The 142253-nt window shown below is 50.0% G+C and overlaps 2 protein-coding genes and 1 long non-coding RNA gene across 17 annotated transcripts; 2 read left to right on the top strand and 1 right to left on the bottom strand.

Annotated features, from left to right (window-relative positions):
• The first annotated feature begins 24797 nt into the window (after positions 1–24797).
• PITRM1 (pitrilysin metallopeptidase 1) lies at positions 24798–51993 on the top strand. Of its 4 annotated transcripts, none has more exons than XM_006041607.4 (27): positions 24798–24924; positions 26822–26924; positions 30457–30563; positions 30738–30889; positions 31334–31448; positions 31527–31623; positions 32232–32392; positions 35379–35505; positions 35745–35833; positions 36326–36454; positions 37015–37128; positions 37288–37384; positions 38175–38309; positions 39579–39717; positions 45373–45489; positions 46453–46585; positions 47309–47429; positions 47528–47604; positions 47819–47984; positions 48248–48348; positions 48887–49007; positions 49203–49259; positions 49706–49818; positions 50391–50516; positions 51199–51344; positions 51537–51639; positions 51719–51993. In XM_006041607.4, the coding sequence occupies exons 1-27, from the start codon at positions 24872–24874 to the stop codon at positions 51816–51818; spliced, it is 3099 nt and encodes a 1032-aa protein (XP_006041669.3). In that variant the 5' UTR covers positions 24798–24871; the 3' UTR covers positions 51819–51993. The 4 variants fall into 4 exon arrangements, with proteins under 4 accessions (XP_006041669.3, XP_006041671.3, XP_006041670.3 ...); XM_006041608.4 differs by having other exon boundaries at positions 24801–24924; positions 26825–26924; XM_006041609.4 differs by lacking the exon at positions 45373–45489.
• A 681-nt stretch (positions 51994–52674) lies between these two features.
• LOC102400527 (phosphofructokinase, platelet) lies at positions 52675–106756 on the bottom strand. Its single transcript, XM_025264079.3, has 22 exons — positions 106560–106756; positions 97539–97612; positions 86364–86441; positions 77824–78013; positions 76425–76590; positions 75432–75476; positions 75167–75275; positions 73543–73638; positions 72197–72289; positions 71502–71627; positions 69472–69536; positions 68949–69018; positions 68553–68699; positions 68122–68192; positions 66483–66570; positions 65845–65997; positions 58570–58734; positions 57521–57582; positions 57166–57277; positions 55591–55690; positions 53066–53168; positions 52675–52989 (listed from the first exon to the last, which is right to left on the bottom strand). Exons 1-22 carry the CDS (start codon positions 106672–106674, stop codon positions 52842–52844), a joined length of 2376 nt encoding a protein of 791 aa, XP_025119864.3. The 5' UTR covers positions 106675–106756; the 3' UTR covers positions 52675–52841.
• Positions 104423–134270, top strand: LOC102400860. Of its 12 annotated transcripts, XR_006544535.2 has the most exons (8): positions 104423–104564; positions 104698–104943; positions 112776–113663; positions 123335–123498; positions 125127–125779; positions 128746–128883; positions 129220–129347; positions 133834–134270. It is a non-coding gene; the product is annotated as an uncharacterized LOC102400860 (long non-coding RNA). The 12 variants fall into 12 exon arrangements; XR_006544537.2 differs by lacking the exons at positions 104423–104564; positions 104698–104943 and adding an exon at positions 105868–106244; XR_006544536.2 differs by lacking the exons at positions 123335–123498; positions 125127–125779.
• Positions 134271–142253: the final 7983 nt, after the last annotated feature.

Genomic DNA, 142253 nt, shown 5'->3' with positions numbered 1-142253 from the left:
GGACGCAAGGTCACATGGGGATAAAGAGGCCCCAAGTGAGAAGAAATACATGACCTAAGGCAGTTTTGAGGGCTGCTTAAAACAGTTCTGCAAACAAGGGCAGCTAAGTGTCAATATTCATTGATGGCTCCCTGCCACAGATATTAGCACTTTAGTGTTCATTAATTTTTACACCTAATTGAGAAAGCAGTGTTCTCCATTGTCTTCTCATACACCAGACTCCCATCTCCTTAAATCAGTGTATCTGCCTGCCTATAGCCCGGACGGTGCGAAGTGCGTTTTAGTCGTACATGCTGCCCAGGTCTGCAGGGTTGCGGGGTGAGTCACTGTTCATAAGCAAGAGGAGGATGCTTTCCTCCTCAGTGCTCAAGGCAAACGGGAACCACAGGTTAATATCTCCATGTTATTAAAGGTCATCTTCTTTAATTAACATAATCAGGGGAAAATAATATACTTTGGAGGCCAAAAAAGTGGCATATCTTAGATCAAAGATTTTTCCTGGTGATTGTGTTTGATTATCTTTTAAAAACATGCATCATAAGAGTTTCTAGATGGCAGTAATTTGGTTCTTGGCTCTATTTACTTTGTATAGTACTTACTCTGATTTTTAAATCATAAGGCGACAGGGGATTTCCTTTTATAATGTTTGTACTGTTGGTAATCCAGAGGGGAAACTATGTAAACTGTACATTTTCTTAATTCTAAGTAGAATTATACCTGGACCTGCAATTACTTTTCTTAGGAACAACTTCAATGAGAACAGAGCTTAGCTTATCCCCCACTGCCCTGTGCTCCTTCCTGGTGCTGCCCTTCCATGTGGGAGAAGAAAAAAGGCCATGGCTCCCACCCCTACATGCTCGTGTGTGTGTGTGCGCATGCTCATGTGTGTCTTTGTGTATGTGTGTGTGGTGTGTATGTCTGTGTCTCTGTGTGTTGTGTGTTTCTTTGTGTATCTGTGTATTGTGTGTGTACATGTGTATGTCTTTGTGTATGTATGTGTCTGTGTGTGCACGTGTGTGTGTTGTGTGCATGTCTTTGTGTGTTGGTATATGTGTCTCTCTGTGTGTGTTGTGTGTATACATGTGCATGTCTTTATGTGTATGAGTACATGTCTCTGTGTGATGTGTGTGATGTGTGTACACACATGTATGCCTGTGCTCTAAAGAACCGCAGGCCCCCGTGGGGTCAGGACTCCACGTGTCCCGTGGAAGGTCCTCTGGGGCCCTGCACAGACTCTGCACCTTTCAGCACCCCTGAGCTGCTGGCCTCGCTGAATCTCACGTTTTCAGGCACAGCAGGTGCAGAGAAGACCATGGCTAAAATAAACGCGATAACACACACGAAGTGTGGGCGGGCTGCCATGTGTGATCAGGGTGCCCTTGGGTTGGTTATGGTGGGTGGGCACCCTCTTCCTGGCCTGCAGACAGCACCTTCTCCCTGAGCTGTCACAGTGGGGAGCGGCTTGTGGGTCCTTTCCTCTTGTTTTAAGGGTCCTTTCAGATCAGGGGCCCACCCTCACCACCTCATTTAACCGTTAACAATGCCAAGAGACCCCGACTCCACATGCCTTCACACGGGGTCAGGGCTCAACGTGTGAATTCAGGGGACATGGTTCTGCCCCTTCTGGGGGCCTGGAGACCCAGCCATCTGCCCTCCCACATTCTTCTGTAACCTGAGACCTCTACTCTCACAGACAGCCTGGAAGCTTTTCCAAATAACGCTCTTCTGAAGGACCGAGTTGCCTGCAGAAACCCAGGCCAGAGCTGCCTTGCCTCCATATCTGAGCCCCCGGGGTGGGAAAGCCAGCCTGAGAAGATGAAAGGACTCCATCCCATTACCTGAGGAGGCCTGGCGCTCAGAGTCCTGCGTGGAGTCCTGGGGGCCCCACCTTGGAGAGGCGGCTACTCGCCTTTCATTTTACAGAGACTCTGAGGGTGATGGAGAAGGTGATGGCACCCCACTCTAGTACTCTTGCCTGGAAAACCCCATGGATGGAGGAGCCTGGTGGGCTGCAGTCCATGGGGTCACTAAGAGTCGGACACGACTGAGCGACTTCACTTTCACTTTTCACTTTCATGCATTGGAGAAGGAAATGGCAACCCACTCCAGTGTTCTTGCCTGGAGAATCCCAGGGATGGGGGATCCTGGTGGGCTGCCGTCTGTGGGGTCGCACAGAGTCGGACACGACTGAAGCAACTTAGCAGCAGCAGCAGCAGCAGCTGAGGGTGAGGGATTACTCAAAAAGCCATGGGGTCCAGAGCATCAGGCTGGGAGGTGCGCACAGTGACCCGAGTGCAGGGGCAGAGGCCCCGAGCTCGCCCTGGTGGCTCACTGGCCTGACGGCGGTCAAAACAATTTTTCAGGCCTCTGCCCCTCCAGCCAGGCCTCCTCTCCTGTCTCAGAAGACAAATGGCATGGACAGAAACACAGACTGAGCAACACAGCATGCTCATTTTCAAAAGGCAAAGTTTAAAACCTTAAGAAGCTTTTAGATCCGGCCTCATATTCAACAACCAATCAGATCCCTGGCAGCAGCCTCGGCCGTGTTGTGCTGACGCTCCTGCCCTGATGGGCGACGCGAGAGGTTTTGTCCACACAGAGACCGACCTCTGCTTGAGACCCAGGTCCTGCTCCGTGAGGCAATGAGCACTGAGGAGGTGATGGCTGGCCCCACGGTGTCGCCTCTGCACTGAAAATACTGGAACACGTAAAGGCCCCACAGGGCACCGCTTGAGTCGGCTCCTGGTGGCGTCCTGAAAGGCCTCGCCGTGCTGCTGCTTCTCAGTCATGTGGAGACAGCTCATGGGAAGAGCGAGTCTTGGGCAGAATCATAACAGAGCAGGACCCTTGGCTTTGGAAGCTGTACCCACCCTTGACCCTGAAGCTGCTGTGGGAAATGGAGGGCTTCATCTTCCAGAATACCCCCAGGTCAGCACTTCGAGTGACCATGACAGAGCAAAGCATGTGCCTCCTCCCCTGTGAGACCAGGTGGTGTTGCTGGAAGGTCCCTGGTGTTCCCGAGCACCAACCACCCCCTAACCCCACCCCAGGACAGGCAGTGCCAACCCGCAGAGCCAGGCCATCCTGGGGACCAGGACTGCCTACCCCCAGAGACCACCGTCTCCACACCCGACCAGAAAGACAGCCAACAGGAAAGCCCTGAGTGAAAGCTTGGAACTGAACAGAGTGTATCTGTGGGGAAGGAGGGAGCTCAGATTTCAGAGGTGGTGGGATAAAAAGGGTGAAATTCATTATCCCGGATGCTTCTAAATTGTGGTGTTGGAGAAAACTCTTGAGAGTCCCTTGGACTGCAAGGAAACCAAACCTGTCAATTCTAAAGGAAATCAGTCCTGAATATTCATTGGAAGGACTGATGCTGAAGCTGAAACTCCAATACTTTGGTCACATGATGCAAAGAACTGACTCATTAGAAAAGACCCTGATGCTGGGAAAGATGGAAGGCAAGAGGAGAAGGGGACAACAGAGGGTGAGATGGTTGGATGGCATCACTGACTTGATGGACATGAGTTTGAGTAGACTCCAGGAGCTGGTGATGGACAGGGAGGCCTGGCCTGCCGCAGTCCATGGGATCGCAAAGAGTCAGGCATGACTTGAGTGACTGGACTAAACTGAACTGAACTGAACAACACAGGTGAAAGTGGTGGTCGCTTGGTTGTGTCCGACTCTTTGCAACCCCATGGACTGACGTCTGCCAGGCTCCTCAGTCCATGGGATTCTCCAGGCAAAAATAGTGGAGTGGGTTCCGTTGCCTTCTCTAGGCTAAACATACAAATAACCCTGAACATGTAAGACAATGGAAGACTGCTCAGAGGCTGATTGCTGTGCAGAGGCAGAGGGCTTGGGAACAGAAGGAGGAAAGATGCTGGGTTGGACCGTCTGCTTAGCCATCGCCACAAAGATCCTCTGTTCCTTTAGAGCCATGGCAGGAAGCAGACGGGTTCAATGCTGCTGTGTCTCTCATCACAGGCACACTGCGGGAACTGCCTGATCCACATGATGTACAAGCTTCTAATCCGTCCGGTCCTCGCTCACGGCAGTCATGCAGACGTGGGTTCATGATTGATTTGGCATGTATTAAATATTTCTTTTTCCATATGTATTTTTTTCTTCTTCAACAAAGTTATGTCAGGGTCCTCATTTATCTTTGGCTTGTTTTCTTTGAAAGGACTTCTATATCCCCTCTTCTGGTTTCATAATATTTTCTGTAGAGTGAGACCAGATTTGAGAGAAGTAAAGAGCTCGTCAGCGGCTGTCTTAAGGGTGATGACTGAGGCCCTCCCTGTGCTGGGCTTTCCAGTGAAGCGGTCCACTTGGAGAAAGATGATCACTTTCTTCAGCCGTGGAAGTGCCATGGGCTTCCCTGGTGGCTTAGACAGTAAAGAATCCACCTGCAATGCAGAAGACCCAGGTTCGATCCCTAGGTCTGGATGATCCCCTGAAGAAGGGGATGGCTACCCACTCCAGTATTCTTCCCTGGAGACTCCCATGGACAAGCAGCCTGGTGGGCTACAGTCCACTGGTCGCAAAAGAGGACACAACAGAGCAACTGACCCTTAGAAGTTCTCACTTTCAGGAGAAAATGCTCTCCCTCAACTGTGGAAGTGCCCTGGGTCCTAGCACTGCTCTCTCCAGCCAGGCAGCAGGGTTCCCAGGACAGTGGGATTGTGCCAACAGGACCCCTTCGATGCCCTCCAGGGCTGCAGAGGCTGACACTAACACGCCTCTCAGCTGCTGCCATCCTGCCCTTGCTGGCATCTGGCTGGGACGCCCTGTAGCCTACTTTGTTGGAAACTTAGTTTTCCTTTTATTGTGTGGAATTCCTACTTAAATTTCCTGTGTATTGTCTACACCCTAGTGAGTCCTTAGAGCACTAGTTGTTTTTTTTTTTATGACAGAGAATATGATCAAAGCTGCTTGACCCTCTTCTTAGAAAAAGTCTGGATGTAGACATGTGCAAAAAAATGTACAGTTGATTTTAGGAGGTCAAAGTCCACGAATAATTCTTGAGATTTCCAGCTTGAAACAAGGTGAACAAATACACTCCAAACCCCAAGAAAACATTAGGAAAACTTTCGTTAAGAAGATGTTGGTGGACTAAAAGCAGATTTTCTTAAACCAATAGCTGGCTCTGCCCACTCGTGTACCCTTACTCCCAATTTACCTGGGAGAGATTAGAGCCACCCCACCACCATGAATCACAGCCAAACAGTTTGTGTGCAGAAGTAATGAAGTGCTGACTGTGGATGCTGGAGCAGGTGTTATTTATTATATTACGACGGAGCATTCACTGTGTGTCAGATCAGGCTGGCATCCCCGGGCAGTGCCCAGCAGGTGACCAGCCGCTGCCCAGTGCCCATCTGATCACACAGGGGCACTGAAAGTGGCCTGTGGGTTCTGTACTGGCTGTGCCACACCTTTACCACCACAGAATTTTAGGTCTTCTGTTTGTGTCCTTAAGCCCTGTTTATGGGCTTCCATTGTGGCTCAGCTGGTAAAGAATTTGCCTGCAATGTGAGAGACCTGGGTTCGACCCCTGGGTTGGGAAGATCCCTTGGAGAAGGGAAAGGCTACCCACTCCAGTGTTCTAGCCTGGAGAATTCCATGGACTGTGTAGTCCACGGGGATGCAGAGTCAGACACGACTGACTTTCACTTCACTTCACTTATGTCCTTAAGACACTTCAGTTTGGGAGACAGAAAGATCCCAAGGGGAAAATCGGATCACTGACTGCAAGAGTTCTTCTGCCCTAAGAAGGAAGCTGTCAGTTACATCCTAGCACAATTTTTGCCTGGATCCTGACAGAGATCAGGACTTTCTATGTTTCTAAGAAAGGTGTTTCAAGACTGTAACTTCAGTTAGTGATGTATTTGTTTTTAATAAAACTCAATAAAATGCATGTATATCAGCTTCTCTCTGGGACAGTATTTGATACTTTGCTAGTTTGGTTCTTCTGTGGACTGGAAGGATGGGGGAAAGCATTCGTCAGCAGAGAGAAAATTGGACAGCTAATCTGCCTCACTCCTGGAGGTCAAGTCCTCTGACCCAGCCTGACCTTGCAGGAGGGCACGCTTTGTGTTGAGCTTGTCTTCTTCAGTGACTGCCACCTTAATAAAGCCTGATTCCTCATTACCCCTGTGGGCGCCTCGTCTTTGCATCTGTACTGTGGTCAAAGGTTTCCGGATAATCCATTGTTATTGCCCCAAAGAAACGTTCTCACTATTGTGCCTAACTCGGAACACAGAACAATGAACATTTTTCAAAGAGGAAGAAATCTGGGAGATTTCTTTTCATTTCACAGACTTCTTAGTGGCCATTTCAGGAAATGGAGTGTACCCAGGCGACAGGAATTAAAACAAGGGAGCGGGTGCTTTTCGAGAAATAGGTAAAGTGAGTCTTTGGGGAACAGAGTTGAGCTTGGCTAAAGTGAAACTGAATATGTGTCACCGGGGCCCTCATGTCCTCCGTGTTCCGTCGGGTGACACAGTTGCCTGCAGGATCAGGAGACACTCAGGCTGTTTGCCTGGAGTCCTTTGAAGATCAGAGAACAATGAGTGTGTTTCAGATGTCATGGCAAACATCTCCAAATAATTGTGTGGGCCCCCCTGGGCTTACATAAAAGATGCTTTATTCTCACCTGAGAGCGGGTGTGATGGCTGGGTGAGAAGGGCAGTGATACCTGAGACAGGTGAGCCCCAGACATGACTGCTCTGAATGGAAGGACACCTGGGGTCCTTTCTGCGGGACAGTATGGGCCAGGGACCAGGCTGTCTGTGATGGAGCAGCCTGTTGATGTCTCACTGAGTTACAGTGACCAGCACAAGGAGGAAGCTCACTCTCATGGTTTTTTTTTTTTTTTTGGCTGTGGCGAGTGCCATGTGGGATCATAGTTCCCTGACCAGGGATGGAACCTGCACCGCCTGCAGTGGAAGTGTGAGGTCTTAACCCCTGGACCCCAGGGAAGTCCTCGTTGGTGCTGTTTGCATGAGTCTGGAGCCGGGCGCTCTCTCCAGGTTAACCCCAAGCTTCCCAGCTCCCAGTGCACTGAGCCCGCGCCCCCACAGAGCAGTGGTCAGGCTCACGGCTCATCACCCCTGATGAGCTAGTCCCTCTCTCTGGAGCACCAGCTGCCCCACCTGGGACTAACCTGTTTACGTCTATTTTCAGAGCTTCGTGTATGGCCTGACACACGAATTTCCATACCACATACGTGTTCATTGAGTGAATGAGTAACGGAATCTATGAAGGAAAGGTAAGTGATTTATTATGTTCAGAAGTGCGTCTACCCCATGTTCATTGTTTAGAGGTGGGAGCAGCCCACAGGCAGTTATTACTCTTCCACCCTTTGCTATGCCCTGTGCCCTGGCCAGGCTGAAGTCCGAAAGAACCCTCGCTACCACCCCCATCCCAAGTGTTTGGGGCCCTTCCTTATCCACATACTTGAGCAGTTCATGATGCTGCAGGTCCCTGACCCATGTCCTCCCGTCCCCAACTCTTCACCCCCCCGCCAAGTACCACTGCCCCCGGCACCAGCTCTGCCCTAAGGTCACCACCCACTCAGCCCAGTCTGAGCTGTCACCTGCCAGCCTGATGTTCACAGCAGATGGTCCAGATGTGCTTCACGTGGTCGCGAGGCTCCGCATGTTCACCTGCCCGGAAGACCACTGTGAAGTGGGACCAGATTTGTCTGTAGATCCCACTCCGACCTCTGAGTCAGTCTTTCCTGGCTTGCTCCCCACAACCCTGCCCTTCGGAAGGTTCCCCTCGAGGCCGGGAAGGAGCTGCCTGCCTCTGGGGAAGTGAGGGCTCCTTGTGGCGTGTTTGCAGGTCTGGGTTCTCCATCCTCAGGGACATCGAGGACTGTCCCCTCGTGGTTTTCCCAGGGCTGGGTCCACACTAGACTCCAGGCCCCAGCCCCAGGCCAGGTGCTCCCCACTCTGGATCTCAGGACCTAAATTCTTGGAGGCGTCTGTTTCATTCTCTATCAAATTTGTGTTGAGGCATCCTGAGGTGCTGGACACTACAGGTGGTGAAGATGAGAGAACCTCCATGGGGGGCAGGGGGGCACAGCGGGGAGAAGACGGGAAGCAGCAGGAGCCACAGGCAAGGTCCCTGCTGATGCGGGCCCCTCCCCGGGTGGACAGCCTCACCAGGAACAGAGCGCCTGGGACCCTGGGCTTCCAAACCGCCCTCGCTGGGTCAGTCCTGCTCACATGGAAGGCAGGCTTGAGGCCTCAGGAAACTGTAGGCCCTGGCATCTGGGCCCCTACCTGGGTGCCCCCCAAGAGCGGCTGTGGGGTTCGGGCGCACTCCAGAACTTAGGGCTGCTGTCGAGTTGTCTGTTGTCAAGTCGAGTTGTGTTGAGGTTGTCACTCAAGGGAGGGGAGCTCTGCGGTTGTGGGTCAGTATGCCACCTGTGTTTCCCCTCCTAACCCCAGCACGCCCCCACACAGGGCAGTGCAGGTCTGTAAGGTCTGCAGGTGTCCGTCAGTCCATGGTCACATGGCCCAGGGCCCCAGGCAGCTGCTTGATCCTGAGAGGCCTCAGTGAGGCACAGGGATAGGTGCTGACCAGGGGACTTCTGGGAGCCCTCATTAGAAGGTAGACCTTCTTTTAAAAATAATCTTATTTACTCATTTGTGGCCGTGCTGGGCCACATTTGTGCACCAGCTTGCTCTAGTTGTGGGGAGTGGGGGTACCTTCTAGTGTCTCTAGTTGCGGGGAGTGGGGGTACGCTCTATTTGGGGTGCTCGGGCTTAGCTGCTCTACAGCTGGTGAGATCCTCCCAGACCCAGGATTGAACCCATGTCTTCTGCGTTGGCAGGATTCTTTACCACTGAGCCACCTGGGAAGCCCTGATTTCACTATCTTAAGGAGCCTCTGTGCTGTTCTTCAGAGTGGCTGTTAGCAATGTACATTCCCACCAACTGCAGAATTTATTGCTTGTAGCCTTTTTATGAGCGTCATTCTGACCAATGCAAGGTGATACCTCATTGTACTTTTGATTTGCATTTCTCTGCTAATAAGCAATGTCAAGCATCTTTTCATGTGAGCTTTTGTTTAAAACACTGTGAGTAAAACTTACCTCTTGAAACTGGCTTCTTGAAGGTCTGCCCTTTCTCTTTCAGTTATCTACCCCAGGACAGTGCTTGCAGGCAGGGGTCATTTACAGCCCCTCGGGTCTTGTGACTATTAAGAGCCAGTTTTAAAGTTGTTATAGGAAATAGCCACAAGGTGACAGCATTTCTTCCTGCCTGACTCTGGGTTCCTGGGGAACCAGAGCCTGACCCAGTGGGGGACCCACGTGCTCCAGGAGGTGTCCTGGGCTGGAGCAGCGGAGGCCCCGGGCTGGACAGAGCATCCCTGCGGTTGGAGGGCTGCTTCTGGAGCTCAGCTCAGAGCAGAGTGGGCCGCGGGGGCCTTGTGTCCATGGGGAGGGGGCCGAGGTGGGGAAGGGGTCTCCGTTCTTGCCTGAAGTGCAGGGGAGGACCCGAGGCCGACCTTCCTGTCTCTGCCTCACTTTGCCCTCATGGCACACAGGTGACCACCTGTTCTGTCCTGTGTCACATGCCTGCCTCTGGGAGGGTCACTCTGGTTTCTGTTAAAACTAAACAGAGCGGGCAGGAGTGTATCTGGGCTCCGCAGAGGGTCCAGGGCTCTGGCTCTGTCCCCCGCCCTCCACCCCCTGCACAGCCTTTCTGCTGCTTCTTTGGGGGCTGAGCCATCTCATGCCCTGCTGACTGCGGCTGTTGGGGGAACCTCTGGAGCTGGCCTTGGAGCAGCTGAGGCCCACCCAAGCGCCTCCCACGCGTCCCGCTGGTCATCTTGGCCTCTGCGGCCACGCAGGGTCCCTCACCGCCAGGTGGAGGGGCAGGCCGGGGCCTGGTCAGAGCTGCCAGGCCCGGGGGTGGGGGGCCCTGCAACCCCAGGATGAAGACAGTTCACAGAAGCCACTGAGCCCTCCATCTCCGGTCCTCCCTCCGCCAGGCTCTTTTCTTTTGTGGTGAAATCAGATGAAATGAACCCAAAAGTCAGTCTTCAAGGTGGGAGGCTCCAAATGGAAGCCCTGGAAGCCCTTTGTTCTCAGCTCTCCTGATCCCCCAACCTGGGGAGGGGGCGGGGCCTTCCAGGAGAAACACCAGGGGACGCCTGCACCCTGGGCCTCTGGGACCGGGGGACACCTGCACCCCGGGAGTCAGGGATCAGGGGATGCCTGCACCCTGGGCCTCTGGGACGCCTGCACCCTGGGCCTCTGGGATCGGGGGACACCTGCACCCCGGGCCTCTGGGATCAGGGGAATGCCTGTACCCCGGGCCTCTGGGATCGGGGGACACCTGCATCCTGGGAGTCAGGGATCGGGGGACACCTGCACCCCGGGCCTCTGGGATCAGGACCTGCCCTTCATGGATGACAGGCCCACAGGCCCTGCGGCCAGGGCCCCCATCACCACAGACATGGTGCAGCTGTGGTCACTGCACAGAAGTGTCCCCATGCTTGCTGGCCTGGGTCTTGGGAAACCCCAGAAAGTCAGAGAAGGTGACAGAAACCACGCTGAGGTTGGAATCACTCACACACAGTTCACTGAATAGCGGAAATGTGACAGAGGTCAGACTGGGAATCACACCCAGCAAATGGATGTCTGGTAAACTGGACATTCTAGGAATGGGTCAGCCATGAACGGATTTTTGGTGGGTTGGCCCATTTCTGGATTCATGGCCAGGGGCCGGGTGAACAGAGCCTATTCTTGGTTCCACTGGAATTATTATTTCACAGAGATGACTGCCAGGAGCAGCAGAGGAGCACCCTTGTGATGGGGATGTCCAGGCAGGGTGCTTGGGGGAGAGTCTCAGGAAATACTGATGATAGACAGGAACGCACGGACCACTCTCAGATCCTCAGGGACGTGGCGGTCTCTGAGCCAGCTGCGGAGATGAGGACAGCAGTAGGAGGAGCAGATGTGTCCAGTCACACCTGCTCTGTGCAGGGACTCCGCATGAATCCACTCGCTGACCTTCACAACCCTTGACTTAAGGATCGTGATTCTTGCCCTGTTTCTCAGAAGAGAAAACTGTCATGTTCACAGGTTTTAATTTTCCAAAGCAAGAATCAACTAGGCTTCTAAGAGTTTTATTAATTGTTATGTCCACAACTACATATTTCCTGTATGAAATGTAGGAATATGTTTGGCACTTGGTCATGTAAACTTGACCGTCCTCTTGTGAACATGAAGATCCTGTCATACCCTTGTGTAGGCCCAGGCAAATGGCCCGTGTTCCATAAATATTTATTAATTGCTTTATGTTTGTCTCTCAAAGTAATCACATTGAAGGGACTCAATGTTACCTCCTTCCTGTATATTTCATGCCTTCTTGAAGGAAATGTAGATTGATTCAGGAAAAGTCAGTGAGTGGAGGGAAAACAGCTTGAGAGAACAGGTGGAAGAAGTGGGAAGCTTTCATAAAATCACTTCAAGAGAGACTTTATTATGATTTGGGGAGACATTTGTTAAAACTGTCCGAGACTGAGCTAGGATATTCTGCCTGCTTGTGGAATAAAATTCAGCTTTGAAATTAGGGTACAGGCAAGTGTGGGAATATGCGGATTCAAGTAGAAGGGTCCATCGTGGGTTAATGGGACTGGTGTATGTTTTTAAAAAAGAAGAGACATAACTGAGGAAAAAAAGAGATAGCAGTCATCCTGGGCTAACAAAAACAGAAGTGTTATCAGACTCCACTTTCTACTGTAATAAGTCTTATTACACTTATAAGTGTAATAAGAGTTCTGGGAGACAGAACTCGCTATGGTATTTTCATTAATTGGGACTCTTAAGTACCAAAAGGTTAGTTCATGAATTTTAATCACCTAATATTCAATCCTTGTTATAATCTTTCTCCAAACCAGTCTCCCAGGAATGGTTTCCCAAGTATGATACTGTGAAACTATTCACAATTCACCAAAATAGTCGAGATAAAATCCAATCTCAGATTAATGTAAGTGCTTCACATGAATTACCCATGACAAACGGAGAAGTGAACCGAGAAATGAATTGATGCCCTCTGACCCATGAAGCTGCCTTGTCAGCCTCCTGCTCTGGACGGAGGAGCTTCCTACAGGGGAGGGAGCGTGGGAACCACTTCTGTCTGCAGGTGTGGTCAACTCGTTGCCAAAGTCCTCAGTCCCTTGGCGATTCCCTGTTGAAATAGTTTCTCCTCAAAATGATTGCAATTTGAAGTTTGAGTCTCTGGATGAGGGCATGCTAAGAGACAACTTGATGTAGGCGAGTGGTGGTCGTGGTGGTGGCAGGAAGGCAGGCAGGCTGCGGAGGGTTGAGTCTGGTCATAGGAGTGATGCTGCAGAGCCATTCAAGTTTCTGAAGCCGCAGGAGCTGAAAGAGCACGGAAGTAGTGAGTCTGACCGTATCTCTACAAACACGTACATGGAGAAATGCTGGACATACGGTTAGTGGGAGAAGGGTCAGGCTTAGGGGTTGTTTCACATCAGCGGCCGTGGGAGCCCCGTAAGCATGGGTGAGGAGTGTGGGTGTTGGGAGAAGACCATTCTGGGTGAGGGCACCGCAGGTACAGGCCCCGACGCGGGGAGGACCGGGCAGGAACACGGATCGGCTTGTCAGGTCATTCTGGAGACCTGGGCTGGCACCAAGAAGTCCAGACACAGACGGTGGCTTTCGGGAGGCACTCAGTTGACAGTCAAGGGCTCATGAGGTAAAGACACGAGGAGATGCACGCCCACGTGTGGAGGATGAATTTCAGCCTCTGTAACCCCTGATTCTCGTGGAATGTTGAGCTGTCACGGTGGTGGGAAGGTGTACTGCCAGAAGCAACCTGAGTCCTCACGCCCTTGGGTCTGAGAGATGGGTCTGAGAGATGGGTCTGCTCGTTCCTGAGATGCAGGTGGAGCTATGTCCATGACGTCTGATGAGAAGCCGTCATCCGAACAGGAAGGCACCAGGTCCTCTCGCCCAGGACTGGCCAGGGAATCCCAGAAACACAGAGTGTGTGAAGGATGGGAGGGGGCGTTTCCACCCCCACAGCCAGAAAATCAGCAATGGTTTTGGACTTTGTAGCCCCAAGGACTTTGAGCTGCCTGGAAAAGGAAATGGCTTAAAATGGGAAATGGTCAAAACCCAAGAGCGAAGAGAGCTTGGGCATGAAGGCTGACCGTCTGCTCCGCCGCTCGGCTTCCTGGAAGGACTGTCTGCCAGCTTTCCCAGCTGAAGAGGGGAGATGCCCTGCTGTGGGGCCCAAGAACATCCTTGGAAAGGAGTTGGCTGCTTGAGTCTTTGCTCCGCTCCTGAGCCAATTCCTGTCAGTGGAGGCACAAGCGCTCTGGCCCGCAGGGTGAGGAGATGGACTGTTCACATGGAGAGGGCTGGAGGGTGTGTGCAGGACTGGGACCAGGAGGGACGTTCACGGACGCTGTGGAGACAGACAGCCCTCGTGCACCTCCCACTCCCTTCCCCACCTCGGACTCTTTTCTCCTCCACAAAGCACAGCTATCAATGTGTTTATTGTAAAAGTGCGATAGTACTTTGCTGAGGATTTTGCATCTATTTTCGTCAGTGAAACTGGCCCATGATTTTCTTTTTGGTGATGTCTTTGTCTCGTTTCAGAGAAGGCAATGGCACCCCACTCCAGTACTTTTACCTGGAAAATCCCATGGATGGAGGAGCCTGGTAGGCTGCAGTCCATGGGGTCTCGAAGAGTCGGACACGACTGAGCGACTTCACTTTCACTTTTCACTTTCATGCATTGGAGAGGGAAATGGCAGCCCACTCCAGTGTTCTTGCCTGGAGAATCCCAGGGATGGGGGAGCCTGGTGGGCTGCCATCTATGGGGTCGCATAGAGTCGGACACGACTGAAGTGACTTAGCAGTTGTCTCGTTTGGGTATCAGGGGGATGGTGGCCTTGCAGAATGAGGTCAGAAGTGTTCCTTCCTCTGCGGTTTTTCAGAAGAATGTGGGAAATATGGGCATTAGCTTGTCTCTAAATGTTTAATAAAATTCACCTGTGAAGCCATCTGGTCTGAGACTTCTGTTGGAAGATTTTTAATCACTCTTTCAGTTTCATTACTTGTGATTGGTTTCTTCATATTTTCTATTTCTTCCAGGTTCAGTCTTGAAAGGTTGTACCTTTCTAAGAATTTTTCCTTTTCTTCCAGGTTATTCATTTTATTGGCATAGTATTAATAGTCTCTTGTAGTAGTTTCTTATGATCCTTTGTATTTCTGCGATGTCAGTTGTAATTTCTCCTTCATTTCTTATCTTATTGATTTGAATCCTCTCCCCATTTTTTCTTGAGGAGTCTTAATTTTTTTTTAATTTCGGATTTTTTCTCAGGATAGATTCCCCAAAAGAATAATGATGGAGACCCACTTTACACTTTCATAGTGACAGAACAGGAAAGGAGGACGGATCTAGGGAATAAGCAGCTTCTGACCCACCGTTGGACACAAGAGGAGGAAATTAACGTTATCAAACCAGAATTGTCATAGAACCGAGATGCAATAAAAACATAAATAAAGTTGGGAAATACGTCTTAGGTTCTACGTTACAATACAGTCATTCAAATGATAGACTTTATATTCACTGCCTTCTCCAAAAAAGTCCTTTTTAATATTCACAGGGTATTTTTTTGATAATTGGGCCTTGCTTTTTATTTTTTAATATTGATCTATTTAGGCTGTGCTGGGTCTTAGCTGTGACATTTGAACTTCTAGTTGCAGCATGTGGGATCCAGTTCCCCTGCATTGGGTGCATGGAATCTTAGCCACTGGACAGCCAGGGAAGTCCCTGTGTTGACAGATTTGCTTGGAGAAATGATCAAAGAACAAAGCAATAAAAAACTTAAAAAAAAAAAAAAAAGAAATCCTCAGCGATTCTAAACTCCCTGTTACTTTTGATTTATTTACAGCGACCATGGCTTTGTCTCACTTGTCCTTTTTACAGTGCCAGCCAAGCAGGCTGAAGTGGTCGTAGGTGTGAATAACTGTCATGAAAGCAATTTCAATGAAAATAAATAAACCGTGTAAAGGACATATTTATGCAAAAGCAGAATCCTTGCCATGGAAATGGTGAAATTTAAGGAAAAGGCACCATCTAGTGGCTGTTACTGAAAATCAAATTGAGAGCTTTGTGAAGACAGCTCTGTTGGAGAGGAAATCATTTTATCTTTCCTGTCGATGACAGTCATTGCTAGGGGCTGAGGGACCCCAGAAAACATGTCTCTCGCTGGACCAGAATCACACCTCCAAATCGCTACCTCGCAGACTCCCTGTGAGGCAGGACGTGGAGCTCAGTAGTTGCAGCTCACGGGCTCCAGACCATGGACTCACTAGCTGTGGCACCTGTGCCTGGTGGCCCCGTGACACGTGGGATCTTCCCAGGCTGGGGACCAAACCCCTGTCCCCTGCATTGCCAGGCACGTTCTTAACCACTGGACCCCCGGGGAAGCCCCAGACATTTCTAACTACAAAGTTTTATTCAGTACAGCAGTTTTTTTCCACATAAAGGGCAATCCGATGGAAATTCTACTTTATTCATTCGTGAATATATGCAAATGGTAAGCCATGCGAGGTAAAACGCCCACTCTCAGGAATGTGAATTATTTTATCATTTGATCAATTGCTGAGTGCGGCTCTAAAGTGTCCTAGGTGGTTAATATTCCCACAATTTATGTGGGAGGAGTTCCCAGAGACACCCAACCATTCTCAGACACTACGTCTTTGCCAACTGGATTGGCTAAAAATGGTTTCACACTTCAATTTTAATTTTCTTAGTTGTCAGTTTAAGGGTCTTTCTTTTTTGTTGGTCATTTGTAATTCTATTTTTGAGCCAACTTCTCCAATTTTAAAGAATTTTTAGTTATTTATTTTTGGCTGCACTGGGTCTTCATTGCTGTGCGTTGGCTTTCTCTGGCTGCGGCAAGTGGGGGCTACTCTCTAGATGTGGCGCCCGGGCCTCTCATTGTGGTGGCTTCTCCTGCCGCAGAGCACAGGCTCTAGTTGCCCCCGTGCCGTGTGGCATCTTCTTGGACCAGAGACTGAACCTGTGTCCCCTGCATTGCCAGGCAGATTCATAACCACTGGATCACCAGGAAGTTCCCCGAAGTTTTTGATTATTGGTATTTTCCTATAAGATTTATGAGACGTATTCATATACTAAGGGCTCTTTCTGTCATGATATTTGAAAAAAATTTTTATGGTTTGTTGGTCTTTTGACTTTATATTGATACTTTTGTTTGCACATATACTTTAAAATTTTATACTGACCAATGTGCCAGGTTTTCCCTTTATGAATTCTGGGTTTTTGTACTACATGCTGTGCTCAGTCGCTTCAGTTGTGTCTAACTCTTTGAGACCTATCGACTGTAGCCTGTCATGCTCCTCTGTCCATGGGATTCTCCAGGCAAGAATACTGGAGTGGGTTGCTGTGCCCTTGTCCAGGGGATCCTCCCAGCCCAGGAATCAAATCCATATCTCCAGTATCTCCTACATTGCAGGTAGTTTCTTTACCCACTGAGCCACCTGGGAAGCCCATTACCACACTAAGACCCCCTAAATATTGTTTCCATTAGCTTGTTCCAGTTTTATACCATTAAATCTTGTTCCCGTTTTATACCATACTTATAAATCCTAAATTATGTTTTGTGTATGCTTATCTTTTATGTTTTTATGAGGTCATTTTACATTATACTCATTGATCCATCTGGAATCTCTTCTAGTATAAAGAATGGGTCAGTATTAAGCTAATTTAATCTCAACATCATTTGTTAAATAATCTTTTCCTCAATGATTTAAAATGCTTTTTATTGCACATGAAATTCCATATGTTCTGGGTCTGTTTCTGGACACGATACACTGGGTTTCTGAGGTCAGTCTGTTTCTTCCCTCTTGAGCAGTGGCCTTCTGTGCTGGTTTGTTAGGGCCTAAAGGGGGCACATATCTCACCTGAGGCCTTAAACAACAGACATTTGTTGTCTCCCAGTCCTGGAGGCTGGGAATTCAAGATCAGGCTGTCGGCGGGGCTGGTTTCTCCAAGTCATTCACTCTCACAGAAAAATTTTGAGAAGATGAGTATTTGCATTTTAAGCCTTTTCCTGACTTGGAAGTGTAATTCTGTCTCCCACCGGAGTAGTTCAGGCATCAGTGAGTGAATGCTGGGGGTAATGTGTAGGGGAGGTCCTTTCTCTGCCTTGACTTCTTCTGAAAATTATATCCTGTGAGTGACTTATTCTGAGGGCATTTTAATTTTCAGGATTTTTCTATTACAGGAAGCAGAGACAAGCATAAATGAGAAAAGTAAAACTTTTAAACCCTTAGAAGAAGTATAATATCACTATGGCGTTGGGGTAGGTGCAGAGCTGAAATAGCAATTCAATTTCCCTCCCCCCCATATAAATTACGAGATTTTTTTGAAATTGTTCTCCAGTGACCTACTTCTAGGTGTTTATTCCTGGCTTTTTTATAGATTCCTTCAGCCTGTTTGCTTTCTCTCCCTATGTGCTAAATGCACACTGTCTTATTTGCTATAGCTTTGTTGACTTAAGTCTAAAAGTCCTTAATAAAAAACTTTTTAAAAAATTCCTGGTAAAGTAAGTTTCCCACACTGTCCTTTAGAATTGCTTTGCCTCCTCTTGAGTCTTTTCTCCTCACCTGTGTCTTGGGATTGCTGGGTGCTCCTCACCTGTCGGGATCTTTACCAGATTTCCACTGCATTTTTGCAGAGAAATGACATTCTTATCCCACTGAGTTTCTATCTATGGAAATAGAACGTCTTGCCCTTTATTTAGGTCTTTATCAAATGCCTTTCGTTAAAGTGTTATATTTGATTCACAACTAAAATCTCCTTTTTGACTCATTCCACTCAAATGCAAATATATTTTTCCTACTCAAGTGAGAGCTTCAGTATGCATCTGGATTTCTTCCTTTTTTGGAGGGGAGAAGGGGCCATGCTGCACCAGTTCCCTGACCAGGGATCAAACCTGTGCTCCTTCCTATGGTAGCCCAGGGTCCTAACTGGACCACCAGAGGGTCCCCTGAATTTTTTTTCTTACTAATCTGTGATAGGTAGGTAGGTAGATAGACAGACAGATGTAGATATTTATATAAATATGTGAAAGATGATGTATATCACTGTTTTTAACTATCAAAAGAAGGGGGCAGCAGAAAATGAGATAGAGAGCATCACCGACTCAGTGGACATGAATTTGAGCAAACTGAGGGAGACAGTGAAGGACAGAGGAGCCTAGCGAGCTGCAGCCTATGGGGTCACAAAGAGTCAGACCCAACTTAGCAACTGAAAAACAACAACAACAAATGTCTAGTTATATAAATGTGTTATAATTTAAGAAAACTCCTCTTGGTAGACTTGTACATTGTTTAGTATTTGTTATAGTCAAAAAGTGCTGCAGGGACTGTCTTTATACATCACTGTGCCCTTGAGAGAATACAGCTATAGGTTAATTTTCATAAAGGGAAATTTCTGGTGAAAGAGTTGTCTTCCGCCCTCTGTTGCCCCCTTTTCCTGCCCTCAATCTTTCCTAGCATCAGGGTCTTTTTCCAGTGAGTCAGCTCTTCGCATCAGGTGGCCAGAGTATTGGAGCTTCAGCTTTAGTCCTTCCAATGAATATCCAGGGTTGATTTCCTTTAGGATTGACTGGTTTGATCTCCTTGCTGTCAAAGGGACTCTCAAGAGTCTTCTCCATCATGACAGTTCAAAGCAATTCTTTGGCGCTCAGCCTTCTTTATGGTCCAGTTCTCACATCCATAGATGACTACTGGAAAAACCATAGCTTTGACTATATAGATCTTTGTGGGCAAAGTGATGTGCATTTAACATTTGTATAAATGATGCCAAAGTGCTTTTCAAAAGGTAAAAAATATATATAGTACCACATAGCTCCCAGAGCATAAAAATACTTGATCCCTTTAAATCCACAGAACTCACTAGCCTTGAGTTTTATCAAACTGTTACATTTGATAATGCCCCATTGTTATTTTAATATACCTTTTCTAAATCATTAATCCTGGTCCTTTTTCATAGTTCTATCTATATTTGTAAAGTTTTTATAAGTATTATTATTCTTAAAGACATTAGCCGAGAGGAATCTCAACAACATCTTAGGTTTTCTAAAACAACCACTTAAGACATCCAGAGTTAAACCAAGCTCAATGACGAGGTGACACGCATCAGGATGAATGTTAGGGAATGTACCTGGAAGCAGAAATGAAATAAAATCTGCCAAATTAACCCGAATTTCTGAATGGGTCATTTTAAACAGACAAAATAAAACACAGCTGAAGTCAGTGTGTGACCAATGTCAAAATTAAGACCCACAATGATAAAACTATGGAACCTTAGGGTTTAAAGTCAACTGGGAGGAAATCAGGGCCTCTTTCTCTTTACAGATGGGCCCATTTTTACAAACCCAACAAAAGATGAAATGGTTTACACAGACTTTTTGGATGAAATGTTCAGTGATTGGCAAACAAGCGACATGGAATAAACATTGAGTGACAAAGTGAAAGAGTGCTAGGATTGCAGTCCTAGGTTAAACCTCAGGTTTAACTCTGAGGCTCTTCCCCTGGTTGCGTGTTATTAGCACTGGGTTCTGTTGACATTTAATCCCTTTCAATCATGCCAACTTCGGAGGCACTTTGCATTTCCAGCAGTCTCACTTGACTGCTGTTTATGATGGTTTCAGAAATAAAGGATTTGCAAAAGCATGCATTTTGTCAATGACATGCAATCCTGGAAAACAACATAGTCAGTTAAACCACTGCCTGTTTTTCTTCTGGAGGTAAAATAACCTTGACATCTTGGTATTCGTTTGCTAGGACTTCGTCACAAAATACCACAAACTGGGTGAGTTAGCACAACAAAAACTTATTGTTTCATAGTCCTTGAGGCCAGAACTCAGGGCTCATGGTATCAGCAGATTGGTTCATCCTGAGGTTGTGAGAGCCAGTCTGTTCTATTAGCTCTTCCCCCGCCTTCTGGTGTTGTCAAAATCCTTGGGCACCTTGGTTTGTATAAGCATCACTGCCTTCATTTTCTTCATCATCACCCCAATCTTTGCCATCATCTTCATCATCACCCCAATCTCAGTCTTCATCTTCATCACCTGCATCTTTGCCTTCATCTTCATCCATTACCCCCATCTTTGCCTTCAGTTTCATGTGCTATTCTGTGTCTGTCTCAGTGTGGCCAACTGTCCCCCCATGATAAGGACACCAGTCATACTGGGTTATCATTTTAACTTGATTACCTCTGCACAGACAGTTTTTCTGAATGAGGTCACATTCTGAGGTTTTTTAGGACATCAGCATATCTTTATGGGGAAATGCAATTCTACACCTGACACTCCAATGTTAACTTGATTGTCTTTCTAAGTCCCAGGCACACTTTCCTGAGAATGCCCAGTTGCTAATCTAACACAATGTTTCATTGTAACAAAGGATATTGCATAGACAATTTTTGATCTTTCTTTTCTACATGGCAGTTCAGTTCAGTTCAGTTCAGTTGCTCAGTCGTGTCCAACTCTTTGTGACCCCATGAATCGCAGCATGTCAGGCCTCCCTGTCCATCATCAACTCCTGGAGTTCATTTAAACTCATGTCCATCAAGTTGGTGATGCCATACAGCCATTTTGTCCTCTGTCATCCCCATTTCCTCCTGCCCCCAGTCCCTCCCAGCATCAGGGTCTTTTCCAATGAGTCAACTCTTCACATGAGGTGGCCAAAGTACTGGAGTTTCAGCTTTAGCGTCATTCCTTCCAAAGAACACTCAGGACTCATCTCCTTTAGAATGGACTGTTTGGATCTCCTAGCAGGCCAAGGGACTCTCAAGAGTCTTCTCCAAAAAAAAAAAAAAAGAGTCTTCTCCAGCACCACAGTTCAAAAGCATCAATTCTTCGGCACTCAGCCTTCTTCACAGTCCAACTCTCACATCCATACACGAGCACTGGAAAAACCATAGCCTTGACTAGATGGACCTTTGTTGGCAAATTACTATCTCTGCTTTTCAATATGCTATCTAGGTTGCTCATAACTTTTCTTCCAAGGAGTAAGCGTCTTTTAATTTCATGGCTGCAGTCACCATCTGCAGTGATTTTGGAGCCCCAAACAATAAAGTCTGACACTGTTTCCACTGTTTCCCCATCTATTTCCCATGAAGTGATGGGACCAGATGCCACGATCTTCGTTTTCTGAATGTTGAGCTTTAAGCCAACTTTTACACTCTCCTCTTTCACTCTCATCAAGAGGCTTTTTAGTTCCTCTTCACTTTCTGCCATAAGGGTGGTGTCATCTGCATATCTGAGGTTATTGATAATTCTCCTGGCAATCTTGATTCCAGCTTGTGCTTCTTTCAGCCCAGAGTTTCTCATGATGTACTCTGCATATAAGTTAAATAAGCAGGGTGACAATATACAGGCTTGACGTACTCCTTTTCCTATTTGGAACCAGTCTGTTGTTCCATGTCCAGTTCTAACTGCTGCTTCCTGACCTGCATATAGGTTTCTCAAGAGGCAGGTCAGGTGGTCTGGTATTCCCATCTCTTTCAGAATTTTCCACAGTTTATTGTGATCCACACAGTCAAAGGCTTTGATGTAGTCAGTAAAGCAGAAATAGATGCTTTTCTGGAACTATCTTGCTTTTTTGATGATCCAGTGGATGTTGACAATTTGATCTCTGGTTCCTCTGCCTTTTCTAAAACCAGCTTGAACATCTGGAAGTTCACGGTCTACGTACTGCTGAAGCCTGGTTTGGAGAATTTTGAGCATTACTTTACTAGCGTGTGAGATAAGTGCAACTGTGCGGTAGTTTGAACATTAGTGATTTGTGTTAATGTAAATTGAGATTACATATGGATACTAATATTATGTTGGTGTGTCTCAAAGTAATGATTTATAAATTCTTTGTGGAAAATTCTGAAAGAGATGGGAATACCAGACCACCTGACCTGCCTCTTGAGAAACCTATATGCAGGTCAGGAAGCAACAGTTAGAACTGGACATGGAACAACAGACTGGTTCCAAATAGGAAAAGGAGTACGTCAAGCCTGTATATTGTCACCCTGCTTATTTAACTTATATGCAGAGTACATCATGAGAAACTCTGGGCTGAAAGAAGCACAAGCTGGAATCAAGATTGCCAGGAGAATTATCAATAACCTCAGATATGCAGATGACACCACCCTTATGGCAGAAAGTGAAGAGGAACTAAAAAGCCTCTTGATGAGAGTGAAAGAGGAGAGTGTAAAAGTTGGCTTAAAGCTCAACATTCAGAAAACGAAGATCATGGCATCTGGTCCCATCACTTCATGGGAAATAGATGGGGAAACAGTGGAAACAGTGTCAGACTTTATTGTTTGGGGCTCCAAAATCACTGCAGATGGTGACTGCAGCCATGAAATTAAAAGACGCTTACTCCTTGGAAGAAAAGTTATGAGCAACCTAGATAGCATATTGAAAAGCAGAGATAGTAATTTGCCAACAAAGGTCCATCTAGTCAAGGCTATGGTTTTTCCAGTGCTCGTGTATGGATGTGAGAGTTGGACTGTGAAGAAGGCTGAGTGCCGAAGAATTGATGCTTTTGAACTGTGGTGCTGGAGAAGACTCTTGAGAGTCCCTTGGCCTGCTAGGAGATCCAAACAGTCCATTCTAAAGGAGATGAGTCCTGGGTGTTCTTTGGAAGGAATGATGCTAAAACTGAAACTCCAGTACTTTGGCCACCTCATGTGAAGAGTTGACTCATTGGAAAAGACCCTGATGCTGGGAGGGACTGGAGGCAGGAGGAGAAGGGGACGACACAGGATGAGATGTTTGGATGGCATTACCAACTCGACGCACCTGAGTTTGGGTGAATTCCGGGAGTTGGTGATGGACAGGGAGGCCTGACATGCTGTGATTCATGGGGTCGCAAAGAGTCAGACATGACTGAGGGACTGAACTGAACTGACTGAGTGTGTATGTGTAGGTTGGCTATCAATGAGGTTTATCCTATGGGAACATTCTACTAAGTGGCAATTACGGGGTTTATGTAGCATTTATTCTTCAGAGATCAAAATACTAGAACCTTCAGTGCCTCAGTTTCCTGCACAATCACTACAGGGTTAACAATGCCCAGTGTGTCCCCCAAGATCACAGAGAAGTTGTGGTGACTCAGTGACACTCATCAGCCAGATTCTCATCAGAGGAAAGGTATTTGCACAGACAGTGTTCATGTTGCAGCGTCTCACCATCACCCTTGCTTGTCCTGGACCCACGAGTGTCCCCTCTGAACAAAGAGGTGCTGTGGTTAACTGCAGAATCTTCTGTGCTGCAGAGAGGTTTCTGAAGACTTTGCTGACTATCTTCTAGGATGCTGGAAAAGCATCATGTGTTCAGACCAACTGCACCTGTCTACTTAGCATTCTTTCTTTAGAGCCTGGAAAAAGGGGCCATGGGATTTGAGTCCCTTTGAAGTAGTGGGTGGGCAGGGTTGGGAGGAAAGAGGAAGTTGAGAGAAGGGAGAAAGCCAAAGCTTTGAGACACCGAGGCCAGACTTGGGTCCTGCCTTCTTCCAAGTGCCCCCAACCCCAGCCCCCAGTGTTCCCACCAGCCTGCAGCCACCTACCTGGCCCACCCACTCATGCTCCGCCCTCTTGGGGCCAGTCCCCTAGGTTCCAGAAGGCTACCTGTGTAGTCTCTCCAGGCACAAATACAGGTGGGGAGCTACCCTGAAGTTTGCTGGGACTTTTTTTTTGTAGTTTTTTTTTAAACCCTTTTTATTTTATATTGGATAGCATGACACACCTGGATAGCATGTTAAAAAGCAGAGACGTTACTTTGCTGACAAGGTCTATATAGTTAAAGCTATGGTCTGTCCAGTAGTTATGTATGGATATGAGAGTTGGATCATAAAGAAAGCTGAGCACTGAATAACTGATTCTTTTGAACTGCGGTGTTGGAGAAGACTCTTGAGAGTCCCATGGACTGTAAGGAGATCCAACCAGTCCATCCTAAAGGAAATCAGTCCTGAATATTCATTGGAAGGACTGGTGCTGAAGCTGAAGCTTTAATAGTTCAGCCTCCTGATGCGAAGAGCCAACTCACTGGAAAAGACCCTGATGCTGGGAAAGTTTGAGGGCAAGAGGAGAAGGGAATGACAGAGGATAAGATGGTTTGATGGCATCACCAACTCCATGGACGTGAATTTGAGCAAGCTCTGAAAGATGGTGAAGGACAGGGAAGCCTGGCATGCTGCAGTCCATGGCGTTGCAAACAGTTGGACACGACTTTGCGACTGAAAAACAACAATTTTATATTGGTACTGATTAACAATGTTGTGATAGGTTTCAGGTGGACAGCAGAGGGACTCAGCCATACATATATATGCATCCATTCTGGCTGGGGACATTCTTGTTGGGATCATTCCTAAAAGCGTGACATCATGGAATCCTGGCCCTGGAAAGCAGGCAATGCCTCGGACCCCATCCACAAAGCCACACACCCAGGGGCTAAGGCACCCGACAGGTGAAGCCCTACTCGGTCCACTGCCCTAGAGCTGCTGATGGACGCCTGAGCTGGCAGAGTGCCGGAGCCCAAACGTCTGTCCCAGAGACCGGGGTTACCTGTGGCCTGAGTTCTCAGGCAAGTCACCTGGCTCGGGGTAAGCCCGCCCCTCCCGCGCTCAGCCCTTCTCTCCCCTACCAGGCCCCACCCCCTTCCCGCCAGCCTATCGGAGAGACCGTAGCTCCGCGCGCTGGCCAATTGGGAGGCGGCTGGCTGGTCCCGCCCCACGGCGTACGTCTGGTTGCACGGGGTCACGCCGGCGGTGAGCTAGTCTGGCGGCATGTGGCGCGGCGGCTGGCGGGCGCGGGGCGCGCTCCGCAGGCTGAGCGGCGGGTGAGGGGGCGGGGCTGGGGGCAGGGAGCGAGGGGACGGTGACGCGGGGAGGGGGCGGGGCGGCGTGGCTCCCCGACCCGGGACCCCTGGTGCGGGGCTCCGGCTGCGAGAGCCCGGCCGCAGCCGGGGCGCCCTCGCAGGCCGCGGTGCGAGAACGGCAGAGCGGGCCCCGCGGTGGCCTTCATCCCGGAGGGAGGGAGCCCCTGTCCGGTTACCAAGGCTGGGGAGCTGCTGCCAGCGAAGGCGGGGTGAAGCCGGCCAGGACCCAGCACGGACTGGTGGTCGGGCCTCCGAGGCGGAGACCCCCTGAAGTGGGCTGACACGAGCGACACTAGGGGGCGGCGGGCAGGGCTCTCCATAGGCGTTTGCTTTTTGCCCCGCGGTTGTGGGCCGGGGGCTTGAGCGCCTCTGCGGCCTGGAGAGTGGGGCCTCCAGGGTGGAGGGCTGATCGCTCAGGCGTGTCCGACTCTTCGCGACCCCTGAACCGCAGCCCGCTGGGCTCCTCTGTCCACGGGATTCTCCAGGCGAGAACACTGGGGTGGGTTGCCTTGCCCTCCTCCAGGGGATCTTCCTGACCCAGGGATCGAACCCGAGTCTTCTGCATTGGCAGATGAATTCTTCCCTGTCTGAGCCTCCAACTTCGTGTTTAATGAGTATCCACTCATTATGGGAAAAGAAAGCATTTAGTTTCAGACTGAATCAGCATCATTCCTTTTGACTTTGTAAAATGTAACTTTTTACTTTCTAAAGAAACATAAATTGTTTAGCTTCATGCTGATACAGAGAATTATTTTATGGTGGAGTTTAGCTGCTGTTAGCCCAGGGGAGGAAACGGGGGTTTCTGTCGTTGGGCTGTCTTTATTGGGTATTTGGGTTAAAATCTTCTATCCCATAATTCTAGAATTGGCTAAATCCAGAACGGAAATGTTGGTTGTTTATAGAATACTATTGCATGATGTTGAATGAGTCAGTGTTTTCAGCCCATACTTTCTATAAAGAATATTTTTGTGAGATTTAACGTTAATGTAGAAAATACTACAAATTGTGTCCCAGTTACCCAGGTTAAGCTTACCCTTTACCCATGATAACTCTCCCTGTCTCTCAAATGAAATTGCTCTTCTGGTTTACAAAAATAATTTTGCTTTCCTCTGTATTTTTACCATCCTTGTATAGTCTTACACTACGGTATTACCTGGTTAGATGGCACCTTTTTTTCTTTGCTTCATGTGCCCACATCTTTGATACATGTAGTTGTCCATTCATTCTTAGGGCTAAGTTTGTCAACTGAATAGTTCAGTTTATCTGTTCTCTGTTACTGGACATTTGGGCTGCTGGGTTTGGGGCCCTTGGGAATGTTGTGCACGTTGTTGTGTGTTTGTGCACCAGGGAGTGAGTGCAGGTCACAGGGCACATGTTGAGGGGAATGAACTGCTTATCTAATAAGGACAGGGCTGTTCTGAAGTCTCCCTTCAGTGTGCACACCCAGTGGCCATGTGAGACCCTGACAACACTAGATTGTTAATTCTCACTAATTTGGCAGGTGTGGGATGAAACTTTATTGTAGTCTGAGCTCATTGGGATACTGTGATCTTGACATGAGAATTGTATTTTTTCCCCAGAATCAAGGGAAATTGGTGACATGATTGTATTACAGTTATTTATGGACATGTAGAAATAAAAGGTTTTCAACATTAAGTGTTTGATATTATGAGGCTTAGGTGAGTTGAAATACAATTGAAAGGACTTTAATGGAAACTGATTTTCTGAAATGTGTTTAGAAGATGCAGGTTTTCATTTTTCTTAGAATTATTTGTCACATGGCAGTGTTTTTGTTATGTTGCTGAATTATGTTAGCCAGTCTTCCAGCAGATCATCTGACTCCTTTCCTTAAATGTAGCAGTGCCCACCTCGGAGCCTGGAGGTGGGGGAGCACCAAGGCCTGTGAGCGAGCGCTGCAGTACCGCATTGGAGAGAGGATCCACGGCTTCACCATCAGCCAGGTGGGCCTGGGGGTGCCTCCGGTGTCAGCTCAGAGCAGAGATGTGGGGGGTGGGCTTGTTCATCTGTGTCCCCAGCCCCGCTTCCTTCAGTTTCACAGCAGGTGCTCAAAGGAGCAGACTTTGCAAGTGAAAGGGTTTCCTGACTCTCAGATGAAAGCAGACCCCCTGACCCCTTCCCTGAGTGCCTGAGGCCTCACTTCTTTGCAGAGCTTAGGGAGCAAATAAACACGGTTTTGTTTCTGCATTGCTGTTGACCTGTGTTGAAGACTGAAGGCCCCACATCTACTCAGGTGAAGTTCCTACCATCAACCAAGTTTGCTCCAAAGTTGGGCAAAATCTTCCTGGTTTTGAGCCATTTAGGTTTCAGGATTATAGAAAAGAGATTGTGTGGGCTTATAGGTACTTAGTTTATGTTAAAAAATCTTGTTTTGTTTGGCTTAAACTTTTTTTTTCTTTAATGCTGTAATTGACAATGATGTACATGACATAGTCCACTGGATGTTGGTTTCACACTGTACTTTACGCTAATAAAAACAGGCAGGCAGCTCACAGTCAGAAGGACTTGGGTTTGCAACAGGAAGACACAGGAGGGTCTTCTGGGCACAGACAGGGTGGGGATGGATTTGTGGAGAAGTAAAGGAGAGCCACCATCTGTCTCCAGGAACAGGGGCAGGGGGTATTCAGCGCAGGGTCTCCGAACCACTTAAAAGGGTTCATGGTTGTGGGGCCCCTAAAGAAGTTTCAAGAGACTTGGGATTTCTGTATAGTTCTGGTTAATAATACCTTTTTCAGAGGCATGATTCTTTTCCTGTATGTTTCAAGTTTTGTGGAAACTTAGTTTATAATAAACCGTGGTCGTTTTTGAGAAACAATTACTGTGAGAGCTGTTTGTGAGGTAAACTGGTTTTATTTTTACTTTTAATTAACTTATTTTTGGCTGCACTGGATTTTTGTTGCTGTGTATGGGCTTTCTCAGGTGGCGCTAGTGATAAAGAACCTGTCTGCCAATGCAGGTTAGAGTTAAGAGATACCAGTTCGATCCCTGGGTCAGTAAGATCCCCTGGAGGAGGGCACGGCAACCCACTCCAGTATTCTTGCCTGGAGAATCCCATGGACAGGGAGCCTGGCAGGCTGCAGTTCATGGAGTTGCAAAAAGTCGGACGCGACTGAAGTGACTTAGCACACATGCTTGGGCTTTCTCTAGTTGTGGTGAGCATGGGCTACTCTAGTTGAAATGTGCAGGCTTCTTATTTTGGTGGCTTCTCTTGTTGCGGAGGATGGGCTCAGGGCACGAGGGCTTCAGTAGTTACAGCACTCGGACTCAGTGGTTGTGGCTTCCAGGCTTTGGAGCACAGGCTTCAGCAGTCATGTCACATGCCCTTAGTTGCCCTGTGGAATCTTCCCGGACCAGGGATCGAACCCATGTCCCCTTTCTTGGCAGGCGGGTTCTAAACCACAGGACCACTAGGGAAGTCCAGAGGCAGACTGGTTTTAAATATTAGGTTGGTGCAAACATAACTGCGGTTTTGGACCATAAAATTTAAATCATTATAACTAGGCTCAAATACATCTTTTTATATTAAAATAGGAACAATTACAATAAACACTTTTTTGCCAACAAGACATAAGTTTGTTTATTCCTGTCACATAAAAATCCGTGCTTCAGGATTCAGTGAACTCTTGGGAAGCATTTTCTCCATCCTGTTGGTTGTGGAAGCATTTTCCTTGTGAAAGATTTGTCTAGATGCTTGAAGAAGTGGTTATCGGTTGGCGAGAGGTCAGGTGAGTATGACAGATGAGGCAGAACTTTGTAGCCCAGTGCGTTCAACTTTTGAAGCATTGATTGTGCAGCTTGTGGTCAGGCATTGTCACGAAAAGACTTGGGCTTTCTGTTGACCACTGCCTGCTGCAGGCTTGCAGTTTTCAGTGCATCTCATTGATTTGCTGAGCTTGCTTCTCAGATGTGATGGTTTCGCTGGGATTCAGAAAGCTATAGTGGGTCAGACACGCAGCAGACCACCAGACAATGACCATGACCTTTTTTTTGGTGCAAGGTTGGCTTTGGGAAGTGCTTTGGAGTTCTTCTCCGTCCAACCACTGAGCTGGTTGTCGTATGAAATCCACTTTTCATCACATGTCTCAATCTGATTGAGAAATGATTTGTCATTGTTGTGTGGACCAAGAGAAGATGACACTTCAAAACAAGGATTTTTTTTTTATTTGCAGTCAGCTCATGAGGCACCCACTTATCAAGGCTTTTCACCTTTCCGATTTGCTTCAAATGCATAATGACTATAGAAAGGTCAACGTTGAGTTCTTTGGCAACTTTTTATGTAGTTGTAAAAGGATCAGCTTTGATGGTTGCTCTCAGTTGGTCATTGTCAACTTCCAGTGACCAGCCACTGTGCTCCTCATCTTCAAGGCTCTCATTTCCTTTGCAAAACTTCTTCAGCCTCCACTGCACTGTGTACATTCACTACCGGTTCCTGGGCCAAATGCGTTGTTGATGTTGTGAGTTGTCTCAGCTGCTTTACGCCTGTTTTGAACTTGAACATCATTTCCATAGTCTAAATATAAAATACACAGTAAGTAATAAGTCATTAGCAAAAAACATGAAGCAAGAAATGCACATTAAAATGATGTATGACATAATCGCATTTAAGAATGTGTTCTAATAACAAGTGGCGAAGTTCAGCGTTGCAAAACCGCGATTATTTTTGCACCAACCTAATACACTGATCACATCTGACAGAAGTACAGTTGTGAACTCCAAGGTGTAAACAGTTTCATTGCTGTAACTTATGTGGGCATCAGTAGGCCACTTGAAGCACATAGTTTTTGTAGCAGGGCCCCCAGAGCAGGCTGAGGACAGCAGAACTTTCACCTCTGCCCTGCTAGGATGTTGCATCAGTAAAGACAGGTCCCTGTCACACCCCGTGGTGGTCATGGTGACAAGGTGCTGAGGTTATGGGCGGGGCCTTGATGCAGTTGCTTCAGTACCAAGGACAGTGGAAGTTACTCAGTGCTCACAGACAAGACCTCCCCCAGGGGGTGAGGAAGAGTTTGCTGTTTTTAAATAATAGAATAGTTCTTTTCATTTATTTGACTGTCCTGAGTCTGCTTTGTGTGGGCTTTCTCTATTTGTATTGAGCGGGGCTCTTCTTCATTGTGGAGCGTTCCAGGCGAGTCCAATCTCTTCCAGGGCAGCCTGGTGCTACACAAGGGGTCTGACTCTATCTAGGCTCTGTGATCTTGGCAAATTGTCCCGTCAGCCCCAGGCTCAGTTTTCATCTGTAAGTGGGGTGGGATGCCTCCCTCCTGGAGTCACATGTGGCACACTCGGGAGATGCTAGCAGACAGTGGGCGCTCAGGAGGGATGGTGGTGCTGTCCTCAGCCCGAGGTCTTGCCTTCTTGGTCCGTGGACTCGACTTGGAGGTTCCTGCCAGGTCCACCGGGTCCCCCAGACGCAGCGTCCCTATGCTGCATGCCTTTGCAACCGAGTCGAGCTCCCCCATTTCCTCGTTGGTTCAGGTGACGCCTGTCCCCGAGCTGTCACTGACAGCTGTGAAACTCAGCCATGACGGCACGGGAGCACAGTACTTGCACCTGGCCCGCGAGGACGGAAACAACTTGTTCAGGTGTGTCTGTGTCCTGGGTTCACGGTCTGATTCCCTGCAGGGGCGTCTGCCACCCCTGCAGTGGTTCAGCAGGAATTGGAGGGAGGGGAGTCTCCCCCCCGGCTCCCGCGGGTGTGGCAGGGACACGGCTGGCCTGCACCCCGAGGGGCTCTGACTGTGCGGCTATGTCCCCAGTGTGCAGTTCCGCACCACCCCCACCGACAGCAGCGGCGCCCCCCACATCCTGGAGCACACGGTCCTGTGCGGCTCTCAGAGGTACCCCTGCCGAGACCCCTTCTTCAAGATGCTGAACCGGTCGCTGTCCACATTCATGAACGCCTTCACTGGTGAGACGCGGGCCTGGCTGGGGCTGCCTGGTCTCTGATGCGGGGGTGGCAGCCTGGAGGCTAGGGTCGAGTTCCCAATCTCTGTCTAGAGGCCGTTTGTTGCATAATCCCTTAGGAAAACCACACTGGGGTTGATTATAAAACCTGGAATTTTAGGGAAAATGCATCTGAATTTTTTCTGGGAAAAGTGACCACTGTTTTCTTTGGGGAAGAATGCTGTAAAGGTCGGTTAGCAGGGCAGGTGTCTGGGTTGTGGCTGCAGGAAGCAGTGGGTATGGGCTGGTGGCAGGCACCCTGTGGGCAATCCCACCCCCCACCCCCTCGCGGGTGCTGCTGTCTCTATGCCCCTGACAGCGTGGACCTGTTGTGAGGCTGAAACAGACATTGCTGGCGTGAACCTGGGGGAACCACTGTGTTTAAAACCCTGCTCTTCTTTGTGTCTAGCTAGTGATTACACCCTGTACCCATTTTCCACACAAAACCCCAAGGACTTCCAGAACCTTCTGTCTGTGTATTTGGACGCAGCCTTTTTTCCATGCTTGCGGGAACTGGACTTCTGGTATGTAGCAATTGGTTCATTGATCTTTAGTTCAGCGATAGAGTCACTGTTACCATGTAATCATCTGTCACTCTTCAGGCAGGAAGGATGGCGACTGGAACACGAGGACCCGAATGACCCCCAGACGCCTTTGGTCTTTAAAGGTGTCGTCTTCAATGAAATGAAGGGAGCATTTGTGAGTGTTTCCCTTGCTCATGCTGTGTTAAATTATCCTACTGTATAAAATGTTGGAGTACAAACAGTCTTTGCAGATGGCTGCCATCTTGTTATGTCACTTAATATCCTCACTGTGAGAACCTGCGTTAGCGTGGACAGTGCAGTGAGCTGGCACCGCTGGGCAATGAGCTGGATGGCAATTCTCAGCGGGGTTGTGGGGATCACGGTGACCTCTGGTCTTTGGGGCTCGGCCAGATGAAAACCATGTTCCTGACAATCCTGAGACTTTGGTTTTCTGCTCTTTCCTGCCCTGGTGTAGGGTGGGGTTCACAGATACAGTGTCTCTCAAGTTATGGTAAAGATGACCACACGCAGTGAATGTTGCAGGAAAGCAGGTCATAGGGAGTTTTTGTTTCCCGACACTGTACTCTGGAGTTCAAGTGTGCAGTGGCACCATGTCTAAAAAAACAATGTACACGTCTTAATTAGCATTTCATGGCTGAAAAGAGCATCTGGGTGGGTACTTGGGGGTGTCAGCAGGGGGACTCCCAGGATGCAGCTACTTCATTGAATTGTGTGAACAGTGTGTGTGCTGGTTTTCACATACATGTGTATTTTTACTTGAAGACAGATAACGAGAGGATATTCTCACAGCACCTTCAGAATCGCCTGCTTCCTGACCACACATACTCGGTGGTCTCCGGAGGGGACCCCCTGTGCATCCCTGACCTCACGTGGGAGCAGCTCAGACAGTTCCACGCCATGCACTACCACCCCAGCAACGCCAGGTGACGCTGCCTGGGAAGCCTGGTGCCGGGTTGCTTTCCCCCAGTGTCCTGCTTCTCTTGAGTTGGGCTTGGGAGGCTTGCTTCACGACCACAGGCAGTGGATGGGAGACTGCTGTGCATGGACGTGCCCTCAGACCCACAAGGCGAGGCCCCTGCCTGCTGCCTCTGCAGCTCAGCCTCAGGCTGATGGTATAACAGGAGGTTGTGGTCCTCCTCTCAGGGCTGATGCAGTCCTGGAGAGGTGCCCCCAGAGAGGTAGCTGTGTCATTCAACCTCTCATCAATTGCTTGTTTCAAGTATGATTAATGATAAAACGCTGACAGTTTGCAAGGACTTCTCTGGTGGCTCAGTGGTAAAGAATCCGCCTACAGTGCAGGAGATGTGGGTTTGTTCCCTGGGTCAGGAAGATCCCCTGAACAAGGAAATGGCAACCCACTCCAGTATGCTTTCTTGGGAAATCCCATGGATAGAGGAGCCTGGCAGGCTACAGTCCATGGGGTTGCAAAGAGTCAGACATGACTTAGTGACTAAACAACAGTAGTTTACAAATACTTTAAGCAGTCATGTAAAGTCATTTGCAAAACTATTTTAAGTGTAAAATTTTAAAAATTTAATTATGAAAGCTCCTAATCATCCAGGAGAATGTAGGGAGTAGATCAGTGAACCCCATGTGCTCAGCCTGTAGCTCCGTCCTCTGGGTGTGTGCATAGACACATGTAGACACACATAGACACGTAGGTACATGTAGAAACAGGCAACTAGACATGTATAGATACACACAGACATGTATACGTGTATAGACATACACGGATATACATAGATGTTTACAAGGATGTTCTCTTATGTGAGATAACACCGTTTTCATATTTAACAGAATAAATGATTGAATAAAACCACCTATGCCTTAACCGAGATTGATTTCCAGTTGTCCCTGAGATGTTTGATAAGTCGAGGCCCACAGGCAGCCTTTCCTTTTTTTTTTTTGACTGTTTTTCTTATTTTTTTTTTAATTTTATTTTATTTTTAAACTTTACAATATTGTATTAGTTTTGTCAAATATCGAAATGAATCCGCCACAGGTATACCTGTGTTCCCCATCCTGAACCCTCCTCCCTCCTCCCTCCCCATACCATCCCTCTGGGTCGTCCCAGTGCACCAGCCCCAAGCATCCAGTATCGTGCATCAAACCTGGACTGGCGACTCGTTTCATACATGATATTATACATGTTTCAATGCCATTCTCCCAAATCTCCCCACCCTCTCCCTCTCCTACAGAGTCCATAAGACTGATCTATACATCAGTGTCTCTTTTGCTGTCTCGTACACAGGGTTATTGTTACCATCTTTCTAAATTCCATATATATGCGTTAGTATACTGTATTGGTGTTTTTCTTTCTGGCTTACTTCACTCTGTATAATAGGCTCCAGTTTCATCCACCTCATTAGAACTGATTCAAATGTATTCTTTTTAATGGCTGAGTAATACTCCATTGTGTATATGTACCACAGCTTTCTTATCCATTCATCTGCTGATGGGCATCTAGGTTGCTTCCATGTCCTGGCTATTATAAACAGTGCTGCGATGAACATTGGGGTACACGTGTCTCTTTCCCTTCTGCTTTCCTCAGTGTGTATGCCCAGCAGTGGGATTGCTGGATCATAAGGCAGTTCTATTTCCAGTTTTTTAAGGCATCTCCACAATGTTCTCCATAGTGGCTGTACTAGTTTGCATTCCCACCAGCAGTGTAAGAGGGTTCCCTTTTCTCCACACCCTCTCCAGCATTTATTGCTTGTAGACTTTTGGATCGCAGCCATTCTGACTGGTGTGAAATGGTACCTCATAGTGGTTTTGATTTGCATTTCTCTGATAATGAGTGATGTTGAGCATCTTTTCATGTGTTTGTTAGCCATCTGTATGTCTTCTTTGGAGAAATGTCTATTTAGTTCTTTGGCCCATGTTTTGATTGGGTCATTTATTTTTCTGGAGTTGAGCTGTAGGAGTTGCTTGTATATTTTTGAGATTAGTTGTTTTGTCAGTTGCTTCATTTGCTATTATTTTCTCCCATTCTGAAGGCCACAGGCAGCCTTTCCTTGCTGTGTCCCTTAAGCACCCTTTCTGGTGGGACGGTGCCCCCTCATGGACCATAATGACCTCATGGAAATAGTTTCATATGTGTATATATTTAAGACCATGTGATCACCAGATGGAAATTTAAAACTTTTTAGTGCTCAAATTGTCCCCACGGTGGCCTAAGGAAGTTCCTTGACAGTTATCCTTGACATCTTTGGTGACTTCTGATTTCTGCCCTGGCCCCAAAGGCAGGCCTCCTCCTGCTCCAGACCCGTGGTCATTCCTCCAGGGGTCCTGGGGCTGAACCAGTCGGGCATGCGGGGACCAGTGTGCACAGCCAGGTGCTCCTCACTGCTGGCTTTGCACTGTCTAAGCTCTGAGGGGGAGGCTGACGGGATCTGTAGGATACTAGCTCCCAGGCCCTTAATCGTAGCTCAGACTGTGTTCTGCTAGAAAAATGAGGTCTGCACTATGCTCTTTACCCCCGTAAGTAATGTGTTGTCCTAAAAACATGGGCGAGCTGAGATTTGTGACCTAGATTTGACGTTTGTGACGTTTTAAATTTTGTTGTTAGTCTTAGATGGATTATTGTGGTGCTGTAGCTTAGGTTTTAAATATTTTAATGTGTAGTTTATTTGGTTTTTCTAACACATAGTAAATTCAAAATGAAGAGCAGTTTTTGCCAGATTTTATTTAATTAATCCTTTTTGTACAATCTGTGCTTTGTTTGAACCACATCTTGAGAAAAGAGCAGAAGCCTCTCTATTCAGTGTTGTGGTTAAATTAAGTGAAACAAGTGTTCCTGTGTGAAGTTGACATCAGCGTGGGGACTGGCGTGTTCTGGCCGTTAGATCCTGGACACCCTCTGGTTCAGACAAAGCCTGATGTAGACTAAGGTGCTCTCTCAAACTTCAGGTTCTTCACTTATGGTAACTTTCCACTGGAGCAGCATCTGAAGCAAATTCACGAAGAGGCCCTGAGTAAATTTCAGAGAATTGAGCCACGGACGTCGGTGCCAGCCCAGAAGCCCTGGGATGAGCCGGTAAGAGCTGGGTCTGAGTCACAGGTCTGCAGGCCTGTGAGCATGTGACATGCAGGTGGGGTGCGTGTTCCTAGTGTTTGCAGTGCTGTGGGCGTGCTGTGGGTGTGAGGGTTCTCCGGCCGGAAGAGCGGCGGTCCATGCAAAAGCACAGTTGCCCTGACGAGAAGCATGGGGAATGTCCTGCACGTTGGGTGCCCTTGCCCATCTGCACCCGTTGATGCACGCCTGTGCCCTTGCAGAGGGAGTTCCAGATCACGTGTGCCCCGGACTCGCTGGCTGAGGGCCCCTCGGGGCAGACGACCATCAGTGTCAGCTTCCTCCTGCCAGAGTGAGTGTGTGAGACTCACGCGGCCCACCCTGTGGGGAGAGCCCCTGGGAGCACGTGCGTGGGAGGATTTGGGCCTCCAGTGGTATTATTAGATGTGGGGTGTCTTTAACAGCATCGGAACGGTTTGGTATTGGGGTCACAGTGCCTCTGCACGTGAAAAGAGCCCTGTGAACTCTGACCTTGAGAACCTTTGCTCTCAAGACTGACCCCAGCGGGCTGGCACGAGGGGTGTGGGCAGGAAGGGCTCCTGCTGCGCTGTCACTGTCTGCTCATGGCGTGGGACCCCCAAGGTCCCACAGTGCAAGAGTTTTGCAAGTCAAGAAATGCTCTTTTGCCCATGTAACTATTAAAATAGAGGTTGAAATGGAAGAATTTCTAGTAGAATTTCAGCTGCTTTGTAAAATAAAAGTGTTTATTGTGGTTCTAATAGTTTTGAAAACATTTCCATGGGCCAACCATTTCCCTCTCTTCCCCCCCTCTTTATAAATGAAGAATAACCAACACGTTTGAAGCCTTCACGCTGAGCCTTCTGTCTTCACTCCTGATCAGTGGCCCCAACGCCCCCTTCTACAAAGCCCTCATTGAATCTGGACTTGGCACTGACTTCTCTCCTGACGTTGGGTGCGTGTCACTGTCAGATCAGATTGTTACTCCGCGGTGAGGGGCACTTCTGACACCTGATACTGTCTGGACACATTTTGGGCTGGTCACTGCAGGGCAGGGGTTACTAGCCGCTCTTGGGGTGTGGAGGAGGGGTAGTGGTATAGGCGGCTCCATACCCTGTGGTTAGGGGAGGGCCCTCTTCCTGCCCCAGCCGTGCTTCCAGCACAAGCTGTGGATGTCCTCTGTAGCAGGCAATTGACAAAAAAACCCAACAAGGTAACTCTTCCAAGAGTGGCATGTTGCTGCCTGCTTGAAAAGTCAGGCCATTAGAAGTCCTTTGAAATCATAGCATTTGGTAAAACTCTCTAGATTTGTTTTGCTCTGGAATTTTAATTGTGGATTTTGGAAAAACTAAAAGGATGTGAGTGTGAGTGTGAGCCATTGTATCTGAGCAGCCGGTACCTGAGGAGCTGCCCTCCTGGCTAAGTCCTGTAGAGGCTCTGATCTCAGTGAAGAGTCTTCTCAACCAGCGATGGAGGGGCGTGCAGATTCTGACGTGTCACCTGCTTTCATACCAGGTACAATGGCTGCACTCGGGAGGCCTACTTCAGCGTGGGCCTGCAGGGCATCGCAGAGAAGGATGTCCAGATGGTCCGGGACATCGTGGACCGGACGCTAGATGATGTCATCGAGTACGTGTGGCGTCCACCGGGCTGGGCTGAGTCCTCGTTCCCGAACACAGGCTCACATCACACGCACTCCTTCATGGCAGCTGTTTGAATGTCACCTTTGTGGCCTTGTTGTTCAGACATATGGATTTTTCGGCGTCTGAGTTCTTGATGTTTCTGTAGGAAAGGATTTGAAGAGGATCGCATTGAAGCATTACTTCATAAAATTGAAATACAGATGAAGCACCAGTCCGTCAGCTTTGGACTCACCCTGACGTCTGTGCGTGTTTTTAAACTCCTCAGTCTCTTTTTCTTTGTTAATTCGTGGTTTTTTTAAATTTATTTTTGGCTGTGCTGGGTCTTCATTGCCGTGTGGGCTTTTCTCTAGTTGTGGTGTGCAGGCTTCTCATTGTGGTAGCTTCTCGTTGCAGAGCATGGGCTCTAGGCACTTGGGCTTCAGTAGCTGCAGCATGTGGCTCAGTAATTGTGAGACTCAGGCTTAGTTGCTTCACGGCATGTGGGATCCTCCCGGATCGGGGATCAAACCTGTGTCTCTTGCACTGGCAGGCAGATTCTTATCTGCTGCATCACCAGGGAAGCCCAGTTAGTGTTCTTGAAAATACAGATTGTTATTCACAGCACCTTTCATTTGAACCAGGGAAGTTATGGTATTTGGATCTGATATAAAATTACTGTTAATTTAATTTTGTAATACATCGTTCCTGTTTTTATTTGCTTACTTCATTAGCTTTCTGGTGTCTTATTTTTTAATAGATTTAGAGAGTACTTTAAATGGATAGGGATTTAGCATGACTTCGTAATTATATTTTCCAAAAAGTAATTTTTAAATCTGTGCTTTCTACTTTGATAGGGGGAAAAAATCATGAGTTTAGTTCTTCTTCTAGCCAAAAAAAAAATGATATAATTTTCTTCATGAGCAGTTGTCTGTGGTATTTTTAAGTCTAGAAGCTGAGTCCTGGTACAAAGGCGGGCTTGGATGTTTGCTGGGTGACACAGGGTCTGCAGGTTACGGTAGCTTGTCGTGACTTCCCTACCTGCCCCCTCAATAGTACATTGCTTCCTGCTGGAACCACGACGGGGACCCCGTGGAGCTCCTGAAGCTCGGAAGTCAGGTGGCTCAGTTCCGAAAGTGCCTGGAGGAAAATCCAAGGTTTTTGCAAGAAAAAGTAAAACAGTATTTTAAGGTAAGAAAGTTGAGAATATATGTCTGTAATTTTGAAGTTGAGTTTTATAATAATGAAAGGAACATTAGGAATATTCTCTGCATTGTATAAGTCGAGTTTTGACAATATGAGATTTAATTTTTAATTGTTGATTAAAAATGTAAATGGTCATATTAGCTTTAAAAATTCTGTTTTCCAGATATTCATGCAGGTGGGTTTTTGTGTATGAGTGTGTGTATGGTGGGGGGCTGTTTAACGGAGCATCTGCATGTATTGCTTTGGTGAGGAGGGCGCTTCTTGGCTTGCGGGATCTTGGCTCCCAGACCAGGGATTGAACCTGGACCCCAGGGGGTCGCCCTATATTTTTGTTCTGTTTTGCTAATAGATTGTATAGAACATGAGACGAGTTGCCCAAGTGTGTGAATGTTCTGGTTGTTTTTACCAAGGACTCTTTGGTACTCATTTGTCTCCACAGGCTTGTGGGCTTTTGTGCTTTGTGTGTGTTCCCTGGTGGACCGTCACTGATGGAGGGGAATGTCATCTCCCCCGTTGCCCTGGGTGGGTGGGGGTGGGGAGGACTGTCCTGTGGTGAGTGGGGTCGTGGTCCTGGGCACCCGCGCTGGGGGTGGGGCACCTGCTGTGGCCGTTCATCCTGCATCTCTAATCACAAGCCATTTTGTACACGGTGCTTGATGTGCTGTGGTCCTCCCGCTGTGTGGTGTCACACGAGCTTTCTGTGGGTGTGTGTGTCTAGTGGCTGCATTAAGTCAAGGGGCCCAGTGTTACCTAAGTCATGTTAGATCAGCATCTATATTGTCCTTATGGTTTATAAATTACTGAGTGGAGAGTTTAGTTTTGGTTTGAGAAGTTAGTAGTACGATGAAGACTTGGTAAAAAATTATTTAATTCTGTTATCTTCAACTTAGACTAAAGCCAAAGGTTTATTATGGTATTAAAAGGTGCAGGTGGTTTCTTTGTACAACCAAGGTGTAAAGGCACTGTTGAATGTCGATGCGTTTGTGGTTAAGACATAGGAACTACAGTGACTATGCTCCAGATGGTAACAGCGTATGGACGACATGGTCCCTGCAGAGCAGGTGGCCTCAAGGATTGCTCGTGGCTCCCAGGCTCTGCATGCACAGCCTCGTGGGGCAAGTTCTGTTGTCATCACCGTGAGAAATGGGAAAACGGAACTGTGGGGCTAAGCGCACCCTGCTGGAGGCCGGCTCAATGCTGGATTCCATAAGACCGTGTTTTTAATTGACTTTTCTCTTGCTCTGGTTGTTGCAGAATAATCGGCACAAGCTGACTTTATCCATGAAACCAGACAACAAGTATTCCGAGAAGCAAGCACAGATGGAAGCAGAAAAACTGCAGCAAAAGGTCACTTCTCTTTCCCCGGAAGACAAGCAGCAGATCTATGAGAAAGGTCAGGTCTGGCAGCTGCCTCACCCTCACCCAGTCCCACCGAGCTTCCAGCATAAGGAGGCGGCTGGTTTCAGCCAGTAGGTCTCTGCCGGCTGCCTGCAGGGTTCTGTGTTAACCCCAGCAAGACTGACCTCCTCAGAAACTACACCCTGTGATTCAGCAGGAGAGGCAGGAGTTCTGGGAGAGAGGTGGCTTCACAGGGTTTATGCATTTACACACTTCGCAGACGCCTTCTCCTTACCGAGGCTGTATAGGCCACTGGGTGTGTGCTGCATGGCAGTCTGTAGCTGACTGCAGACGGGTCTTGGGGACGGAGTGCACGGTGGGCTCAGGGGTGGCAGGTCTCGGGGGGGATGCAAGCCTTGCATTCTTCACAGAGCCCCCATGGGTGCCTGTGGTGCAGGCACTGTGAACACAGAAACGGGTCTGTGGTTTCTTACGTGGTAAACCTGCACCGCCTATAGAGCCCAGCGGTCCTACTCCTGAGCGTTCACCCAAGAGAAGTGAAAGTGTCTGTCCACACGGGACTTGACATGCCCCACATGTGTCCACACAGAGAGGTAACTGAGGTGTCCACATGGTGGGATTCTGCTCAGCCATAACAAGGGCCAGAACACTGGGACATGCAGGCTCTGTGAGTCTCACAGGCCGTGAGGCCAGAGCGGGTGGGCCTGCCTTCTGGGGCGGTGGCACCCGCTGTCGATGGTGGTGTGCTGCTCACGCTGTGCATTGGTCAGAGCCACTGGGTTCTATACAGCAGTTGCAGGTTGTAGCATATGACATTTACATATGTACACAGTACACAGGAATACATACACATCCACCCACCCCCCACCCCTGAAAAATTGGCTGGGATTACACGAAGAATTTATCAGGCATGTCAGCAGGTGGAGCTGACTCTAGCATGACTTGATCATGCTGAGTTTGAGGTGATTTGACTTTGTAAAGACAGAGTTAATGTCAATGTATAACCGTTTAATCTTTGAATTCTTTACATATGCAGAGAATTACTTTAAGCTCTTCCATAAATTTGTTCTTAATTAAAGTGTAAATGAAGTATAGTTGATTTACAAAGTTGTATTAGTTTCTGGTGTGCAGCAGAGTGGTTCCGTTCCTTTTTCAGATTCTTTTCCATTGTAGTTTATCACCGACTGTTGAATATAGTTCTCTGTGCTATTACAGTAGGTCCTTGTTGGTTATGCACTTTAGTAGTGTGTATATGTTGATTCCAATCTCCTAATTTATCCCTCCCCACCTCCCTTTGCCCTTTGGTAACTGTAAGTTTATTATTTTTTAAAATAATTTTATTTATTTTTGACCGTGCTGGGTCTTTGTTGCTGCAAGGGCTTTTCTCCAGTTGCAGCGAGCAGGGGCTGCTCTCTAGTTGTGCTCAGATTTCTCATTGTGGTGGTGTCTTCTGTCGCAGAGCGTGGGCTCTGGGGCGCATGGACTTAGTCATTGTGGCCCTCAGGCATTGGAGCACAGGCTCAGTTGCTCTGTGGCATGTGGGATCTTCCCTCATCAGGGATCAAACCTGTGTCTTCTGCATTGGCAGGTGGGTTCTTTACCACTGAGCCACCAGGAAAGCCTCTTAATTTTTTTTTTTTAATTGAGGAGTAGCTGATGTAACATCATATTAGTTCCAGATGTATAACATGATTTGATGTATTTATATGCTGTGAGATGATTACCACAGTTTGTCCAGTTAATCTCTATTGTCATTGTTCAGTCGCTCAGTCATCGCCAGCTCTTTGCAAGCCCATATACTGCAGCACACCAGGCTTCCCTGTCCCTCACGATCTCCCGGAGTTTGCCCAAGTTCATGTTCGTTGAATTGGTGATGCCATCCAACCATCTCATCTTCTGCCGCCCTCTTCTGCCTTCAGTGTTTCCCAGCATCAGGGTCTTTTCCAGTGAGTTGGCTCTCTACATCAGGAGGCCAAACTATTGGAGCTTCAGCTTCAGCATCAGTCTTTCCAATGAATATTCAGGACTGATTTCCTTTAGGATTGACTGGTTGGATCTCCTTGCAGTCCAAGGGACTCTCAAAAGTCTTCTCCAACCCCACAGTTCAAAAGCATCAATTCTTCAGTGCTCAGCCTTCTTTATGGTTCAACTCTCACATCCATATGTGACTACTGGAAAGACCATAGCTTTGACTATATGGACCTTTGTTGGCATAGTGATGTTTTTGCTTTTTAATACACTGTCTAGGTTCATCATAGTTTTCTTTCCAAGAAGCAATCCTATTCTAATTTCTTGGCTGCAGTCACCATCCACAGTGATTTTGGAGCCCAAGAAGAGGAAATCTGTCCCTGTTTCCACCTTTCCCCCTTCTATTTGCCGTGAAGTGATGGGACCAGATGCCATGATCTTAACTTTTTTTTTAATATTGAGTTTTAAGGCAGCTTTTCCACTTTCCTCTTGCACCCTCAATCAAGAGGCTCTTTAGCTCCTCTTCCCTTTCTGCCATTAAAGTGGTATCATCTGCATATCTGAGATTGTTGATATTTCTCCAAACAATCTTGATTCCAGCTTGTGCTTCATCCAGTCTGGCATTTCACATGCGGTATCCTGCATAGAAGTTAAATAAACAGGGTGACAATATACAGCCTTGTCATGCTTGTTTCTCAATTTTGAATCAGTAATTTGTTCCATATAAGGTTCTAACTGTTGCTTCTTGACCTGCATACAGGTTTCTTAGGAGGCAGGTGAGGTGGTCTAGTATTCATATCTCTTTAAGAGTTTTCCAGTTTGTTATGATACACACAATCAAAGGCTGTGGATGGGTGGATGGTGGGAGAAATGGATAAAAGGAGTCAAAGCTACCCCTCAATGAAACAGAAGCAGATGTTTTTCTGGAATTCCCTTGGTTTCTCTGTGATCCAGCGAATGCTAGCAATTTGATCTCTTGTTCCTCTGCCTTTTCTAAACTAGCTTGAACATCTGAAAGTTCTCAGTTCATGTAGTGCTGAAGCCTAGCTTGAAGGATTTTGAGCGTAACTTTACTAGTATGGAAAGTGAGTGCAATTGTCCAGTAGTTGGAACATTCTTCTGTACTACCCTTCTTGGTAACTGGGTTGAAGATTGACCTTTTCCAGTCCTGTGGCCACTGCTGGGTTTTCCAAATTTGCTGGCATATTGAGTGCAGCACTTTCATAAGCATCATCTTTTAGGATTTTAAATAGCTCAGCTGGAATTCCATCACCTCCAGTAGCTTTGTTCGTAATGATGCTTCCTAAGGCCCACTTGACTTCGCACTCCAGGATGTCTGGCTCTGGGTGAGTGATCACACCATTATGGTCATCCGGGTCATGAAGATCTTTTTTTGTATAGCTCTTCTGTGGTTTTTTGCCATCTCTTCTTGATCTCTTCTGCTTCTACTAGTTCTTTGCTGTTTCTGAATTTTATTGTGGGCACAGTAACAGACACACGGTAACCTCTATTATCATGCCTAGAATTTTTTGTCTTGTGATGAGAACTTTTAAATTCCCTTAGCAATTTTCAAATCTAAGTTCAGTATAATTAGCTTCAGTAACTATGCCATGCATGACGTGCCTAGAACTTAGAGCTGCAGGCTTGTAGCTCTGACCCCTTTCATCCGTTTCTCCCACCACCCACCCAACAGCCACAGTCTGTTCTCTGTTTATATGAGCTTGCTTTTTTGTGTTTTTATTGTTTAGATTCCCCATATCATTGAGATCATAGATATTTCTCTGACTTACTTCACTGAGTGTAATACCCTCAAGCTTCATCCACATTGTTGCAAATGGCAATTTTTCCTCCTGTCTCATGACTGAGTGTGGTCTTCTGGGGTGTGTGGAGTGGTATGGTTGTGTGTGTGTGGGCACTTTTACCCATTCATCATCGGTGGGCACTTAGGTTGTCGTTTCCACATCCTTACTATTGTAGATAGTGCTGTGCTGCCATGGACATTGGGGGGTGTGTCTCCTTTGCAGTTAGTGTTTTATTTTCTTCAGATAGATAACCAGGAGCAGGGTTGCTGGGCCATATGGTGGTTCTGGTTTCACTACTTTGAGGAGCCACCACACTGCTTCCCGTGGTGGCTGCACCAGGTCCCATTTCCATGCACCGTGCACAAGGGTCCCTTTCCTCCAGACTCGCCAGCAGTTGCTGCATCCCTTGTCTGCCCTTCTGACAGCTGTGAGGTGACGGCTCGCGTGGTTTGATAGGCGTTTCCCTGGTGAGTGGTTTTGGGCACCTTTTCCTATACCTGTTGGCCATCTTTGTCTTTGGAAAAATGCCTGTTCAGTCCTCAGCTCATTTTTTAATTGGATAGTTTTTGCTACTGAGTTCTTTGGATATTTTGGCTATCTTACCAGTAATGTTAGATTTGCAAATACTTTCCTGCTGTGTAGGCAGCCTTTTCACGTCGACAGTGTCCTTTGCTGTCAGGTTTTTAGTTTGATGTGGTCCATCCATTTCCCAAGCTGATTGTGGCACAGAAGGTAATTCCACAACCAAGCACAGAGTCGTGTGTTCCCTGAATTATCAGGTGCCTGGCCTGGCCGTGGAGGTGTCTTGTGTTAAGAAAACTCGTACGTTCCAGCCCACGCCTGCCTGTGGAGGGATGGCGGCCCTGGTTACGAGATCTCGGCAGAGTGGTCTGGAGATACAGGACACAGCCTAGTGCATTTACCATTGCGTCAGGGTCAGTAAGCGTGGACTCAGGTTACATGTTCCAAGTCACTTGAGTGTGGACTCAGTGCAAAGAATCTGTGAATCGGGGTCCAGTCTGCAGATAAGCACCAGTGAGAAGTGGGAATGGGAGTTAGTTTGTTGGGAAAGTCAGTCTTCCGGTTTGGGGCCTGGGTCGTGTGTGCCGTGTGCAGGGGCCGTGGCTGGGCCGCCGGGGCCTGTGGTGGAGCAGGTGCCTGCAGCCTCTGCTCCGTGCTCGCCAGGACAGAGGGCATGAGGGGGCTTTCTCAGGACGTGAGGACATGTCTGAGGCGCAGCGGTTGGGGTGCTCCACTTGGCTGGGGGGAAACAGCCGGGTGGGGGCCTTGAAGGTGTTGGGGCTCCAAGAAGTACGTGGAGCTGGCTCCCTGGGCCTGCGTGGGGCCAGGTGGGGAACCCGGTGCTGGAGACTCAGGGTGGGGGTGAGGTGACTCAGGCTGACAGGACTTCACCCTGTGGCACCTCGTCCCCATGGGCTGCCTGGTCTGAGCAGGAACTCGAGGAGAGGGTGTCCGTCCATCCCCCATCACCCCTCCATCACATCAGTGTAGGATCAGCCCCTGAAAGTGTGTTCACCCATTTCTTTATTTGTGAACTTTATGTGATCACACAGCATATTGCCAAGATGAGTGGAAATGAAATACAAGTAAATGAGTACAGAGTTAGTGCACTTCAGCCCACAAGCTCAGTCTGTGGTATAAAACGAGGGTGGGAACTGCTTGCACAGACTCCCCTCCCCCAGCAAACCTATCCTCTGAAATCACTGAGGATTAGCTGGGGAGACGACTGCTGCTGGGTGCTTACTGTGCTGCCTTCTCTGGTTCTGGCAACCTCCGACCCCAGCGTTGCGGGGCTCCCTGCGCCCAGGGGAGACTACAGAAACTAAGGGACAGGAGAGGGGCTGAGCAGGGCCTTCTAAGGGCCGGCCTGGATGCTCAATGCCGCCCCACGCCCAAAGGTCTGGAACTGCAGGCTCAGCAGAGTCGACCTCCGGACGCGTCGTGTCTGCCAGCGCTCAGGGTGTCGGACATCGAGCCCCGCATCCCGGTCACGGAGCTGGAGGTGGTGCAGGCAGGTCAGTGGCGGGTACCGGTGTCCCTGGGAGGAGAGTCACCGGTGGATGTCCTCAGAGGACGTTTGAGCCCCCGTTTCTAGTCCTGGGTCCGGCAGTGCTGAGCGCCCTGCTTCTGGGTTCCACTGTGTGTGTACACATGGCTCTCAAGGGCATGGGGTCCAGAGGCCCACAGCGCTGGGTATTGCCTTGCGGGATGCAGAGGGGTCGCTGCTGCTCCCTGTTGCTCGCTTCCCTGGACACAGGACCCTCACCCGTGGTGCTGATGCTGCTCCCCGTGGCCATGACGTGACAGCCCCTCCTGCCCGAGCAGGTCTGACCCCAGCGCTGGCCTTCACGGTGCCCGTGTCGAGTCAGGGTTCTGGCTGTGCGCGAGCACCCCTGACTCATGATGTGTCTGTTGTTACTCGTGTGTGAGTGTCGGCAAAGCCCCTCCTCTGGCCCAGGCTTCTGGGAAGCCGGGTCAGTGCCCCCTCAGGTCTGGTTTATCAGTGAAGGTCATTGAGTCAGTGTTGTGATTCATCGTCAGTGGTGCTCAGCTCCGCTGCAGGTCAGGCACTGCGCTCGGGATGTGAAAATGAGAACACAGGGTAGTGCCCGAGGGCCTGGGGGGTGAGTGGCATGTGGGGTGTGTTGTGGGAGGGGCCGCCAGCGTCCCCCCATGCCCAGGATTTGAGTGCGGGCAGCAGTGCTGGACCGCAGGTGGTCAGATACCCCAAGAGTGTCCCTGCTCTGCTCTTGTTCCTCACAGAGCAACTCAAGACTTGCGGGTTTTGCCGTAACAAAAGTACAGCAAGAAAAGTTGTCTGATGATGTATGGCGAATGAATGGCGTTTTTTTGCTAATATAATATAAAATTTAAAACTCCATCCTTGAAAAGCTTTAGTGTTTTACAGATATTACATGGTGGTTACATGGTTAAAACTTTGCTGGTAAGAATGTGAAGAAGTACCCTTGTTCCCGCAGCCGGGGACACGCCAGTCCAGTACTGCGCGCAGCCCACCAACGGCGTGGTCTACTTCAGAGCCTTCTCCAGCCTCAACGCCCTGCCTGAGGAGCTGCGGCCCTACGTGCCGCTCTTCTGCAGCGTCCTCACCAAGTAAGGGCTGCGTGGGGCGGACGCGCACCTCTAGAGCCCGCGCGTCTTCCCTGGTTGCTCGGGGGCGTTTGCTGTGTCCTGTCTCAGTGCATCAGTGTCACTTGTCAGTGAGCGGTTTTATTTTCCAAATCTCATAGTGCTGTTACAGAAAGGTGGGTGGTGTATTTGTTGAGAATTTTCCTCCTTGGACATAGTACTCTCTTACTATAACGTAGTACATTAAAATACATTTATAAACTGTGAATGTAATACACAGCTATCTCAACTAGATTCTTTTTAAGATGATGAAGAGGATAATTCTTCTCACCAGAAGCTTTAAGCTTTAAACATGACATGTAGGCCTGAGGTCACCCACAGAACCTGTCCACTGCTTCCCACCCTTCATTAGTACGGCTCCCGCTGCCTGCCTTCCACGGCAGAGGGTTCCAGGAGAGCCCGGTCGTCACCTTGGCTTCAGTTAGTTATTCATTTATTTGGGACAGTTAGTTAATATTGCACTCGGGGCAGCAATGAGGGTGTTCCCTCCCAAGGCGTCATCCGTGTTGAAGTGACTTCTTGAGAGTGTAGAGAAGCTTGTTTTTCAGGTCCCCCACCCCAAGACTGCCTGAGGGGCTACAAAGCTTGGGGTGGGGGAGCCCAGCTGCTGGTGGGCGGGGGGCCCAGTCAGGGGACTCCCTCCCCAGAGGCCCCTCCGCCCTGTGACTCCGTGCTCTCTCTGCACAGGCTGGGCTGTGGCAGCCTCGACTACCGGGAGCTGGCCCAGCAGGTGGAGCTGAAGACAGGTGGCCTGGCTGCTGCCCCCCAGGTGCTCCCCGACGACTCACACCTCAACACCTACGAGCAGGTGACCATTTCCTCAGGTGCAGGCTGGTGGGGTTGGTTTTCCCCATGTCTTTTTTTCTTTTTCAGAAGGTCAGAATTCTTTCTTCCCTCCTGGTTTAGGGTGTGCTGTTCTCCTCTTTCTGCCTCGATAGAAACCTAGCAGATATGATGTATCTGTGGAGTGAGGTACTGAATAAGTAAGTATTTGCCAAGACATGACCCCAGACACACCGGAGACCCAGTCCTGTGAGCACCTTGCCCTGTTGTGATTGGTTGCAGGCCTGGTCCTGTGGTCCCTTGGTCGAGTCTCGACATTTCCTTCCCCTGAGAACTTGCCCTCGGCAGGTTTCCCACTGGGGAAGGGGGCATGGCTGTGTCCCGGGCGGCTCATCACGGCTTTCTCCACTGCAGCCCCCGCCTTGACGAGGAGGAGCACTTCCGTGTGCTGGTGAAGATGGCCGCCCAGGAGCTATCCAATGGGGTCCCCGACTCAGGCCACCTCTATGCGTCCATCAGAGCGGGCAGGACGCTGGCACCTGCGGGGGACCTGCAGGAGACCTTCGGGGGGATGGACCAGGTGAGGTGCTCAGGCTGGCTGGCTCTCCAGGGCTCTTAACAGATTGGCCAACATGAACTGGCCAGGTTTCAGGGGGAGTGTGGGGGGAATGTTCTCTCTCACCTTATTTTCTCAAGTCCACAGCTCCCTTCCCTCAGCTCCTTTGCCCACAGCTGGGCAAGTGCGAATCCCATGCGTGCACAGAACCATACATACACACACACACCCGTGTCCCTGTGTCAGGACGTCTGGTCCAGGCTCTCCCTGTGGGCTCTCTGACTCAGGTGCTGCTGATGAAGAGAATTGCGGAGATGATTGACCTGCAACCCGTCCTGGGGAAGCTCCTGCGCATCTGGAAACACCTGCTGAGCTGTGACAGCCTGAGGTAGGGCCGCGCTGGCCTCCCAGCTGCACTTAACCTCCTTGTTGCTGAGTGTGGTGTGGAGAGGCTTTTCAGAGGGGGCGCTTGGGGGCGGCCACAGCATGCAGAGAAGAGCCCAGGTCTTCTCAGTGTTTGTCAGATGCTTTTTTATGATAGTGTCTGATTCAGTGGAGGTTGGAGGAACCACAAAGAAACATTTTCTGAGAGGGTGGAGAACTACCACCACCCTCTGACTACTTAACAGTGCTACTCGAATGAAGGTTTATCTTCCCCTGGACAGTGTATTCTGAGACCATGGCCCCGAAGGCACTGTGGGCGGGTTGTTCTCTGCACCTCCTCGTCCTCAGGGACACAGAGCTCTGAGCTGGCCAAGAGCAGGGTCAGGCTTTTTTGTACCCAGAAAGCATGCAGCGAAAGAAGACGGCTGTGATGTTTGGCTTTTGGTTTACTCAGCTTTCGTTTGTACATTTACATGTACGTGTTTTTACACTTCAGTAATCTTTTCACAGTAATGGTTCTGTGCACACACTGTTTTAAACAGATGTTCTGTGAATGCGACTGCCCCACAGATGTCGCAGGTGGAGGGCGCGGTGGAGGCCTTCCTGAGGAGCCTCAGCTGGAGTGAGAAGGAGCAGAGGCCCGTGTGCCCGCACGTGGTGGAGGTGAGGCTGGGGGCCTGCCCTGGGGCCCAAGGACGAGGGGACTTCTGCTCCCCGAGCTTCACGATGGAAGAATACTCAGGCCACAGAGCCTGTACTGCCTGAACCCTCAGCATCCAGGCTGTTTCTGGAATGTACCTGACCCATCATGTGCGTTTCAGGGTTTACTCATTTCTCTGGGAAACATTTCACTTCCAGAAACCTGCACCCAAGGCATCCAGCGGGAGCTGCCCAGTCATAAGGAGGCTGGTGACGGTGAGTCCCTTCCTCTCGCCCCCTCCCCACTTCGCTGCCCCTTCCACGGCCAGCCTGTGTCTGAGGCCACCAGGTGCTGTCTGTGTGGATGCCTCGTGTTCAGTCCACCTCTGTTCAAACGTCACTGCTGTACCGGGACCACTTCACCTCCCACCCCCACCCCACCCCCGATGACCCTAGGAAAGGCAAAGGCGCTTATCCCGGGAAAGTGACCAGACGAGGCCACACGCTCAGGGCCCTGGGAGGGGGTGGGGTGAGGGGATCCAGGGCCTCTGGGTGGGCTAGGATGTGTCACCTCCACCCTGCGGAGGTTGTGTGGGGTGAGCTTGCCAATGCTGCTGTGTGTGGATGGGGTTGCTGCTGCCGCCCAGGGCGTCACAGTCAGGGCTCTGGGTCCTCGAGGGTCCTGGCCACGTGGTGCTGACACCGCCTGGCCTCTGCCCCAGGACCCCACCTTTGAGCCCTGCCAGATGAAGACGCACTTCCTGCTTCCATTCCCCGTGAACTACGTTGCCGAGTGCATCAGGACTGCCCCGTATACAGCCCCGGACCACGCCAGGTGCATGGGGCTGGGCCCTCAGGAGCAGGACTGTGTATGGCTCTGTTGAGTAGCAAGATGTGGGTTTAGAAACAGACAGGGACCACCTTCCCTGGGTGTGAGGTCTTAACTTCCCGTACACCACACAAGTAAAAGTTCCTGAAAAAAGACGTGTGGACGGGTCTGCCCCTCTCCACACCCCCATCCCTGCCAGGGAGCAGAGCCCTGTGCGGGCCGCCACCTCTCCCAGCTCAGGCTCGCCCTCCACATGCCCCCCCTGCCATAGAGAAGACCCAGGGCGGGGCGACACGCTGTCCTTGCTCATGGTGGACGTCATGGGGACGCAGGGGCCTGGTAGACTTTCCCTGTTGGAGCATGTTTTCTAAGGGAGGGACGTGCTCGCAGTGGAGGCCGCTCACCTAAGACGCCCGCGTGCTGCAGCAGGGCAGGAGGGAGTGGCCCGCCCCGTCCCTCCAGTCACCCAGGCCTCACCTGGCTCGCATTTTTCTTGCCCTCGTGGATCACGCTGTGTTATGTTCAGTCCTGCTGTGCCAGCCGTGCTGTTGTTAATGTGCATCTTTTTATCTTTTCAGCCTCAAGATCCTGGCACGGTTGATGACTGCTAAATTCTTACACACGGAAATTCGAGAAAAAGGGGGTGCTTATGGTGGAGGTGCCCGGCTCAGCTACAGCGGGATGTTCACACTATACTCGTACAGGTGGGTCTGAGCGCACTGCACACTTCAGAAAGACGTTCCCCTATTCTCACCACACCAGCAGTGGGGACAGACAATCCTGAAACAGCTCTGGGGTTGGTGACCAGGGTACGTGGGAGACTATCTGGAAACTCTCGGGGCCGGGCTGGGTCCGCGGGGCCACAGACTCTTCTGCCTGCTCACATCTCCGTTCTGCGGCCCAGCTGCCCGAGGGCAGGACTGACACCCCAGGGAAGGAGGGGCTTCCCTCTGCTCCTCACGGGCTGGACGTGGTTGTGGTCATGCGGGGGCCATGGGTCTCCAGAGGGACAGAAACCAAGCGTTTTTCACAGATGCCCTGGGGACACATGTGCCTGTGTGAGTGAGGACCTTGGAGGATTCTGTGCTCAGGGAGGATGCAGGAGATCGGCCTCAGCAGGGCATTGTCGCGTCTGGGGCGTCTCACGTGTGTCTTGTTTCCTCTGGCCAGTGCCTGTCCTGGTGGCGGAGGTGTAGTTAGTGGGGTGACAGGCTGGCTCACCAGGGGCAGTGTGGGTGGCTTGTGCGCCACTCGTCAGTGTCCAGAGCACTGGGGTGTCTGTACCGTGTGAAAACAGCCGCTGATGACCCCAAAGTGTGGACAAACTGTGTCATACTTGGTTGTTCCTTATTGATAAACGTCAGTGTCTGACCCTTCGGTCTCCAGGGATCCACGTTCCACAGAAACACTGCAGTCCTTCATGAAGGCCATCGACTGGGCCAAGGCCGGGAGGTTCACCCAGCAGGACATCGACGAGGCAAAGCTCTCAGTCTTCTCTGCTGTGGATGCTCCGGTGGCACCTTCAGATAAAGGTGTGTGGTGTAGCAGACACACCTGAAGCCATGGTGCCCGAGCTCGTCCTCCCGAGACAACGTCTCAGCTGAGTCAGGAGGAGTGGGCATGAGGGGCAGTGCTGAGACCTGTGGTAGAAGCGGGGCTTGAAGGCCGGGGGTGGCTGCGTGTCCCAACAACCACCCCATCCCATCCCCTGTGCTCACTCTCAGGCCTGGACCACTTCCTGTACGGCCTCTCGGATGAGATGAAGCAGGTACACCGTGAGCAGCTCTTCGCCGTCCGCCACGAAGACCTGGTTGACGTGAGCAACAGGTGAGTGGGAGCCGGGTGCTTAGCGTCCAGTCCCTGTGACCCCATGGCACCTGAGTGACCGCTGCCCCCCTGCCTCCAGGTACTTGGGCGCCCAGAGAAGCGCACACGGCGTGGCTCTACTCGGACCAGACAACGCGAGCATCGCCAAGGACCCATCGTGGGTCATAAGACAGCGGTGACTAGAAGATGAGAGCATCGCCAAGGACCCGTCGTGGGTCATAAGACAGCGGTGACCCTGCCTCCTGACGCCGAGTGCCTTGCTTTCCTCACCTTTTAAGTTATTTTTTTAACAAAACTCTTGATCATCTGTATATGTTATCTATATATCAAATATATATGATCGTATATACACGATATCATTTGATATCATTCTTAAAATTTTGCATGAGGTCTTGCCTGGCAAGTCAGATGACCACTCTTGTGTCTTGAAGAAGGAAATAGTGATCACAAAGAAATTAACTGAAATCATCCCTCACTAAATGCCAGAGATGCAGAGTATATAGTCTTGAGACTTTCTAAAGCTTTTAAGTGCTGTTTTACTGTACTGTCCTAGTGCATGCCTTTTAAAACAAAAAGGTGACTCTGACCTACCTGTACTTTAGACATTATTTTAAATGACTATTTGCTGAAGTAGCTTTTAGGGACTTTACGGGGAAACGCATGAGGTGTCCCGACGCTGGCCTCCACTCACTGGCTGTGGGACAACCGTGTCCAGTCAGGCTTTGCTCCGAAGGACACTGACTCTCCCCCATCCCCCTCCTCTGGGCGCACAGGGCGGGGGCTGGGGCCCCTTCTCGGCAGACTCTGGGGTGCATGCCCTCGTTCCCCCTTGGCAGCACCACCTTCCCTGGTCCAGGGCCATCTGTGCGCTGGGCATCACCCACGTGTTGCAGGTCAGAGCACTGCCTTTTTCCTCCAGTGACTTTGCCCCGATTCCCTAGAAAACACCTGTCTGTTTCTGCCAACAGAACCCTGACAGCCACCCGCACACCCCGAGGTCTTCAACTCGCACGTAAAATAAAGACGGCACAGTGGTTGGGGTTGTAGCAAACGTTTAATTTTGCGGGAGCCGCAGGTTGTGAAGCAGGAGACAGGACAGCACAGGCGGCCCGTGCACCAGGGCCTGGGGTCAGGCTTCACGTGGACGATGCTCGCGTAAAGTGCTCATAAATAACTGGACCATGACAGCAGGTGGGCAGCAGCTAGATGGCGGCCGGCTCCTCGGGGCCACGGGGCTGCACAGGCTCCAGCTGGCTGGCATCCGACACCTCGAAGCTGACCTTGTACTTGGCCAGGATCTTCATGAGGGGCCGCAGCTTCAACCACCACTGCTCCTTGGGGATCCGGTGCCTGCGGGGGGACCAGGCTGAGCGGGGGTGGGGCTCACCCAGCGGGCCTCCCCCCGCCCCTGACCTCAGGCGCTTACTCGAAGTCTGTCTCCTTCTTCAGCTCCGCCACGGGCTGGAACAGCAGTGTTCTCTTGCTGATTCCCAGCACACACACAGAGTCCTCACTTAAAAATTTTTTTCCTATGAAAGATAGAAAGATGATGTCAGAAAATAAGAGGTGAGGTCTAGATATTGGCACAAATTACCAAGATCTGGAGAGCAAGGGGCACGGAGAGCTGTAGGCACTGCAGAGAAGAGGGTAAATTGTGTATCTTCATGCCAAACTTCAGATTCAAACAAAAGCAGGTCTGTAAACATGGAAGACACGCAGCCGTCAGCTCTCCCTGCAGCAGAGGCACAGCCGGGACACAGGCAGAGGTTTAGCAAACATCCAAAATCAGGACTCTTAGAAATGCTCTCCCCAGGGAACCCCCAGGCCTCTTGGATGCTAGAACAAGCCCACCCTCTACACAGAGGGGATGCAGCTTAGGGGTGTCGGGGGTACACTCAAGAGAGGCAAGGTGAGTGTAACAACATGAGCAAGTCAGCTAAAGAAAATTCAAGGGACCATCCATCTCATTCAATGCAAAAGTGTGTCCTAACCTTCATGACTGAAACAATTCTTAGCGAACATCAGAGCATACAGTATCCACCAAAGACCGTCAACAAATAAGTTGTAGAAAGACTTCGCTTAAATATTAGTGAGAATTCTGAGTCATGAAGCACTGAGGTGTTCCCTGTGTTATCCAGGAGATAAGACAGGAGTTCTGTCACTACGTCTGTTGGGGTTTCTCTGGAGGAAACTCATCCACAAAAAGTCAAGGCAAAAAAAAGATCTGCATGCAGATGCTGTGTGTAAGAAAACCAAGAAAAGACACATCCATGCAGATGCTGTGAGAAAACCAAGAAAAGACGCATTTATACGATTACTACAATTTACATCAGTGTATAAAAATAATTTGTATTTCTGTACACCAGCAGTAAGAAATTGTAATACCCTTCACAGTAATATATTTTTAAAATCACTAAGTCAGGAATAAACTTACAGTCAATAGCTTTATGGAAAACAATGCTGTAGTAACAAAGGGTCTAAATATATGGAGATTAAATGGATTAGAAGATAAATATTTTAAAAATGTCAGTTCTTCTTCCAATTATTTGTTATTTATGTAATTTGTTATTTACATGTAATCCCCACCTCCAAAAATCCAACAGAACTGATGGACACAAAGAGTCAGGAACAGTTGAAACTGGAAGAAAGCCCAGGTAGGACTAGCTGATGACAGTAATTGTTCACCAAGCTGGAATATTGGCAAGATTGCTAACTGCCAAAAAAAGAACCCAACAATCCAGAAACAGTCCCTTAAGTTTCTGGGTTCCTGTTCTTGGATGGAGATTAACTGTACTGCAGATTGAGGGGTATGGATTTTTCAGTGGCTAGCACCCAAGTAATTATTCACATGGAAAAATATTAGACCTTAAATGTTAATACCAGTTCAAGTGGGCTAAAAATCCAAATGTAAAAGGTGAATATTTTAGTAACAAAAAGCTCAAACCTTCAAGGACAAAGTTAAAAAAACTGACTACATTACTAAATTAAGAGTTCTTCATTAAAAAATAACCTTAACAGAAAACGACTGGGTTTGCCAAATGGGAGATACATGTCTGCAACCTGTGACTCACAGAATATAAAACATGGACCTTCTCTAACATACAATATCAAAAATTCTTAAAATGTTTTTAAATTCTAAGAAATAACACAGCCCAAACAATCAGATAACATGAAGCAGTAACAGAATAAATGAGTGCTGGACCAGCAGGAGGGGCCTGGCCGTCTCCCTGCTGACCTGAAGGGTCAGCCTCCGGCAGCCACAGGGGGACCGGATACCCACCATCACAGCAACAGCTCAGAGGTGACATGGATGGGTGAGTCCCAGGGAGGGCGGGGTCCCACCAGTGAGCATGTGGTGGGCGAGGCTGGTCTGGGGAACTGGCCTCGCTGGGCCTGGGCAGTGGCTGGAACCACTTGCTCAGGGCCAGGTGGGTTCCAGGCCATAGCAGAGACCAGCTCCCCTCATGTAAACCACAAAACCAGAGTCTTTGAAGGTTTAATCCTGCAAAGTCAGACCCTGAAGGAAGGATCGCAAGGCTGCTGCCCTGGGGAGGGGCTCAGAGGTGGAGGGAAAACGCGCCAGGGAGGAAGCTGTCCAGGTGCCTCCCCATCCCTTGCTGTCTTCCCGAAAAAGAGGCCATAAAGGAATAATGGAAGGTGCCAAGTGTCTTAGGTAAAAGCCAACTCGGCGTCAGCACAGCAGAGAAACAGGGAAGGTCACAGCGGCTCTAGGGCCCTCAGAGCGGGCAGTTTCTTCCTACATGAGCGGAGTGCCTCCTGCAGTAATTAGCGTTCTGTTTCCTTAAGTACATTTATTCCTAGTTATAACCTAAGTCACAGACAGTAGCTGCAGAAGTCACGTGCAGCCCAAAGCCAGACGGACATGGGGCAGAAACGTGCCTGCACAGAGCATGGCCCTCCCAACCCACGCCGCCTGCCACCAATTGGTACCTTTCCCCACGGACTCCTTCAGCTTCGAGCTGATCCACTGCATGGCTCTGGCGGAAATTTTGGTTCCAAAGTTTCTGTCGAATGGAGAAGGCGCCCCACCCTGTGGTTGGTCAGAGTTAACATGAGAGTTAGACACCAGCACCTTCCTGACTGTTAGCTTTTAAAATGGAATAGAAGTTATAATGACTAACAAAATTCATGTCCTAGTTCTAAGAAATATGGGGGTCTGTTTCTATCTCCTTGTATGTGACTGGGACCAAACAAACCACAAGAAAGCCTGTTACTCCTGCAGCCAAAACCCCCCGGTCAGGTGTCACTGCTTCCTGAGGAGGCGGCTTTTAATCAACCAGACCCTGAGCATCGTCCTTACGTCAGCATCTTCATCAGGACTCCTTCAACTTGTTTTGGGGAGGCCGTGGGGAAGGGTCACAGTTCTCTTAAGAAGCTGGTCCATTCTGTGGGCTTGTTTTCAGAAAGACCTACACATGCCTACCACATATGCCATCATGTAACTTCAGGGCAGTCACTGAGTTTGTGGACCCTGAACTATAAGCTCCTGAGACAAGGACTGAGACGTGGTGATGGGAGGGCCTGCTGTCAGGGGACCAGGTCTCACGACTCCACTCCAACCGCCTGCCCTGTCTGGGGTGCACTGACGTGCATACCCCAAGATTCTGTCCAAATGGCTCTGATTTCACGCAGATCTCAAAGAACTGTCATTTGTCTGACACTCCAGTTTAAATGGGTATGAAGGCCTGATACTGAATCAAAGATACTGAAGAAAAGTTATGACCAACCTAGACAACATATTAAAAAGCAGAGACATCACTTTGCCAACAAAGGTCCATCTTAGTCAAAGCTATGGTTTTTCCAGTTGTCATGTATGGATGTGAGAGTTGAACTCTAAAGGAAGCTGAGCGCCGAAGATTTGATGCTTTTGAATTGTGGTGTTGGAGAAGACTCTTGAGAGTCCCTTGTACTGCAAGGAGCTCCAACCAGTCCATCCTAAAGGAAATCAGTCCTGAATGTTCATTGGAAGGACTGATGCTGAAGCTGAAGCTCCAATACTTTGGCCACCTGATGCGAAGAACCAACTCATTAGAAAAGACCCTGATACTGGGAAAGATTGAAGGCAGGAGGAGAAGGGGATAACAGAGGATGAGATAGTTGGATGGCATCACCGACTCAATGGACATGAGTTTGAATAAGCTCCAGAAGGTGGTGATGGACAGGGAGGCCTGGCGTGCTGCAGTCCATGGGGTGGCAAAGAGTCAGACATGACCGAGTGACTGAATTGACTGAATCAGGTAGTTAATTTGAATGCGTCTTTCCACTTAACTGGTGTCAGTATGTATATGGAAGTGGACGGTTTTCTGACAAAGCCTATCTGCTCAACTGTCAGAACAGAAAGTGTTTCTGAGGCTGATGACAGCCGGCATGACAGCATACATAGTTCAGGTGCTGATTTTAATCACTGTGGAACTGACTTAGAAATACACTTCCTTTTTGCAAAACGGCTAACACAGGCCATCTAAGTGAGATAAGGCATGAGGCCATGCCCCGCCCGTGGCCCACCTGCTGCATGTGGCCCAGCACATTCTTCCTGCAGTCGAACACGCCCTTGCCCTCCTCGGAGTAGAGCTGGTAGATGAAGTCGGTGGTGTAGTTCTCGCTGCAGCTCTCGTTCCTGCAACACACAAGCCCAGGGTCGTCCTGCCCCTGCAACCATGCCACCCTCGCTCCTTATCACCGTGGCAGCATCATGACAGAAACCACTGAAAGAATCTTAAAAATGGAAACTGATGACCAAGCAAAATTGGATTTCTAAAAATGGCCCTTGAGTCATTTAAACACCCGCTGGTCTGAACACGGAGCAGAGCGAGACCACGCGGAGGAGGAGCAGCCGCGCTTGGGGACCATGGGCTGTTACCTGAGCACCAGCCCCCTCTGGATGCTGGTCTTCATCTTCTCCGTCAGGTGCTCCACGTTGGACTAGGAAAGTCAGGACACTGTGATTAGGCGCCTGCTGTGTGCCGGGCACTGCCCCAAGTGTGGCTGGTGCGGCTGCTGTGAGCTGACCTCATGGCAGAGGGGACAGTGGACAGTGATGTGTCGGCTAGCGACACCCACTGGGGACAGCGGCACGTGGAGACCACAGCCGGGGCGGGGGTGGGGGGCTCATGGCGTCAGTGCGCTGCTTGGTGTCTGCAGGCGATGCCTGAGAGGTGAGCTGCCCGTGGACACGTCACTGTGTGCTCCGTGTGCTCGCTGAGGCTGCTCCCCAGGCTGCTCCGCCAACGCCCACGCCTGCTATCTCAGAGGAACACGGCTGTCACCTGGCTTTACACAGAGACTCCTGACCCTGCCTAACAGGCATGTTCAGGCAGGAGAATTTTAGCAAGGACACAAGAGCACAGGTTCCAAAGGAAGCCGACTGCAGAAGAGCAGGTGGACTGTGAGTTTCCAGTTCTGATTTTGGGGGCGACGCTCTCCTGGGCTGCATCCTGGCTGGGGCAAGCCTCCCCGGGGGCACTGGGCAGCCCTCCCCATGTCATCCTCTCCATGTCCTGGGCCACAGGGGACCAGGGGCTCCTCCAGGCGGGGGTCTGTCCTCCATTGCTGCAGTTCCCCCGACTCAGACCCACAGGGACCCCGAGCTCTGGCCACCTGCGCACCCGAGGCCTGGACGTGGTGGCAATGAGCCGGCAAGGCCCCAGGCACCTAGCACATCCGTGTCCCTGCAAGTGTAGGGCCTCCAGGGAGGGCATTAACTGCTTCCCAGGTGAGTGTGTAAGAGACACAGTTACAAGCTCGGGGTACGAGCAGCAGGTGCCCTGGAACCTGTTCCAGGTGTCGCCCTGTCCTTGCACATGGAGCTGTAGTGCCTCACTAGTGTTTGTGACGTGGCGGGGGATGGGAGTGGTTCCTGAGACCCTGGACCTGTCGGTCAGCGACCCCTGGGTCCCTGCGTCCACGCACCTGCAGGTCCCGGATGTCGAAGGGCTCCTCGAAGATGTAGGCAGCGTCTGCGCCAGCCGCCAGTCCCCCCATGTTGGCCAGGTAGCCACAGAAGCCCCCCATGGTCTCAATGATGAACACGCGCCGCTTGGTCCCGCTGGCTGACTGCTTGATGCGGTCACACGTCTGCACGAGGAGACACGGTCAGGAGACGCGGACGCCGCCCTGCGGCCAGCCCTGACCTTGGGTGCTGTGCTGGGCCCTGGGCCCTGGGCCCTGGCCTCTCAGGGCTCGTCAGCAGGCATGTCCCTGCTCTTTCCTCTCCTGAAACGCTCCGGGGACATGTGGGGGGAAGAAGGCTTTGTGCACCAAAGTGTACCACCACCAGCGGGGAGACCTTCACTCCAAGACTTTGGTTTAAATGTGAACAAGCACGTGATCACCAGACGGGTCCCATTCCATCACCCCTGATGACCCCTCCAGCATCTGTGACGGATCACCACCCTCCCCCAAAACGGACTGATCTCATCCAAACTCAGGGTGCACTTCAGCGGCTGGGCAGCTCCGCATTCTCCAGGAGCCCAGACAGGAAAAGAAACCATGTCAACGCGCCCGTCTCATCCTCCCGGTGCTCAGGCCTGGGGATGCCCGGCCGGGTGGGGAGACCCACAGGGCCGTGGTGTCCACGGGTCCTTCACGTGGCATTTGAGCACTAAAACCTGCCTGCCTGGCCTCTGTCTCAGGAATTCAGGATGGGGGATGCACAGGCCCCCTCCGCTGCAGGTTTCGTGGGCTCCGCTCCTGACCCAGAACAGCAGCTATCACCACCAGCCGGCAAAGCCCCTCTCCTATGAGGTCCAAGCACCCAAGTCTCAGCCTTACCCAGACGTGCCCGTTGGCCTCGACGGCAGAGATCCTGGTGACAGCCTTCCTATCTAACCATCAGCTCAGAACCTGTGCTCAACTGCCGTTTACCAGGGCTCTGCCCAGCTGAGACAGGAACCTTCCAATACAGGGGGCTCTGCACCTCTGGGGGTCCTCACTTGGGGAGGACACGGTCCCACTGCCCACAGCACAGGCCAGGCAAGCAGGGTGCCGATGGGTGAAGGTCAGTGCCGATGGACGCCAGGTGGTCAGGGCTTGGAAATGCTGGTCCCTCGGAGCCTGGGTGACACCGGCCTGCTGGGGCCCCACTTGGATGGGGCTGGGAGGGACTGTGGGTGAAGCCCCCAAGGAAGGGCATCTCCTTCCCGCCTCCCTGTGTCCCTGGCTCCACTGGACTCTCATACGCCCAGCACTGGGTCCCTTTGCCCACCCCCTTGCTCTGTGTCCTGTCTCCTCCAACACCATACTGCCGCTGGTCACCTGGGGGCACCTCGGGGCTTTTGTCCTGGTAGGCAGGAGCAGGCTCAACCAGAGCCCCCGAAGGAACAGCCCACTGAGAGTCGGCACAGGTGGGCTCCCCAAGACAGGCTGGGCGGAAACTGTGCTAACCCGAGCTGATGAGAAGCAGGGCTCCTTTGCCCTGAAAGATCCAGCAGGTCCCCGTTCCGATTCTCCTTGAGTGGGAAAGACAGACCCTGCGGGACCCCTGATGGGCCATCTACTTGAGCAAATGCGAAGATCTTAGCTCCACAATCACGTTCAGGCCCGTGTCACAGCCTATGCTCAGGTCTGTGCCTGGGACGTTGTTGCTAATGGTGGCGGGCACCATACAAACGGGGATGCAAAACTCAGGGTGGCTGTCGCGTTTCTTCGACAGCTCCAGCAAGCTCTGGAAAGCCTGAGCGGAGCGGGGGCGGGTCAGCAGGGAACCCACACCCATGATGGCCAATGGGGAGGAAGCTGCAGGGGAGAGACCTGGGGGGGGCTCGGGGTGCAGGGGGAGACCAGCAGTGGGGGGTTTGGGGTACAGGGGGAGATCAGCAGGGGGCTCGGGGTGCAAGGGGAAGACCAGCAGTGGGGTGCTTGGGGTGCAGGGGGAGACCAGCAGTGGGGGACTCAGGGTGCAGGGGGAGACCAGCAGTGGGGTGCTTGGGGTGCAAGGGGAGACCAGCAGTGGGGGGCTCAGGGTGCAGGGGGAGACCAGCAGAGGGCTTGGGGTGCAGGGGGAGACCAGTAGTGGGGGGCTCGGGGTGCAGGGGGAGACCAGTAGTGGGGGCTCAGGGTGCAGGGGAGACCAGCAGTGAGGGACTCAGGGTGCAGGGGGAGACCAGCAGGGGGGGCTCGGGGTGCAGGGGAGACCAGCAGGGAGGGCTCGGGGTGCAGGGGAGACCATCAGTGAGGGACTCAGGGTGCAGTGGAGACCAGCAGTGGGGGGCTCTGGGTGCAGGGGAGACCAGCAGGGGGGCTCGGGGTGCAGGGGAGACCATCAAGGGAACTTGGGGTATAGGGGGAGACCAGCAGTGGGGATTCGGGGTGCAGGGGAGACCAGCAGGGGGGCTCAGGGTGCAAGGGGAGACCAGTAGTGGGGACTCGGGGTGCAGGGGAGACCAGCAGGAGAACTTGGGGTATAGGGGGAGGCCAGCAGTGGGGATTTGGGGTGCAGGGGGAGACCAACAGGGGGGCTCGGGGTGCAAGGGGAAACCAGTAGTGGGGACTTGGGGTGCAGGGGAGACCAGCAGGGGGGCTTGGGGTATAGGGGGAGTACAGCAGTAGGGGGCTTGGGGTGCAAGGGGGAGACCAGCAGTGGGGATTCGGGGTGCAGGGGAGACCAGCAGGGGGGCTTGGGGTGCAAGGGGAGACCAGTAGTGGGGACCCGGGGTGCAGGGGAGACCAGCAGGGGAACTTGGGGTATAGGGGAAGACCAGCAGTGGGGATTCAGGGTGCGGGGGAGAACAGCAGGGGGGCTCAGGGTGCAAGGGGAGACCAGTAGTGGGGACTCGGGGTGCAGGGGAGACTAGCAGGGGAACTTGGAGTATAGGGGGAGACAAGCAATGGGCACTCAGGTGGTGGGGGAGACCAGCAGTGGGGATTCGAGGTGCAGGGGAGAACAGCAGGGGGGCTCAGGATGCAAGGGGAGACCAGCACTGGGACTCGGGGTGCAGGAGGAGACCAGCGGGGGGACTCAAAGTGTGGGGGAGACCAGCAAGGGGGACTCGGGGTGCAGGGGAGACCAGCAGGGGGGACTCGGGGTGCAGGGGAGACCAGCAGTGGGGGACCTGGGGTGCAGAGGGAGACCAGCAGGGGGACTCAGGGTGCAGGAGGAGACCAGCAGTGGGGGACTCGGGGTGCAGGGGGAGACCAGCACTGGGACTCGGGGTGCAGGAGGAGACCAGCAGGGAGACTCAGGGTGCAGGAGACCAGCAGGGGGACTCAGGGTGCAGGAGGAGACCAGCAGTGGGGGACTCGGGGTGCAGGGGGAGACCAGCACTGGGACTCGGGGTGCAGGAGGAGACCAGCTGGGGGACTCAGGGTGTAGGGGGAAACCAGCACTGGGACTCAGGGTGCAGGCCCAGAGCACACAGGCCTGGGCAGGTGGGCAGCAGAGCAGGGCCAAGGCGGTGCGAGGTTAGTGGTGGACGAGCAGCCAGGCCTTTCTGGCATCATCAGGAGGAGATGCGGGCGGCCATTTGGTGGGACCTTAGGGGTCAGGCTGCTGGGACCCCTCGGAGAGGTAGTGCCGGATGGCTGGGGAGGCAGACGCCCATGGAGCCCCCTCCGCCCAGGCTGTGTGACCCTCACAGAGAGCCCTGGGGGGTTCGGGATCCCCAGGAAACCACTGGGCTCTGATGTCAGAAAAGCAGACTGCTCTCAAGCACATGACCAGGGCCCAGATCTCCCGCCTCCACGTTAGTGCAAGTAGGTTGTTAGTGTCCCGGTCCACCACCCGCCCCTGAGGCCACAGCGCCCCATAGCCAGACGCTAGCAGAACCCGGCCTCTGTCCCGTCTTTAGTCCTCCCACTTGAAGCCACTTCCAATGCCTTGTGCGGGGAAATTCCCGGTAGGACGACCCGGGCTTTCCGGAGAGCGTGGCTCTCTGCCAGCCCTGCCTCTTCCATCCCCAGACTCCCAGAAAGGCTGGGTTCTGGGGGCTATGGCCCTGGGATGTATGGACGGTGAGCCCACGCTGGGTGAGTCCAGGGAGCAGCCGTGAGGAAGGTCAGGGGGTTACTCACCTGCCCCATGCCCCACCACCGTCCTCAATCACCACCCCACCCAGTCCAGCCCAGATCCCCACGGGGAGCCTCCCCAGCCCCAGTGCAGCTCAGGGCCACCGTGGGGCTGCCTGGATGCCTGCTGGATGGAGGGGTCATGAGCGCCGTGGTTAGACGGGCTCCCAGACTGTCTGCACCCCCCAGGACACTCTAGGTGGGGTCACCTGGCATAGGGGGCGGGCGGGGCACCAGCACCTTGAAATCTGATGGCAGTTCTACATCTGTACATTCTTCCCACCCTCCCTCTGACCCCCATCACTCCCTGCTTTTCCCCTTATCTCTGGAAAATGAGACGGACACTCAGAGCTAGGAGAACCCTGCCCAGGACACGAGCCCGGGGCCCTGGGGGCAATGCTGAGTGAGCCAGCCGCCTGGGCAGCACCAAGCACACGTCAGCTGCGGCTCTGAAGGGGACCAGCGTGCGGCCCAGAGGAGAAGACGCAGCCCCCACTTTGGCTTCAGACTCTGAACCCGAGCCCTGAGAACCAGCGCCTCCCCGGAACCCCAGGACCTTGTGATGGAGTAAGTCCCCAGGGATCTGTTTCCAGGAACGCATCCGTAAGCTCAGCACACAGACTGATGAGGAGGGGATGTGAGGACAAGGGGTTAAGTGTCCAGAGGATGTGCCACCTGACGACACTAGGCACCTCGGGGTTCACCCCCTCGGCCCCCTGAGATATTCCAGCTGAAGACCCCGGGCTGCAGGGTCATCCTGACATCACGCGGTCAGCAGCATCCAGGCCGATACTCACCAGACACCATGCCCCACCTCCCCATCCCCGGCCGCCCAGTTCTGACGGCCAGGGTGTCCCCCAACGTCGCAGATGTCCCCTGGGGACAAAGTCACCGCCAGACCACTCTGGCCTCTGAGTGGAAGAGAGCAGCTGGGACAGGAGGTACCCGGGGCTGTCCCCAAGGCCGGGAGGTGGCACTGCACCATCAGCATCCAGACCACGGAGGCCTGTCCTGAGAGCTGACCGGACAGATGGCTGACCGGACAGACGAACAGACGCTGAGCCCTCCCCCAGCACGGTCCTGCCTGCCGCCCTCTTGAATGTGCCCGGCCCAGCCGAGGGCCAACCAAACTCAGGCCTCCTGAGAGACTCAACTGCACTGCGGCTCGACACACACAAGCTGGGGAACCAGTCGGTCTCCCATCCCCCAGCTCCAGGATCCACTGAGCAGGCCCAGCGCAGGGTCATCCCAACCACCGCCTGACCACTGGGCACGAACTTAGCAGCAGAGCAGCACCCCCAATTTGTGGGGCAGCCCTGGCCCGTCACCAATGGTGACCCCGGCTCTGAGAAGCTCCAGTAAAGAAAAGCCTGCATGTTAAGGGCCATGTAATAAATCTCAAAACCCCTTGAAGGGAAGCAGGATGGACCATGTGGAATTTCCCCAGACCTGTCCTGGTTTTCAGATTTTCAACAATCCACATATAGGGAATCTCTGTCACTTGGAAAAGTAATTCTTGGTAGCAGAGGAGCCTGGGATTAAGAAGTGGGAGCACCCTGTCCTGCTGAGAGTGGGAAAGGCCACAGGGGACACACACTGACCCTGGTCAGGACCCACCGACAACCGCCCCCAGAGTTCCTGCCACCCCCGGGGTCTCGTTAGGCGACAATCAGGACACGAACTCCAGCTGCTTCTACTGCAAGCGTGGCGAGAGCAGACTCAGACCCAGCTACACGGGAGCAGTAATGACACACGACCTTTCAACTCAGACCTTGAGCAGCGAGCGGTCAGAGGCTGAGTTAGTCCCACAGCAGCGGAAGCACAGAAGGCATCCCCGGGGGCACAAGGGGCGGGCACACGGGTGAGGAGGTCCAGCACGCGGACACCAGCCAAGGCCACACCGGAGGCTTTTTAATACAGAAACTGCACAAAGTTGAAGAGGTTCAGGAAAGCAAGGAACCAGCACCAAGCACTGCTTACCGCATACATCCTACTTTAAAAGCTTTTCTTTTATTTACCGGCACTGGAGACAGATTTGATGCCCATTGGTTTAAGGGAAAAAAGCTAGAAATACAGCCACGAGGCCTGTGTCTCCCAAGGAAAATAAAATGTGAGAATTTACCAGAAAATTCTAGACACTGAATTGAAAAAAAATAAAGGAGTTATGCATTCTGATCCTCACTGATCTTCAAAAGCCCAAGTGATTTCCCAAGTGTGATTTAAATTTATGATAATTAAAATGTATTTCTATGCTCTGTACGGACTTTGCTGCTGCTGCTGCTAAGTTGCTTCAGTCGTGTCCGACTCTGTGCGACCCCACAGACGGCAGCCCACCAGGCTCCCCCGTCCCTGGGATTCTCCAGGCAAGAGTACTAGAGTGGGTTGCCATTTCCTTCTCCAATGCAGGAAAGTGAAAAGTGAAAGTGAAGTCGCTCAGTCGTCTCCGACTCTTAGCGACCCCATGGACTGCAGCCCACCAGGCTCCTCCGTCCATGGGATTCTCCAGGCAAGAATACTGGAGTGGGTGGCCACTGCCTTCTCCATGTATGGACTTTAGGGGGGATAAAACAACATTCAAGTACCATCAGTATTCTTTCACACATGGTTTATCGTCCCCAGTCCACAAGCAGGAGGAGGAGGACAATTGTTTGAAAGGATCCAGGTCAGGGAATGAACTCACAAAATCTTCAGTCCAGCTTCTACCTTCACACACCACAGCACGGGCCCCTGGACCCAGGTTTCATCACAATAACACAATAACGTGTTATGGGCTTGGGGGAAATTTAGCCAGAAAACAACAGGGGTGGGTTTAATCGAATATCCACATCACTGTGACCCAAAACTAGCTGAACTACAGATGGTGTCACCCTGGCTGCAGTGAAGGGAAACGGAGGTGAAAAGCTTTGGGGCCGAATTGTAGATTGTCAGGCTTTTTTTTTTCCTCGTTTTTGGCTGTGTCAGCATGCGGGACCGTAGTTCCCCCCAGTCAGGGATCAAACCTGCACCCACTGCCTTGGGAGCATGGAGTCTTAGCCACTGGGCTTCCAGGAAAGTCCCTTTATTTTAAAAAAGAAAAACTTTTCAGCAGACCCCCAGCCCAGTCTGTCTCGAGCACACGGTACATAAAAGCGGGCCGGAGACCCAGGTTAGTTCCGCAGCCCCTGCCCTGCTGCCCACACTCACGTCGGTGATGGTGTTGAGGGCGGTGTCCGCCCCGATGCTGAAGTCGGAGCCGGGCACGTTGTTGGAGACGGTGGCGGGGACCATGACCATGGGGACACAGAACTCCTCGTGCTTCTGCCGGGCGGCCGACAGCTCCAGCAGCCCCAGGTAGGCCTGCGGGTGAGTGTGTGAGGTGGGGGGCGGTTGGGTGGTGGGTGGCCATGCATTGCCATCTGGGCGTCGGCCCAGGGCGAGCGTCTGACTGTTTGAGGTTCTCCCGTTTTCTTTAAAGGAAACGTCAAGGTCATCATGAGGCTGATATTAAAAACGAAGGTGGACAATCCAACAGGTAGTTAAAAGATAATAATCTGGCCCCATAACTGCCCTCCTCTCTGAGTAACCAATGGGCTTCCAACTCAAGAGAGAGGGTCACCTCCACAGACCCGGCGGACGTGAGGACTCACTGAGCAGACAGCCCAGCCACGGGGTCAGGGGCGCAAGTGGCCCCAAGTCCTGCATCGCCGGTGCTCAGTGGCAGCTGGGCCTGTGGCACCACGGCCCCCGGTCCCGACGAGGAGCAGATGGCAGGGTGCTCACGGGCGCCGACACGGGGTCCCCTCTCAAACCCGCAGCGCCGGCCAGCAGGCGAGCAGACATACCTCGAATCCACCGATGATCAAGAGCGCACTGATGCCGTGGGTTCGCATCTGCGCCGCGATGTCCTCCAGGTACTTCCCAGGGAGGGTGCTGGGGAGGTTCAAGGGGGCAAGCTCAGGCAGGGCCCCCTCTGCGCCCCACCCTCTGAGGCCAAGCGGCATGACACTCAGGGGCAGGAGGCGCCCCGGGCCACGTGGCTGGAGGACAGCATGGCTGGGGAGCCACCCACGGTGGGCACAGCCCAGGAGTCAGGTCTCAAAAGAGGGTCTTTTCAAAAGAAAATGGAAAGAAACTTTGCAGCTGCCTCACAGCTGGACCTCAGAAAATCCCACCTCCTGGGTTAGAGACATGGTGAACCATGGAAACTATCAAACTTTCACAGCGGTAATCGTCTGGATGGAAATGGCCAGTTTTCAAGTCACGTACAGATGACACACACCTTGTCTGGAGTAATCTCACTCAAAGTCAGCTCCACACACACCTGCTCACCTTAACCCACTTCACCCTCTGTCCACACATGGCTGCAAGTGGAGGTGGCAAAGGATACTCAGCCGTTGAGAGAGCCCACCCACCGCCCACCCCGACCTTTCTGCTGTGTCCCCTGGGCATCAAGGCTTCAAATTGGGATGGGCTCCGCTAGGGGAAGACGTAGAGAGGTTGTAGGGCTGGGTGCTCAGGACACACGAGTGCATGTGGAGTCGACTAGAAGGTTCCCCAGCATCTAAGCATTGTGAGAAGGTGCTGCCAGCCACCCCTCCAGCCCCACCGCCCCCAGAGCAGCCTCCGGGAGGGTGGGGCTCATGAAACAGACGAGTTGGGGAGTCACAGTCGGTCTGAAGAGGCCCAGGAGGCAGCCAGGGGGCACTATCCCCCGCATGGAGCTCTGCCATCACAACACCATCCCCAAGGGTGCTGGGGGACAGGACCACAAGAGCTCTGGACACCTAGGTCAGCTCCGCGGAGCGCTGGTGGCAGGGTGCCCAGCTTCAGGGCAGGGCAGAAGCTGGGATGATTCCCTTGGACAACAGGCTACCACTCGTGCGGAATCCAACGCCCCTCTGAGCCCAGGTGCCCACACTGTCCTTCCATATAACATGAGACATGCAGCGATGGCTGCACCCAGAGATGAGAGAGCAAACAGCCTTGTGTTAAATCAGCGCCTCGGCGGGAACACATCCGGGCCCCGCTGTAACCGCAACAGGAGCATCCACGGTTCAGAAACCTGCAGTTTTGTGCGGAGCCCCTCAGGTCCTCCCTTGGGCGGTGGTGACCTGGTGGCTGGGCTCCCTGGACGCTGAGCCACATCTAGCTCCTCTGCAGGGCACAGTCACTGCAGCCCATGTGCCTGCGTCTGCACTGCCCCACACGGGATGAGGGCTTTCTGCCACCACCGGCTTGTTCCAACGAAGGAACCAGCGGGGAGGCCCTCCCAGGCCCTCCGCTTGCTGTCTCTTTGAGGCCGCATCTCACCACTCCCCACACCTGGCCTGGGTCCCTCCCAGAGTGTGGCCCGGACACGAGCTGGTGCCAATCCCTTCCCTCCCGGATCCCGGACAGGACATGAATGCCGCACAGTTCCTCTCCCTGTGACGTGGCACCCTGCTCCCCGAGAGCAGGTCAGGATCAAGATGGGAGAATTACCGTTTGGTCCCAAGGATGGAGCCGCCTTGGCCTGTCCAGCCTCCAACATCCCCCCAGCCAATTTCCTTTATCTAAGGTGCAAACACATAGAGAAACAGCTGAGGTGAACAAGTAAAGGGAAGGAGAAGGCTTTACAAACAGCTCAGAGTCTGCCCCTCTGACAGGCGGCATGTCTGTAAGGATTTGCCGAACATGAAGAAACAGCTTTCCCTGAGAGGCAGGAGGAGCCAGGGCCTGAGCTGGACCCCAAGGTCCCATAGTCAGGGGCATCAGCATCCCAAGCGCACCTCCCCACTACCTCGTGTGCATCTGCTCCCCTTCCCACCTAATGTCCCACTTCTGGGATCCCAGAGACGCAGTCCCCACCACCTCAGAAATCCAGAACCTGTCTTTCACCGAAGCCCTTCCCCGCGGGCGCCCCCAGGACCCACCTGGCCTTTGGCAAAGCCCTCGAAGCCGTCGTACACAGCAAACATCTTGTGTCCCTCAGAGATGCCCACGCGCACAGCGGCGCGCACGGCTGCGTTCATGCCGGCCGCGGGCGCACCCACGTTCACGACGCCCACATTGCAGTTGCTCTGCAAGTCAGGGGGAGGGGCGGGTCACTGGCTAGGCGCACCCCCCAACCCCCTGACACCGCTGCACCCCGAGCGCATGCGCAAGTGAGAGGCTGGCACGGGGACTCAGGGCCGCGAGGTCCGGCTAGGCGGGGGTGCAAGGGATGCACTGAAGGGGCGCGGGGTGGCCTCCACGAAGCAAGGACCAAGCCGGGCAGGACACAGGCCGGGCCGGAAGCAGGGGAGAGGACAGGGGGCAGGGTCTCCTACCTTTGGGATTTCGGAGTCCGGCAGCTTGATGGCCAGCCGCTTGTAGGTATTGAGGTTGTTCTCGAAGCTCCTGGAAGAAAAGGCTGGAGTCGGACCACAGGCTAGAGAGTAGGACAGAGCAGATGGGCTCTCCCGGGGAGAAGGGGCCTCAGACGATGCCTGCGCGGGCCGCAGGTGGCTGCGGTGCGGGCTTCAGGTCTGGAAAGGAGCCCCAGGCGGTCCCAGAGACTGGGATGGATGCTGTGTGAGGGGGCTGAGGGGGCTGCATCCAGAATGCAGCTAGTTTCTTTCCTGGAATGCTAGCAACCACATGTCAGGCTCTCTCTCATCTCAGCTTCTGAACAACCCCCCACCTCAACAAAAAACAAACACATTTCCCTCTAATTAGCCACCCAGACCATCCACCAGCAGAAGCAGTGCCTCCTGTCTCACTTCTGGCTTCTTATGCTGAGACAGAAGCAGCGCGACCTGGGCACACGCTGACAAACAGAGGCTTCGGGGAAACAGTTTTCAGAACAGTCACCTTCCTCGGAGTCGCACGGCATCCTTAAATCTCCTCTCATCCATCGCCTTTTGTACTTCCTGGGTCTGTAAGGAAGAAAGAACGTGTCAGGACTTAGTGTGTCCCCGGATCTGGGCCAGGGACACAGAACCACTGGGCCCTTCTATCCCGGGTTGGTTCAGGTTCGACCTTGCAGCCAGCAGCTGGAGTCAGTGAACCCACACCACCTGACCGCCACACGGACTGCTTCGTAGAAAAGGACTAGAGGCACCGCCAGAGCAAGTGGGTCCTGAGATCTCAGGGATCCTACCCCCTAAGAGCAAGGCCAGGAGGTGAGTCTCCCAGGCCAGGCTCCGAACGATCCCCTTTGACTCTGGTGAGGAAAGAGCAAACAGAAACCACCTGGTTCCCCGGGGGCAGGAGCAGAGGGGCGGGGCTGGGGGCAGGCTGTCCTGGAGCCAGAGCACTTGGGGTCCAGCACCAACTCCCCCTTTCAGCCCCAGGATCCCAGGCGAGTCACCGTTCTCTCTGAACTTCAGTTTCCTCAGCTGTGTGGTAAGAAAAATGCCCCCTACTTCTGCTGTCGTCTGTAGTAATGACCACATGCCCGGCCCTTGGGAACAGACCCAGCGAGCAGCAGCTGGTCAGGGAGAGGCCAGCTGTGGCCTTGCAACTGTCAGGCTGAGACACCATGACGCACGGTCGTTGGAGGACAAGCCAGTGGTACCAGCCACCTCTGTCTCCAAACAGAGAGAGAGACTGGACAGAAGAAATGTGCTCACAGTAAATCACTGCACGTCGTCCCATGTTCTGTTTTTCTAAGCCACCGCCTCACACTCCACACATGACACATGCACACACATGCATAACACGTGCACACACTCATACACGCACACATGACATGCACACACACACACACAGGCATGATGTGTACACAGACATGCACACAGATGCATGACGTGCACACACACATGTGCACTCATACACACGCATGATGTGCACACTCATACATATGCATGACGTGTACACCGACATGCACATACATTCCCACATGCACATGTGCACAGACATGACACGTGCACACTCGTACATAAAGGCATAGAACGTGTACACAGACATTGCAGGACACATGTACACAGGCATGCACATATATACATGACACATGCACTCACACGTGCACACACATGTGCACACTCACACACAACAGGTGCACACTCATACACATGCATGACACATGCATGCTTATACACATACATGACATATGCACACAGACACAAACGTGCACATCCTCATGTGCCCACACATGGATGACATGTGCACACTCGTAAGCACACGTGACATGTATACACTCAAACATGCATGACACCTGCACACACACACATGCACGCACAGATGCACATGAATGATGCATGTACACACTCAGACACAGATGCACACACATGCACACACACAGGATTCATTTACTGCCACAGGCTTTTGGAAAGTACGTTTCTAAGGTTTCTTTCAACAAGTCCCTTGATTTAATCACCACTCTGTACACATTATAAAATCCACACACCTCAGAGCCACTGAGAAGATGAAATAAATCGATAGTCATGAAGAGACTTTGAAAAATAAATGGTAACAATTTCTAATGCAACTCCATGGCTGCCTCACCTAGTGGACAGTCCACTGGGAAATGGGCCTGAGGAGGTGCTGCACATCAGGGTGTCACCTGAGAGAGGCCCCCCCACCCATGTCACATCACAGATGCGAGGGTCTCAGGGACAGGAGGGTGGGAGAGGCTGACCCTGGAGAGGCTAGACTGTCCCTCCTGCCCTGTGAAGATCCTGGTCCCTGCAGGGCTATCTCTGGCCTGGTGGGAAGCACACAGGCGCCCAGAGGATGGCCCCCCATAGGATAGGCTAGACTCGCCATGGAGGCGGCTTGCTCATGTCACAGGACCGAGACGGGAGCCAACACCCCCATTCTGCCGTCCACCCCCCCGGGATGGGGGCTCCTGGGGAAGGTCATTCACTTGTGCAGTGAACCCGGCCCGTGCCCACACTCACCATCTGTACGCACTCCATCAGCGGCAGCCGCACTGCCTGGTTCCCGCTCAGCGACACCACACAAGCTGGGGTCTCGGGAGTGGCCTGCAGGAGGGCGACCACGGCCTCCACCCCCATGCGGCTGGCCTGGAAACATCACGACGGTCAGAGCTGACCCTCCGCCTGCCTGGAGCCCAGCTTGCTGTCCTAGGCAGAGGCCTGCCTGGTTCAGGCAAGACCAGCTGCATCCTCAGCTTCCCCCTAGCTTCTCCTGCCCCGAGTCTCTGTTAGTCACTCAGTCCTTCCTGCTTACTTCTAACCCCCCGCCAACAAAGAGCTCGACTCCAGTAAGAACCGGCCACTGGGGCTGTGGGCTCAGAGGCGTGCAAAGCAGGAAACAGAGACTACACTCTGGGTCTCTGTGGTCCCTGGGTCCATTTCTAGAAACCTGCACACAAACACTGCCTTTCCACCTTCTGGATGTTGTCCCCTATGTTTGGTGGGGTCTCCCAGTGGGTGGCTGGGGGCCAAGGAACCCCCTTGGTGAGCAGGTCTCCCAGGGACTTCAGGGAAAAGCCACCCAGCACTGTAGGCAGAGATGCCCTTCACTGATGGCTCCACCACGTCACCCAGTCTTTGGAGCAACCTGGTCCCTTTGCGATCCCAGAAGCTTTCCTTGCCTTGGGACATGCCTGGCCAGCTCCAGCCTCACTCACCAGAATCCTGTCAAAGGCTGATGGCGTCCCGCCTCTCTGCACATGTCCAAGGATGGTCACTCGCGTGTCGTAGCCCAGCTGCGTGACCACAAGCTGAGGGGAAACAGGACACGGCCAGGCATGTCATCTTGTCCAGGACAGGGGGCTGGGAACCGGGGAAGGACTCTACCCGTATGCATATCTACATGCAAGAATGTCCTAGCTTCTTAATTTTACTTCCTGAAAGAATGTTCAACAGCTTGCCAAAATCACTTTTTTAAAAAAAAAAAAGGAATGCTTTAACTGCAGGTAACACCATTGTCTCTCCTACTTTGCCAGTGAACATAACTAAAACAAGTTTTTAAAGATACTATTTCTATAGCTTGTATTTAAAAGCATGGATACTTTATAAAAATGTAAATTTTCCCATGAATCAGCTTAAATTTTTAAGGTTGTATTTGAAAAGCACAACACAGTAACTCCAGGCATCCCCTATGGCCAGGGCCACGAGAACCAGCCAGGTGGCCAGGCCAGGTCCCGTGTACCCAGTGGCCCTCATTTACTCTATGAAAACGTCGGGGCTGGGGCGTGGGAATCCCATGGTCCCCCTCCAGCTCTCATCCTCCACAGTCAAATATCAACTTCAGTTAAGTGGGTAAGAAAATCTTTGCTCTGATCATACTCATTACTTCTGTAAATACCAGCAGACAACTGTCACAGATCTCTTGATATTTTAATCACCAGGTGAACAGCTGGTCGGGGGCGCAGAAAAGGCGGAGATGCCAACTTGCAAAGCCACGCTGAGAACGTGTCTCCCCTGATGGGCAGCTTCCACCAGAGCCCGTGGGCGTTTCCCCAGCACCGCGTCCAGAACCTGCCCGGTTACCTGGGTGACCGGGAGCCCAGTCAGTCCCTTCTAGGCCGGACAAGCCAGCGCCAGACGAGCAGCCCTGCAGCCAGAGCATGGGGCCAGCCCCCCACAGGGTGGAGGGGCGGTCACTAAGGCCAGCAGAGCACTTCCTCCGTGAGCAAGGCTCAGCTGATGCTCCAGCAGGAGAGAGGATGACTGTGCTGACCCCCCCGGCTCCTGGAACCTTCTAACCCTGTCCAATCTCACATCCTCTGTCTCTATCAGGAGAGCCTGGGGCCTTCGGGAATATTCCTGACAGTATTCCAGAGGCATGGGCTCCCTAGAAGTCAGGAGCTGCGAGATCCTCATGCCAGTGAAGCCACGGTCGTCATGAAATTATTTTCAACCATCAAGAAGAACAGGAATACTTACCTAACAGCACCCCACTCCAAACCTCACCTCGCCCAAGTGTTGGAACAGCCCACTGTCAGCCAGGCACGGCGTGGAGCACACTCACCTCCTTGATCTGCTCTGAGGTGATGGGCTTGTTCTGGGTGTCAATGGCCCCTTCGGCCACAATGATGATGTTCAACCTTTTCTTCCGGGCACGGTTCTAGGAGATGGAAGAAGAAGCCCTCAGATGCCTAAACCACTCTGAACAGGGGCCTCTGCCCAACTGACTGTGCTCTCTCCAGGGACACGCGGTCACCCGGTTTCATCAGCAGCACTTCCTAAGGACACGAGCAGGTCCAGGTGCCTGGGGTGAGAAGGTGGGACAGGCCGGCAGACACAGGAGGTCAAAAGCCCCCAGTGCCTCTGACCCGGACTCCCAGACAGTGATGAGCCCTGAGGCTGGGCTCCCGGGTCTCTCCTGCAGACAAGGCCTGCCGGCTCCCCCAGAAGACAGCTTCCTGCCATCTGCCTGGGAACCCAGCCCCAGCCTGGCCTTCATGAAGCAGAGAACCACCCACGTCCCCAGGCCAGAACCAAGGGACAGTGAGCTCACGGGTTACTTCAGTGCTCACGGTCACCCCAGGACCTGTGCAGCTGACTCCAGCCTCAAAGGGGTGATTCCTCCCAGTTCTACGTGCATGCATGCCAAGTTGCTCAGTCATATCCAACTCTGCGACCGCATGGACTGTAGCCTGCCAGGCTCCTCTGTCCATGGGATTCTCCAGGCAAGAATCCTGGAGTGTGTACCTTATCCCTCTTCCAGGGGATCTTCCCAACCAATGCTATAATTCAAGAGCCAATGCAGACTTTAGAGTATTGCAAAAAATGTATCTTAGGATTATAGTCTTCCCTTCTCCAGGGGATCTTGCCGACCTAGGGATCAACTTCCCAGCCAAGGGATGGCTTTACCAAGTCTCTTATACAGGTTTTTGAGTCAAAGCGTCTTGCATTAGTTGCTGGGAATCTGCTCTTGGAAACCATCACCTTGAAGGTGACGGCCATGCCTCATGGATCGTGGGTCCTGGCTGCATGCATGTGCTTGCTGAATATGATAACTGGCCTCTGCCGTAGGTTTCCATTTTTTGCCTACAGAACAGTGATGAGATGGTCGTGAAAATAAAAGAAGAGAAAGTCTACACACTGGGGTGGGGTTTCTATCCTAAAAGCCACCCTTGTTTTCTGCGAGGCCTCACAGAGGAAATCTGCCTGACACCAGTGACCCACAGTGTGAGATAAGCACAGTCCACAGAGAAAAGGAAAGGCCTGAGCCAAACCCACAGCGAGGCCAGCGCTGGAAGGGGGACGCCCTCCGGGGAGCGAGCTGTCAGGGCCTGGCCTGCTGAGAGCTGGGGGACTTGGGGAGGTGTTGACTCCCAGGCCTCCTGCCCCTTTTCCGAGGGGACAGTGGCGTCGTGTTCCCGAGACCCCGGCTCTCACGTGGCCTCCTCCAGGGATGGCTGAGCGCCCGCTTTGCACGAGTGGCTCAAAAGCTCAGCTGCTTCTCGCTTGCAGCGGGAGGTGGACAGACGGGACGCCCCCAGGTCACAGCCACAAGCCTGAAGCCACTCTGAGCAGAGAGCCTCCACAGGCTAAAAGCTCCTTGACATGAACATGCCCACGGCCACCATGCCGCAGGCCAGGCAGTGTGACCAGAGGCCGGCAGCCACAGGGGGCAGAAAGCGAGTTACCTCTGAGAGCTTGATGCACATGTTTTCCTGCCAGCCTTCCTCCGGTGGGGACTCGGGAAGGAAGACCCAGTCGGCCCCACAGGCCAGAGCGCTCACCAGGGCCAGGTACCTGCGGGCAGAGAGCGAGGGTTTCACGAGGCATCAGGGCTGGGTGCCCCCGCCCAGGACAACCCCACAGACGAGACATGCCCCTCCTGGGATGCTTGAGCTGGGGTGTGGGGCTCCCTGGGGACCTCCCACCCCGACTGCGTCCGTGTGTCCATACCCGCAGTGTCTCCCCATCACCTCCAGGACGAAGGTCCGCTGGTGGCTGGAGAGAGACAGAGGAATGTCCACTTAGCACGGCCGGGCAGATGGCAGGGCCCCAGCTGTCCCCCTCAGACGACCCACTCTGCACACAAGCAAACACTATGGGGAGTATGTTTCAGGCTCTTCTGAGCGAAGGGGCTGCAGCAGTGAAAGCCTCTGGTTGTGTTCTCGTGCCAGGCATGCTCAACGCCACCAGGACATGCGTGTATGGTCTTCCCAGGACAAGGGTTCCACTGGGCAGAGTCAAGCTTCTCCAGCCAGAACCACAGGCTGGATGTCCCCGCATCAGCTCAGGAGACGAGAGCGAAGGAGTCAGGTCTGTGCCCTGGGACCACAGCCTTTCCACAAATGGGAAACTAACTGCCACCAGTAACCCTGAGAACCCAAATGGGGGCTGAGGTTTGTCTCCAGCCCCGGTTCCCCGGGCGTGGCCCTGAGACGGTGGCAAGGGCTCATCCCCGAAGGAGGCACGTGTTCCACTGTCTCACTCACTTGACTTTCGTGAAGATGCTTTGGAAGCCTGAGGGAGCCAGGGAAGGCGTGATGGGAAAGGTTCAGCCCTGAGCCCACAACCCAGGACGTGGGGTCACTCCTCATCCATCAGCGGGAACCCCAGGTGAGGAGGGCGCAGGGCGGGGGCTTGCCCAGCTCCGACCAGGGCCTGCAAACCTGGGCCTCTATGGTCTGCCACTCCTGCAGGGGAGCTTTGTGCAGGACTTGACGTAAGGATGACTTATTTTTTTCATTTTTCTAAATTCTCTGCAAACGCATTTCTTTTACAATCAGAAAGCAGTGACTCTTAAAAATTGAAAATAAAGAGTAAATCAGGAAAACCACTGATTGCACCAATACAAAATTGTTTCTAATATCAAGCGACAAGGCTTGTGGAATTTTCCGGAGCTGGCACTGGTCTACACAGCCCCCTCCCGCTGATCCCCGCGTCCCCCACCTCTGGGCGGTCGTCATGATGGCGTCCACCACCTCGATGATGCGGTGTAGGGCCGAGTCCGTGCCGATGGTCATGTCCGTGCCGCAGAAATCATTGTCGATGGAGCCCACCATTCCCACCACATTGAGGTGCCCGTGCTTCTGTACCTGCTCCGTGCTGATCTTGCCTGTGTGGGGACAAGCCGCACGCCCGGGATGACGTGGGGGAGCGTGTGCTCCTACACGCATCTCCTACCCACCGCGTCACGTCCACGGGACCTAATGCTGCACACTGATGGACGTAAGAGCCAGATGGAGGTGGAGGCGAGGACACAGAGAGGAGCAGCCACCTGACGCTCAGACAGGAGCACCAATCCAGGAACAGAAGCTGGAGGAGGGAAGGAGCGCACAGAGACGGGGGGGGGGGAAGATGCGACTTCTGTCTGAGAGCGGCCTGGCTCTGACTGTGGCAGGTCACCACGTCAGAAGCCCGTCCTCAAGGATGTGGTACAACTGGTACCCTGACTCCTGACAGGCCTGTGGGGCCCTATTATTTCACAGATGTGCTTGGCGCTCTCAGGAAAGACCACCAGGGTTGGTAGAGCTGCTTAAATGGACCACAAAGGTCAAGGCAGGGGCAGCAATGCTCCCCCCACCCAAAGCACCACTGTGCCCACCTGCCTCACACCAGACGTAGTGCAGAAGCATCATAAGGCTCCTGGTGCTGGCATGAGAGCCACTCTCCGTTCCCCAGACAGACTTCACGGAACGTGTGGGTCGTCTGGCGTGAGAGCCACCCTCCGTTCCCCAGACTTCACGGAACATGTGGGTCGTCGCTCTAGTTCAAGCTTACGCCTTTCACAAGGTTGCTATTAATATTACTTCAGTTTGCTTCCACTGGTCATATTTTACATTAAATTGGAATTATATAAAACACTTTTAAAAGATAAAAATCACAGGATATATAGGATTCTTAAAAATCCTTTCCTACACAGCTTTGGAGGTGATAAAGGACCAAGTCTTGTACCAGTGGCTGTAGGGACCCCAGGGGAGCTGGCAGGGGCAGCCGCAGGTGTCTGAGGGCTGGTGTGAGCGGGGCCACCCTTGTGGCCAGGTGGCTTCACCGTGAGCCCCTAACCCTTCTCTGTAAAGCGGGGATCAGCACAGAAGCTCCAGATGGTTATCCTGAGCGGGCACAAAACCACCAGGGTCAAAGTGGAGCCGTGCCTGGCACGTAGGATGTTGGAATAAATGTTATTCTTATAATCACTTTTGTTATTATCTGAGCCACAAATCTGAGTCCTGAGGTGGCAGCTTTGAGGTCTGCAGCACCGCCAGCAACAAGCACGTGCGGACAGTTCACGGGGCAGGATGTCAGCAGTAGGAGCACTGACGGGGAGGGGTGGGCAGCAGAGACGCACCGTCGCGGGCCAGCTCCTCCAGCAGCCCGCTCCACTCCGTCTGGAAGATGTGGGCCCCGGTGAGGCTGCCGTCCCCGCCGATCACACACAGGCTGGTGATGCCCAGCTGAACCAAGTTACATGCGGCCTTCAGGCGGCCTTCCCGAGTACGGAAGTCCTGGCAGCGGGCACTGCCAATGATAGTCCCTCCCTGGAAGAGAAAAAGAACCTGTTTATCTGTCTCCTCCCAACTGCACAGACCCCTGAACATGCGTGCTGGGTATAAACACAGGACTTGGCGTAGATTTCCCACCTTTCATCTTTTCAGTTGATCAACCGTGGAAGTTTGGAGTCTTTCCATTTTTAGCTCCGAACTGGAATTAAATGGCTAAAGATGGAGGACCACTCCCACGGGGGACAGAGTAAGGCAGGAAAACAAGGATGCAGCCGTGAGCTAAACGCACGGAGCAGAGAGAAGTCCATAAGAGGATGACGGCCATCCCATGGGGGGCGGGGGGGGACCCTGCACACTCTCTGAGCCTAAGGTGGGCCAGGGCCAGTCACAAGCCATGGCCAGAGAAACGCCGTGCCCAGCAGCCCCAGGTAACGCGGCTCCCCTTCTTAGCCGGGCTCACCACAGTGACAGTGAGATAGAAATCTGGGTTCTGGCCATTCCCCACAGGAGCAACCAGAAAATTACTGCTTAGGGACACTTAATATCCACAGGGAAGGACTGCTGGGCTCTAAATAATACCTGACCTCAAAAAATCCAGGGGTAACTGATCAAAAATAATTAGTTTTCGGCAAACTGTCAAGAAAAAAATATCAGCTACGTACAGTTCCCAATGTTAAAGCACATGAGGAATGGCTCGATATGGGAAATTATCAGAGATGAGAAGATCAAAACGACAGTGAGGTATCACCTCAGAGAAATGGAAAAGGACACTATTAAAAATCCGCAGAAGTAAACTGTCGGGGTAAGAACAGTGGACCTTTTAATGATGCTGGTGGATGCAGTTGGTAACAGCAATATGGAAGTGCATTTAGAAGGCTTTAATATAAACAAACAGAGCTGCCCTGTGATCTGGCTGTCCCACTCTTAAGAGCATATGAGGAAAAAACCAGACTTGGAGAAAACTATGCACCCAGACAGGCACAGCAGCAGCTTTACAACAGCAAAGACAGGGAAGTAAACAAACTTCCATGAACGGATGAGGGGATAAAAACAAGTGATACATGTACACAACAGAATATGACTCAGCCATGAAAAGAGCGAAAGCATGCCATCTGCAGGAGCACGTACAATTTCAGGATAATCGTACTAAGTGAAGTGAGAATCAGAAAGACAAAACTCCAAGGTACCACGACCAAGTGGAATCTAAAATGGTGACAAATGAACTCCTTCAGAAAGCAGAACCAGCCTCACAGACTTAGAAACGTATGGTTATCAAGAAGGAAAGGTGGTGGGTAGGGAGAAATCAGCAGGTTAATATTACTTGATAAATAATGGTGTGTATGTATTAATCAAAAAAACCCAACTGTATAGCGCAGGAACCCTATAAAACACTCAGTAATAACTGATATGGGAAGAGAACCAGAAAAACATATATATATATATATATGACTAAGTACAAGTGAATCAAGTGGCTGTACACCTGAAAAAACCACACCACATGGTAAATCACCTATATACTCCCATTCAAACAAACAGTAAAAGAAGAAAGAAATGCTGGCTCTGTCCCCCTCAGGCCTTGGTGACCCAGGCTGGGGTCACATCCCTGGAGCCCAAACACTTGGGTCCCCAGGCTGGACCGTCCTGGGCTGAGGGAGCAGGACAACATGCTGGCCCACAAGCCCTCCCCAATGGACCCTCTGCATGAGCTGCAGAGTCCAGGCCTCCTGCCCCCACAGGAAGGGGCGGCCTCAGTGCTGCAGGAGCTCTGGACAGTCCCCTAGGCTCCATGGCTCTGCTGGTGGGGTTCCCACCTCCAGCCTCCTTCTTGAGGGCCCCCCCCAACCCACAGATGACAGCACCCTCCCCAGACTGTTGTTGCAGGAATGGGGAGGTTTTCAGGGGACAAAGGGTAAGGGGGAGAAGTGAGAAGACACAGCCTTGGGTGTTTCCTCTGACACATTCACTCTAAGCTCACCAGGTCAGCTTCCTGAGAAACCAAAGTTGGGCATGGAGAAATGCTGCCGCCTTGTGACCCTTTTTGTAACAACACCTTGAAAATAGGCCCTGCTGCTGGGGCTGCGGCTAAGTCACTTCAGTCAGGTCCAACCCTGTGCGACCCCATAGACAGCAGCCCACCAGGCTCCCCCGTCCCTGGGATTCTCAAGGCAAGAACACTGGAGTGGGTTGCTATTTCCTTCTCTAATGCATAAAAGTGAAAAGTGAAAGTGAAGTTGCTCAGTCGTGTCCAACTCTTGGTGACCCCATGGACTGCAGCCCACCAGGCTCCTCCACCCATGGGATTTTCCAGGCAAGAGTACTGGAGTGGGCTGCCATTGCCTTCTCTGGAAAATAGGCCCTGCTGGGTTCTTCATGTTCTAGAGGCCTTGGGGCTGGAAAGGACACCTGCCCTCAACAAATGCCCTGGGGTAAATTATCAGAAAAGATTTCACTACAGGGCTGGTTTTCAAGAAGCCAATGTCAAGAGGTAAACTGTACTCACACAAATAAAAAGAGCATGGTAAGATCCCCCCCCTCAGTTATCAACACAGAAACGCAACTGAAAACCACAATGAGGATTCACCTCACATCTGTCAGAAGGGCCATCACTAAAAAGATCTACAAAGAATAAGTGCTGCAGAGGGCCTGGGGGAACGGAGAATCCACCTCCACTCTTCATGGGGTGTAAACATGTGCAGCCTTTATGAGAACAGCATGTAGGTTCCTTAAGAAAACCTACAGGAGCCAGTAATCCCAGCCTTGGGCTTAGATACAAGAAATTGCCATGCAAAATGACATGTGCACCCTGTCTTCAGGGCAGCACTCTTTACAAGAGCCAAGACACTGAATCCACCAACAGGTCCAGCAACAGAAAAATGAAGTCTAAGTGCAACCTCTGTACCATAGAGTACACTTAGTCATATAAATGAGAAAAATGCCATTAGCAGAAGCAAGAATCAACTGAGGGATGAGTACATGTACATATGTACATGTGAGCTGATGTAACCCAGAGCGGGACAAGCATCCTGTCTTTTACAGGGGAAATGAACAAATCCATGCAAGAGCACTAACTTACACAGAAAGACAGCATTAGAAAACAGACTTATGGTTATTAATAAAAACCTAAGTGGAGGGATAAACTAGGAGGTTAAGATTCACACATACACATACTATGTATCAAACAGATGATCAAAGACGACCTATTGCAGAGCACAGGGAACTGTACTGAACACAATACAACCTGCATGGGAAAAGAACCCCATAGAGAACAGACACAGGTCTGCTGCTGCTGCTGCTGCTGCTGCTGCTAAGGCGCTTCAGTCGTGTCCGACTCCGTGCGACCCCATAGACGGCAGGCCACCAGGCTCCACCATCCCTGGGATTCTCCAGGCAAGAACACTGGAGTGGGTTGCCACTGCCTTCTCCAATGCATGAAAGTGAAAAGTGAAAGCGAAGTCATTCAGTCGCGTCCGACTCTTAGCGACCCCATGGACTGCAGCCCACCAGGCTCCTCCATCCATGGGATTCTCCAGGCAAGAGTACTGGACACAGGTCTATCTATGTATTACTAAATGAAGGTCCTGTACCACCTAAAACCAACACTGCATCGGAAATCAACCCTACTCTAACAGAATATAAAAATGAACTTATCAGGGAAAAAGAAAATAGCATTGGGCATGAAGAGATGCTGCCGCCTGGTAACAACAACTTCAAAACCTGTGCAGATGGGCTCTTAGTGACACAGGCCTAAGGGGCTTGCCCAGTCCTCATCTCTCAGAGAGAGATATGCTTCATCTAAATTATTTCACCTGATTAATGACTGTCATTTATAACTTTATTGCTACTTCTGTCTCGGGTATTCCTTTGGAAAAGGTGCATGGATTCATTACATATTCTAATGTACTATTGATGATAAGATAAAGTCAAGCATGTATCTGCTGATACTTTTTAAGTTGACCCGTCTTTATACTTAGAAATGTCTGTTAATAGTAGGCTTCCCTGATGGCTCAGATGGTGAAGAATCTGCCTGCAAAGCAGGAGATCCACATTGGATCCCTGGGTCGGGAAGATCCCCTGGAGAAGCAAATGGCAACCCACTCAGTATTCTTGCCTTTAGAATTCCATGGACAATACTGGATGCTTGGGGCTGGTGCACTGGGACGACCCAGAGGGATGGAATGGGGAGGGAGGAGAGAGGAGGGTTCAGGATGGGGAACACATGTATACCTGTGGCAGATTCATTTTGATATTTGGCAAAACTAATACAATTATGTAAGTTTAAAAATAAAATTAAATTAAAAAAAAAAAAAAAGAATTCCATGGACAGAGGAACCTGGCAGGCTACGGTCCATGGGCTTGCAAACAGTCAGACACCACTGAGTTACTTTTACCTCAAGGGGCTGTTGGTTAAAAAAAATACCACCTGCCCTCCACAAATGTCCTGGGGGTAGTCACCGAAATAGAATTCACACAGGGCAAACCTTCAAGACGCCAACTACAAGAGGTAAGGGCCACTCATACTGTTTAAAAAAAAATCACAAGAAAAGATTTCAACATCGTTTAAAATTTTTGAGAAACGCACATCAAAATTACAACAAGGCATCACCTCACATGGGTCAGATGGCCATTGGCAAAAAGCCTGCCAAGAAGAGCTGCTGCAGAAGGTGTGGAGAAACGGAGCCCATCTACGAGGAAGCTGGGAACCTAAAGTGGGAGGAGTCAAGGGTGGACAGTGTGCAGGGCCTTAAACGGTTACAAACAGGGTGAAATGCGAGGACCCCTTAACGCTGCATGCGATAAGTAACTTGGAATAGATGAAAGATCTAAATGTAAGGATCCGATAAAAAGTCTTGAGAAAAATACAGGCAGCACACACTTTGAAATTTATGGCACCAAGTTCTTTATGGATCCACAACTCAGAATCATGAAAATAAAACAAAAATCAACATACAGGACCTAATTACCCTTCAAAGAGTTTGCACAGGAAGGAAACCATAAAAAAGACAACCATCAAACTGGGAAAAAAAAATATTTGCAAAAGGATATTACCCCCAAAGAATTTGTCTCCAGCACATACAAACAGTTGATGCAACTCAGTAACAACAAATACAATGCAAAGACAAATGGGCCAAAGATCTAAAGGGACATTTCTGCCAAGAAGGCATACAGATGGCCATAAAGGCGGGGAAAAGATGGTCAGTATCACTGATTATTCGAGAAATGCAAGTCAAAAGTCCAATGAGGTATCACCTCACACCTGTCAGAACGGCTATCACAAAAACTCTGCAAGAGTAAAAGAGGGTGTGGATTAGGGAAACCCTTCTACACTGCTGGTGGGAAGGTAAATCAGTACCTGCACTACGGGGACCGCAGGGAAGGTCTTTAGAAAGCTGAGCACCGAAGTCCTTTGTGATCCAGCTTTCCCAGGCTGTGGTGAGATCCAGACCAAGGCACCTGGGCCCCAGTGATCATGGCAGCACTATGTACAACAGCCAAGTAAGGGAAGCAACTTAAGTGCCGACGGACAGACAAACAGACACATGAGATGGGGTACAAATACAGAATGCAATGTACTCAGCCACAGGAAGAGATGAAATATTGCCACGCCCAGCCACGAGAAAGGAAGTAGAGCTGACCATACTAAGTGAAGTCACAGAGACAGGGAAAGTCATACGCCATGTACGCTCCCAGTTACATCAAAACGCAGACACAAGTGACTTCTTCACAAAACAGAAGCAGCCTCACAGACTTATGAAAGCAACCTATGGCTGCTAAAAGGGAAAGGTGCTGGCCAGGAAGAAGTTAGGTTGAGATCATTTTATAAATATTAGTGTGTTTATGTTAGTCAGCAAAAACCAACTGATCAGTACAAGTAACCCTACTCAACACTCTGTAATAACAGACATGGGAAGAGACCCAGAATAACACGTACATAACTATGTACAAGTGAATCAAGTTACTGTACACCTTAAAAAACAAGCCATACAACATTATAGATAACCTATACACCCCCATTCAGAACAAACATTAACATGGAAAAAGGAAAAAAAAAGAGAAACGCAGGCTCTGCCCCCTCAGGCCTTGGTGACCCGGGCTGGGGTCACACCCCTGGAGCCCGAGCACTTGGGTCCCCAGGCTGGACCGTCCTGGGCTGAGGGAGCGGGACGACATGACGACATGCTGGCCCACGAGCCCTCCCTGATAGACCATCTGCACGAGCTGCAGTCTTGGATGCGGGGGGCGGTCCCTCCTGCAGAGTCCAGGCCTCCTGCCCCCACAGGAAGGGGCGGCCTCAGGGCTGCAGGAGCTCTGGACAGTCCCCTAGGCTCCATGGCTCTGCTGGTGGGGTTCCCACCTCCAGCCTCCTTCCTGAGGGCCCCCCCAACCCACGGATGACAGCACCCTCCCCAGACTGCTGGTGCAGGAATGGGGAGGTGTTCAGGGGACAAAGAGTAAGGGGGAGAAGTCAGGAGACACAGCCTTGGGTGTTTCCTCTGACATATTCACTCTAAGGGACGACCAGGAACAGGACTTTCCCTAAGGTCAGCTTCCTGAGAAACCAGCGTTGGGCATGGAGAAATGCTGCTGCCTTGTGACCACTGTTTGTAACAACACCTTGAAAGTAGGCACTGCTGGGGTCTTCATGTTCAAGAATCATCAAGGCTGGAAATGAGACCTGTGCTCTATATATTTCCTGGAGAAAATCATCAGAAAAGATCACAACAGGGCCGACTTCCAATAAGCCAATGCTGCTGCTGCTGCTACGTCGCTTCAGTCATGTCCGACTCTGTGCAACGCCATAGACGGCAGCCCACCAGGCTCCCCCGTCCCTGGGATTCTCCAGGCAAGAACACTGGAGTGGGCTGCCATTTCCTTCTCCTGGAGAAGGAGAAGGAAGCCAATGATACTCACCAAATAAAAAGAGCATGGTAAGATACTCCACATCCACAAATGGAAACTACAATAAGGTGCCATTCACACCTTTCAGGACTGTCGGCATCAAAAAGATCTACAGAGAATAAGTGCTGCAGAGGGCCTGGGGGATGGGGGTCTGTCTACACTCTCGGTGGGGTGTAAGCAGGTGCAGCCACTGTGGAGAGCATTGTGGACGTTCCTGAAGAAATGAAAAACAGAGTTCCCGTGCGATAGGGCAATCCCACACCTAGGCGTATTTGGGGAAAAAATATTAATTCACAAAGAGACACACGCCCGATTTTCATTGCAGCAACCTAAATGTCCATCTACAGAGGAATGGATAAAGATGTGGTACATATATACAATGGAATATAGTCAGCCATAAGCTGCAATGAAATAATGTGATCTGCAGACAAGTGGATGGACCGAGAGATTGTATTACAGAGTGAGGTCAGAAAGAGAAAAACAAATACAGTATTGCTTATACAAGGAATCTAGAAAAATGATACAGATGAACTTATTTGCAAGGCAGAAATAGGAAGAGGTGTGGCGAACAAACTTATGATTACGGTGAGGGAGGGGGAGATGAACTGGGAGATTGGGATTGACACATATACGATACTGATACCATGTTTAAAATAACTATTGAGAACCTACTGTATAACACAGAGAACTCTACTCAGTGCTCTTGGTGACCTGAATGGGAAGGAAACCCCAAAGAGAGGGGGTCCGTGTATACATACTATAACTGATTCCCTTTGCATAGCAGAAGCACAACACTGTAGAATAACTGTGTGCCAATAAAAATTCTAAAAAACTCAAGTCACAGATTAATATGAACACAAACATTTCAAAAGATCAAACCACAAGTAAAACACTTGCCATGAAGTCCATTCTTTCCACATAATCTCTTTATTTCTTAATCGACTTGGAGCCTTCACTGAGCTGCATTGTTCCTGGAATTTATTGGGCGTGACATATTCGGGCAGGCTTCTTTATAATTCCATGTAAGAGCTGTTTTGCCTGCAGTCGGAATTACCTCATCATTGCACATGCCAAGGAAGTCAGCCCTGAGTCAGGGGAGATGCTGTGTCCCCACTAAAGCCACAGCCCTCGGAGGCTGCTGGTCAGGGGCCTTCCCAGGCCACGGTCACTGATGCCAAATGGCACCCCAAACCCAACAGGCAAAGAGATGCACCACTAAACACGCAGCACCAACAAACCAAAACTTCTCAACACTGATCTGCTCCCCACAAGTACCACTTGCCATCAAACACAACTTGTTCTTACAAGGATAATTCCTCAGCGTGCAAAGCTTTCTTCAAAAAAAAATTAAATGGAAAATTAAGAACATATTCTTTCCATAATGCCAGGCAGCACATTCACCTGTTTTAAGTGCTCTTGGGACACAAGCAGGAAAGGTTTCAGACCAGAGAGAACTCAGAGAACCGAGCGGGACGAGCGCAGCACGTACCACTTGCAGGATGCTGGAGACGCTCTCCCAGTCGGCTTCCACAATGTTGCTGCCGCCGTCAACCATGCCCTGGTAGCCCTGAGGAGGGAAGGACATTGTTAAGACTAGGTTCAACTGAGTTGACACATTAACCGATCCATGAGTGATGTAAAACAGAAACGCCAGCGACAATGGAGCCGAGTCTCTAGGAGCCTGGAGCTCAGGGGACAGCGTGACCCGAGTTACAGGGGTGATGCTAATGCTCTTCCCAGGTGCAGAACTGTGAGAGAGCCCCTCAAATGTCATCTCCAGTAATGAGAATGCTGCCCAGACTAATCCAGGGTGCTACAGAGACAGGGCATTCTGCCTGTTGTCCACTGGCTCCCGAGAGATTGAAAAGGGATGGAATGACCCCAACACCATTGGTGATACCACACGCACTTGCTGAGAACAGTGGTGTCAACCACACGGAGTACAGGAACACATCCGCTCGGTAACCTGGGAGGGTCTCCAGCCACCGGATAACCCGCAACTCTCCAGGCACGGGAACAGGGTCTGAAGGCACAGCTGATGCCACCCACCCCCATCCGCCTCACCTTGGGGCTGGTGCCAGCTCACGACCCCGAGCGAGGCCGCAAGCAGGTCTGGACAGCCATGAACGTTTGGCCAGAAGACCAGAGACAGTGACTTTTCAACTCTAAATGCAGCCCATTTTCCCCACAGAATATATAAGATCAACAACAACGGAAATGTTCACTTGCACTCTGTCTACGTGACTCACTTTCCAGGGCATTTTACCCCTGAAAGGGAAAAGGTATTGGCTGTTTAGAAAAGTTTATAATAATTATTGTTGTGGATTTCTATCCCCTGGAGAAAGAACGGCAACCCACTTCAATATCTGTGCTTGGAGAATTCCATGGACAGAGGAGCCTGTGGGCCACAGTCCATGGGGTCACAAAGAGTCGGACACGACTGAGCGACTAACACTTTCATTTCACCATAGACAGTATAATTACATACATTATATATAGCACATTATACATCAATATTGTACATAAATACACATACACCTGCACGTATGTGTCTAGTCTAGGGTTCACACATGACGATGCTCCCTCAGCCTCAGGACAGGCTGTGTCAGGGGTACCCACAGCCCTGCCTTCACGCAGAAGAAGTGGCATTTCCTCCAGACACATCTTGGGCCAACTCCAAGGATCACTTTTATCTTTTTGTCCCCATCTCCCTTCTTTCTTTCTGGAGACCACAGAGGGTGTACATTTTTAGCCTGCTCCATTGAAAGCCCTGAGCCCAGGGCAGCTGTCACCCTGGAAGGCGAGGGTGATAAGCCTGAGTGTGATACGATCCAGGCCTCCTCAAGGAGAGGGAGCGCTTATCAGAGGTGCTATTTCAGTTGTGTCCTGGTATGTCAGCTACCTGAGGCAGGCGCTGTCCTGCAGGGCACCCTGCTGCTCCAGGAGCGGACGAAAAACCAGGCCCTCTCCCCTTCTAAGGGACTCCAGGGAGCTTATTTCCACAGAATATTAACAACAGAGGACAGACAGGCAGCTAGCAGATGGTGGATAGATCACAGACGGCAGGTGATGAGCGAGCTAGGTAGGAGGTAATTGATAGGTGATAGATGGGAAAGGTCGGTAAAAGGCTATGGTTTCGTTTTTCCAGTAGTCATGTATGGATGTGAGAGCTGGACCTTGTACAAAGAAGGCTGAGCACTGAAGAACTGATGCTTTCTAACTGTGGTGCTGGAGAAGACTCTTGAGAGTCCCTTGGACTGCAAGGAGATCTAACCAGTCAATCCTAAAGGAAATCAGTCCTGAATATTCATTGGAAGGACTGATGCTAAAGCTGAAGCTCCAACACTTTGGTAGTGTGCTGCTGAAAACTACCCTGTTGGGAGTTGACGATTTCTGAGAATTTAAATACGGATTTAATTTTTTTTAAAAATCTGCAAATCCTTCTGCTCCTAGAGTAAGAACATGGAAAACTGTTCTACAGACCATAACACTTATTCTGAAACGTAAAATGTTCTCCAGAAAGAGTCTGGTTATTTTGTGCAGCCTAGATACACACAATAAAGAAAGTAACTAAGGAATAGGGGATGAGCTTGCCAGTGGTGCTCTCCAAACCTCTCATTGCGCCCATGGGCTGGGCCGTAGGAAGTGACTCACCCTGTTAACTGCAAACTTGTTAGGCCCGTGGAACATCTGAAGAACTACCTACTGCGGTTTAAAATTGTCTTTTGCTAATATGGAAGATGTTACTGAGACAGGAGGACTGGTTTTACACAGATGTTACTATAATTTATCAGTTCTGATAAGCTTTTTCAAGTCTCCTTACAATGTTGAATACTATTCCAACGTAGCCAGAGCCCAAAATATTTTCTAAAATTCTCTTTTGGAATCTGCCTTTCCGAGCCAGTTCTATGACTCACACAAGAAAAACAAACTGTAAAACCTTTGAAGCTCACTTAGTTTTGGACCAAAAGTAACACCATCTCGTTGGTGCTGGTCATAAGATGACCCAGGAGACCCTCAGCTGTCTGATCCAGTCCAACACCAATCACGTCCGAGGCTCTGAAGCCACCTTAACTCACTGTCAGATCAGTTTGAACAAAACAGGCACAGTCTGCCAGCTGGTTATGGAGGAGATGGTGCCACACATAGGGGTATTTTTAAGCATCTGTTAAATCTGTTCTAATAGTGTAAGAGCTGGTCACCTGGGTGGTTTTCTCTTAAAAGAAATCTCATGAGTGCTGTTTAAAGACCCAGAACGAAATTCCAGTCTTGGGCTACGACAAAGTTGGCTTTTAAAAAAGTTATTTTTTGGTCATGCCTGTATGCTTGCCAGATTTCGGTTCTCTGACCAGGGCTTGAACCTGTGCCCCCTGCAGTGGAAGGGCAGGGTCTTAACCACTGGACTGCTAAGGAAGTCCCTAAAAATGTATTTTTAATTTATCTTATTTTCTTGGAGGTATAATTTCTTTGGTGTGGGGATGGTATCACATGTGTTTGCATAAGCCCAGACTCAAATTTTAGATATTTACTATCTAGAGTCTTTTGTGTATCGATTGCACCTTAACAAAACTTAAAAAAAAAGAAAAGATATTTGCAATAATTATACAAATTGAAGACAAAGATGAAGGTGAAGGAAAGTTACTGGTATTTTAACTCTACCTGGTGGCAACTTGGCCTTCATTTTTCTGAATACTCTTAAAGAGAAGATGTCTAATAGTCCCTTCTATTTGTCAGTCACTCAGTTCAGTCGCTCAGTCGTGTCTGACTCTTTGCGACCCCATGAATCACAGCACGTCAGGCCTCCCTGTCCATCACCAACTCCCAGAGTTCACCCAAACTCATGTCCATAGAGTCGGTGATGCCTTCCCACCATCTCATCCTCTGTCGTCCCCTTCTCCTCCTGCCCCCAATCCCTCCCAGCATCAGAGTCTTTTCCAATGAGTCAACTCTTCACATGAAGTGGCCAAAGTACTGAAGTTTCAGCTTTAGCATCATTCCTTCAAAAAAAATCCCAGGGCTGATCTCCTTGAGAATGGACTGGTTGGATCTCCTTGCAGTCCAAGGGACTCTCAAGAGTCTTGTCAACACCACAGTTCAAAAGCATCAATTCTTCGGCGCTCAGCTTTCTTCACAGTCCAACTCTCACATCCATATATGACCACAGGAAAAACCATAGCCTTGACTAGACAGACCTTTGTTGGCAAACTAATATCTCTGCTTTTCAATATGCTATCTAGGTTGGTCATAACTTTCCTTCCAAGGAGTAAGCGTCTTTTAATTTCATGGCTGCAGTCACCATCTGCAGTGATTTTGGAGCCCTAAAAAATAAAGTCTGACATTGTTTCCACTGTTTCCCCATCTATTTCCCATGAAGTGATGTAGTCCACTGAATTAGCTTTCTTTTATACAGAAGATTTGAGACCAATTCTGCACTGAAGCCAGGTAAGATGCTCTGCTCCGTTCAGGCTAGGCTGTTTCTTTTCTAAAAGAAAAGTGTTGCATGGGTCCTCATGTCTTCTCAACTTGGCAGTGCTTTTCCTAAATCCTAGATTCTTTGGGGAGCAACACGGTTTGAATGGCAAGCCTTTCAAGGACCAGAGGAAACAACTGCTAAAAAGCTTACCGGGCTTCAAAGTATTTCCTAGATACTGTGACCACCTACATTCAGAGGCTTCTCCAGGGGTCCCGAGCAAACACCCACGTTTGTTTCCCACAGAATAAAGATTTCCCAAGTCAATTCGTCGTTAATAAAGCTTCTCGTGTATAGCATTTGAGAGCCAGCACACCGGTCGGCTCTGAACCGCTCAAGGGCCAGCAAGTCCATGGTGCTGGACCAGCTGTGGGTGCCAAAGAGGCGGGCGGGGACAGCTCTCCACACGGACGGCTTTAGAGGTACAGGAACGACGGTTCTATTCATCCACAGGAGAGTCCGTGCCGAACCTGAGACCACACACTCCCCACACCCAGGCCCAGGGCCTAAGAGGCCCCACCAGGTCCTAAAGGCACGGACACTGCAGTCCAGAGGACCAGCCATCACCCCTGCTTGCTGACTTCATGGCTTCAGGGAAAACGCCCTTGGCTTTGTCCTCGGTGAGATGTGATCAACTCCAAAATTCTCAGCAGCTTGGAACACGACAGTCACGGCACAGCCCTGCACTTTGTGCTTTTGAAACCCGATAATAAACCAACATGATTTATTGAGCCCTCTGGCGTTATTAGATTTCTAAGCCAAAGCTCGTAATACACAGTTCCTGGTAAACCAAAAGTCATAGCAGGATAAAGCCAGCCCTCTTATCTCAGTGACTTACATGCTTAATTAGTGATATCAGTGGGTGGGGCGGAGGCAGGGGGAGACATGATCATTTTTGCAACTTGAGCACTAAAATGAGAGCTAGCCCTCTATGGTCCGAGGCCACGGGAGTGATGCCAACAGCGGTCAAGCCAGGTCACACACGAAGGATTCTGCTCGAGGCTGGCAGGGAGCAGCATGTGGTTACAGAGGTATCCCTCATGGCTCAGATGGTGAAGAATCTGCCTGCTGATGCAGGACACTCAAGTTCGATCCCTAGGTCGGGAAGGTCCCCTGGAGGAGGGCATGGCTACCAACTCCAGTACTCTTGCCTGGAGAATCCCATGGACAGAGGAGCCTGGTGGGCTACAGTCCATGGGGTCACAAAGAGTCAGACACGACCGAGCGACTAACCCTTTCATGCTCAGGGCTGTGATGGGTCACGACTCCAGGTGGGCACAAGTCAGCCTCCTGCCAAAAAGGTGGGTTTCCCGCTGCGTCCCCCAGGTCACCGGCCTGCTGTGAATTAAATTAAGGAGCTGGACCAACCTGGCACAGGGCATGTTGGCCGAAGGGCCAGGCGGCACTGCCTCCCTCTCAGCCACCCGAAGAAGCTTCTGCCTCCCTCCCAGCACCACTGTGGCTGTTTTTAGTTAGTGGTTAAGGAGTTCTGTCTTTAAGGAAGTTAAAATGCAGAAACCGAAAGTGTAAAAACCTCAAGGAGACAAGACAATGGGACTCTGGTCACCTCCTTGGCCTTCAGGGAACTGTTGAGGGGGCAGGCAGAGGCAGTGACCACGGGTGAGAGAAAAGGACAGGCATGTCCCCAAAGCTGAGCTTCTAACCTGCTCTCTGCGCGGGCGGCGGCGTCACCATCCGTCGTGCCCACATGGCCCGGGACCACAGGACACCATCACAGCCACCTGTGTCCCCCTCCCTCCAGCTTCGAATCCCCTTCGGGGTGAGCCCCCCGCTACAGAGCACAGCCTGGGCTTCTGGGCAGGTCAGCCTGCTCTGTCCCCCCTGGGAAAGTGAGCTTTGTTGCTGTTTGGTCACAACGTGACAATTCTCACTTGAAAAACTGTGAAAGTGGACAGTTTCTCACATCCAAGAAGAAAATAAAGTGTCAAAGGGAGGCAAGGAAGGGAGACAAGGCTCCTCTAAAGCTTGTTCATGCTCCTACAACATCCGGCTGGGAAGCTCAGGCCCCAGGTGAGTGCAGTTCAGACTCCAAGCTGGTCTGAGGGGCCTCGAGCTCTGGTGAGAAAGTCATTCACTGGACCTCCTCTGACGGCCGGCAAGACGAGAACATTAATTCCTGGTCTTGCTCCGATATCACTGTTCTTTTCTAGTTCAAAATCCTGACTCACCTAATGCACTTAGAATGTACTGTCTGTAATAATAAGATTAGCCACTTAAAGTGAAGCTCCACTTTCAGCTTGTCTTCAATATGTGGAGGATGATGGGTGAACCCTGATATTCACAAATGCTGGGCTTGAGCAGGGCAAGCCGCTAAGAGTTCCTTTAAAGAGGAAGACTCTTGCGTTAGTCATAGTTAAAGAGCTATAACCAGAATGGTGACTTTTTTTAATCTTCGGTAAAGTGTTGGTCCCTCAGTCATGTCTGACTCCTTGTGACCTCGTATATAGCCCTCTAGGCTCCTCTGTCCATCTCCTCTGGGACTCTCCAGGCAAGAATACACGAGGGGATAGGCATTCCCTTCTTCAGGGGATCTTCCCGACCCAGGGATCAAACCCAGGTCTCCTGAATTGCAGGCTGATTCTTTACCATCTGAGCCACCAGGAAATCTTTGGGAAAAGTGAAAGTCACTCAGTCGTGTCCGACTCTTTGCAACACCATGCAACACCATGGACTATACAGTCCATGGAATTCTCCAGGCCAGAATACTGCAGTGGGTTCCCTTCTCCAGGGGATATTCCCAACCCAGGGATCGAACCTAGGTCTCCCACATTGCAGGTGGATTCTTTACCAGCTGAGCCACAAGGGAAGCCCAAGAATACTGGAATGGGTAGCCTATCCCTTCTCCAGCAGGTCTTCCTGACCCAGGAATCGAACCAGGGTCTCCTGCATTGCAGGCGAATTCTTTACCAACTGGGCAATCAGGGAAGCCATCTTCAAGAAAACGAGCATCTCGTTTTGAGCTCGTATATTAAATGAAACACAACTATACCATTTCCACAGCCAAAACCAGAGCAGCAGGCAACATACAGACTCTCCCTGCTCCACTTCTTATCCACCTAGACCTGGGATGGTCCACCCTGAGCACCTCACTGCCTTCAAGAAGCTGAAGGCACCTGTATGTTTCTAAGGAAAAGTCCTATCTTAAGAAGGAAAAAATACAAACAAATCTACAGCGGGCTAGGTAGAGAGAATGAGTTAATCCACACCCCGCCCCATCCCTCCCAGAAAGCGCTCAAGGGCTGGCATGCACCACACGTAGACACATCTCAGACTTATAGCAAGCTCGGTGGCAGCCAGACAGAACACGTCCGTGCCAGACCGTCAGCAGAAATACCAGTGTTTTCTGGTCAATACACTTCCCACATGCTTTCTGCCCAAGAAAAAGCCAAAGCACCTTCATTTCAATAATTGATGTGGACCTGTTTAACTGTTTTGAAGTTGGCAACCACCAAAGTTCCAGCTAAACTTAGAAACTCAACTAGGGATGGAAAAATATGTTGGGTAAGTTACCAAATGATGCTTTAAAAAACAAACTCATTCTCTAAATTTGAGCCCCATTGGGTACAGGACGGTGGTCCCCAACCAGGGCACAACTGCTCACTTCTGGAGACATTTCTGGCTATCACTGCTGTGGGCTGGGGGTGGTCCTGGCTTCTGGGGGGCTAAGGCAGGGATGCTCTAACCACCATACACAGCCCAGCCATGCTCCCCACACCTGGATCCTGCAGGTGCCAACAGTACTACAGCCAGGAAGGAAGCCACATCTGTCGGGACATGACCCAGACAGTGGATGTCCACAGTCCTGAGACGGTCCACGAGGTGAGTCACCCGAGGCCCCGATTCTGCACGGGCCACAACCAGCAGACTCAGTGGCACCTGGAACATGATGACCCCTGCCTGGTTTGCGCAGAAAGTCCTTCCAAGCGCAGAAGGTGATGGACGAGGAAACAGGCCCAGAAGGTGAGCATGTGGATCTCCCGTCACTTGGCTACGGACGTGGGCCCTCAACCGCTCCCCCTGGCCTGCAGGTCAGAGATGTGCGGGACTCAGAAGCTGGGGTTTTCAGCAGCAGCACAAATGTCCCGGTCGCCTGGTGCCGTCGGCAGCACGAACAGGCCTCACCCGCATCCTGGGACAGTCAAGCTAGGCAGCGGGCACTGTCACAGGCAGCCCCATCAAGGACTGCTGCCCAAATGAACTCAGGCAAACTTGAGAGATGTTTGAATTCAGAATTACAGGTGCACAGTCCTCACACCTGCAGTGAGGGATGACTGGATTCAGGGCAATGGTACTGATACCATTTGTGCCCAGGCCCTGGATCAAGGCCAACCGAGAACTCCGGTCTCAAGTGGGCCCTGAGGGGAGCCTGACCCCAAGGACTCCCTTCCACAGGGGTGGAAAGAACAGGCCCCGTTCACCAGAATTGCTCTCCTTTTGGGGTGGGGGAGGGGTGGCATGAGAAGCATGGCATCACTTCCAAAGAGGAGATTTCGGTTCATCCACACCCACCTATTTCTATTTCTCTTTCTATTTTCTTCCAGAATGTAAGGCCCTCAAGTTCTGGTCATTCATAGTGCTGACCCTGAAAGGCAGCACTCAGCTGGACACCGAGACGCCCATAAAGTGATTATTATGAGAATCAGAGTCAGCAGTGCAGCTCTGCCCAGGGTTCTCTCTGACTTCTTCCTGACCGAGGAACTGCAGAATGCCCTGGTCCTGTGAAGGGGGTCTGTTCAGCCTCAGGAGGCCTTACAGCCCTCCCAAGGGAGGGCAGGATGCTGAGCTCCCAGGGGCCCACCATGCCCTTGTGCCCCCTCACCCCGACCCCGAGAGGTCATGAAGAGCTCGGCCCAAGGGCGACAGCAGGAGGACCCTGTTACCCATGAGGAACACGGCTTCTGGGTGTTGAGACCCCTCCAGAGAGACTCCACACATTCTTTGAAGGAAGCCCAAGTATGTGGAGCCCCAGGCCACCTGATGTACCTCAATTCCTTCATTAAGCAAAGTGCAAAGTCTGGTGGGTGTACGTCTGGATACACCAAAATATCCCCTGAATACAGACACAGCCGCAGGACATGGTGCCAATTAGAAACAAACAACAATGAAAACCGTCAGCCTGAGAAGGGCGACTTCAAGTTGACCAGTTACAGTGTGGGTTCCAGTATCCACACACCCCCTGCCCACCATCCCACAGTCACACCAGACACAGTGCCGCCCCTAGCTGAAGGCAGGGTGTCACGGGCCCTCAGGATCAAGCCCTGCGGACGCGGGATGTTGAGCAGCGTCCCTGGCTCACGAGATGCCCCTCAACCTAGGCAGACCCAAAACCATCTGCAAGGCAACAAAGCCTGGGGGTGAGACACGCCCCCATCACTGCTTTGCCGTGCATGCCGGCTCCTGTCCCAGCCCCGCCAGGGACTGAGAAGTGACACAGAGGAAGTGCACCGCCCACAACCCCTCCGGTTCTTCAATGAAGTAACTCAACTGACTTCCCTCACCTCCCGGCAAGGCAGTCTTAAAGATGCCAGGAGGGCCAGAACTGCACCCCTCCACCACCCACCAAGGTAGGAAACAAGGAGGCCAGCTGGCCAGGCAATCAAAGGCTTCCTGGGGAACATGCTGGAACCGGAAGCTGGAGGACTGTTCATCTCCAGTGAGTCTGAAACATTACACGTAACAGAAAAGCCAGATCTAAGGGGGCTCTGCTCCCGGGACACATTTAACCGTCAGCCCAGGCTGCGGGGCCCACACTCAAGTTCTAAGGCACACAACCCCACCCCAAAGCGAAATAAAACAAAAGGTCAGTGGGTACGAGCGGGAACAAAGGAACACTTTGGCAGGACCCGTAGGAGAACCATCCCTTTTAATTTGGCCGGATGCTGTATCTTGGGATCACAGCAATGATTCAAAGTATAGAGTGGCTTCAAATACTAATCTAGGGCTTGCTGTGTTCAGTTCAGTTCAGTTGCTCAATTGTGTCCGACTCTTTGCGACCCCATGAATCACAGCACACCAGGCCTCCCTGTCCATCACCAACTCCCAGAGTTCACTCAAAGTCATGTCCATCGAGTCAGTGATGCCATCCAGCCATCTCATCCTCTGTCGTCCCCTTCGCCTCCTGTCCCCAATCCCTCCCAGCATCAGAGTCTTTTCCAATGAGTCAACTCTTCGCATGAGGTGGCCAAAGTACTGGAGTTTCAGCTTTAGCATCATTCCTTCCAAAGAAATCCCAGGGCTGATCTCCTTTAGAATGGACTGGTTGGATCTCCAGTGTGTTAGGAGAGCTGAAAAATGGGTGGTGATCTACATATATTTCAGTGCCATGAGAACACGAGGTAAATGATGAGACATCAGGTTGATGGAATTTTACAGACATAGAAAACTGTTACAACGAAGTGGCAGATAAAACATACAGTACACAAAATATATTTGCTATGATGTTAATAATGTAAACGTTTCCTTCCAGTCTTTAACATACATAATACTAGGAGGAATCAGAATAAAATGCTAACAGTGATTTGGGAAGAATTAAGCAATTTAAAAAAACCATTCTCTAATTTCCATTTTTAAAATTTAAAAACTAATGATAAGCTATTTTTTCTAATAGTTGTTGAAATAAACCATGTGGTCGAAGCTACAGGTTTGCCTTCGCAACAACTACAACTTACTTCTAAGCTGCCAGGACCTCAAAAGCAGGATAATCAACCATCCCTGCTGTTTGCTTTCAGAAGCTCCGTTTTTAAGTCAACATATAAACAGACACTAGGGAGGTAGCCTGGGTTTTACATTTATGATGAAAAGTTCAAAGAGGCAGCTTTCTCCCATTTACCTTAATGTCTATCCACATTCAGGCTGCATTTTCAGTGAATATATCTATAGGGATGGGAACTACAAATAAATACAACCAGCTTGAGATCCTTATTCTACTAAGTTGATGTCAAAATGGCATTTTGAGCCCTATTTCATTTATTTGTTAGAAGCCCTGCTCCCTAAGACAAATCTCACAGACGTGCATCTAGACTAGAGGGTGTGACCCCAACATCCCCAGCAGGCTCTCCTGGTACCTGGGCTCCCCTGCTGGTACCCTGTGTGCCCGTCACCCCTTGCTTGTGGTCGGCAGCCCCGGGCAGGCATGAGGCCCACAGAGAAAGCGGGAAGAGACGTGACACTGACCTCATAGATGAAGTACACCTTGGCGCCCACGTATATCCCCATGCGCACGACGGCCCGGACAGCAGCATTCATGCCTGCAGAGGAAGGCAGATAGTCATTACTGATGAGGCCCTAGTTAACTAACCATGACGGTGGGAAAACTGGGCACCCCTTCAGAAGGCTCCTCTTGTGAACAGTGGTCCCAAAGTGAGCCCCCAGGACTAGTGAAGGGAGCGGGGGACAGGAGTACGGAGACCACTGTGTCACAGGCTGGACTGCAGGGAGCATCACAACGGAGCCGGGATGTTTGTTTTGAATTTCGCTGCAAACACACTCGGGACATGGGCGACCTCAATCTGGTATGAATCTGCAGGTGATTCCATCCAATTGCAGAACGACAGAGAGGAGAGATGCTTTCTTATAGGTAGTCAAATTCAAAGAAAACAGGTCTGAAGAGGCCCATTGGTCTGCGGAGGAGAAACTATCACCCACTGCCAGTGTTAACGAATAAAATTTTAATCAGTGGCCTTAAACACAAAACAAATCACACAATCCTAATAAAAGAAAGCTCAAGTTAAACCAGTATACTATAAGTAATACCTCACCAAGATAAAATCTAGGCCATTTTCCATATTTCCCCAGAGCCTTAAAGCAAATTAAAAGTGCAAAGTATCCTTGTATAAAACTGCTACACCCCATTTGGATGGCATCATCGACTCAATGGACATGAGTTTGAGCAAACTACGGGAGTAGTGAAGGACAGGGAAGCCTGGTGTGCTGCAGTCCATGGGGTCACAAAGAGTCAGACACGACTTAGCAACTGAACAACAAAACCACATTCTGCTTTCCACTGAAGCCCCGTTTCTGGGCAGCCATCTGTGAAATGGACCATAATCTAGACCTACGTGAACAGGTCAGGATTTCATGTCTCATCATCCCAGGTGATGAGTGAAGCCATCAGGAGGACAGTGAGAAGGGAGGACCATTCCTCTCTGAAAGGAGGGAGCCCTGAGTCTCAGAAAACTCATAGCCCCTGGGCCCCCGAAGGTTTCAATCTGAATCCTTTGTAAATTTAAATTTCAGAGTCAAACATCAGGACTAAAGGTGTTGGAGAAGGTGGACCATAGTGTAAGCGGTGCTATAGGTAAACAAAGCAACAAATGAAGGCAGCTGGGGTCCCAGGAATACACTCCACAGATAAGGAGACTAAGTTTGTATGTATTTGGAGGGTAAACTGGCTCAGAAGACGATTACAAATTTTCAAACTTCTTTGAACCAGGTCTGGAAATGTGGAATAAGACTGCTGCCTCTGAAAGGTGACCATTTTGAAAGGTTATCAGGTTCATGGAGCTGAAAAAGCTGGAAATAAATCCACGTTAAACAACTACATGCATGTTAAACAAATAAATGCATGTTAAATAAATTAATGCACGTTAGATAAATAAATGCACGCTAAATGTGGCTGCCCCACTGCTCCCAGCTGGGCGCTCACAGCCGCCCATCTCACCAGCCTCAGGCCTCGACCCCACAGACAAGCGCGCCTCCTATGCCCTCCCCACAGACCCTGTGATTCCAGAACTTCATTCTGTGGCCCTGGAATCGAGCCTGACCGCCAAACGCTGGGGCCCAGCCAGCCCTTCACCAGGACGCCAGCATGAACGACACGGACTCCTGCCCACCCCCCAACTGCCGTCAATTCTGAAGACCTCTTGATGCTGGTGGCGGGGGTTCTAAAGGCAGGAATAAAGAGGATATGGGAGATTTTAAAACATGCAAGTGGGGGAGACAGGGCAGGAGGAATGGCAAGCGGGAGACCGTCAGAGGTGACCCTGGGGGCCCCCAAGTGAAATAAACACAAGCTGGGGTGACCCCTGCCCGAGAGGCCGGACCACCTTCATGCTAGCCCCGCCCAGAGGGGCTGACCCGGGATCACCTGGGAACCTGACCTGTCCCCTCAGCCTGCAACAGGCCCCGTGGGGCAGGGTCTGGGGAGGGTCCTGAGCACCCATTTCTAGCAAGCTCCTGGGAGAGGAATCCCTGGCGTCTGAGAGGCTCAGTGCCCAGCCCCCAGGGCTTTTATTCGAGGGCAGTTAATCTGCTGCAAGGCGGGCTTTTCTCAGCAGCCCCCGTGGCCCCTTCTGACTGGGCCCTGAGCGGAGCCATGCTGCTTGGGGCTCAGTGATGACCAGGGCTGAGTGCTCTGCACACCTGGGCGGGTGTGCCCACCATGCCTTGGGGACCTGGTCCTCCTGGGAGCCCAGGGAGTCAGCCCCTGAGTGAACATATTAATAGCCAAGGGAACAAAGCGAGTAAAAGGCAAAGCTGGGGTGTAAGCCCTACTCTTCCCCTTATTGTAACATAAAAACCATTGTACTGATAACTGCCTCTAGAAGGAAGGAAACTTAGAGGAAAAAACGCCCATTGGGCCCGGTTTCTTGTGTAAATGTTTGTGGAGAGGCCGGCTGTCCGCTTGAACTTGGAGCCCACAGGGCAGAGCTGCTGCCTGGCACTGGCCCCAAAGGTGGGTACCTTCCAGAAAGTGTCCAGAGGACAGAAGCAGAGGGCAACAGGAAAGGCCAGTTTCCACCGGCCGTCTCTGTGACTCCCGAGTGGGGTCCAGGCTGGGTTTGCTGTCTGAGGTCTCCTAGGTGAGCAGGCCCAGGTTCCAGGGCACTCCAACAGCTGTTTTTAGTAAACCTTCAGACACAGTCAGTTTCCTTCCTTTTCCTTTTGGTTTTGTTTTGGCAGCCAGGCCCCATAATTCAAACAGCCTCCATAACTGTTTCCATGGGAACCATCATCCTGCTACCAAGAAAGTGCCTTAGTCTTTGGAGAGTAACCTCTTCGTCCCTTGCAAAAATTAGAACCCTGGTCCTCAGGGAATGACTGGACTTGTTACAGGAACCAAAAATAAACCTTGAAAAACCCAGGGAGCAGCTGTGAGGGAAATGTGAGCAAATTAGGTGTGATAGAAAGAAGGGATGGTTAGACTGTCTTCCTGCCGTGACAGATCCTCAAGTGGCTTACTAAAAGCATGGTGCACGTAAGACAGTCATTAGGATAACTTCTTCTTTCTGACTGGGGAGGCCAGCGACCTCTAAGGAAGGCTGCTAAGATTCTGTTCTGATAAAATTTAAACTTCTAGCAATTTGTAAGAAATGAGGATTGTGTTGCTTCTAATAAAATAATTGGGGCTGTTTTATTTCCCCATGGTCTGAAAAGCCTAATAAACATCCTTGCTTGGCCCTTTTGGACCATGTTGAGCCGTTTCCCCTGCATATTTCTCAGGGCCTACAACCACTCCTTGACTAACTTCAACATTTAAATTCTCTTTTGAAAAATAAGATGCAGTGCTTAATCTTACTGGCTTCTCCCTGATACCATGGGGTTTTCACCTTTGGACCAAAGGGAGGACGTCAGCACAGGTCAGAAAACAAACTTAAAACACAGTTTATCTTGCTTTTGCTACTACAGCCCTCCACAAAGCTTCCCTGTTTTAGTAAATCAGGTGTGGGAAGGACAAACAGTCCTCAGAAGGCGTCCCTGTGACCAATTACCAACCTCGCCTTCTCAGCACCCTGCCGTGTCCAATCACCAAGCCCTGTGTCAGACACCAGTGAAACCAATCCCTGAGGGGTGTCGACTGTCTGTCCATCCAGGACACCTGGATGGGTGTTTCTCTCTGCCGGCACTGCTGGGCAATCCACTGACACCATGGTGGACCTGCTAGCCTAGTGGGCTTCCCCCGTGGCTCAGCAGTAAAGAATCTGCCTACAATGCAGGAGCTGCAGGAGACACCGGTTCTATCCCTGGGTCAGGAAGATCCCCTGAAGGCGGGCATGGCAACCCACTCCAGTACTTGACTGGAGAATCCCATGGACAAAGGAGCCTGGCGGGCTACAGTCCACGGAGTCACAAAGAGTCAGACACGACTGAAGTGACTTAGCACGCATGTGGTAGCCTAGTGGTTAGGATCCCAGGCTTTCACTGTGCAGGACCTGGGTTCAATCCCAGGTTGAACTGAGATCCCACAAGCCATGTGGCAAGGCACCAAAAAAAAAAAAAAGTGCGTTTGATTAGTGAAGGCTTAATTCATCAAAATGACTTCATGAGAAAAGACAGCCAGAAGACAGACAGACTAGTCACCTCCATCTTGCAGAAGGAGACAGTCCATTCTAGGTGAGGTTCCAGGAGGGAGATTCAGCAAACATCTGGGTACCTGCCAGGTGCCCCCAATACTGCACCCTGGTGAATGGACACACGTCCTGGGCCACCGCTTCCCACTGTAGCCACGTGGCCCAGCCAGCTCATCTCAGAGCCCACTTGCTTGTGTGTGAAACATATGAGTTACTGCATGGAAGCATTGGTGGCTACTGCTAAGCAAATGATCACTAAATGTTAGTTGCTCTTTTTTTAATTTTATTGGAGTATAGCTGACTTACAGTGTTTCGTTTCAGGTGCACAGCAAAGTGATTCAGTTACACACACACATATATCCACTCCTTTTCAGACTCTGTTTCCTTATAGATTATTACAGAATATTGAGTAAAGTTCCCTGTGCTATAGAGCAGGTTCTTGTGGGTCATCTATTTTATATATAGTACTGTGTGTATGTTAATCCCAAACTCCTAATTTATTACCTGCCCCCCTCGTTTCCCCTTTGGGCACCATAAATTTGTTTTTGAAATCTGTGGGTCTGTTTCTGTTTTGTAAATAAGTTCATTTATGTATTTTTTTTTAAATCAGATTCCACACAAGTAATATTGTGTATTTGTCTTTCTCTGTCTGACTTGTTCAGTCACAAAGCCGTGCTTAGTATGATAATCTCCAGGTCCATCTGTTGCGCTGCAAATGGCGTTATTTTGTTCTTTTTTTTATGGCTAACCCTTCCTATTAGCAGAAAGGCTTATACAGACTCCATCTACATGTTGTTGTTGTTCAGTCACTGAGTCCTTTCCAACTCTTTCCCACTCCATGGACTGCAGCACACAGGCTTCCTGTCCTTCACTATCTCAGAGATTGCTCACACTCATGTCCACTGAGTCGGTGATACCATCCAGCCATCTCATCCTGCCGCTCTCTTCTCCTCCTGCCCTCAATCTTTCCCAGCATCAGGGTCTTTTCCAATGAGTCAGCTCTTTGCATCAGGTGGCCAAAGTACTGGAGCTTCAGCTTCAGCATCAGTCCTTCCAATAAATATTCAGGGTTGATTTGCATCAGCTTTCTGTAAACACTGGCTTACTTTGCTATAGGCCAAAAAGGACTCAGTTTTTCTGTTCAGTCTACCCTGTAGGTCCATTTCTCTACACTTTGATCTGTACCGGGCCCTCCAGAAGCCCTCAATTTGAGTCTATGGCAAGGAGCATTTTTGGCATATGACACAGTCTTGCTTCGGGGGTGGGTACCTTGTTAAGGTAAGTCTGTGCACTGGCCTGAAATTTATTGTAGGTTAAAGTGAAAACCAGCTGAAATTTGCAGACATTCCTTGTGACAATGAAAGCAATCCAAAGAATGAAAATAATAATTAGCCTTAGAAATAGTCTTCCTCTGTGGCCAGGGCTGGGGGAGTCAGGAATATAGCTGGAGAATTTTCGTTTTGTTGAACAATCATATAATATAAATTCCATTGGAAATAAGCGCTTCACACTTTAGTCTCAGGTGTGATGTCAATTTAGCCACCCAGATGCTATCATTGTACAAACGTATTTTATGTTCTACTTGCAAAGCTGCTTAAAAATCATCTATATCATCTATGTAATATATTCTTTCTCTTTTGACTGGTAAGTAGGGCAGTTTGTCTCATGTTTAAGTATCTATCTGAAATTTTAGGTTATTTTCCTTTAGATGATTACAGTTTACTTCTTCATTAATTTCATGAGGAAATCATTAAGATATTTTATACCAATTAAGTAGTTTATATATATTTTAGTACGAGAAATTTCACACAGTGATCCTGTCTTCCAATGTACTTTGTTAAAGCACAGTCTTAAACTCCATTTGAATCTTTTAAAATTTTTAACTTCTTTTGCTTCTAATCTGAGGAAAATTTTTTTAAAAATACTTCTTTCTAATTTGAGGGAAAATATTTTTACTTGTGGCAAATTAATTACTTCTTCCTAATCTGCAAAATAGAAAGAAAAATGCCTTACTAATGAAAAGTTTGGTGTTATGAAAAAAAAATCACCTGTATAATTTTGAGCAAACTTGGCTTCTGAGTATTAATTAGATGTTACAGCCTTAAGAGCAGGGCTTACTGGAAAACATTTGGGATTGAGGCTGAACTTGGTTTAAATCCTTCCAAGGGCCACCTAAGAGCCTGTCACCTTAACAAGGTTACTTCTCTCCCCACCTCCAAAACCAAGACGGTAATCAGGCCTGGAGATGAAAACCACAAAGCTCCTAGGACATGAACTGTGCCCAGGAACCAGCAGCTGTAGCCTTCTCCACATGGAATTTTATCTTTGTTTCACATCTGAGTAGAAAACTATTCTGAAACTAAGACTTGTGGTTATTCTCCTTGGTCTTTAGCTGCGAGCAAACCTCTCTTATCTTAGGGAAAATCAAGCATGGATATCACACAGAGTCAAGACAAAATGGCAGAGCACAGAGGAGTAAAATCGTCTCTAGAAATCACCTCCTCAAGGAGCTTAAGTCCGCTGCTGCGGAGACCAGCCCCCTGGTGCACGTAGCGAGGCGAGCTTTCTCAGAAAGAAATGCATGCCCCTGTTCAGTCAGGTCCCAGATAGGATCGAACAGGAGGTGGCACTTGGCATGAAGTCCAAGAAGAAACAGATAACAGTCTCAGCTCTCCCCAAGGGAAGATGCCCAAACGCTGGGCCACCGGGGGGCTCTCCAGCAGGGACCACCCAGAGCAACTGGTTCCGGGCATCAGGACAACTCCCATCAACCTGACCATACACCGACCAAGCCGTCTGACGTTGTCATATAATTCTGATTCTCAAAGTATGCTTTTCCACTGAGAAGAGGTGTGGACTTACTGACCTCTATTATTCATAACTGCTCACAGGTGACAGAGATAAGTAGCAGGTAAGTAGCAGAGAAAATGCTGATTCTGTCTATTGCATCATCACCTCAACTGCCTTTACACCAGCTACCAGGTAGCTGAGCAAATTTATGGAAAAGGATTCAAGTGAATGACCTACTTTTTTTTTTTTAACAGACACAGCACCTTAATTCTAAATGACTTTGCAACTCTGACCTTGAAAGCTGGAGGATTAAGAGACCAGTTTCTTTTTCTGTGCCAGCATTTTATTCTTTTTCCAAGCCCACGGTAAGAGTCACTCAGGATGCTTCCTAACTTGGGTAGCCCACGTCTGGAGACACAGGTGCTTTTTGAAGCGCGTTGACCGGGAAGCCCCTCTTAGCTCATCCAGCCCCTCTTAGCTCATCCAATCCAGCACATCAGGTAAGTAATGTGGGCTCTGTCATCAATTTCACTCTGCCATTTCCCCGCCCCCAGTCTTCGCTGTATCACGTTTTCTCTCTTCACTGGGGCCACTTTACTAGAATACCAAATTAGACCAGCCTGTTCGGGCTCAGCGGGCTTGTGGGGCGGGGGCGGTGACAGATAAGGCGCGCACCACCTTCAACAGGACAGGGAGGGGCTCTCCAAGGACCCGGGGTCCCCTGGCCTCCTGCCGGCCGTGCGCTGGGTGGCCGGGGTCGGAGGCGCGGGGCGCACGGGCGGCGACGGGCCCGGCATCACGTACGCGCGCGGGGCAGGCGGGGCTGCGGCCACAGCTCCCCACCTGCAGCCTGCCCTCCCGGCCCGCCCCTCTCAAGGGCGAAGAGAAGGTCACCAGCAGCGTGGGCGGAGGCTAGGGCGCGAGCCAGCCGCTTAAGCATCCCTGCACCGCGTATGGTGAGATGTGGTGAGAACGAGGCATCGGGGCCTTTCAGCTCATCTGGACAGGAGGAAGGGGGTAAAAGAAACGCCAGAAGCTGGCGCGGGAGGCGTCTCTGGCCTGCGGTCCTCCAGGTTCCGAGCGCATGGTCAGCGCCCCGCTCCTTTCTAGCGGTTGGCTCGCCCCACCAGGGAATCTAAGAGGATCAGGAATCCCCGGGCCCCCACGTGCGCCCGGCGCTAGGGGCGCGGCCGTGTCATCTCCGCTTCGGTTGTCCGCGGGCCCCAACCTTGGGGCCCCATTTTCCCCGAGACCAGCTTCCAGGCTCGCGGGTGGAGGGCGGCGCCCGAGTCCGCGCTCCCGGAGCTGGCGACACCCCGGAGTCCCCGCTTCCTGGTCCTTCCCATCCAGGGGAGGCCGGCGGGGAGGGCCTAGCGACCCGCTTCGGTTTTCGGTTTGGTGACGAGCCGGAAGGAGACAGGAGATGAGGGCGGCGGAAAACCGTTTTTAAAATCTCCCAGCGGAAACGCGAGGCGGTGCCCGGCGGCCCGGCTACCCAGGCGGGGATCCCGTGCGTTCGCCGCCGCGCGCCGCGGGACAGCAGCGGGGACCCCGCCCGCGCCGCGCGGGGGTAGCGGGGCTGCAGACACGTCGCGGGGACGCAGCGGTGTGAGGAGTCTGGGACGGAGCCAGGGCAGCCGCAGCGGCATGGGAAGTGGCCGCGCTGTAGCCAAGCCTTGGAGGGGCGTCCGGCTTCATCCCGCCTCGCGGAAGCGGAGGGACCTCCGAACGAAGTCCAGGCGACCCTGTCGCCAGTCGTAATTTAGGAAATAAACGTGGAGGTGGAAAACTGAGCTTCCGGGTAAGGGACCCCCGCGCCCTCCGAGCAGGTCCCGTAGTGACTCCTTCCGAGGCCGCACCGGCTCCCGCCCCGGGAATACACGTCCGAGGTTCCTGGGCGCCGGGCTTCTCCCCACCGTCACTTACCCCTGGTACCCCTCTCCTCCTTGCTCCTCTCGGGCCCCCCATCCCTTCTGCCTGGTACCTTATCCTTTCTCTGGCGTCCCTTCTACCCGGCACCCCCATCCTTTCTCCCCGGCACCCCCACATCCCTTCTCATTGGTCCCCTCCCTGAGACCCCGCCCGGGACCGGGGACCCGGGGACCCGGTGGCGCACCTTGGGCATCCCCGCCGCTGGTCAGCACGCCGATGGCCTTGCCGGCCCCGGAGAGTTGCTCCAGGAATTTTCGGAGGGAGCCCTTGGGGGTCTGGGGGCTGTCGAGGCCGTCCATCGTGAACAGGCCGGAGACCGCGCTCTGGAGGGCGCTCAGTAGGCACTGCGCCCCGCCCGCGCCGCCGCCACGGGAACCGCCGGCCACGCCCGCGCGGCGCGCGCCAATGGGCGGCCTGGGGCGGGCGCGGGGACGCGGGGGCGATGGCGCGGGCGGGGCTGGGGGCGCCGGATTGAGGGGAGCTCTGGGGGCAGGGGAGCCTGGTCGGCAGGAAGGACCACTCCGGGGTGAGCCACATGGTTGCGGGGCGCGGTGTGCATCGCAGATGGGAGGAGCTTTACGAGCCGGAAGCACCTCGGAGGGAGGGGACACCCCATAGGTGGGAGGGGACAGCCCCATAGGTGGGCGGAGCATCCCTGGTAGGCCGCGGGGAGGGCACCGCCGGAGTGTAGGCCCCGGAGGTGGGGGGAACGGGGAGGGGGCGTCCGGGCGACGGGAAGGTGCTGGGGGCAAGGCGGAACTATAGGTGGGCGGGGTCACCGTGGTCGCGGGAACGAGGCAGGTGGGCTAGAGCATCCCGCGCGGTGAGCCCAGGAGGCCGGGTTGGGGTGCGGGGGTGCCGCACGTGGGGCGCCGGGTCACTGGCGGTTGGGGGGCCCGAACCGTCGCCGAGGCGCGCGCCCGTTCCCGCAGGGTTCCTGCCCGGGTAGCTCTAGGGGCCCGGGCGCCCAAGCGTTTCCTCTGGCCTGCGGACCGTCAAGTCAGTGGGCGTCGCCTGCGGGCGAGGACGAAGCGCCGGCTCCGTCCCCACAGGGGCTCTGGCCGCAAGACAAGGAGGCGGACTGGGGTCGTGGAGGACGCGCGGGGACTCTGGGCGACCGCTGGCGCCGGGCTGGGTGCTGGAAGGGAAGGGGCGGGGGAAGGGCAGGAAGGTCCTGGCGAGGCGATAAGACTCTGGAAGCCGCGGTGTTCGGGGTCGCCGGCCGGATGTTCGCTGCCCTGCCGGGCACTCCCTGACCGAGGCTCTAGTGTCTGGTCCGCTGGGTGATGGATGAACAGGGAGCTTGGTCCCCGTCGGTTCCTGCCGCGGGTGCAGACGGATGCGCAGTCTTTTGGAGCGCACAGCGCTGAGCTTGGGATACGGTCACCCCCAGAAAAGAGTTTCATAAGCGGCCGCATCATCAGTCCCTTGTGGGGACCGCACAGTATCTCCTTACTACTTGCGCAGCAGATGTGCGTCGAGTGGACACAGGGAAAAGAGGTTAAGTCAAGGCCGTCCCGTACACCCTGAGCAGCCTGACAGTGGTTTACTTCTGGCTGCCCTGGACAGAAGGCAATGGCAACCCACTCCTGTATTCTTGCCTGGAAAATCCCATGGACGGAGGAATCGGGCAGGCTGCAGTCCATGGGGTCGTGAAGAGTCAGACACAACTGAGCGACTTCACTTTCACTTTTCACTTTCATGCATTGGAGAAGGAAATGGCAACCCACTCCAGTGTTCTTGCCTGGAGAATCCTAGGGACGGGGGAGCCTGGTGGGCTGCCGTCTATGGGGTCAAACAGAGTCGGACACAACTGAAGTGACTTAGTGGTAGTAGTAGTAGCCCTGGACAGAGCGGTGTGGGCGCTCACTTCTATCTGGCACTTGCCTTATCCTCCTGTCCTCTCTCTGAGCATCACAATTTTTTTGCAGAAAAGATACAAATACCTGACATGAACAAGGCCAGACTTCTGATCTCTACCCTTGACCAAAAGTGATGGAGCAACTTCTAAACCCCTCGTGGTCATTTGAATCACCTGGCCTGGTTTTTCCCGCTCCACCAGAACCGCAGAAGCCCAGTTTCTGGGAATGCTGCCTGGAAAAATGTATTTTCAACAAGTCGCAGCACATTCTGATGACTGCAGAGTCTGAGCGCACCTGCTCCACAGAGTGAAACTGAGCAGCGATGCTGAGAAGATACTGGGCATCGGGAGACTGCCCTTCACTGTCCTGGCCCGGAGAGCGGAGCCAGGTTCCCGTTTGTGCTCCAGAATCATCCATCCCTTTCTGGAGCATTCTGCACTTTGAATTTTAGCCCCAAAGTCTTTATATTCTTATAAAATTGACATTTTTGTAATTTAGAGGATTGGCCATTTGTCATTGAGTTGTTTGTAACGGCCAGTTTGTAAGATGGTATGGAAAAACCTGAATGAACTTTTTGGCCAACCCAGTAAAAAATAATAGATACAAAGTAAGAGTCCAAACAATGGGTTAAGTACATTTGATGCAAATATACACATGGCCTTCTATTGCTGGTATGATTATGAAGACAAATCTCCATTTACATGGAAGTGTATTTAGGATATGTTAATAAATGAAGGAGAGTCAGAAATACCATTAAGCTGTGTGTATGTGTGTGCACACACACATATGTAAATTTAGATATTTTATTTTCCTTTCTTCTGCTTATTATGGGACTTCCCCCACTGTGCAGTGGTGAAGAACCCCTCTGCCAATGCAGGAGACATAAGAGACTCTAGTTCCATCCCTGGGTTGGGAAGATCCCCTGGAGAAGGGCATGGCACCCTCTCCAGTATTTTTGCCTGGAGAATCCCACAGACAGGAGTCTGGTGGGCTGCAGTCCATAGGGTTGCAAAGAGTCAGACATGACTGAAGCAATTTAGCATGCACAGAGTCTATGGAAAGACACAGCCATCTCTCCCTTCTTTTTCTTTTGCATTGTGTTTATTTTAGTATTTCTTCAGCTGGTGGTGGGTTTTTTTTGTTGTTGTTTGAGAGAAGAGAAGCCTCTTCTAAGGCTTCTCTGATACAAGAGGGAGAGTCACATGCCATGTTGAGGTCACAGCTTATCTCCAATGTGTTGGTTCTCCACTGCTGCCTAAAAAATTACCCCGAGCTTCTGTGGCTTATATGACCACTTATATCACAGGTTTATCATCCCAGAGAGGGCGTGCAGGCGGGTTTTGCCAGGCCCTCTGCTTGAGGTCTCAGAGGCTGCAGAGGTGTCCCCGGGCTCCCGATTCTCCTCTGATCCCTCATCTTAGCAACTCCCTTCTGTCCCAGCCCCTGAGCCAATTTCGAGCTAATCTACAACCACAGCTCCACCACCATCTGCCATTTTCCTGGTGCCTCATCTTCTTGCCCCTTGTCCCCTAGACTTTGCTTAACAAGGAAATGCTGCCTTCAACCCCTGTCCCTCCCCTGCCCTACAGTTGTCTTTCAGTGTCCTTGTCCAAACTTAAAAATAATTCTGCTTCATGTCCAGCAGATAAACTTTAAATTATATATAAAACAGTTGGATGCTTTCCAAGACCTTGACGCAGAACCTTGTTGTCCTGGACCAATTACAGTCAATATCCAGACACTGGGGGAAAAAAATGGAAAGAAAGCCAGACTCATTATTTCTGCAGAGTGTGTGGCCATTAAGAGTTTAACCCCTCCGGGAAATGTCACTGGTGATGTGAACTGGACCCTCTCAGAGAACAACTATTTCCTTCTGCATGCGGTGTTGAAAGCTGGTTCACAGAGACTTCCTCATACTTCCAACACTTTTCCTGTAATAGGAGAGCACAGGTTCTGATAAGGCGGAATAAACTGATCTTCGTAATTGTAAATGCCAAGTTACTTCAGGAAACAGAGGAAAGGAAAGATGGATGGTTCTTTTGAAAAATAAGTTACATAGGGATTTCCCAGTTAGGAAAGGAAATTATGATTTTGGCAGTGTTGCCATGTGATGGTTAATTTTATGTGTTAACTTGGCCGCATTATCGGTGCCCAGATAGTTGGCAAAACATTGTGTCTGAATGTAAGTGTGAAGATCTCTCCAATGAGATTAACATTTGAATCTTTCCAATGAGATTAACATTTGAATCAGTGAACTGAGCTAATCGATCCCCTCTCCATGTGGGGGTGGAGGGGGGCCTCAGCCAGCCCATCGAGGCTGAGTAAAGGTGAGCTTGTGGTCTTCCTCTCTCCCTAGATGTTATCAGATGTTATCAGATATCAGATGTTATCAGATATACAAGTCCCGATGGTTCTGCTTCACTGGAGAATCCTGGCAAGTCAGTCAGCTTAAATACATTCGTTGTGTGTTTTAGTTGTGAAATGCTGTTGTCCACACACAGGCCTGTGTCCCCAGTGGCATTTTACATGTTCAAGTTTGTAACAACAGATCTTACAGCGCCCTTCCTCCCACATCAGAACTGAGGCGGTTCATGGCCAGCAGTCAAGGGCAAACATGCCAAAAAACCCAGAAACACAGCTATGAACTATAGTGCTTTTTCAGTTTGCAGACGGGCCCACAAGGACCATGCATGTGTCAGTGGCAGTGCCGGCTTGTAGCAGGGGTTTTGACCTTTTTTGGTGAATAAAACGTCTGAGATTCCCATATAAACTACACACCTCTTCCTCCATTCAGACATACACATGTACACACACAACCCCTGCATGTTGCATACAGTTTATGCAAGCCTGGTGACTCAGGCGGACAGAGGGCAGAGGATGGAGTCTGGCCCCAGGTCCCAGGGACGGAAAGTTGAGTTCTCTTGAGCGGCTCCTTGTGGCAGCTCCCTGTTCAGCCCCGGGCCCCATCTGATCTCAGAGCCTAAGCCAAACCCAGGCCAGATAGGGACTGAGTACCAGTTCCTGGGGTCTCAGTCCTGCCTCCGGAGGAGTCTTCCTGCACCCCTCACCCCGCGATGCTGTTTGGAAAGCATCATTCAGAGGGCCAGCTCTCCCTCCACTGATGATGTGGTCCTGTGATCCTGCCTGGGGCAGACTGTTACTGAGTCTATAAAACCTTATTACCAGAATGGGCCATCCATTTAGGGCCATATTTCAGCAAATGAGGCACCTCTGCAGCAGACAGGGCTGATCATTTCTCATCTGGCTTGTTCTGAGTCCCTTCTGCCCTGCGGTCCACTTCTCTGTTCCTCCCTCCGCCCCAGGGCCTGGTGGGGAGCTGGTCACAGGAGCTGCGCTCCACGTCGTGTAGGGAGCTCACCCCTTCCCTCTGTCCAGGTCACCAGAGGGCAGAGGACACAGCCTAGCCCTCAAGACTCCCCCACTCCAGCCTTTAACCCCGGAGCCCTTTGGAAGGACCTTTTCTGGAGTCATTGAGTCATCAGGGGGAGAGAGTTTGCGCTGTGAAGACAAAGGGAGCTGAAAGATGCGGGCAGAGAGACATACGGAAAGGCAGAGAGAGAAAGCAAAAATACAACATTCCTTGTGTTTGCTTGTAACAACCACCAAAAATGTTTAAAATAGTCGCCGTTCCCTCAGGTCCGCCTCTGAAACTTTTGAATGTCATCAACTGTCGGTCCAAACAACCAGCGAATAAAACAGCTTGTGAAACCAATTACTCGACTTTTTCTTGATATTTTTCTGAACTCTGTGGTGGTATTTCCTAACACCGCCTCCTAATGCCCTCTGTAAATTGGGTTTTCTTGGTTTCGAACAGAGAACACAGATAACAATGGTGAATGTAAATGAAGAGAAGATGAATCCCTTCAGGAATGTTTTGTTCATAGAACTGATTTCTGTCCTCCAGGGCTCCTCCTATGGAGAGTGTTGGGGCTCCTTTCCTCACAGTTACAACGAGGACCTTAGCATTTAGACTTTCTTTGTGGCAGAAAAAATGCCAGATGATAAGCATGTATTTCAAGGTTTCTCCTTGGATCCAAATGGCCCATTTTTCAAATTTTTATTAGACTGGTTTGGTGCCTTCTATGTCCTCTGTCCCAGAGATTCTGGAAGGAAGAAACTTTGGGAACTCTGGTTAGTCCCATGCAATCTGTTCCATGCCCTTTAGCATATTCTGACTCAGGATTATTGACTCACAGGACTTGCGGCCCCTCAAGGATGCTCCTTGTCCGGCCAAGTTCTGAGGTGCTGAGAATACCTGCCAGCTCACAGTTCAGACCCAGTAGGAAGGGCAGAAAACAGCCTGAAGGTGGAGTCCCTTAGCAAAGAAGGCAAAACTTTTCTAGTCACTAGAAACATGAAGATAGTTCGTCTAGCCGTGGGGCATTGCTGAGGACTCAGTTTTAATTCTTTTTTTAAAGTCACTCAGTTGTGTCCAACTCCTTGCAACCCCATGGACTATACAGTCCATGGAATTCTCCAGGCCAGAATACTACAGTGGGTACCTTTCTTTTCTCCAGGGGATCTTCCCTCCCCAGGGATCGAACCCAGGTCTCCGGCATTGTGGGCGGATTCTTTTACCAGCTGAGCCACAAGGGAAGCCCAAGAATACTGGAGTGCATAGCCTATCCCTTCTTCAGTGGATCTTCCCGACCCAGGAATCGAACCGGCGTCTCCTGCATTGCAGGTTGCTGAGGACTTGGTTAAGTACCAATATTCAAAATAGCATCTTCTGGGAGGAAGGGACAGTTAGGTAGGGCATCTGGGGAGAGCGTGTACACCCTGCCATATTTAAAATAGATAACCAACAAGGGCCTACTGTATAGCACAGGGAACTCTGCTCAATGTCAGGTGGCAGCCTGGCGGGAGCGGGGAGAATGGATGCGTGTATATGTATGGCTGAGACCCCTTGCTGCTCACTTGAAACTATCACAACAGTCTTTATTAATTGGGTGTACCTCGGTACAAAATAAAAAGTTAAAATAACCCCAAAACAGCGTCTTCAATAAGCCAGCACTCACGGAACAAAGGTGAAGGGCAGGGTCCCCCCTGCTCCATGTGTCAGAGCTTCAGATCTGCCCAGGAAGGGGACCCTGGGATCCCAGCTCTCACTTCCGGGCCTGAGGGCCCCACGCCCAGTCCCCATCGGGCGGGAGTGAGTCTCACCTGACCTGGACTCTCAGGCTGGAACACGCTCACTTCCCGAGGTTCCTGCACCAGAGCCACACACAGAAACCTTTGTTCCTACGGCTGTCGCTTCTGGGGCAGGAGGTGCCCTGCTTCAGTCTCCCACTTTGCCTCCAAGAGTCCAACCTCAGTGTATTGCTTTTTAAAACTTATCCTCAGATTTTTTTTTTTTTAAATCAGGCAACTAGAAAAAAAGAAAAAAAGGACACATCTAAAGTAAGGTGAGTCAGATGCAAGTAGGAATTTCAGGTGATGAAATATGCACGTGGACAAACATGCTCGGGGCTTGTTGGGCAGTGAGCTTCTCTGCTCGCCGAGAACCACGCAAACAAAATAAATGTAAACAGCAAGGAAATGCTAGGATTTTCTGTCAGCTCCTACTTTTTGATAAATGCGTTTTACAGACTTTCTTTTTCTTTTTTATTTATATTTATTTTTAATTGCAGGATAATTGCTTTACAATGTTTTGTTGGTTTCTGCCATACAACAGTGTATAGACTTTCTTCTAGAGACTGGGAGTCATAGAAGTAAGACAACAGGACCTCTTGTGAGCAGTGTGGGCTTTCTCAGGTGGGCAGGAGAATTAGGAGCCTGTTTGGTATAAATGAAATGAGTACGAAGGATGATGGGTTATCTGAGCAGAATTTTCTACCGAAATATGAAATGGAAAAGGGACAAATGGGGCGGGGAGAGAGAAACACAGCAATTTATCACTCCCCCCTAGAGACCCTGGCCGATTGACCAGACGCCCCCACACTCCACTCCCTCCCCACCACCAGCATTCTGGGGAGAGGCTGGTGCAGCTGGTGCTGAAGCTCTTTTTCTAGAACATTCCACCCTCGGGCTGTAATTGATCCGCTCTTCTCTCTCCATTTTGAAAGCAAGGCCCTGTGATGGGAGATTGTTTTCGTATTTTGTTAGCTATGTCCTGGTGATGTTCCAGGAATGACTCCAGTCTTACTAGCAAGGGGGCCCTCAGATCTCTTTCCCTGAGACAGGCTCCTGGAAGTCTTCCCCGGAGGAGGCTGGTTCTAGGCTGTGTTTATGAGTTCCCTGAGAGCTCCTTCAGGTTCACTGTTCCCTGACTCCTGACTCTTCAGTACTGTGTAAGCGTGTGCAGACACACGTACACGTGCGTGCACACACACCCCCCAGGAGGGTCGACAAGCTTCCTGCGTCCCCAGCTTTCAGGGGCTGAAGCAAGGGGAGCTGTCGCCCCTTTTTCTGCCCCCAGCCATGTTCCATCCTGTTTTCTGGGATCAGGGGACCTTGTTCAAGGCCTTGGCCTCAGGCCTCTACCTGGGCCTTGGCCTCCTTCGCCTCCTGCTCGCCTGCCGTGTCTGTGTTGCCTGGTCTCTGCCACCACCTCTGGGTCTGCAGCTCCGGAAGAGGACCATGCTGAGCGGTAGTGAGTTTGGGGGTCCAACCGGGGCCCTGGGGCTTCAAGCTGGCTCCCAGGAGGGTGATGTGACCTGTGACTAAGGGACAGGTAAGGGCTGGGGACGTTCTAGCCAGATGGACGCCATGGGAAGGAAGGATGTGAGTGTGAACAAAGCGAGTGAGGTTTGTGTGGGTGCTGTGCTAGGGGGAGGCCTGGAAGGGTGTCGGGGAGCTGGGGGAAAGGCAGCCAGCAGGTGAGGGGGACAGATGGGGGAGGGCAAATGGAGGGGGCAGGCAGGGAGAGTGGCTGGCAGCTGGGCAGGTGCTGGCCCTGGAGGGACCCTGAGCATCTAGACTTCAGGGAGCTGCCCCTGGGGTTCCCTTGGAGACAGGAGGGACTGTCCTTGTGCTAGGCTGGGTGCCCTGGAGTCAGGGCTTCTTGGCAAGGCTGGAACTGTTCCCACACACCCCTGCTGGTTGTCCTCGGGGCCAGGACAGACCTGGGCTGTCAGGTCTGCAAGTACTGGGCGTGAGATGCTGAAATTAATACACCCTGTCCTCCTCCCAGACCTTGGGGTTCCTGTACTCTTTTCAGGGCAGATAGGGGCTGTCACTCAGTGAGGGCCTGTGACTTTCCACCAAAAAACACATCAGAGCGAAATGCAAAATGCGGAGTGCTGCCAAGGAGGCTGTGTCTGCTGCTTCCTCCCAGCCCCCCTCCCCGGGGGGCCCTGCCTGCCTTGTACCAGGGCCAAACCCGGAGCTGTGAGCCAGGAACCTGGACCCCTTCAGAGGAGTCTATCTGGGGTTGGGTTGGCAGATTCCAGAGCCAGGGTGGGCAGGAGAACTCTTAGACAGGCGGGGCTGCAGTCACAAGGCCGAGTCACTCAGGCCTCTCTTTAGGCAGTGGGGAGGGGCTGCAGGTGGCAGGGCCTGGGTGTCAGGGGTGAGGAGGGGATGGTGGAATCAGCTTGAGGGGGGCAGCGGGAGGGAGGGTGGTGGTGACCAGAGTATTTCCTTTAATGCAAAGGAGGACAGACATATGCGAATGCTTTGCCTTTAGTAAGAGTAGCTGCTGCTTTGTGAAACCCTTCCAGAGGTGTGTTGGTCAGATGAGGCTCCTTTCTTGGCATGACTCATGGTTTGCAAACATGGCTTTGTTGTAGTACAAGCAGAAATGCAGTTTTCCTCTCCTGAGAACAAGGAAAGTAAAGGGAACAGTCAACAGGCCAGAGAAGAAACGTGAGCAGGCCTGAAAGAGTTAATCACTCCTACTTTTGCTTTAACTGTTGCTGATTTGCAGAGTCAGTTAGGAGGAGCCAACCTAGCACTCCCTAATTCTATGTAAATTACATCCTGTCCTGGTATTTGCTCTCCTGCACTCTCCCAGCAAATCACCCCTAGTAGCTGTCTGCATTGCAGAAAGAAGATAACCCCCCAGAAACAAATGGGCCCAATTACCGGCTGCCTGATGCCATGAAAAATGCAAGACCTTCTTTACTTTGAGCCTTATCCTTTACCCTAAGATCGTGAGACCCCAGTTCCCCTAGGTGGGGAGAGGGCACAGTTCTTGAGGTTCTAGCCTGCCCCCCTTTCTTTAAAGGATTAAAGCCCTCTATTTCTTCCAAACCCTGTCTCTGTATGTTTTATTCGGCAGCGGTGGGCAGAGAAAGCCAAGATTTTGGCGGTCTTGGTTTGAGCGTGTTCTGGGTCAGTGGACTTGTTAATCATTTGAAAGCTGCGCGCTGATCTGGGGCACAGTGCAGATCTTCTTTCACCCTCCCCTTCTCTCCCGCTCCGAGTCTTCTTGATCCTCCCTGAAGGCTGGGGGCAGGCCCCAAAGGGCCACTTAGTAGGACAAGGAACAGGACGACAGGACATCCATGTCCACAGGGGAAATGCCCCTTCATCCTCACGGCCTCCACCCAGCCTGGGGACAGGGAGTTTGAGGATGGGAACCTAAGTGCTCAGTGTCCCAGGGACCTGGTCCCCACGTGTGCTGGACTTGGACCATCCTTCCCGAGTGTGAGCTGAGCTACATGTGCATTTCCATCTTTACTGTCGAGAATAATGGGAATCTAGATACGCCCTCTTTGCTCCATCCCCTAGCTCAGGTTGGAATTTAGAGAATATATATGTACCTGAAAAGCAATTTCAAACAAGCTTTGTATAAGTGTTACCATGCTGGAATCTTGAGAAGGTAAAATCCTGACCAAGCAGATGAGATTTCACTGGCAAGTCTTTCCCCTCCTCCAGCTCAGCCTGTCTGGGAACCCTGAGATCTAAACTTAGCCAAAGCTGTTCAGTGAAGTCAGAGAAACTCTGTGTGTGTGTGTGTGTGTGTGTGTGTGCGCGCGCGCGCGTGTGATGTAATGCAATACTACATTCTTCTTCGGATTTGTCTCAAGATATTAAAAACAACCCTTTGGGATTTGTTTCCATCTCTCTTCACTGCCTCTGCACGCCTGCTCAAAGCACGGTCTGTGTCCCAGGAATCCACACCTCAGGGCCTAATAGAGATGTAGGTTCTAAGACCTCATTCTCCAAGTGATTTTATGCATCATCACTAAGCTTTTATTTATTTTTTGTGTGTGCGTGCTCAGTCGTGTCCGACTCTTTGCAACCCCATGGACTGTTGCCCACCAGGCTCCTCTGTCCATGGGATTGTCCAGGCAAGCATATTGGAGTGGGTTGTCATGCCATCCTCCAGGGGAGCTTCCCGACCCAGGGACTGAACCCTCATCTCTGGTCTGCTGCACTTGCAGGCGGGTTCTTTGCCACTGTGCCACCTGGGAAGCCACCCAGTCTTACAGAAGACCCCCAAGCTTTGGATGCCCGCCATTCCCCACAGCATTCTCTGTCTTTATCGTGCTCTTCCTGGAACAGATACATGAGCCTCTGACATCTCCTCACCCTCCTCGCCACATGATGGCCCCAGAGCCCTGGATGCAGAGACTTAAGCCACCCTTCCTACCTCATACTGATTCCCTGATTAAAACATTAGGAGAACACATTAATTCTACTCAATAAATTTCAAGCGCACAATGCAGTATTACCTGCAGCCACCATGCACTACACTAGGTCCCTAGAATATATTCTTCTTACTGCTGTGCATCAGTTATACCTCAATAAAAGGTTAGAAGAGAATGAATAATTTCCCTAAAGAATAGACTTGAAATCGATATACTTCCCAGGATTTTTTTCCCCATGTAGTCAGGGATTAATAGATTCCAGTTAGATCACATGGCCTTTCTCCATTCAATAAAAAGGCTTGCTTAGACATAGGGTAGATTTGAAATAAATTTATTCTTTTTCTTTAGGACGCCAAAATTTATAGAAGTACCTCTGAGCTCAGTATTTCAAATGACTCTACCTTCAAATTTGAATGTTGTAATGCTTTATCATAAATATTTAAGGCTTAAATAGGACAAAGTATGTTTGATTTTTTGCCATTCTGTTATCACTCTCTTTTTTTTTTTCTTTCTTAAGCCTTATTAAGGCGTAACTGAAGCACAGCAAACTGCACTTATTGATACTGTGTACTGATGAGTTCTGATCTGTGTGCAGCAAGAACTCAGTGGGGTGTCCATCACCCCAAGACTTTTCCTGAGCCCTCTCTCCTTCCCCCCTCCCCCCGCCTACCTAACAGAAAGAGTGGCCTTACCTTGTTTACATTTTCTAGAATTTTATACAAATGAAGTAATGAGCTATGTACACTATTTTTGCTGGCTTTTCTTACCGAGCATTCTGATTTTGAGATTCAACCACGTCTTAGCATGTATTGAAAATTCTCCCTTTTATTACTGAGCAATTTTCCGTTGTATGGGCATCACTTGTTGATGGGTGTTGGGTTGTTTCCAGGTTTTGGTTAGTAAATAAAACTGCCATAGGCAATGGTGTTCAAGCCTTTGTGTAGGAGTCTGCTATCATTTCTTTTGGGTCATTACCAGGAAGGATATGACATGTATGTTTAATTTTAAAATAGACCACCAAATTGTTTGCCGAACTGGCCACATTTTACCATTTTACATCCCTGCCAGCAGCCTGGGAAGTGTCAATTGCTCCACATCCTTGCCAACACTTGGCAGAGTCAGCCTTTTACATTGTAACCCTTCTGGAGGTATGTGGAGGAATCTCATACTGGTATTGAATTGCATCTCCCTAACCACCAATAATCTTCAGGACCTTTTCATTTGTTTATCTGCCATCTGTGTATCACTTCTAGCAAAGGGTCTGTTCAAATCTTTTGCCCACTTTTCAATTGGGGTTTTTTTTTTCCTTACTATTATTGCATTGTGAGAATTGTTTGTCAACTGTAGGTATAAGTCCTTTGTCAGATATATATTTCACACATAATTTCTTCCAACCTTTACTTTGAAGATCAAAGCTGTTGACTTTTTTTTTAATTAAAAGAATATATTTTTTTGCCTGCCTTGGGTCTCTGTTGCTGACACAGACTTTCTCTGGGTGCCGCTAGCAGGGGCTACTCTCCAGCTGAGAGGCTCAGGCTTCTCTCATTGCAGAGCCAGACTCCAAGGTGTGGGGGCTTCAGTAGTCATGGTACCCAGGCTTCGTTGCCCCAAAGTATGTTGAATCTTCCTGGACCAGGGATTGAACCTGTGTCCCCTGCATTGGCAGGCAGATCTTTAACCACTGACCCACTGGAGAAGCCCTGATAGCATGTTGTGAAGCCATCATGATACAAGTTTTCAGGGGACATTTGGCGGAAGTTCTAGCTTCCTAGTTTCGTAAACTGGTTTTGTTTGTTTATGGGTCACACCAGTCAAATTGCATTTCACTGAAAGTTACATTCCACCTGCTCTACGATGAGGCACCGTTTTGTATGCTGACAGAAACAAACAGAAAAGCCTTAAGTTGTACTACAGATCCTACTTGGAGATAGTAAAATGTTAAATAACTTCACGATACTAAGGGAAAAGAGTAATTGTTAGAAAGATAGCAAAGAGGGATGGTTCACGATGGCAGCACACCCCCCAGGATGGTAGAAGTTGTCTCGAACTCGTGAACAAGCAGAATTTCTTCCCCCGAAACTGACCGCTTCTGCTTCTCTATGAAAACTAGGAAATGTGCCTTTATATGCCAGATCCATAGATGGCCCCTGGGACCAGCTTTCACTTTTTTCTTTTCTTCCTTGTTCTTGGAGATACTCAGCTTCTCTCAGCAGGAAGGAACCATTGGAGGAGATCCCATGTGCTCTGCTGGGCCGGTGGGCACGGACTTGCTGGGATCTCCCCTCTTTCTGGTTCAGATCCTGCAGCACTCTTCCCTCTGACATTGGGACAGTTCGCTAACCTTCACCGTGGCCCCTTCCTCATTAGTTAATCTGCTCATCACAGGACAGAATCACCAGATGGACAGCTAGAGAGACACAGGCAATCTCCTCAGGGTTTTAGAATTATGTTATTGTCGTATAAAGGGAGCTGAAGCTTATTTAGCATGTGATGTGTGTGAGACACTGCTTTCAGCAATGCATGTGTATGATTTTCCTCATCACCATCTTATAAAGCAGGGCTCTCAGGACCCATATTTCATTGCTGTGGAAGTTGAAGGTCAGAGCTGCTCCCAACTTTCAGGTTGGAGCGGTTCAGGAGCCAGAACTAGAGTCTACACAGCCTGACAGAAGAGCTGGGCCTCACCTGCCAGGTGTCCTCCACCCTCCATCCCACCCAGGCCCCTCCTCCTGACGCTGGTTACTGGGCCACACGAGTCTAGCTGCAATTCTAGAAAAGTCCTTCCCCACTATTTAGTTTCTGATGAAGAAAGCCTTAAAATCAATTTCAAAGTTATCTGTATTTGAACAGATGGTATTTGATCACCAGTCCTTCCCTCGTGGCTCAGTGGTAAAGAATCCTCCTGCCAAGCAAGAGACGTGGGTTCAATCCCTGGGTTAGGAATTTCCCCTGGAGAAGGAAATGGCAGCCCACTCCAGTATTCTTGCCTGGAGAATCCCATGGACAAAGGACCTTAGTGGGCTGCAGTCCATGGGGTTGCAAAGAGTTGGACATGTCTTTGCAACTAAACAATGACAACAGCAAGTTGGATTACCATCTTTTATTCATGACCCATCTTTACTTCTTTTATTGTTATGAGACAGTGATAGAAAATGAAATTTTTTATTCCCCAGTATTTGATATTTTTGTGGCTTCTGATGCACTGACCTTTGGTATGAATCTACATGAATATTCTTGAGTCTAAGAGATTCTAGACTGTCCCATTAGAGGGACACTTAATGGCAACCCACTCCAGTATTCTTGCCTGGGAAATCCCATGGACAGAGGAGCCTGGTGGGCTATAGTCTTTGGGGTTGCAAAGAGTCAGACACGACTGAAGGGACTAAGCATGCATGCATGCATGCATACTGTCCTGAAGTGCCAGTTTGTTCTGCTCCTCCTCCAGTACCTCCCTGGCTGTGGGCTTGTATTCTGTTTCCATTTGCTTTTCACTAAAATCCCTGGAAGTCTTATTCCCCAAGGCTCTGAAATCATGCAGTCCTTACAGGCATTGGTTCAGACACTCATGCTTTCTTAGTGTGTTAAACAAGCCTTTTTTTCCTGATCTGTTGACATCTGGGGCCTTAGGGTCCTGTAGGAACTGACCACTACCCCGGGCCTGGCCAGGGGTAGCTGTCCCTGGACACTCTGAAGGACTTGTCTGAGGGTATGCCTTTTTGTATGCAAACCAATCAACTCAGAGCCCACCCTGCAAACCGCCTTTTTTCTTGAGCTTTTATATGCCTGGTCTCTCTCCCCCTGCCTTAATTACGGGGCTAGGCATCTGACAACCAGCCTCTTTCCCCCGGAACCCACAGAAATTATTCAAAGTACCAATCCTAAATCTACATGCCCTTCCACTGCGGGCTCTTATGTACATACCCCTACTCCCTCTGCCTCCCCAGTCCCCGCTCCTGGCCCCTCTGTGGCCAAACCCTCAGAGCCCTGCATGGTGTGGCAGGGGCCCTCTCCTCTTGGAGCCATGAGGAGCAAACCGTCTTGTCAAGGACAATGTCTCCTGACCTGTTGGCCCCACCTATCCCTGAATAATAATAAAACCTGCATTTTAAAACACTTCTACAGAAATTATCTTTCTCCCCAAGGGAAATATGTGCAAACGAGCCTAGAGAGAGAGGGATATGTTCTGTACGATGTGAAAATATGGATTCTGTGTTATATTCAAACAGAAACAGTTTAGGCTGAAGCTATGGAATTCTGTGTCTTACGCTCCAACAGATTTGCTTTAAGGATGAAATGGTTCATTATTGCTTCAATGTTTATAAGATAATGTATCTGTACAAAATATTTTCCCTTAGCAGCATATAATGCACACAGACATGCATTTATTATAGTAAATGCAGAACATTAGTCACTTGTAAATGTAGACAAACTATTTTATTTCAGATTCTTAAATTTAAAATTTGCTGAAAAATCTCCCTGACTCAGAAGTCAACTGCTTTTCAGCACAGATGGTGTTGTCCTGTTTTAAAAAAGTAGTTATTCATCATGGTTAGGTTGCAGCTCTCTTTTGTAATGTTGAAGCAATAATGTTGCATGGGGTCCTCTAGTGAATGGTTCTCATTATACATCTGGTCAGCCAAAATGTAAATATAATCATCAAGTCTCAGATGCTTTATAATTGTGTTTAACCCACATGACATTGAGCTCGAAATAAACAGCAATGTTTTTGAATAGTACTGGTGTGAGTATGTGTGTGAGAGAGAAAGAGAGTCTAGTGTTAGTCCTACATGTAGGACTCGTCATGTGTGCATGTTCTGTCCCTCAGTCACACCCAACTCTTTGCGACCCCATGGACTGTAGCCTGCCAGGCTCCTCTGTCCATGGATTTCCCAGGCAAGAATACTGGAGTGGTTGCCATTTCCCTCTCCGGGTGATCTTCCCAACCCAGGGATTGAACCCACATCTCTTGACATTTCCTGCATTGGCAGGCAGTTATTAATCACTATACCACTTGGGAAGCCAGGACATGTCACTGTGCTACTCAAACAAAGGACTCAGTCTCAATCCCTCTTCTAAGTAAAAAGTGGTTTCCTAATAAAATGAGCTTAAAACCCCACCCCCGTTGCCATAGCGGAAAGAGGAAAACAAATCCTCTTACAGGAAGCGAAGACACACTCCGATGAGAGCTGTATCATTCCTATAAGCCCTGAGCCAAGTTTTCCAGAGCGTGCCAGAGAGAAGCACAGTTTAGCATAAATCAACTGAATAGACAAACTGTACTTTGGACAAGTTTATAGGCACAGACTACATTTTGGAATAGAAGCCTTGGAAGGAGAAGTAGAAAGCTCAGTGTGATGGGGTCTGAGAATTAAGTGAGATCCAGGTCCTTGACCAGGAAAGAATGTTCCTGAATAATGGAAGATAAAAGTGATCATCAATTATTGAGAAGTTGTGAGTGACTAGAACCAAAGTCCCTTTCATATCTCTATGGTTCATATTCCACTGAGTACTATGAATGATTTGCTGCTTTTTGTTTTCAGGAACTTCCACTTGAATAAACTGCTCTAGATGTCCTGGGTTGACACTGGCTGTTGGTAATGAAGAATCTGGTGCTAAGGAATGTAGAACATCATGCTAATATCCCCCTGCACAGAACCTGGGCTTTAGGAAGATGGTTTCAGACTGAGACTGTTGTGTTACATAAGTATACTGTGTTCTTTTTTTTTTTTTTTTTTTAAAGAGAACTTTCTATTTTGTACTGGGGGATAGCCAATTAACAGTGTTGTGATAATTCCAGGTGAACAGGGAAGGGACTCAGCCATACATACACATGTATCTGTTCTCTCCCAAACTCCCCTCCCATCCAGGCTGCCACGTAACAGGGAGCAGGGTTCCCTGTGGTACACGGCAGGTCCGTGTTGGCTACCCATTTAAAATACAGCAGTGTGTACATGCTGCATCATTACTCAGCCCTAAGGGTTTCTCTGGGCCTAATGAAAGCAATATTTGCCTTGGAGAGACATGAATTAATTATGGCTCTGAGTCCTCTGAGGAGTCTCTTTTAAGATGATGCTGAGTCATGATGAATGCCTCTTGGAGCTGAGCTCTCCTTCTGGACCTGAAGTTCCCACGTTTATAGAAAAATTGATTCATTAAATATTAAAACGGGAAGAGGGGAAAGATTCCTAAAAGAAAGACTTGACTTTACTACACACAGAGAACACCCCAAGGCTTAGGAACAATTAATCTTATGGTTACAGGAGTGATTGGGTTCTGATATGATCATTGAAAACATTGGGAATTTTCTGATTTATTAATTTCAAGTTTTTAAATTTTTTTTAGAAGGGGAAGCTAAGAATGTCCACACTGAAAGGTCTTGTTCTCAGCTTCACCTCTCTTAGTCACAGGGACCAAATGGAATTCTGAGTTATACACAAAGGACTAGTTTTCCTAATCCTTGGAGGAAAGGGTCATTTTGACTCACTTGATGCCTCCGGGTTCCTCAAATTCTCTTATCAAAACAAATAAAGCTATTTTAAAATTACCCAGCAACAAAGAGGAACTTACAACTACAACTCTTTACTGTGTCTTATTTTTTTCTACTCTGTGAAACAAGAATTAATGCCTCATACATTTGACCTTGAGATCTTTGAGATTTTTTTCCTAAGTATCTGTTCTACTTATCTGACGCAGGAAAGTATTTGTATGCTTAAAATTGTCTTCACAAGGGCTCCACGTTGAGCTGGTGTGGCTGTGCCTATCTTGGTTTTCTTTGCCCACTGAAGCCGAATAAAAAATTATGGAAACAGAGTTTGGAGGAAAGAAAAAGGTGGTTTTAATACTCAGCCGGCAGAGGGGGGACATACAGCAAGCTCGTGCCTCAACTGCCCCTCCTTCCCCCCTCCCCACTTCCCCCCTACTCCCTTCCCCCCTCCCCACCCCTCCCCCCATACCTTGAGGAGTCTGGGGGATTATATAAGATGAGGCCTCACAGTCGGGGAGGTGATGAGGAAGAAAGGTGTAAGGACCTTATACTCTTGTGTTGTTTCAGGAAAAATGGTCATAGGCTGATGTCAGGTAGCCCAATAATTGGGTCCATTGTCTTTTGTGTATGGTACTGCTTCCCTCTTTCTGTAATGCAAAAAGAGAAGAACTCTGAGGGGTGGTCTTTGAAGAGAGCTGTAAAGGTGAGCACCAGATACAGGATGTAATTAACATAGAGCTAAAGAATAATAGCAAGCTTTGTTGCAGACTACAGATGAGGATCAGTTAAAGTAAAACGTAGGAGTGATCAGGCCTGCTGATTGTCCTCTTTATTTTCTTTGTTTTCAGGAAAGGAAGACTCATTCCTCTTTTTTCCTTTTCACTGCAACCTTGGAAGACACAGGCTATCCATCATTGAGGGTAGACAACAAACTCATGGGTTTAGTCTTTTGCAAACTTTCTACCCTCCCATGTTGGTTATGATTATAAATCACAGCCAACAAATACTGTGCAGATACTAATATGATACAAGTCAGATTGGCATTGCCCCCATTGGGGAGCTTTTGTTGAAGAAGCTCAGCACAGCAGGGCTGGGTCTCAGTCACAGGCTGTCAACTTGAGTGTCTTTGGCAATGGGTGCATCAAGCTGAACAGTTTCCCAGTGATCCTGGGGCTCGGGGCCAAGTGCTAGCCAAGCCCTTTAGGCATGTCTGATTCCTGTGACCATCCTCATAACCTTGCGAGCAAAGTCCTGTTCGTTCCCGTTAACCAGTCAAGGGCGCTGAGTGACTGACATCCGTGACCTCGCTCAAGACCACCTCCGGGACGGGCGGGTGCGGGCAGTGTGGCCCGAGCACCAGCCACACGCTCTGCCACTGCTCTCGAGGCCCTCCTCACACAACAGTGACCCACCCTTAAATATAACAGTAATTCGCAGATAACGAGCTTGGGCTTTGGAGTCAGACTTTGCTTGGCAGCTAGCTGAGCCACTTGCTAGCAAGGTGAGCCTTTGCTCTGTGTTTTCTTATCTATGAAGCAAGAATAAGCCAACCTGTCGGGCTACTGACTTGATTAGAGACAGAGCACTAACCAGCCAGCCTGGCACTTGGGCCCTTTAGAAGAAGCTATTAATAACAATTGATTAAATGTTAACAACAAGGCATAAAAGCAATAGAAAAAGTACAGCTAATCCCTATGGCAGAAAGTGAAGCCTCTTGATGAAAGTGAAAGAGGAGAGTGAAAAAGTTGGCTTAAGCTCAACATTCAGAAAACTAAGATCATGGCATCTGGTCCCATCACTTCATGGGAAACAGATGGGGAAACAGTGGAAACAGTGTCAGACTTTATTTTTTGGGGGGCTACAGAATCACTGCAAATGGTGACTGCAGCCATGAAATTAACAGACACTTACTCCTTGGAAGGAAAGTTATGACCAACCTAGATAGCATATTGAAAAGCAGAGACATTACTTTGCCAACAAAGGTCCATCTAGTCAAGGCTATGGTTTTTCTAGTGGTCATGTATGGATGTGAGAGTTGGACTGTGAAAAAAGCTGAGCACTGAAGAATTGATGCTTTTGAACTGTGGAGTTGGAGAAGACTCTTGAGAGTCCCTTGGACTGCAAGGAGATCCAACCAGTCCATTCTAAAGGAGATCAGTCCTGGGTGTTCATTGGAAGGACTGATGCTAAAGCTGAAACTCCAGTACTTTGGCCACCTCATGCGAAGAGTTGACTCATTGGAAAAGACCCTGATGCTGGGAGGGATTGGGGGCAGGAGGAAAAGGGGACGACAGAGGATGAGATGGCTGGATGGCATCACCGACTCGACGGACGTGAGTTTGGGTGAACTCCGGGAATTGGTAATGGACAGGGAGGCCTGGTGTGCTGTGATTCATGGGGTCGCAAAGAGTTGGACACGACTGAGCAACTGAACTGAACTGAATAACAAAGAATTTTGGAAACTACCTTTGTGAACACAAATAATCAAGCCACAAAATCTCCATTCTTCCAGTCCACCAGCCTTTGTATATTACAGAGGCAGCATCTCTGGGCACCAGGCCTCTCGGGTGTGGGTGAGCAGGAGTGGTACCATACTGACGGTCTCCTCTTCCTCCCCAGGTACATCTTTATTTTTTTTTAAGTTCAGTCCCTATACTTTTTTATTTATGTATATATTTATTTATTTCTGGTTGCACTGGGTCTTCATTGCTGCACATGGGTTTTATCTAGTTACAAGAACAGGGTCTCCTCTCTAGTTGCAGTGTGCGGGCTTCTTCTTGCCGAGGCTTCTCTTGTGGAGCACGTGTCTAGGCATACAGGCTTCAGTAGCTGCAGCACATGGGCCTAGCAGCTGTGGTGCACAGGCTTAGTTGCTCCAGGGCACGTGGGATCTTCCTGGACCAGGGACTGAACCCGTGTCCTCTGCATTGGCAGGTAGATGTTCACCCACTGTACCATCAGGGAAGTCCCATATTCTTGATCAGGTTCAAAGTATATTCCAAGGTATTTGTGGAGTAATACACTATTGATGCAGAAATTTTATCTTTTCTCTCTCTGACAGGTTCAAAGGAAAGAACATTGCATCTTGAGTCCTAGAAGTTAACATAAGTCTAATAACTTCCCCCTTAGTTAGTTAGTTAGTTCAGTCACTCAGTCGTGTCCGACTCTTTGCGACCCCATGAATCACAGCACACCAGGCCTCCCTGTCCATCACCAACTCCCGGAGTTCACTCAAACTCATGTCCATCGAGTCGGTAATGTCATCCAGCCATCTCATCCTCTGTCATCCCCTTCTCCTCCTGCCCCCAATACCTCCCAGCATCAGAGTCTTTTCCAATGAGTCAACTCTTTGCATGAGGTGGCCAAAGTACTGGAGTTTCAGCTTTAGCATGATCCCTTCCAAAGAACACCCAGGGCTGATCTCCTTTAGAATGGACTGGTTGGATGTCCTTGCAGTCCAAGGGACTCTAAAGAGTCTTCTCCAACACCACAGTTCAAAAGCATCAATTCTTCGGCGCTCAGCTTTCTTCACAGTCCAACTCTCACATCCATAAATGACCACTGGAAAAACCATAGCCTTGACTAGATGGACCTTTGTTGGCAAAGTAATGTCTCTGCTTTTTAATATGCTATCTAGGTTGGTCATAACTTTTTTTCCCTCCTGAACTACATTCACATTTATGCAGCATTTTCGATGTTATATTTTATATTCTACTTTGTAACATGTACATGTCATATTTGATACTAGTTTGTAAGTTGCTTTCCAAGGTCAGGGCCATTGCAAACTTGATTTTCTACCATCACCCAGCACAGAGTTTTAGGTACTAATGGTTTATCAGTTGTGTCTTTAGCTTTTTGGTACAAACCACAGGATGTGTGCTCAGTAATTTGAATTGTCCCTCTAAACTAATCAGTAAGGTAAGTGTCCTTGTTGCTTCTCAAAATTGATGGTTAAGACGCCAAGGGAGTCAAAGCAGTAGATTATGTTTTAAGTCAAGAAGCAGTTCTTTCATGTCTATAAAGAATCAATACCATTATCCCTTCTGTAAACAATACCTTAGGTTTTAAATTATTTAAATGTTGGTGTTCTGAGTCATTATTGTTCACTGGTATTATCTGATGTTCTAATGTGACAGTGAAGCCTGTTAAACCTTACATGTCTGGCTTAATGGCAAGCATGTGAAGAGGGTTCTTTTTGGATCGACTCTAACAATTTACCATTTTTACACTTTAAATTTAATTCAGTGGCAGTGTAGAGCCAACTAAGATCTGATAGCAAGAACAAAATCTTTGTTTCCTTTATTACAATTATTTTTGACCCCGGCCCCTCCTGGGTCCTGGTCGGGGGTGGGATGGTGGGATGGTGTAGTTTGGACATGGGGAGCTCGTAACTGGGGTCGTAGATGCTCCTTCGAGAGAAGCCACCACTCTGAGGAGTGTCACATTCACTCTGCATTTTGTTTCCAGTGCCTGGGAGGTGGAAGCTTCCAGGATGCCTTTGGCCACATCCCCAGTCCTGGAGGACTGATAGAAAAGGGAACTTACCTTTGCAGCTTCAGTAAATCTGTTCCTGGGAAGAGTGACTTGGAAGCAACCGGGTACCTGGTAAGTTTCTTCTTGAGATTGTTTAACTGAGTCACACACACACACAAAATAGGTCATGCAGTAAATCATGCTCTTTATCAGAAACGAAACCAGAATATTAGGCTCTAATCACAAAAAAGAGTGAACTTTGATTCTGAAAATAGAGAAGTTGTCCATTGATTTCATTCAACACTCACAGCAGATCCTAAATCAATATAGCACTGCTTTTCCTTGAAACATTTCTGTCATCATCTCAGTCATCATAAAACCTAGCTCCCACGGGTCTTCTGTCTTGAGCAGGCACTTGGCTAAGAGATGAACCCCACAACAGACCACACTGGTTTCCTCATTTTGCAGAAGGTGAAATCATGGCACACAGAGGTTACGTTGCACAGCTAGAAGAGCTGCACCTGGGCTCAGATCTGGCCCTGGCTTGGTCATGTCAGCTGCAGCACAGTATTGCCTCCCAGGCAGAAGTGAGGCAGGTAAGCACAGGCCTTACAGGTACTGCGACACCGCAGCTGGTGGAGCTAGGACCGTGTCCAGTCTACTCCCAGCCCGAGGTCACCTCCAGCACTTGCTGTGCTTGGAGGTCCCCACCAGGTTCGCTCCAAAGTGCTCACAGTCCTCGCTCTGGTCTAGTTTTTTGCCCAGGTGATTGTGGGAAGCTGTTTAACTCCTCCCTGGTCTCAGGTGAGTGAGTGAGTGAGTGAGCATGCTACCTCTGGAGGAGGGCATGACCACCCGCTCCAGGATTCTTGCCTGGAGAACCCCATGGACAGAGGAGCCTCAGTTTCCTAATTGCTAGTGTAACAAATGACCACAAACTCAGGGGCTCAAAACAGCACACAAGGACTTGCTGGTGGGCCAGTGGCTAAAACTCTGCACTTCCATTGCAGGGGACCTGATCCCCAGTCAGGGAACTAGATCCCACATGCCTCAACTAAGACCCGGCACCGCCAAATAAATAAAAATAAACAAATATTAAAAAACCCAAACAGCACACATTTCAGTCTTGCAGTTCTGGAATTAGACGTCCAGAGTGGGTCTCACGGGGCTAAAACCAAGGGCTTGGCAGGGCTGGTTCCTGCTGAGGGTCCTGGAGAACCTGGTCCTTCCCATTCCCCTCCGCTCCGGGCCCCTCTCTCTCCACAGCTGGGATGTAGCCCCTTCTCTCTGGTTTCTCTCCCCCGAGGGCCCCTGTAGTCACACTGCTTCTCAGGACAACCTTGCCATCTCACCACTCTTAATACAATCACACTGATGCAGTCCTTTCTGCCATTAGGTTCGCGCTCACAGGCTCCAGGGATCAGGGCTGGGGCACGACTCTGCTCATTGTAAGGTGTGTAGGAGTGAGCGTGCGGAGTCGCTTCAGTCGTATCTGACTCTGTGCGACCCCATGGATTGTAGCCCGCCAGGCTCCTCTGTCCCTGGGATTCTCCAGGCAAGAATCCTGGAGTGAGCCTGCCACACCTTCCTCCAGGGGATCTTCTTGACCTAGGAATCGAACCTGCATCTCTTATGTCTCCTGCACTGGCAGGCATGTTCTTTACCACAGCGCCACCTGGGAAGCCCATGTAGGTAACTTAGGTCCACACAAAATCTACAAGGCTCTGCAAGGTTGGTTCATACCCAATTTCCTTGGTTTTTTTTGCTTTATGTTTTTGACTTTAAGTTCTTATTTTCCTCTCCTGCTAGAGCAGCTGATGGAGAATGAAAGAAATTAAAAAAGTAAATATTCAAGTGAGATATATTAATAGGTGAGCTTGGGTGTCTTTGCCCCCAAGATATGCACCCAGAGGAATAGCCTGGCCAGCTCTGGGCAGCCCCATCCCATAGAGGGGCAGAATATGACTTTTCTCTCATTTCCAAGTTTCGCACAGGTGAGATGCAGGTTTACTGTGTGGATTCTGTGGCTGAGGTGAGTCCTGTGAGCAGCTCCCCCTCGCTCCCTGCTCTGCCTGCACCCCACCTGCTCCGTCAGTGATGCCACACAAAGAACGAGCGCTAAGTCAGATGGACATCCTCGCCCCGTGCTAGGGAAGCATCTCCTTCAGTCCTGGACCCCTCAGTTCCTCTTGTCCCCACACAGCTTCTCACAGCACTCAGGAACAGAACCGAGTTTCTCTCCTGTCTCCTCCTACACTGCTGAAATGTGGGGCCAGCGCTGTCTTCTCTTCCTCATTCCGCCTTCCTGAGTCTATGGAAAATTACATTAGAACTGTGTGTGTGTGTTGGGGGGAAGACACATTTCCGAGATGGAAAAACAACTTGGTTCACACTTTGGAGGATGTGGCTTCGGGTGGTTCTCAACCCCGAGTCTTTCTTTCCTTTCAAATGCCTGCCTGCTGTTTCCTTGTGATCATTCAGTCCAGCTAAGAAAACCAGAGGCCACAGAAATAGGTTTATAAATAAAGACAACTCAGTGTGTCCATGTTTGTATGGCTATTGCTTTTATGTCCCATTTTCCCCTTCATGCAGGTGATTTCTCTGATGGAACTGTTCTCCTAGCTGGCTATGATGGTTTATTCCATGTGTCACACTTTCTGTGACAGATGGAATAAATGTGCCCAGAAACGTGCTCAAACACTGTTCTTGATGTTTCTGTGAAACTGTTTATGGGTGAGGGTAATGTTGAAATGGTCAGACCCTGAGTAAAGCAGGTTTCCACCCCCCAAATGTGGTGGGCCTCATCCAGTCAGTTGAAGTCCTGGATAGAGCAGTGACTGAGCTCCCTGGACCAAGAGGGAATTGTCCAGTAGACATCCTTGAGCGCCAGCTGCCCTGGCCTCCAGCCCACTGGCCTCCCCCAACCTGAGGGGGTTTACCAAGACTCCACAATCACAAATGAGTCAATTTCTTGAAATAAATTTCTCTCTCTCTATATATATATATATATATGTATATATATTGGAGATTCTGTTGGTTCTCTTTGGTTCTGTTTCTCTGGAGAACCCTGGCCTTTTTCTCAAACATTTAACCTGCTTTTGAAGACGGGACTGGGTGGCCCATTCTGAGCTGGGAGGGGCAGGAATGACAAGCACAGAGTCATTACTGGGCTCTGCGCTGTGATGAGGTAGGGGTGGGGCAGAGGACCTCCTGCCAGGTGGCCAGGCTGTGTCCACTGTGTCACTTCCCACCTGGGTGGGCATGTGTGGCTCATGTGACAGACTCTGTGAAGTGGTGTGAGCTGTTTCCAGCATGGTACCATAGGTACGGCTAGGTAGACGCACCATGATGAGGATAATTAGGAAAAAGTCAGCCAGGTTTTGCTCTAGAAAGTGTGCTGGAATTCCTTTGTGAGTTTCTTTGTGAATTGTGAATTCCTTCCTCACAATTCCTTTGTGAGGAATCAGGAGAGACCACTGTAGAAATGTCCCTGTCTTGACTGTATTGCAAAAAGGAGCATTTCTGGTCACAAAAAATTGTTTAATAGGTTTGACCTTATACACAGGGAATTAAGCATTTAATGGACTGGCTGTTACATTACCTCATGTGAACTTGCTTGAGGTTTCATAATTCTTCCTTGATAAAGGTAAGCTTTCATAATTCACAGCTGAGATTTTTTTTGGAGAAATTTTTATTTTATTAAACTTTTATTTATTTAATTTTGGGCATGCTGTGTGGCATGTGGGATCTTGGCTTTCCAACCAGCAATCCAATCCATGCCCCATGCAGTGGGAGCACAGAGTCCTAACCACTGGACTCCCAGGGAATCCCCTTAGAGACATCTTTAAATAAAAATCTTTCATGAATGAATATTTGGAATGTTACCATAGGGTCTCAATGTATGTTAAGAGATTAACATTACTAACTCAACACAAAAAATAAATCCAAATAAAAAATAGGAAAAGGAGCTGACGGCATTTCTCTAAAAAAGAGACACAAGTGGCCAAAAAGGCCATGAAGAGGTGCTGGACATCTCTAATCACTGGGGAAATGTAAATCAAACCCATAGTGAGATACCACTTACACATGTCAGAATGGCTATTACCAAAAACAACAACAACAAAAAACTTAAAGCAGAAAATAACAAGTGTTGTGAAGATGTGGAGATTGGAACAGTTACACTCTTGGTGGGCATGAAATCAGTACAGCACCATAAAGACAGAATGATAGCTTCTCAAGAATTAAATATACAATTACTATGTGATCCAGCAAGTCCACTTATGGGTATTTATCCAAAGCAATGTTAAGCAGAGACTCAAGCAGATGTTCATAGCACTACTCACAATAGCTGAAACATGGATGGTTTAGTGGCTAAGCTGTGCCCAAATCTTCCAGTCCCATGGACTGTCACCCACCAGGCTCCTCTGTCCATGGGATTTCCCAGACAAGAATACTACAGTGGGTTGCCATGCCCTTCTCCAGGGGATCTTTCCAACCCAGGGACTGAACTTGAGTCTCTTGTATCTCCTGCATTGCAGGCAGATTCTTTACTGACTGAGCCACCAGGGAAGCCCGCTAAAACATGGAAGCCACCCTGTGTCTACTGGCAGATGAATAGAGAAGCAAAACTGGGTAGAAACATACAGTGGAATATTATTTGGCTTTGAAAAAGAAGGAAATTCTGACACATGTTACAACACAGATGAAGACTTTACGTTAAGTGAAAAAAGCCAGTCACAAAAAGACAATGTATGAATCCATGAGGAATCATTACATGAGGTCCCTAGAGAATCAAGTAATAGAGACAGAAAGTAGGATGGTGGGGTCCAGGGTCTGGGGATAAGGGGGAACAGGGAGTTGTTGAGTAATAGGGACAGACTTTCAGTTTGGGAAGCTGAGAAAGTTCTGGTGATAACGGTGGTGATGGTTTACAACAATGTGAATTAGTGCCACTGAGTGCACACTTAAAATTGATTAAAATGGTAAACTTTATGTTATGTATATTTTACCAAGATAATAAAAAGACATTATTTCTTTCAATCTTAACCTCCTCATCCTGATGTTGTATTTTTTTTTTTTCAGACTCGGACAACGTCATACTTTCAGTTCCTGAAAGCAGCTTCATAAATTGACTATACAGGATGATTTCCCAATGTGTTAATTATCTCTGCTAAAAATACAGCTGTGCACCGGGAATGTTTTCCAGGAAGTCTAAGAATCCTAGATCGAAGTTGTGTTTTATGGTCCCTGAGAAATAATGGCCTTGTTCAAAGTTTCAGGGAGGCAGCATTGAGCATTTAGCCCTGTGTGCATGGCTTTAGGGTTTCGAACCATGAGCCCTGGCTGCTACACTGCCCACATACCCTAGACATGAGGGCACAAGGCTCTCTTATTTACTCTCATGTACCCTCGGAAGCCTAAAATCAATTTTTGGTGAATAAGTTATTGAATGTCTTTTCCACTTCACTTCTGGGTGGATTAATCTTGGAGACATTAAATTCTTTCTTTCGGATACTGAATCCGTGTTCTGGGTCCTCACTGATATCTGTGTTCAGATACTGAATCTGTGTTCTGTTGCGCTTCTGGGCTGTGTGCTGGGACCTGGTGACTCCAGCCTTACCCCAGAGGGCTGGCAGCTTAGCCCTCGAGGCTCCAGGTGGAGCCTTGACCTTGGAGTCCGGCCTCCAGAGCTCCAGAAGTCTATGTCTGTAGTTTGTAAGCCTCCCAGTCTGTGTTCTGTCACAGCAGGCTGCTCGGAACCCAGGCACTGCCACATTCTCCATGGCCCAACCTCCCCCAGCTGTCGGTAAGAGGGATGAACACTAGAGTTTGCTCCTTTGAGAGCTTCTCACTCCATCAAATGAGGTGATTTCCAGCAGCACCTGCCCTGTGCAGCCCTGGACACACCCGAGCTCCTGGGTACCGAGCTCCATGCACTGTGACCCCTTGTACTGATGTAGATGAAACTGTAGCATTGGTGGTTATAACTGGTTCATATGATCCACGCTGACTTTTGAAAGTCTCACACTAACGCAAACCAGTAGTCACGTATGGATGTGAGAGTTAAACCATAGAGAAAGCTGAGCCGAAGAATTGATGCTTTTGAACTGCGGTGTTAGAGAAAACTCTTGAGAGTCCCTTGGACTGCAAGGAGTCCATCCTAAAGGAAATCGGTCCTGAATATCCATTGGAAGGACTGATGCTGAAGCGGAAACTCCAATACTCTGGCCACCTGATATGAAGAACTGACTCATTGGAAAAGACCCTGATGCTGGGAAAGATCGAAGGTAGGAGGAGAAGGGGACGACAGAGGATGAGATGGTTGGATGGCATTACTGACTCAGTGGACATGAGTTTGAGTAAGCTCTGAGAGTTGGTGATGGACAGGGAAGCCTGGCGTGCTGCAGTCCATGGGGTCGCAAAGAGTTGGACCTGACTGAGCAACCGAAACTGAATTGAGCTGAGTACAGACCTTGCCCTTTCATGCTAGAGGGCAGGCAGCTCTGGAGGCAAACTATGACCCCTTGCATCCTTTTATTCCATGTCACTCCTGTAGCACAGGGAATCACGTGCTGTGGTGAAGGCCTCCTCATGTCCAGTGTTGTTGGATGAATAATGCACCTTGGGCACTTTTGCTTGTGTCACCCTGACATTTCCTGGATGCGCAGACTTGCACGAGACCACCAGAGGGAGCATGGCGCTGGACCACACACGCACTCACGCACAGCCTGGTCCCATTCATCCCGTCCTCCACAGGAGGATGCCCTCTGACCCTGCCAGCTGTGTCCAGCATGAAGGGCTCATCAGGAAAATGCAAGTGAACAAGGGACAGAAGCAGGCAGGCTCCTGGGCTGACAGCATCCCTCTGGCCAGCACAAATCAGGAGCACCAGCAACAGATTGTTCTTTTCTCCAAGGAAGCAAAAGAGACCAACACCATTAATTGTCATGGAAATGCAAACTTTTCCTGCCTGGGAGCAGTGGTTGATGCTGCCCCAGGTGGAGAACAGCATACCCACTGCCCACTGCTGGGAATCGCAGGGTTCACCCAGGGAATCACTGGGTCACCAGACCTCCTCTGACCTGTTACCACCCCTTGACCTGGTCCAGTGAGAACATGGCTCCCCTCATCCCAAGCCTGGGTACCCAGGTCTGGCTGGGTCTCAGCTGGTTGGGTCCATCATGGCCCTGAGGTTCCCCCCACCTTGGCCGGGTGACACGCGGGACATGTGTTCTGTGCGGAGTGAGTCCTGCTGAGAGCTGAGTGGGCAGGCCATCCCCTCCCACATGCCAGCCACACAAGAGGGCTAAGACAGAGCCCAGACTGAGCAGGTCAGGGCCTCGCCAGGAGCAGGGCACAGAGCTGGGCTGAGAGTACCACAGGACCAAAGCTCTGGCTGGGTCACCCTCCCAAGTTTCTTACTCAGTCTGGGACTCAGTTTAGTTATTGGTTAGGAAGAAACCCCCTTCCACAGGCAGGATGCTGAGCCGGGCAGCCCTGGACCTGCCCTGTCTTCATAACCCTAAACGGCATCTTTCCAACTGCCTCTCGCTCACAATCACTTGCTCTCTGGGTCCAAGTGTAATTCTTTGTCTTCCAAATGTTACTTATTTATTTATTTTTGATAGATAAGAATTGTGCCTATTTAAGGTGTATGATGTGGTGGTTTGATACACGTACATTGTGAAATGATCGCCACAATCAAGCTAATTAACACACATTAACACATCCATCACCTTCCATAATTATGGCTTTATTTTCTTTTTGCGGTGAGAACACTTAAGATCCACTCTTCCACGCTTTTAGAAAATTTCAAGTATACAATGCACTACTGCTAGCATACTATTGACCATGGGATTTTTGCAGAAACCAAAACCTGTGAGCTAATATGTCTCCGATCAGTAGTGTGTTAACTAGAGTCTCAACTGTGGTTCAACCCCGGGGCTTATGCACCCGATGATGGAAGTGAGTGCCCTTTGACCACCACCCCTCCACTCTCTACTCTTGGAGTTTGATTTTCTTTTTTTTTTTAGATCCCACAGGCTAAACCACACTCTCTGAAAGGTGATTATCTGCTTAAAAAAGAGAAGAATAAAAAATAAGGATATCATGTGTCAGAAAACCTATACAAACAAGGGGCTGGGATCCAGTGGACTCCTGGACTCTGGAGGACACTCTTGGGTCTTCGCCACGACCGTCTAGCAGGAGGGTGGCTCTTTCCTTGCCCACGTGGGTTCTCCTAGCATCTCCTCCAGAAAGCTTAGAGCCTTTCCTGAGCGACACAGGGACTCCAGGGCAGGCTGGGGACTCTAATCCACATGGTCGGTAGCACTGATTTCCTGGGATTGCCTGTGTCCTTCTGCGTCCAATAGATGGCGGGGAGCTGCCTGAAGCTGACCCTCAGAGAAATGATGTAGCACCCAGGTAACTCTGAGAAAACTGGAGGAGCAAGAACCCTGTGGTGCCAGAGAGCAGAAGCTTTACCCGTGAGAGGGCGGGGTAGGGGCAGCAAAGCCTGGATGGAGTGACTGACACCAAGCCGGGCCCAGCGGAGCTCCTGGCACAAGGCCTCTGTGTCCCCCCTTTCTGTGATTACAGGGAGCAGCCTTTATTCAGCCTCCACGACCTTCCCTGAGTCCCAGTGGGGAGATTCAAGCAGTTGTTAACTAGGAAAAGGAGGGGAGGTGAGACCAGGCAGAAGCAGTCAAGAGCAGCCTTGGGGCAGGGTCCCGGTTTCCCATCAATGGATACATACAACCATGTCTTTGAGCTCTTTTGCTCAAGACTAAAAACCCTCTAGGTGGCAGAAATTAATGATGGTATGGCTGCCCACAAGCATGGAGACCCCAGACCAGCTGACCTGAAGGTTGACAATGCTGACCCCCCTCACCACCCACCCATCAGAAAAATGTCCGTGGACTGGTCATGCCCTCTTTAAACAATTACCATAAAACTTCTTGCTATCTCCCCAAGTTGGGATATTTGGTTTTGAAGGCCTGAGCCCACCCTGTCTCCCTGTGCCTGGCAAAGCAGTAAAGCTATCCTTTCCTACTTCATCCAAAACTCTGTCCCTGAGATTTGATTTGGCATCTGTACAGACAAGCCAAGCTTTCGGCATCATGACCGAAAGGGAGTAGGGTCTGTGTGCTGCCTGGTGAGCAGAGGGTGGAGGGCAGGATGAGCTGGGAATGATCGTCACGGTCCCTGCCCTGATTTCAGATGGCCCGGGGATCGCGTCCCCATCTGCCAAGGGGCTAGAAACCATCCCACCTCAGAGGCTGTTCCGAGGATTAGGTGAGTTCATATTTGCAGAGGGCTTAAAACAGTGGCTGGCAAGCAGTATACACAATAGAAAGGTTTACTCAATGTAGAAAATAATGAAAATCAATGACCTGTATATTGAAAATCCCAAAGAATCCACTAAAAATTGTGAGAAGTAATAAATGAGTTCAGCCAGGTTGCAGGATAGAAGATCAATATTTAAAAATCAATTGTGTTTCTATGAACTTGTAATGAACATCCTGAAAATGAAATTAAGGAAACAACTCCACTCACAATAGCCTGAAAAAGAATAAAATACTAGGAATAAATTTAACAAAAGATTTACAAGGCAGATGCTTTGAAAACTACCAATGTTGAAAGAAACTCCAGAAAATCTAAGTACGGACATATCTCATTTTATCCAGCTTTGCTTCATTGTGTTTTTCATAAACTGAAGGTTTGTCTCAGCTCTGCATCCAGCAAGTCTAACGGCACGTTTTCTCAACAGCATTTGCTCACTTCATATTTCTGTGTCACATTTTGGTGGTTTCAACTGTTTTTCTTTGCTATGGGATCTGTGATCTGTGGTCTTTGATGTTACTCCTATGACTTGCTGAAGTCTCAGATGATGGTTAGCATTTTTTGAATAATAACATTATTTAAGGCATGTATGTTATTTTTTTTGACATAATGCTATTGTACACTTAATAGACTACAGTATAAACTAGACTTTTATATGCACTGCTGCTGCTGCTGCTAAGTCACTTCAGTCGTGTCCGACTCTGTGCGACCCCATAGATGGCAGCCCACCAGGCTCCCCCGTCCCCGGGATTCTCCAGGCAAGAACACTGGAGTGGGTTGCCATTTCCTTCTCCAATGCATGAAAGTGAAAAGTGAAAGTGAAGTCACTCAGTCATGTCCGACTCCCAGCGACCCCATGGACTACAGCCTACCAGGCTCCTCTGTCCGTGGGATTTTCCAGGCAAGAGTACTGGAGTGGGGTGCCATTGCCTTCTCCTTTATATGCAGTAGGAAGCCCCACATTTTTTATGACTTACTTTATTGGGCTTCCCTGATGACTCAGATGGTAAAGAAACTACTTATAATGCAGGAGACCCGGGTTCAATCCCTGGGTCAGGAAGATCCCCTGGAAAAGGACATGGCAACACTCCAGTATTCTTGCCTGGAGGACTCCATGGACAGAGGAGTCTGGTGGGCTACTGTCCATGGGGTCAAAAAGAGTCAGATAAGACCAAGCAGCTAACACTTTCACTTTCTTCATGTTTTCAAGAAACAGTCAATGGATGGAAATATAATTTTCATATTTTTATGAAACTGCAGTACACTCCCAAATGATCTACAGATTCAATGCAATCCCTATCAGAACCCCAGCTCTCTGCCCTATAGAAATCGACAGGCTGATTCTAAAATTTATATGAAAATTGCAAAGGACCCAGAATAGCCAAAAAAATCCTGAAGAAGAACAAATTTAGGGGATTCACATTTCCTGATTTTAAAACATACTTAAAAGCAATGATGACCGAACACTGTAGTATTGACATGAGGGTTGATCAGTAGACTAGAAGTGAGGGTCTCTAAGTGGATTTTCACAAACACAGCGAGCTGATTTTTATAAATGTGACACTGACCCAGTTCTGCAGCTTGGGAAAACAGAGCTATTGGGGTCTGCAGTGAATACGGGGAGAGAGATGGGGACAGGTTCAAGTCCAGACGACCAGGGTCCGAGTCGGACCACTTCCAGTTTTCATGAGAAATTGGGATTTTTAAAAATGTGGCAAAACAACTATTCTCCAATAATTTTTTTTAAATGTGAAATCTCTAGGCAACATTTAACTGATAAGTAGATAAAATGTAAGCTTTCAGAAGTGTTCTGTACCACTCTTTTTATTTTAACGGAACAGAGAAGAGAGGCAGAATCACTCAAAAGATTTAACAAATAAAATTCACAGCATACAAAAGAGCCTCTCTTTGGCAAATGATAAAACGACACGTCTATCAGAACAGACTCTAAAGAGCTTCTCATGATTTTCGATGTATTTCAGGAATGGAAACCTGTTTTGGGGTAGAAATAGCTCTGTTCTGTGCTGGAATCAACATTTGCAAGCCACACTGGACCCTGGAGAGCCTCACGCGCATGCAGAAAATTCAGGAATGGCCCCCTCCAGTCTCTGAAATTCACCTGCCGGATGTAGGATATACTCCCCCACGACCCCACAGGCAGCGTGTTTGACTCGGAGGCCATGCGCGCTTCAGATGGTACTCGAGGACGCATTCCATGTAAGTACTCATCCTGGCAGCTGCAGGACTGGTGGTCCCAGGCAAACCCGAGTGTTTTCTTAAATGTAATTTCTAGAATGAGATCACACTCCCCAGACTGCGTCTGATTTCTTCTGGGAAATCAGCAGGCTAGTGGAAAGGAGAACCTCTTAGCCCATAGGAAAGTGATAGAGGGCTATTCTTCCAAACAGAAATGTGTTTTGGTGACCCGTATACAGATGGGCTAATTAAAAATTATATTGAGAGTTTCATTTTTAAGTTTGATATTGTCGTTCAGTACATATTATGTTTTCCTCACAGTCCATATGTCCCATATATGTTCATTGTAATGAAAACTATTAAAACACTTACCCTCTGTACAGATACGTATTTCTCAGTGACATGTTTTGTCTGTTTTTGTTCCAATTTTTCTCTTTCTCTCTGCCTCCCTCAGATGTATATCAAGGCATATTAAGGTTTCCTGGCTCAGTGGTAAAGAATGCCTCTGCCTACCAATGCAGGAGGTGCTGGAGACGTGGGTTCGATCTCGAGGTTGGTAAGATCACCTGGAGAAGGGCATGGCAATCGCTCCAGTATTCTTGCCTGGAGAATTCCATGGACAGAGAACCCTGGTTGGGCTACAGGCCATGGGGTCACAAAGAGTCGGACATAACTGAGTGGTTGAGCTCACATGCACATGTTAAGGTTAGACAATTTGGCAGTGGAATTCCAAAGAAATATGATACTCTGTCTAAAAACCTCTGGTATTGATGATAAGTTTAGACATTTTCTTTTTTTTAGATATATTCTTAATGACTTGAAATCACATAGTTTTTAAATAAAACATTACACATTGTCTATTCCTTAGGTTATGTACATAGCATTTAGAGTCAGCAAGCTAATTCAATATGTAAATATATTTAAGATATTTTAATACAGCATCTGCTGTCCTCTGTAATACAGGTTGAAATCTTCATCAGTATTTTATTTTAAAGTATCATGATGAGAAGTGTTGTTGTGTACTGACTTAGTTTTGCGTGCAATCGATTGATTTCTTGGTTGCGTAAACCACATATAGCCTGTTCCCATCTGAAATGTGGCAGGAAGGAAATTAGGAAGGATGAGGAGGCTGTGTCACTGTATTTGTAAAGGCTCTTTAATGAGCATCACAGAAACACAGTGAACTAGGTCAATGAACACACGGTGGTGGTTGATTGTTTATTTTTTTTGACTCCCACCCAGAAGTCCAGGGTGGCTCCGATGCAGCTCAGCTGATCCGGGCTGATGCTGTCAGAGCTCCCGCCCCTTCCATCTCTGGGTTCTGCCTCATCCTTAGGTAGGTGGGCTTCACTTGATGGGAAAGATAGGGAACAGGAAAGGTAGTGCTCCCAAAGGGAAACAACTATCCTCAGCTTGTGCACGTCTCAGAATGATGGGGCCTGGGACGGCGGCCCCCTGTTCTGTGTCCCGATGAGTTGTGGAAGAATCTTAAGTTAGTCAGTGGTGCTGGGAGTCTTCCTGCAGAGAGAAAACCTGAGCTCCATTTAACCTCCCGTGTGTCTTTCTCATACAAAGGGATTTACCCTTGAAAGCGAAGGTGAACTTTACAGAAGAGGATAAAGGACACCGGACAAGGAAGGAGAAAATCACAGGAGAATGAGGACCGGCAGGGAAAATAGAGGAAAAGCAACACTGTGACCAGGAAGACACAGGAACACAAGGCTTCTAGGAATGGCTGACACTCCCCATGGGCAGAGAGGAGTCGTCCGCTTCACGTCTGAGGGCTGGAGACAGACGCAAGGGGGTTTGGGGGTAATTCACGTTACAAGGTCCGCTCCTCCTCTTCTGTTACCCTTTCCCTATTTTAGTTCCCTTTCAGAGAACACAAGAAGTCTTTAAACACAGGAAACCAGCTCTTGGTCAATATTTAAAGAGCAAGTTTCATCTTGGCAAAGATGTAAAAA

Source organism: Bubalus bubalis, chromosome 14 (assembly GCF_019923935.1).
Source record: "Bubalus bubalis isolate 160015118507 breed Murrah chromosome 14, NDDB_SH_1, whole genome shotgun sequence".
Taxonomy (NCBI): domain Eukaryota; kingdom Metazoa; phylum Chordata; class Mammalia; order Artiodactyla; family Bovidae; genus Bubalus; species Bubalus bubalis.
This window is presented reverse-complemented; position numbering and strand designations above follow the sequence as displayed.

Bases quoted from the DNA above. Each gene is read 5' to 3' on its own strand.
- PITRM1 (XM_006041607.4), top strand. From the start codon at position 24,872: ATGTGGCGCGGCGGCTGGCGGGCGCGGGGCGCGCTCCGCAGGCTGAGC. The intron at 37,385-38,174 runs GTGCGTGTTTTT...CCCCCTCAATAG, and splicing joins TTGGACTCACCCTGACGTCT to TACATTGCTTCCTGCTGGAA. The intron at 47,430-47,527 runs GTGACCATTTCC...CTCCTGGTTTAG, and splicing joins ACCTCAACACCTACGAGCAG to GGTGTGCTGTTCTCCTCTTT.
- LOC102400527 (XM_025264079.3), bottom strand. From the start codon at position 106,674: ATGGACGGCCTCGACAGCCCCCAGACCCCCAAGGGCTCCCTCCGAAAA. The intron at 72,290-73,542 runs GTGAGTGTGCTC...GTTTCCCCTCAG, and splicing joins CCTCAGAGCAGATCAAGGAG to CTTGTGGTCACGCAGCTGGG. The intron at 68,193-68,552 runs GTGGGTCCTGGG...TTTGCACCTTAG, and splicing joins AGGGCTTTGCCAAAGGCCAG to ATAAAGGAAATTGGCTGGGG.